The following is a 144,179-nucleotide window of genomic DNA, read 5'->3' as shown; positions in this document are numbered from 1 at the left end:
TCAGTGACATGGTTCTTTTAACAAATAAATCACCGAAGCATAAAAGAAACTCACCAGATTGATATACCGAGTTCAGAAAGTAAACCCAAGACAAGAAAAAAATATATATTCCATATTAAATGCCAAGTCTGTATATATATCTATATATATATATATATATATATATATATATATATAATATATATATATATCTATATATATATATATATATATATATATATATATATATATATATATATATATATATATATATATATATATATATATCTGTGCAGCGTCTGTCCTGTCCTGTGTTGTGTTGTGTTGTGTTGTGTTGTGTTGTGTTGTCCTGTGTTGTCCTGTGTTGTCACTGAACTACTTTCTCAAACTTTTGTGAAATCGTACCAAACTTCTGGAATGCACATATCTCTCCCGTCGGTATGTCCTAAGGGTATTTGTTTTGAAAAATTTTCCAATTTTTTTTTTTTGGGGGGGAATTTTTTTGGGAATTTTTTCTTTTCTTTTCAACTTCAATTGTTTATAAAATGTGATATCACGTATATTACAAATACATTTGTGCAAAATAATTGTTTGAATTATGATTGGTTTAAACCATGACAAAACGGCAACTCGGGTACAGTCATTTATCTATATAGTGGGGCAGATATGTGAAAAAGATGTTCATTTCCGGCAGAAAGTGTGAAATTTCGCATACAGGGGTATTTTGGGGCGCTGATTTCAAAAATTGGCAGATCCAAGAGATCTAACCAATGGACCGGCCGCCATCTTGAATTCCAATATGGCCGCCAAGACGAAATGTTGAAATTCCCTATCTTGGGTTCTAAATGACCTGTGGTGCTGAAATTTGGTACACAAGGGTATGTTGACATGCTGAGTTCAATAATGCAATAATTTGAAATGTCTGACAAACGGTATGGCCGCCATTTTAAATTCCAATATGGCCGCCAAGACAAACATCGATGTTTTCATTGCTTTAATAGCACAGTGTACGGTAATGTCATAATGTTAAATCATTTGAGCATTATTATGATAACTGGAAAATTGTTGCATCTCAAATCTACTGATGGGTTTGTAATTTTGTCGAAGGCAGTAGAAATTTGGGAAATTCAGCGCCCCAAAATACCCCTGTATGTGAAATTTAACACTTTCTGCCGGAACTGAACATTCACATGACATTCCAATAAATTTTTTTTTTAATGTTTTTTCTCTTTCAGATCCAATGTCGAAATCAAAGAAAACATCGTCAACAATTCCAATGCCAACAGACTGGAACATTTGCGCTCTTTGCCAGAAACGTTCTGAAAATGAACCACTAAGAGATGCACGTAAGGGCAGCAATCAGTCGTGTCTAGACGTCTACGAGAATCTTGCTCAAAATCTCAAGGCATTGAATGATTTAGGTGCCTTGCCTTGCGGGATAAACATTTCCCGACTAGATGATGGTTGCGGTATTGCAGAAACCCTAGCTGCGCATGCTGCCAAATGGCACAAAAACTGTTATGTGCAGTGCAGCAGCTCTCGTGTGGCCAGGGCTGAATCAAGGGAAAGAAAGCAAAGTTCAGACCTTAAACTTGGTGAAGAAACTTACTCGCCTGTTAAGAAAAGACTCAGAACAAGTTTCAAATCTCCATCCGTTGAACAGAGTACTGCTAGTGTTAGCCATTAGGGTTTAAACCCCATGACTCAATTGATCATAACATCTGAAATTATATATCGTGCTTCTGAAAACTGATTTGAACTCAGCTGCAGGCAGAGGCGGGTGGACAAAATGTGGTTTCGAGACTCGAGGTGCAGGGTGGATCCTTAGCCCAATAAACAAGTCCTTGAATGTATGTGCCAGACAGTAGATAATATGCTCACCGCCCACGTACAGGGAAAACATGTTGCCAAACGCCTTCTTCACAAAGGGAATAATTAATTATATATCTTTGTAGTTTCTAGTCTGTCTCCTAAATTAAGGACGTAACCAACCTTGGAAAGAAATATAGACATTACACATCCTTTGATTGTTGTGTATTCAGCATGTGTATTCAATCATTATCCTATGCTTACATCTTTTTTGTCTAAGTTTGGCCTTCTTCAGGAAGGAATGATGGAAGGTGGGCCTTTACGGCTCAGTTTTGCTTTGTCTTTAGCGCAGATTCTTGTCTGATATTTTGCTATATATGAAATGCCTTTTTGCTTATTTTGTAGCGAGTGCCTTGAGAAATTGCCCGCTGCATGTCAGGCGGTGCATTCTCGAGCCTGGCTCCACACTGTGTGTTTGTAATCGATTTCATTAAACATTGTTGCTCTGATCTTCTTCTTCTTCCTTCCCTTGAGGTCTTCGACCGACAGATCTGGTGTCAGAAGTGGGATCATCCAGGTGTGCAGACGAGGTGGACCCTCACGTTCCAGGTCGGAAAGGAGGCCTGCCGGCACCTAATTTGGGTAAGCATTTTTGCACATCGAAATTGAAAGCCTCCTGCCTTACTTTGGATGTGTGGACCTCTGTCGGCTGTACTACCTGGCTTGTATTCCGAACCATATTTAGTCTAACCAGAGCAGCAGTGGGTAACGAATCGATTATACAGGGCGCCCGAGATAAGGAGGGATACCCTTCAGGTAAGCTTCCTGCGTGGGAAGCAGGTAGACCCATATGTGGGAGATAGATAATAGGTGTTAAGTTACTCCGGCGTGAGAACTGCGTTTAAGGCTAGAGATCGGGGGGAGACCCGATCTTAGGACTACCAGGAGGGATTAACCCAAGAAGGTAGGAAGAATGGGTAATAAGGTAGGAAAGGAGGGAGAGCCGTTGAAGAACACTCCAGCGTTTTACATGAAAATAGATTATGGGTATGCTGCTTTGCAACCGGGCAAGGCATGGACTATATTGACCGAGGGTTTGAATACGCCTTGGCCAGAGGAAGGGTCATTTGCAATAGACAGGTTAGATGTGCTATATGGGGCTTTAGATGCCCTAGAGAAGAAGAAGAAGAGACTCCCACCTGATTCATGGAAGGTCTATAGTTGGTGGAAGGTGGAGGCCTTGAAGAGACAGGCAGCCTCCAGACAAGCGAGTTTGCGAGGAGAGTTGGGCAAATACCAGGATGAGCGCAAACAGGGTCCAAAGAAGCAGGGTAAACAGATGAAGGCGCTCGCAGCGCAGACAAGTCAGAGGCTAATGGTAGCCCGGATTAATTCCAATGAGAAGGAACAGGATGAGGAAGATGAAATCCCTGTTTCCTATTCCCCCCATGGTCCAGTCCCAGGATCTAAGGCACGTACCCGACACCAGGGCGCTATAGGGGAAACAAATGGGAGACCCCCTAAAGTTCAAAAGACCCCACAACCATCAGCCCCTCAAGTCGAGGACGATGGAGATAGCGGCACAGACACCCCGGGGTTTCCACCCCCGATAGGTCCAGGTCAGAAAGTATACCCTTCACTAGTGGAGTATCAAGCACCAGTGCAACGTGCGATAGAAACAAAGGGAGTGTTCCCCATGCGATGCGTGGGAATAGACGCAAACGGCGTGGTAGTAAGGGAACGTGTGCCTTGGAAAGAATCTGATTTAACGGCCATGCAAAAGAGGGTTCAGGAAATGTTGATCGACCAACCTTTGGATATAGTAATATTGCTCCGTCACTGGATTACAGAGGATGCCCCGGATTGGAGAGATATTTGTCATTTGGGAGCATCTATATTGCCACCAAAGGTATGGGTAAAGGCTAAAACCCTTTCATTATGGCCAATAGATGACCCCATGGCTCGGGTGCCACCCATGACCGGAAACGATTGGGTCATTTTGAAAAATCATCTCCTGACCAACATTGGCAATGCGCTCGCGCCACCTGGAGGGCCAGATTGGGGAAAAATTGGGAACATAAAACAGAAAGCAGGAGAGACTATCGGCGACTATCGAGAGAGAATAGAAAAAGCGATAGCTCGATGGGGCGGGTTAGGATTAATCCAAGTCGAGGACCTACCCGCTCCCCTGGTGAACAATTACCTAGTAGAAGGGCTTCGGCCCGCATTAATAAAACAAGTGCATGCCGTCCTTTTCGGTTGGAAAGGAATGGGGACCAATGAATTATGTACAAAACTCGAACAATGTCCGGGCTCCTCTTTGGAGGAAAAGAAGGAAATTAAAGAAGAAATGTTGCAGATGTTGGTAAGGGAAAAATTGGCCCAGCAACAAGCAACAAAAACAATGGGGAGCAAGAAGAAGAAACAAAAGGGGGCAGGAATAATGGGAAGTGACAGTGAGAGTGAGTCAAGTGATGACGAGACACTCGGTCCGGCACTGCAGGCAGCTGTGATGCAAGTACCCCGGGGACCACAAGGGCCTAGTGGGCCAGGGAATCAGACGTGGAGACAACCCCAACAACCCCAATGGGCTGCTCCACCATGTTCTGTGCTAGGTCCCCCACCGGCCTATTGGCCACCACAAACACCCATGCCAGGATGGGCACCGCAATGGGGACCCTCCAATATGGGCCCCACCCCATGGGTTACCCCCAATTCGGGCATGCCATACGGGCCTTGTGCCCCAGTCCAACAAATGCCGAGGGGAGGGCAAGGGCGCCCACCTCCCTACAAAGGGGGGCGAAGGCCAAACCAACAGGGGGGTCCAGGACAGGGACCCCCAGGGAGAGGGGCATGCTTTGAATGTGGACAGATGGGCCACTGGAGACGGGATTGTCCAAATTATCCAAGGGGACCACGAGGACCCCAGGGACAGCAAGGGCCGTCATACGGAAACGCCTATTGACGGGACGAATGCGGGCCGCCAAAGGAATGTCCATTGATAACAATGACCCCAGATGAGGAACCGACCTTGACGTTAGATGTAAATGGACAACCACTACAATTCTTAGTGGATACTGGTGCGACTCGCAGTTGTATCAATAAGGGACAACTACCTACTTTGAAACCCACACACAAAAGCGTCCAAATTCAGGGCGTTTCAGGAAAATTAGAAGCTCTCCCCGTATCAAAGGAGACCCGAGTAATGCTCGGACCGCTAGAAGCTAAGCATGCATTTCTCATGACCACTACTGCCCCAACTAATTTACTAGGACGGGATTTGCTGTGTCGATTAGGTTGTAACATTGCGTGCACCAAAGAAGGTGTATACGTCGACGTCGGAGAATCGAACCGTGATTTGTTAATGATGGCATTGCAGCGCGCCAGCCCCACCGTGTATTGGTGGCGGTTGGAGGAAGGGGCTCTAGCAACATGGACCCATGTGATTGACACGATTGGCGCGCAAACGCAAGAAATTCGTGATTGGCTAGAAGAACACCACATAGCCACAAAATTGAAATATAATCCGCCGCATTGCACCGCATGTTATGACGCGACTGGAAGCGATGATTATTATTTAGACATGGTTGCGGTAGCTTTAGGGGAAACCTCTGATCTTCAATTATCACACATATGGATTGGCCGAGAGGGCATTGGGATTACGGTAACCTTGTCGCCGCGCCAGAGATCAAAGGCTAAGTACCCCGAGGGGATGGTAGCGCATGTTACCCTTAGCACCGCCAGAGGATGGCCACCCGAGAGCATTGGATGGATGATGGACCGACTGCGGAAAACGCCAGTAAGGCGTCGATACAATGTTGAACACCGAACGGTCCATGTGTTGGACAACAATGAAGGGTTCATAATTAATTTGGCACCTCAGGACAGACGAGTTCGATTTGAGATGGTGGAACTGCCACCCAAAGCGGCACATATGGTCAGGGCGGTCCCCACGACTCCAGGGGACTCCGATGGATTGCTCGACACCGTCACCCCGTCACTATGGGCGCAACACGAGAATGAAGTAGGGCGCATTAGGAATGCACCCCCGTTGGTGATTCCAATTAAAGAAGGGTTACCTTTACCACACATTCGGCAGTACCCACTTCGGCACGAGGCTGACGCAGGCATTTTTCCGGTGATAGAATCGCTCGTGCAGCAGGGAATAATAATCGAAACCAACAGCCCATGTAACTCCCCCGTTTTCCCAGTGCCAAAACCAATGACAGGAAAGTGGCGATTTGTGCAGGATTTGCGAGAGATTAATAAAATAATTCAGGGTATTCATCCGGTTGTACCAAATGCAGAAGTTCTGATGACTTCCATTCCGCCAGATGCTACACATTTTACAGTCATAGACTTGTGTTCCGCCTTCTTTTCAGTACCAATAGCTCCAGAGTCCCAGTACCTCTTCGCTTTCACCTTTAGGGGGAGACAATTCACCTGGACAGTGCTTCCGCAGGGTTTCGCAGATAGCCCTACCTTGTTTTCACGAGCGCTGCACCGCGATCTCGCAGATGTCCAATTGGAAGGCGGCTCGGTGCTGTTGCAGTACATCGACGACTTATTAATCTGCTCTCCATCCCAGGCAGCCTGCGAGACGGATTCACTAGCACTGTTAAATGCGCTAGCCGAAAAAGGCCACAAAGTAGGCCGGGAAAAATTGCAATTTGTGCGGGAGATAGTTACATACTTGGGACACGCGATTTCGCATGGGAGACGCGAGCTCAACGCGAGCCGGGTCACGGCCATCATGGAAACCCCGTTGCCTCGTACACAAAGGGAGGTGTTGCGATTTTTGGGAATGGCAGGGTATTGTCGTACATGGATAATTGACTATGCGTTACTAGCAAAACCTCTATATGAGGCGACGAAAAACGACCAGCCACGGATGGTGAACTGGACGGAAAATCGAATACGCTGCTACGAAGGACTCAAACGAGCCCTGGTAACGGCCCCAACCTTGGGCCTTCCCGACTATAAAAAGGCCTTCACACTTTTCACCCATGCAGTAGGGGGATTCGCGCAATCCGTGTTAACTCAGACTCATGGAGATAGGGAACGTCCGGTAGCCTATTTCAGCAAAAAGCTTGATGCGGTAGAACAAGGCTTTCCGCTGTGCTTACAAGCCGTGGCGGCTGCCCGATACGCAGTTGAGCGGACGGCCGACATAGTTATGGGACATCCGGTCCTTTTACAGGTACCGCATTGCGTCCATACGCTACTACAACAGCGAAACACACAGCATCTCACAGCCACTCGACTGATGCAATACGAAACGGCATTAATTATGGCACCCAACGTGACGGTGATGCGGTGTACCGTTCTTAACCCAGCGACACTTTTGCCAACAAAGGAGGAGGGAATCCCGCACGTCTGTACGGACATGGTCCAGTTAATATCAACGGTAAGGCCTGACTTACAGGACACACCGCTACAGGAAGCCGATCATACCTATTACGTCGATGGTTCAGCCAAACGGGCTTGGGACGGATCCCTGTTATCTGGGTACGCAGTATGCTCGGATACGGAGACGGTCGAAAGCGGCCGCCTCCCGCCCACCTGGTCAGCACAACAAGCTGAACTGTACGCACTCACGAGAGCGTGCGAAGTAAACGAGGAAAAAGCAGTGACAATTTATACTGACTCGGCATACGCACACGGAGTGGTCCACGACAAAGGGGCCATATGGAAAATGAGAGGGTTCCTCACTTCAGCGGGAGCACTCATCAAAAATGGGGACTTAGTGCGTAATCTGCTTCATAGTATTATGCTTCCACGTGAAATAGCTGTAGTTAAATGCCGAGGTCACCAGCGTACAGACGACGCTGTGGCCCGTGGAAACGCCCGAGCCGACGAAGCAGCAGCACAAGCGGCAAACCAACAGATTGGGTATAATATGCCAGTAGTTACGCGCAAACAGGGCGCTAAAGCGACCGCCCAGACAGACGTTCCGACATCCGCACCTACAGAGTTCGATGTAATACAATTACAAGCCGCGGCCTCAAACGTAGAACATCAAGATTGGATTAAATTGGGAGCTCAGCGCCCCGCAGAAGGACAAATGTGGACGATTAATGACAAACCCGTGGCACCGCGAGCTTTATTGCCATGGTTGGCACGCATGGCGCATCAAAATGGCCATGTGTGCCATAGGGGGGTGATGAGGCAGGTCACTTCCACCTGGGCAGCACCAGGCCTTTCGGCTGTGGTTACCATGGTCTGTCGCTCGTGCGCTATATGTCAACGGCATAATAGGGGGGCTCCCCCCAGGCGCCGCCACAACGCGGGTCACCCGGCTCCCGTCGGGCCGTTCTGTCATATCCAGTTCGATTTTTTCAATTTACCGCCTTGTATGTCCTTTAAGCATGTATTGGTAGTGGTGGACATGTTCACCAAGTGGGTGGAGGCCTACCCATGCGTCAAGGCTGACGCTATAACGGTGGCCAAGTGCCTTTTGCGGCACTTTATATGTCGATTCGGCGTCCCGCAGAAAGTGTCATCCGATCAGGGCGGGCACTTCACAGGGGACGTCATTAAAGCCGTGTTAAAGGCCTTGGGAGTGATACAGTCGTTCCACTGTGTTTACTACCCGCAATCGGCGGGACTTGTAGAACGAACGAATGGCACACTGAAAGGTAAGTTGGCAAAGATTTGCGACGAGACAGGCCTCAAGTGGCCGGAGGCCCTTCCGCTAGCGTTAATGAGCGTGCGCTCTACTCCAGGGCGCACCACTGGTCTCTCTCCGCACGAGATATTAATGGGTCGGCCCATGAGTTTGCCGGTATCAGCGCCAGTGGATATGGCAGCCCTTGAATTACCTATCATGGATGACATGCTTCTAAAGTTTTGCATAGGTTTGTCCCATGTGGCGCGCAGCATACATGAACGTGTTCGGGAGGCCCTGCCGGAGCCAACAAGCAAGCCTATCCACACCTTCGAGGCAGGAGATTACGTGCTGGTGAAGCATTTCACCCGTAAGACTGCGCTCGAACCAAGGTGGACGGGGCCATACCAAGTTCTTCTGATCACACCAACAGCGGTGTTTTGTGAGGGCAAGTCGTCCTGGGTACATGCCACACATTGTAAGTTGGCCATACCCACAAACACAGACACCTCAAACGCACCACCACAGATCGAGGATGCTGCACCACCGCCTGTTAGGGGTGGCAATCACACTTAGTTTAATATACCGCTTTGCCAGCACTGCACCTGCCGCGTCACGCCTCAAGTGGGGGGACACGAGGGCATGGGCGAACACGGAGACATATGCATATGGCGACCAAACCGTTAAGGTCTACCGGCAGAGAGTTATCTGGGGTCAGAGGATAAATATACCCTGCTGCCATGTGAAGGAAGACGTATGGACACGGATAATGTGGAGGGCGTTGTACACAGACTCACATGGAAGGAAGACAGGTTTTGCTGCCCTCAGTCGTTTGAAGCAAGCGCCACAACAAGGCGACGCACCAATAGTAAACATGGCCAGGCCAGGTTACAAATGGGGAAAGGACTCGAACAATTTAACCACGCATGTATTACTGAACAGCGGCACTACTCTGATACTACAATGTGAATTCATGACGTCACAGAGCTCCCCCTACGACTATAGGCCACCATGCATCTCACACATATTAATTCCGCACCCACGGATCGAAAGCAAGAAAAAGCCAAAGGAAAATACGTATTGGACAGTGACCCGTGCAATGGCGAAGGTACAGAACCGATCACGATGTTGGATGTGTATGCATTTTCCGCACACCAGTACGACAGGGATAGAAATGGTAGTGCTGCCCCTGTCCCTACGAGATATGTGCTCAGGACCCTTGCGTACCCCATGTCTGACCACAACCTTGGAACTGATAGGCCCAAAATCCCCAGCAGTGTGTTCCCGGGAGTTTCGATATACCCCACCCATTAAGCAGGCTTTGTTAGACAAACCACCTGATCCAGTCTGGGTGACAGAGCAAAAGGGACGGGTGTGTCTTATAGGAAAGGGACACGTTCAGATGGGAACCTCGGAATGCACCCATACCCTGCCATCCGACACCAGATCAAGAGAAAAGGGAGGTCCCCTTGTAATAACCATAGATGACCAGGCCCAGCATAACGTAACCAAGCTAACCATATCTTGGGGAGCACCAAGCGCCACCCGCGTTGAGATCAGTAAATGCATGGCCTCGGCCCTTATCCCACCCCATGGAGTGATGTTTATTTGCGGAAATAAAGCATATCCATACTTACCCGACCAGTGGGGAGGGACTTGTTATCTGGGATCCATTTTTCCCAAGGTAAATTTGGTAGATCATTTTAATGAAACAGGGTACACCCCTACCCACGAGAGGAAGAAACGATTCTCTCTTTGGAACCCGGATGGAACAGTAAGACTGGACGGACGCTGGTGGCAGGTCCTACTAGGAGCATTTTTTCCCCAAGCTAGAGTGACTATGAATGATTGGCGGATAGATAGTCTCGCATTAGTAATGGAACGAATTGGAAACGAAACTCGAATCGCAGAACTACAATTGGAAGACGAATTAGTGCATATGCGAACAATGGTGATGCAGAATCGAGTGGCTTTGGATATGTTGTTGGCAGAAAAGGGAGGAGTATGTGGGGTAATTGATGGAAAATGCTGCACATATATCCCAGATCACTCGGAAGGCATAGAGGCCTCAATCATTCGGCTTAAGGCCGCGACCCAGGATCTCACGGATAGCCGAAAGGAAAGGGAAGAAGCCAATAATGTATGGTCCAGCATATCAGCCTGGTTTAGAGGATGGACAGGGGTCATTGTAAAATGGCTATTGACAGGCCTGGCCATAATCGTGGGAATCATACTCACCGTAGTTATAATGAAATCCCTAATCATGATTTGTGTGAGAAAATGTTTCACAGGATGGACCTCATCCACCACCACCAACGGGATGTTACTTTCACTATATGGGAAGGATCCAAAGGCCATTGGTGAACCAGCCAACTCTATCGTCTCGGACCCCCACGATTGGGTTGATGGCCTCGACGTTTCGTGGCAAGAGGATGTGGCTTTAGGGATCTATGATTCCTGGCTTGAAATCGATGAACCTATTGATGCTTGGGATTCTGATAATGATTATGATTTTAGTTGGGATGATTTAACCTGTGATTTAGAAAGTGAAGGTTCTTTTAAAAGTTATTGCTATTATGCCAGCAGTGAGGAGCGGATGGCAAACATGTATCCGGGATATCCGGGAGAACCACCCTCACCACCACTTACACCACCCGTAACAACCACTTTGGGATCGTCTCAGCTTAAAACACCCAACACTTTGAATACTGACGTTGACACAGACTATGTGGAGATGGAGATTTGTGATTATGAGGAGATGGATATTGGTGATGACGAATGTGCCTCCTTTTCTTCCACAGAGCAATCACATGTACAAGGCTTGATGGCATTGGACGTCGATTGTTTGCCCTGATTCGCGAGGACCACGCCTGCATAAGGAGGGCCCTAAATCTGGCTGGCAACTGGGTCGCACCTACGCCGTGCAGAGGGTGGATTCGGGATCTGGCCGGGCGGCAGCAATCTCTTAACCAGGCGTCGTCGTCGCGAATTATGGCTAACAATTTATGCGTTGAATGTTAGACGGCCAGTTAGGGCCGGTATCTTTCTTTGAGCATGCGTGACGCTGTGTCGCGCCTGGCATGTGACTAATTGGGATGCTGACCACTAGGGTATACGGTGTCTTTCCAAGGAGTTGTCATGTAAAGACAAAGGGAGGAACTGTTAGCCATTAGGGTTTAAACCCCATGACTCAATTGATCATAACATCTGAAATTATATATCGTGCTTCTGAAAACTGATTTGAACTCAGCTGCAGGCAGAGGCGGGTGGACAAAATGTGGTTTCGAGACTCGAGGTGCAGGGTGGATCCTTAGCCCAATAAACAAGTCCTTGAATGTATGTGCCAGACAGTAGATAATATGCTCACCGCCCACGTACAGGGAAAACATGTTGCCAAACGCCTTCTTCACAAAGGGAATAATTAATTATATATCTTTGTAGTTTCTAGTCTGTCTCCTAAATTAAGGACGTAACCAACCTTGGAAAGAAATATAGACATTACACATCCTTTGATTGTTGTGTATTCAGCATGTGTATTCAATCATTATCCTATGCTTACATCTTTTTTGTCTAAGTTTGGCCTTCTTCAGGAAGGAACGATGGAAGGTGGGCCTTTACGGCTCAGTTTTGCTTTGTCTTTAGCGCAGATTCTTGTCTGATATTTTGCTATATATGAAATGCCTTTTTGCTTATTTTGTAGCGAGTGCCTTGAGAAATTGCCCGCTGCATGTCAGGCGGTGCATTCTCGAGCCTGGCTCCACACTGTGTGTTTGTAATCGATTTCATTAAACATTGTTGCTCTGATCTTCTTCTTCTTCCTTCCCTTGAGGTCTTCGACCGACACTAGCACATGTTTCTTTTGTGATAGCATTATCAGTAATGAAGAAATAGTCCACAGAGCGGCAACAAAAAATGTAGCTTCCAATGTTCGATTGATGGCAACAGAATTGAGGGATACAAAACTCCTGGCTCGATTGTCTGTCGGTGATATGACGGCATCAGATGCTGTTTATCACAAGAAGTGCATGACTGTTCTCCACACTCGATACAGATCATTTGTAAGAAAGAATGAGGAAGCCAGTTCAAGTGAAAATATGCCACCAGAATCAGTAGCTTTGGCCGAATTGATAGCCTATTTGGAAGAAATGAAGTGTACAGATGACAGTTACACTTTCAAGTTAGCCGATCTCACAAAGCTTTATACAGAACGTCTGGCTCAACTGGGAGGTGATATCTCAAAGAGGATTAATTCATGGTGACAGTTGAAATCACCACATATGAGGAAGAGAGAGTTGGGATGGGTAGATAGAAGTTGGTCCATATTATCAGACAGCGAGATGTAGATGGAGTCATCACTGTTTGGTGGACGGTACAACACGCATATGAACAAAAGGTGGGAGCGAAGGGGAGCCGTAGCCAAAGGTATTCCTGGGGGTGAGGTGGAGAGAGGGCAGTGCAGGGCGAGTGAGGAAGAGAGTTTTTTATAAAGATAGCAACCCCACCTCCAGGACGAGGCTCAGGTCTATCATACCGGAGGAGGGAGTAACCTGGGAGAGATACCAAGGAATCAGAGACATCATGAAGGAGGAAGGTTTCTGTTAAGCAGATCACGTCTGGTTTATCAGAAGCAACCTGTATGGAGAGATCAGTTAAGTTTGAGTGAAGGCCCCGGATGTTTGAGGTCCATACTGTTAAGGAAGAGGAAGGGGGAGCATCGGATACAGAACAGTGGGGGGGGGGGGAGCGGTAGGGCAGGATGTGGAAGAGGAGGAAGAGGTAGGGAGAGCTGTTGCAGGTGTGTCAGATATTACAGAATAGCTTGGAGAAAGGGAAGAATGGGGCGGACAAAAGGTTTGATGGTGTTTGGGTGAGGCGCAGTGAGGTGTTATTTGAGGAGGGGGAAGAGTGAGGCAGAAGGTTGAGGAAGATGAAGGTGAAAGTTGGAAGGGGGAAGAAGCGGGGAGGACGCTTTGAGGAGGAGGGGTGAGAGTGGAGTCTAGGAGGGGAGGAGTGAGGGAGAGTCTCGGAGGGGAGGGGTGTGGGGAGAGTTTAGGAGGGAAGGGGCAGCGGGGGAGATTTGAAAGGGATGGGTGTTTGGGAAGATTTGGGGGGGAGGGGCAAGGGGGAAGATTTGACAGAGATGGGTGATGGGGAAGATTTGGAGGGGAGGGGTGTGATTGGATTTTGAAAAGTGTACGATTTATGGGAAACGAACATTTATTGCAAAATGAGTTTCTTGAGACATTCGAGTCAAAAATACGTTTGAGGACGCTGAAGGGTGGGTGGAGTTCTGGAGAGTTTAGGGAATGAATGAAAGATGCACTGTAAGAGAAAGATGCACTTTTTTTTTGAATGAATAGAATTGGTGAGCAAGTCGAAAGCATCCTTTTATAGAAGAAGTAGAAAAAAGTGTTATAGAATATGACATAATAATAAAGTTCTTCAGGGGACAGATGAAACATGTATTAACAACTTGATCACGTGATCTCGAACAACGTGGTCGAAGAACGAAATAACGAAGAACGAAAGAGCAGAAGAACGAAAGAACAAATAAGAACGCAAAAAGCGGATAAGAACAGGGAAGGAAAAAAAAATTTTGGTTTTTTTTGAGATTTTAAAACAAGGGAGTATGGGTGAAAAGACCGTGAAAAACAGAGACCGAAAGTAGATGCAGCGTGATCGAAGAACCGCTGAGACAAAAAACAAAAGCCTCAAGCCAAAGTCTGAGGACACGGTAGCCGACTAGTACTACACTAGGCCTCAGAATACACGATACGAAAAAACCGACGATTCTGTACACAGGTATGAAAAACCAACACCGAGAAACCTATTAAAGTCACCCCAATAGGTACATACACCGAAAGAAAGATAAAGATACGACAAAAACACAAATGTGAAAGATCACTTAGCTTTGAAAGCGTGAGCGCATGGAACAGCTTCGAAAAGACGTGACCTCGCCGTGATCTCGAGAGATCGTGACCTTTACTTTTGTGACCGTGACCGTGATTTTGTGACCGTGACCGTGATCTCGCGAGACTTTTAATGTGATGTAAATAAAAACTTTAAGTTCATATTATTTTTGGAGATTTACATTTTTTAATGTGATGTAAATAAAAACTTAAAGTTCATATTATTTTTTGTGATATTTTATAAAGTTCATATTATTTTTGGAGGTTTACATTTTTTTATGTGATGTAAATAAAAACTTTAAGTTCATATTATTTTTTGTGATATTTTATAAAGTTCATATTATTTTTGGAGATTTACATTTTTTTATGTGATGTAAATGAAAACTTTAAGTTCATATTATTTTTTGTGATATTTTATAAAGTTCATATTATTTTTGGAGATTTACATTTTTTTATGTGATGTAAATAAAAACTTTTAGTTCATATTATTTTTTGTGATATTTTATAAAGTTCATATTATTTTTGGAGATTTACATTTTTTTATATGATGTAAATAAAAACTTAAGTTCATATTATTTTTTGTGATATTTTATAAAGTTCATATTATTTTTGGAGATTTACATTTTTTTATGTGATGTAAATAAAAACTTTAAGTTCATATTATTTTTTGTGATATTTTATAAAGTTCATATTATTTTTGGAGATTTACATTTTTTTATGCGATGTAAATAAAAACTTTAAGTTCATATTATTTTTTGTGATATTTTATAAAGTTCATATTATTTTTGGAGATTTACATTTTTTAATGTGATGTAAATAAAAACTTAAGTTCATATTATTTTTTGTGATATTTTATAAAGTTCATATTATTTTTGGAGATTTACATTTTTTTATGCGATGTAAATAAAAACTTTAAGTTCATATTATTTTTTGTGATATTTTATAAAGTTCATATTATTTTTGGAGATTTACATTTTTTTATGTGATGTAAATAAAAACTTTAAGTTCATATTATTTTTTGTGATATTTTATAAAGTTCATATTATTTTTGGAGATTTACATTTTTTTATGTGATGTAAATGAAAACTTTAAGTTCATATTATTTTTTGTGATATTTTATAAAGTTCATATTATTTTTGGAGATTTACATTTTTTTATGTGATGTAAATAAAAACTTTAAGTTCATATTATTTTTTGTGATATTTTATAAAGTTCATATTATTTTTGGAGATTTACATTTTTTTATGTGATGTAAATAAAAACTTTAAGTTCATATTATTTTTTGTGATATTTTATAAAGTTCATATTATTTTTGGAGATTTACATTTTTTAATGTGATGTAAATAAAAACTTAAGTTCATATTATTTTTTGTGATATTTTATAAAGTTCATATTATTTTTGGAGATTTACATTTTTTTATGCGATGTAAATAAAAACTTTAAGTTCATATTATTTTTTGTGATATTTTATAAAGTTCATATTATTTTTGGAGATTTACATTTTTTTATGTGATGTAAATAAAAACTTTAAGTTCATATTATTTTTTGTGATATTTTATAAAGTTCATATTATTTTTGGAGATTTACATTTTTTTATGTGATGTAAATGAAAACTTTAAGTTCATATTATTTTTTGTGATATTTTATAAAGTTCATATTATTTTTGGAGATTTACATTTTTTTATGATGTAAATAAAAACTTTAAGTTCATATTATTTTTTGTGATATTTTATAAAGTTCATATTATTTTTGGAGATTTACATTTTTTTATATGATGTAAATAAAAACTTAAGTTCATATTATTTTTTGTGATATTTTATAAAGTTCATATTATTTTTGGAGATTTACATTTTTTTATGTGATGTAAATAAAAACTTTAAGTTCATATTATTTTTTGTGATATTTTATAAAGTTCATATTATTTTTGGAGATTTACATTTTTTTATGCGATGTAAATAAAAACTTTAAGTTCATATTATTTTTTGTGAAATTTTATAAAGTTCATATTATTTTTGGAGATTTACATTTTTTAATGTGATGTAAATAAAAACTTAAGTTCATATTATTTTTTGTGATATTTTATAAAGTTCATATTATTTTTGGAGATTTACATTTTTTTATGCGATGTAAATAAAAACTTTAAGTTCATATTATTTTTTGTGATATTTTATAAAGTTCATATTATTTTTGGAGATTTACATTTTTTTATGTGATGTAAATAAAAACTTTAAGTTCATATTATTTTTTGTGACAATAAATAAACTTATTGAGACTTAATCAAGAAATTCGCATGCTCTAAAGATTTTTTCCACACTTATGATGTATTACGTAAACAGGTATGAAAACGACGCACTTGTGTTTAGACCCTGGTGCCGCACTTGTGTTTAGACCCTGGTGTTGGGCTGGCGGCTAGGGTGCCGGCTTAGGATCCTAGGATCCTGGGTTCGTAATCCCGGTCAATCGCTGAATTAACGCCAGGGGGGTTGACTCAGCCTGTCATCCTTCCGAGGTCGGCAAATTGAGTACCAGTTCACTGGTAATTCCCTGCTTGTCGTTAAAGGCGGCAAAAAGGGTTGGCGTCAGGAAGGGCATCCGGCCATAAAACATTGCTTCAAAAAGGGGACCGAAAAACAACAACAACCACAGTTCCCGAAAAAGGCCAACCCCCGCTTGCGGGGAAGAATGGCCTCTAAAGGTGGTTTTTTAATTTTTTTTATTTATGATGTATTACGTCAAGGTTACGTGATAGCGAAATGTTAAGGTCAGATTCGGATTTGTGGGCACCAAATTAGTTAAAAACAGTTGAAAATAAGTCAGAACCAATTTGGCTGTTGACCAGTGGAATTCACCTACTGGAGACAAATTTAAACTCCTTGATGGAAGTCATTAAAAAAAAAAACTTGCACACGAGGTGAGTAGGTTCTAAACACATGATTTTGACCGTTTGTGGCTCATATAAATCACTGGATTCATAGATAAATTTTACAATTCCAAACCATCTCCAAAATAACTTTTATTCCTGTATGATTTATGGATCAGCTTGCAAAACATGTTCTTTCCTTTTGGCATCAATTATTTATTATTGTAAAGCCAGACGTTTGTCTGTTGGAAGTAATATTGAAAATTAAACATGTTAACTATACTTACTACATCTTTGCTAGATTTCAGACATTGGTATGTTATAAATGTGGTTAGTGTGGACATATGAAAAACGAATGACCCAGTAGTGTGCTTGAACAGCAATTGAGTAAATCTGGCAATGAAAACAACTTTGAAACTTTGAAAAATGAAAACTTTTGGCACCAGGTGAAAGTTGTGAAAATCAAATTGGTGATAAGTACGATGCTTGTATAGTACAAGAGGAAAACAATGGAATGGAGGTCAAGTACAGTCAAGCCTGTTTCATATGCTGAAGGAGTCGCTGTGAAAAGGATTTCACTCATTAGGAATAAAAGTAATCTGAACAGCTTTGATGTTAAATCCTGTCCTCCAAATGTAATGAGGGTATGGAGTATCAAAAGACTTTGGTAGTTGAAGCTCCAAGACCCTTATGCACATTTTCCCTCCCATCTCGTCTTCAGTTATCTTGCCCATTCTCGCGCTCATGATAAACTGAATCCTGTGGTGAGGCAGTTGCCGTCAAACAACTTGCATTCTCCTCCTGAAAGGCAAATCTGACAGAAGGCAACCTCAGATCATTCCACAGACCCCGCAACAAGTCTGTCCACTCTCAAAAGAGCCAAAAACAACATGTGTCCAATCTCAAGATTGAACTTTAAAACTTGTCTAAAACCTGGTGGTGCCTTGTCAAGTCTGTTTCTGGTGTATGCTCCACTTCAATTCCTTCCCTCTACTCAAATGGCAGCACAGCCGACTCCGCTGGTAAGAAGGCCGAATGCCTCAATTCTGTGTTTGCTTCCAAATCTTGTCCCCAACCCCTCCACACTCATCCTTCCTTATCGTACCCAACTGCTAATGGACTCTGTGTTTTGCACCTGAGAAGGTGGAGGAGGTTCTTTCAACCCTCGGCTCTGACTCTGCAACTGGGCCGGACGACATCAGCTCACGTGTCTTAAAAACCTGCTCTGCTGCTCTTTTACTTCTTCTCTCTGCCATTTTCACCCTGTCATTTGTCCAAAATCATTTTCTCTCTGCTTGGAAGTCAGACAACATCACTGAATTCCATAAAAAGGTGCAAAAACTGATCGCCTCAACCACAAACCAATTATCATACTTCCATTCGTCAGTAGTGGAATCCTGTAGTAGTGGTAGTGGTCAGTAGTGGTCAGTAGTCATGGAATCCATCATCACAGTTGACATAAAATCATTCATTTTCTCCAACGACCTCATCTCAGATCATCAATTTGGATTCATACCAGATCACTCAATGCTGCTGCTTCTACTTTCCCAACAATCAATGGAGGCCCTCAATGTCAGACATGAGATCAGGACCATCTCCCTGGGCATATCTCGTGCTTTTGATAGAGTCTAGCATCCCGCCCTGCTCTCTGCCTATGGAATTTAAGGCCAACTCCACTCTTGGATTACTGACTTCCTCCATTCCCGAAGCCAATTTATGGCTCTCAACTGAATATTTTCTTCTTCTCTACCTGTCAAGGCAGGAGTGCCCCCAAGGCAGTGTTCTGGGCGCCATCTTTTTCCTAATCTTCATCATTGATCTGCAAAACTGCATGCCAGACTGTGCGATGCAAGTGCGAACGGGCAGGCTTGCTATGCTCAGATACCTCTGGTTGTGGATTCCCATCATGTTGTAACAGGGAATCTAATGACAATGAGTAAATATTGTGGGCTTCTTAAGTTGGTGCTCATTAAATGTATTCCAGGATTTTTGTCTGTTTAGCAGATGCATGTATTATTACTCCGCCAGGGAGTAATGCATTCGCTCGTGTCCGTGTGTGTGTCCGTGTGTGTGTTCGTGTGTTTGTGAACAAGATATCTGGAAAAGTTCTGAACGGATTTGGATGAAAGTTGGTGGGATGATTGCACTTGGGATAAGGAAGAATTGATTAGTTTTTGGTGAAGCTCAGGAAATTATTCCGGATCCAGGAAGTTTTTTGGGGATTTTTTTTTCTTTTTTCCTTTAAAAACCATTTTCTCTGCAATAATTGGACCGATTGAGAGCAAATTTTTACCATAGGAGGGACTCTGTCGGCAGAATATTTTAATGGTAATTATGACGTCACAGGTCATGTGGTTCGGCCGCCATATTGTTTTGAGTGAAAAACACTAAAATCCAATTTTCTCCAAAACGCCTGAACAGATCGAGGCCAAACTTTGCAGGCAGAATCGCATACCCATGACGAACAAAAAAGTCAGCGAGAATGACGTCATGCATCACATGGTTTCAGAGTTATGACGTTTTTAAGCACAAACATTTAAAACCTAGCTCCTCCCTCATTTGTGATCCAATCGAGGGAAAACTTCAGAAATCTGTTCAGCATATCAGTCTACTAAAATGTCCTTTTGGAATTTGCGATAGGTCACGTGGTTTGGCAGATATCGTTAATTAAACGCAAATAATAAAAACATTTATATCTCTTGGACCACTTCATTGATCGACGTGCAACTTCATACTGTAGTAGAAGTCATGAAGAGTAACAAGTGTGCAGAATTTGAAGATGATTGGATGTACGGTCTGGAAGCTGGAAGTTGTTATTGCGTGAAGAAGAAGAGTCTTCGACTGTGGACGATTAATTATTTATCACATGTACAGACTTGCAGGCATCGTTTGACACAATCTCCCGGGTTAATTTGAACCTCAAATAAAATTATAATTCCAGATTTGTCAGTGCCTGAGGTATATTAACAAACGAATAAAACAGATTTGGCAAAATTCGAACTTTTAAAAAAAAGATCGCATATTCACCCAGGGTTGTGAGAGGCTGAAGAAGAAGAAACCTCGCATGGGCTTCCCAGACCAAAAAATAATTCTGGCTCTGCGATTTTCAGGTTTATTTATCTATATATCTACATATCTGGGCAGTGTCTGTTGTCACTGAACTACTCCCTGAAACTTTTGTTTCTGTGGTTGTGAAGTGTTTTTAATAACGTGGTGGTGGTTTTGAATCATGTGGTGGTGAGGTATTTTGAATTATGTGATGGTGAGATGTAAAATGACGTGGTGGTGAGGTGTTTTTAAATCACGTGGCTGTGAGGTGTTTTTAATCTTCTATATATTCTATATATTCTATATATATATATACAGACTTGGCATTTAATATGGAATTTTTTTTTTTGTGGGGGTGAACTTACTTTTCAAGATGACTGAGAACCACAAGTTCATTGGAATTATGTTGACATTATTCTAGGTTTTGTTAATGTGACCTTTAAAAGAAACAACAACCACATTTGACATTTCGAAGCAAATAAATTGATCCTTGAAAGTGATGTAAACTGATATCGAACTCAATTCACAGACAGTACTGTGTTAAACTTCTGTGCGTTTTCCAGAAGTATCTCTTTATTTTGCACATTAGCCAAAAATTTTTTTAACAAAAACAAAAGTTAAATTACGACTGGGATTACGGACAGTAAAATTACAGTTCAGTACTTCGTCTAACCCCCACGAGCATTCAGGAGAGCACGTACACGTTGAGGCATGCTGTTCACGAGATTTTCCAAGGTTTGGACAGGAATCGCTTGCCATGCAGTTACAATAGCCTGCTGCAATTTACGCACAGAGGCAGGCTGCTGGTCCAAGTTGTCGATTTGACGTGTTAATTCTGCCCACAAGTTCTCTATCGGATTCATATCCGCAGACATGGCAGGCCACTTCATATACTCTACACCACGGTCAGCAAGAAAGTGTTGGATCATGCAGGCACGATGAGGTCATGCATTGTCATCTTGGAAGACAACGTTTCCTCGAAAGGCTGCACGAATAAATGGAAGCAATGTTTCTTCCAGAATGGCCCTGTGCTTGAACTGGTTCAGGTTTTCATTCAGAACAACCAGGTCAGTTTTTCCCCCTGCATGAAAAGCAGCCCAAACGGTCACCCCACCACCTCCAGGAGTTGACGAACCATCTCCAGGGGAAGTGGCAATAACTTTTGTCGATGTGCAGCAGTTGTTTTCCACTAATACAGAACGCAACAACCCTTATATACCCGATTGTGAAGCCAATCATCACATTATCTGTCCGTACATTTTGTCATGCCACCTGTGATATAATCCTGTTGTTGACTTGCTGTGACAGCCAATCAGTGACATGGTTCTTTTAACAAATAAATCACCGAAGCATAAAAGAAACTCACCAGATTGATATACCGAGTTCAGAAAGTAAACCCAAGACAAGCAAAAAATATATATTCCATATTAAATGCCAAGTCTGTATATATATCTATATATATATATATATATATATATATATATATATATATATATATATATATATATATATATATATATATATATATCTATATATATATATATATATATATATATATATATATATATATATATATATATATATATATATATATATATATATATTGTTACAGACGCGGTTGTGGATGTTGGTTTACCGAGCGGTTTGGTATGACCGCGTCTGCACAGTTTACCCGATTATACTCGAACCTTGGCCGAGTCGTCCTACGCTAAATCAATTGAGGAAAGGACACAACGGCTGGGTTTAAAATGACACGACACCAGGGGTACGGTTCTCAAGACCTCCTGAGGAGGTTATAATATTGCGGAAGGTTAGATTACAGGGATGAGAGAGACAGCATAGAAAGGTGGGCACTTAAACACGGTCTTATCTTAGCCCCGACAGACGACAGATAAACGGTGTTACGTGGTCCCCTCGGTGAATACCTGGTCTCGGTGACCCCCGGACCGTGAGAGGAACTTCGCCAGAAAGCTGTATTATATATGCGCTTTCGCCACGCAATCCATATGAATTTCACCCAAGAGACAACTGATGTTCAAGGATATATTTCAATGGTAATGATACCATACAATTTCAATGAGACAACCACGGAGATTTTCCCCGAGCAATCAACAATACACAACCATCAACAATTCCCAACCCACAATCAATTCCCTATGATTAAGATGGCCATCTTATATACGTGTGTCCCGGTGAGTACTCACGACCCCCTTTTGGTCTCGGTCCCGCACAATGTCTCTGGGCCCCTCCTGACCAAGATGATGGTCGGCGTCGCCGCACTCGGGCGGTTGAACGAACCCCGGGTGGACGTGTTTCCACCAGGCAGGTATCGTACCCGGCACCCCGGCTACAGCCCCTCGCGGCCACGCGAAGCGGGGACGGGAAAGCAAGCCAAAAGCCCCACGCCGCTTGCCAGGCGTGTTAGGCCCCAACGGGCGACCCGTACGCGTCTTTTTAGACGGTGTCGCGAACGGCGCCAAACGCTGGGTTGGTGCACGACCACACGACAGTTTGACGTCCACCGGGCAGGTATCCGTCCCGGTAACTCCTCTCGCCAGACAGGCTCGGGAACGCCGCTTTTCCACACGGCTCAATCAATCCCACCTTTCGTCGGTGCGGGGCGAGGAAGAAGAATACTCGTCCTTTTTTCCTCGTGTCTTTTTCCTTCCGTTTCCGGTCACTTCCGTTTCCGGACCTTTTTCAGAAGGGCTCCTGACCCTCCAACCACAACAACCCTTACTCTATTACACATGGATAAGCAAAGACTTGAATGGTAATTCACATACCTTCACATAAATATGTAACAACGGGACAAGACTGACTCACATGGGGATTGATGGCAAGGAGGGGCAGGTATTCGATGGCTCAAGGTGCACCTTGGCTCAGGGGCAAAATCGACCCGGTCCGGTCCAAAGATGCGGGGAGGTCGCTCAGCGCTCGGAGGTCGCGACTTGTCTTTCCAAGCTGGGGGCGCATCTCACCTCACGTCCGGTAAGTGGCTGCGCATATCCGGCGGGGAGTGACACGCCCTCGGCTCGTTAGCTCCGCCCCAGATGGAATCGGCCCGCCGCTTCTCACTGGCTGCGGGGGGTTACCGGGCTCCGCCCCTGACGAGGAGCTGACAGCCAGCCCCTTCGTGGTAACCCCGTGGAGCGCATGGGCAATGGCGGCTAACCAAGCCGGAGTGAGGACGCACACTCCCCGCGCCGCGCCGCCCCCCTCTGTTGTTGTAGTTGTTGTTGTAGTTGTTTCATGGGGAAGATGGGAGGAGGTATGGGGAGGTCCTAAACTCACTACTGGTGCCATACAATCACATTCTGGTGCAACGAAGAGTCAGAATTAATGGAAACGAGTCCTTAACTGACATAGACAAAGAATAACTAGCAAGATGTCCGAAAGTTGTCTACGTGAGATGCGGTGGACCTGGGCACGACATTTAATGGGGGAAAAAGGGGAAGGTCGGTTCTACAGAGTGTTATTTACAGGCAATGGGACTAGGGAATGGGGGATTGGGGATAGTTGGGGAGTATTGGGGAAATAGGGGAATATTTACAAGCGGATATGGAGGCCAAATGCCATATCCGCAACATTGCACCCTTCTCTACCCTCGGGGCGTCCCGACCCGATAAATTTTCACCTATTTTAGTGTGGCACTCAGATGTAGTTCCCTCTACTATTAACTCTACCCTGAGTGCGACAGTTTTACAGATATTCACAAATGAGTAAATATGTCCCCCTGCGACGTTGCACCCTTCTCCTCACAGAAACACGCCCACAGGATAACCGAATCGCGGAAAGAATTCGCAAACTAAACATACAGCCGGTAGGGAGCATTATTTACAAGACTACGCTGCTATTTACACTACGATCCAGGACCTGTCTTTGGAGGAACACATGCAGATGTTATGCATAGAGAGAGCACGCATGCCAGCATCGATACACCAACCCACGAGTGCTCTGTGGCCTTACGGCCTTTAATAATGTGCAGAGCACCCCATCCAAGCACCAAAAGCACCACCCCAAGCACCAATCGGTGCAGTCACCATTGTTCATTAAAATAAAAACAACAACCCCTAACCCTGCAGGTGTCTCTTGCTCTTCGTGTGGTGCACTTGGCCTTCTTACTGCTTTCAAAAATAAAGAAAGGCGCCAACCGCGTCCATTTCTTTATTGTGGCCGTCATGGGGCCAACTATAAGTGGTTCACCTGTATGGCATAGGTGCCACGTTGACCCATAGGTCCATCCACGGGTGGTGCTTGGCCGCAAAAGAACTGCGGTCCATTGTGGGTGGCCACCAAAATTGCGGTCCATATGGTGTATCGATCCAGGCAGCAAGCAGCGAAAGTGCAGGCCCACAACTGCGGAGCCAGCACCTCTCTCTCCTCTCTCTCTGCCCCAAAGCCAGATCCTCGGAGGTGGGAGACAAAAGAAGAGACAAGTGAGTAAGGTGGTAAGGGCGCAAAAGTGCACGCAATGTAAGGTAATGCACACTGGGGGCACATGGGAACCAGGTGAGACAGGTACGTTCCTACCGTACGCCCCCCCCCCCACCAGGTAACCTACATGGCCCCTCCCTTACCCCTTACTGTATCCACAAAACACAACACTACCCATAAACATCTACTTTACAAATCAACAAACGTCCCTACTGTCTTCCCCGTTCCTCCCATAAACCAAATTCGTCTTCTCTCCCTCCTAACCACTCAAATTTGCCATTTTCAACTTTCATCAAAATTTGCCATTTCCAACTCAACATCATAATTTGTCATCACCAATTCATCATCAGTCCCTCCTAAGGAGGGAGAGATGGAATCACCCCAATGTCTCATCCACGTCGTGATGCGTCTCACAAATCCTCACAGCAATTCTCATTTCCTGCAACAGAACAAAGAAAACACAGGTGTGGAGTCATCATCATCACCTCAGGTAAGTGGCTGCGTATGGTGCGACAGGTTCATCAATCCTAACTATTTCCTAAATGACTTTAACAACTTTACACTACCCGGGGTCTTTCTCCTGCCAAACCATTGGCCCTCTTACACTATGGGTTCTAAAAACCAATTCCCATTGACCAAACTGTGGTGCTTTTCAATTTGGGGTCTCACTCCCCCGATTCATCTCCCGGTGCCCTCGCACAATTTCTGGGCCGCGACGTGTACCTCTCCCAGCGGGTCTACCCACCTGCACACCCCCACCACTGCAGTTGCCTCCGAGCTTACCTGCTCCTTACCCTAACCTAACTACCTGGGGAAGGCCCTCTGGCGCTCTCCCCACTCGGTGCCCTCTCTGGCACTGGGCTACCCGGGTCCGTCCTCCGGATCCTCGGGCCCCATCCACAACTCTACCGGCTCCCAGAGCCCACCTGCGGCCTCACCTGGCCGACATCCTCACAGTGGTGGAGTGCCCAACCAACTACACACACTAACAGGCTACACGCCCAGCCATTTCCACAACACTAATGCACCCATCCACAACACCATTCTGCAACCGCACCACAAATGCCAATATCCACCCACAATTTACCTATACCCTCTACCTAACACTTACACTACCCGCCCCGGGTACTCGTGAAAGGGGTCCACTCTTCCCCCATCCACACCTTCGCACCATGCACACCACTCCGTACCACTTACTCCAACTCTCTCCACACACCTGTACCTGCACACCTGTGCTCTCACACCTGGTGCCACCTGCACCCTTCTCTCCCCAAGCGCATTCGCGCTGATCCACAACACTCACTACTCATACACTGCTCCACACACCTGTCCAGTTGCACACCTGTGCAATTCTCACACACACGGCATCATCTCAGCTAACTACTCCCTTCTGAAACTTGCGCTTCCCAGTCGTCCCTTTAAACTATTGCGCTCCCTCGTCATTATCATCCATACTAAACTACCTGCGTCCCCACTACAGGTATCAGTCACTAACTAAACTTAACGTTACCTAATGTCATCTTCTAGGGCCCTATCAATATAACCTAACCCACCCGGGCTAGTTTTCACTGCCATACACCCCATAATCTATTGCGCATTTGCCCCACTATGGGAAGGGTGGCAGGGATGCCCCCCCTTACCCACCGGGCCCATCGCTCACTACCAATTTTGCTCATCAAATTTCAACAAATTAAAAATTTGCCAATCACTACCCATCATCTGCCAATCACTACTGCCAATCCCTTGCCAATCATCAAATTTTGTTTTTCTCTAATTTTGGGTCCAAAACACTAACCTCATCCCCCAGTCTACCCACTAATGCCTCTCGGTGCGCCAATTCCTGTCCAAAGCCCGGCTTCGTAAAGCCAAGCCATGAATGCGGGTTGTTCTGTGCCAGCGGCTGGGTGCGTCCCGCATTCGGGGCAGGGACGGGGGCTTACCCGGCCCGAGACCCCACGCACCATCTCGGCACGGAGCCATCCCATGGCCCGATCTCGACCTGCCGGTATGCCTCAACAAAAAGTGGTCGCCATGACGACCCTTTCTATCGGGCTGCCAGCTCCGCCTAGTGGAGCTCGGACGCGGCCGTTCAAAGCGAGGCCCAGCACGCACCGAGGGCCCGATTCGGCTAAAAGTCGCTCTAACCTCTAACCCGTGTAACGTCGATGCTTCACCTGCATGCTTACACCCCGCAGCCCGTTCCTTGCTCACACATCCAGCCGTTTCCATGCTCCTCGTACCTTTCCTTACACACCCAGGTACACCCATTCCACTCACAGCCTTGGTCACACACCTGACCACCGAACACTTTGGCACACATTCGTTGGTCGCACACCTCACCAACACACCTCTTCGCGCCCCCTCCTCGGTCACCTCCTCTGTGACAATCACAGGTGTGCTCTCATTCGCACACCCAACCACGTGCCTCACTACCAATTCCAGCGTGCATTCCCACTCACGCTCTACCATTCCAGGTGTGCTTCCTTTCTCACCTGTCACAACCAACTCACGCTCCGTGTCACTCTCACTACTCTCACCTCCACTCTTGACAACGCACTCACCCTTACTCCCGACAGCGCACTCTTTCCTCATGCACCTGTCCGTCACACACCTTTCTCGCACACACTCTTGCGCACACTCTCCCGTCACACCCTCTGTAACACTTACCACACCGCGCTTCCATGTGCTCCCTCGCACACGCGCTACGACCGACTCACTCTCGCCAGCACCCTCACTCCTTGGCACGCACTTTTTCCTCACACACCCCAGAGTCGGACTTTCTCGCACACCTCCTTTTTCGCACACCAGACCTGTCGCACACTTCACCAACGGCCTCTCACGAACACCCGGGTCCATCTCGACCCCCAAGCTTCTTAAATCCCCTGGCGCATCATACGCACGACCATATTGGTCACCACTTACACCGGGTCATCTTCCTCTTCGCTTCTCCTCCATCACCTGCGAATCCCTCATCCGGTTAATGAGCACATCATCACGATCCGAACACAGACTTTGGACCAATTCTTTTACCTCCTCTTTTATCTCTTTCTTATCCTCTCTCCGTCGCTTCTTAATTTCGCTCACCCCTTCTTCCACTTCTTCTAATTTCTGCTTCACCTCCTTTATTCCCCGGTACGTCTCGTCTAGCTCGTCCTCCAAGGCTACCTTGACCGTTTCCATGTGCGTCCTCACCTGCCGGTCCTTCGTCTCCATTACCTCTATCACCTCGTCCAACCTCGTTGTCAGTCCCTCACGTACCATCTGACATTCCCTCTTCGTCGCTATCAAGTCATCTTTTAGTTCTTTCTGTGTCGCTTTTAACCCTCCTAATACCGCAGTGTTCCTTTGAACCTGCTCCACTAACTCCGTCTGTCCCACCGTCAGCTGCTCCACCTCCTGCGTCAGGTCCTCTATGCCCCCTTGTAACTTTACAGTCCCCTTTCTCACCTCCTTCTCCATGTGCTCCTTACAGTGCCTCACCTCCTTGCGCACTCCTCCGACCTCCTCACTCACACCTCTTCTGATCTCCTCTCCCATCACTTGCATCTCCTGCCCAGATGCCACCCTCATCTGCTCCATTTCCTCCCTGTGAGCATCCAGTTTGGTTTCTACCCCGATTTTCACCTCCTCTATTTGCTCTCCCATTTGTTTGATTTCCCTGGCAGATTGTTCCCCTATTTCCCGCAATTTGTCCTCCATCCTATTTTCTAACCCCATTAACCCATTTTTCACCCCCTCTAACTGATTCTCCTGGGCAGCCATTCTGTTTTCCACCCCCGTTAACCCATTCTTTACTTCTTTTATCCCGTTGTCTAACCCCTCAAAATTATTGTCGAACTTCCCAAATTTCTTGTCTAACTCCTCACCGGTACCCCTCGCTTCGTCCCTCATTACCCCCATTTGGCCCTCCAATCGCTCACCCTGAGCATCCATCCGGTTCCCCAACCGCTCACCCAATCGCTCAATTTGGCTCCCCATACTCATCTGTACAGCTGCCTGTAGCTGCGCAATGAGGGCCTGCATGTCAATCGGCTGCATGTTAAAGCCCGTTGATACAGCGGGCTCGGCTACCGCGCGCTCTTGCGAGGCGCCATTTTGCGCGCCCGCAACGTCGGGCGCAACGACGCTATTTTGTGCGTCTGCTACCCTCACTGCTTCGCTCTCCTCATGTCCCTCAATTTGGTCCTGGATCGACCCTGCCTCACTCTCCTCTACCGGACCCCAGCCGACTTGGTCTGCCATAGCGCGACTTTCAAAATTCGGGTTTTTATATTTTGTAAAACACAATCAAATTTCGCCGTTATAATTTCGAGCGCGTAAAACGCGCTCCGGATCGAATCTCACTCCTCGACACCAATTGTTACCCTAATGGTACAATTGGTGTTCCAAAATTTGGGCTAAATGAATTTAGTCCCAGGTCCGAATCCGACACTCCTGACACCAATTGTTACGGACACGACTTTGATGTTATGCTGGGCCGAGCGGAATGGCCGCCGTGTTCGCACAAGTTACCCGATTATACTCGAACCTTGGCCGAGTCGCGCTACGCTAAATCAATTGAGGAAAGGACACAACGGCTGGGTTTAAAATGACACGACACCAGGGGTACGGTTCTCAAGACCTCCGGAGGAGGTTATAATATTGCGGAAGGTTAGATTACAGGGATGAGAGAGACAGCATAGAAAGGTGGGCACTTAAACACGGTCTTATCTTAGTCCCGACAGACGACAGATAAACGGGACAAGACTGACTCACACGGGGATTGATGGCAAGGAGGGGCAGGTATTCGATGGCTCAAGGTGCACCTTGGCTCAGGGGCAAAATCGACCCGGTCCGGTCCAAAGATGCGGGGAGGTCGCTCAGCGCTCGGAGGTCGCGACTTGTCTTTCCAAGCTGGGGGCGCATCTCACCTCACGTCCGGTAAGTGGCTGCGCATATCCGGCGGGGAGTGACACGCCCTCGGCTCGTTAGCTCCGCCCCAGATGGAATCGGCCCGCCGCTTCTCACTGGCTGCGGGGGGTTACCGGGCTCCGCCCCTGACGAGGAGCTGACAGCCAGCCCCTTCGTGGTAACCCCGTGGAGCGCATGGGCAATGGCGGCTAACCAAGCCGGAGTGAGGACGCACACTCCCCGCGCCACGCCGCCCCCCTCTGTTGTTGTAGTTGTTGTTGTAGTTGTTTCATGGGGAAGATGGGAGGAGGTATGGGGAGGTCCTAAACTCACTACTGGTGCCATACAATCACATTCTGGTGCAACGAAGAGTCAGAATTAATGGAAACGAGTCCTTAACTGACATAGACTAAGAATAACTAGCAAGATGTCCGAAAGTTGTCTACGTGAGATGCGGTGGACCTGGGCACGACATTTAATGGGGGAAAAAGGGGAAGGTCGGTTCTACAGAGTGTTATTTACAGGCAATGGGACTAGGGAATGGGGGATTGGGGATAGTTGGGGAGTATTGGGGAAATAGGGGAATATTTACAAGCGGATATGGAGGCCAAATGCCATATCCGCAACAATATATATCTGTGCAGCGTCTGTCCTGTCCTGTGTTGTGTTGTGTTGTGTTGTGTTGTGTTGTCCTGTGTTGTCCTGTGTTGTCACTGAACTACTTTCTCAAACTTTTGTGAAATCGTACCAAACTTCTGGAATGCACATATCTCTCCCGTCGGTATGTCCTAAGGGTATTTGTTTTGAAAAATTTTCCAATTTTTTTTTTTTGGGGGGGAATTTTTTTGGGAATTTTTTCTTTTCTTTTCAACTTCAATTGTTTATAAAATGTGATATCACGTATATTACAAATACATTTGTGCAAAATAATTGTTTGAATTATGATTGGTTTAAACCATGACAAAACGGCAACTCGGGTACAGTAATTTATCTATATATCTACACATCTTGGCAGTGTCTGTGTTCTCACTTAACGACTCCCTCAAACTTTTGTTTCCGTGGTTGTGAAGTGTTTTTAATAACGTTGTGGTGGTTTTGAATCACGTGGTGGTGAGGTATTTTGAATTATGTGGTGGTGAGGTGTTTTTAAATGACGTGGTGGTGAGGTGTTTTTAAATCACATGGTGGTGAGGTGTTTTTAAATCACATGGTGGTGAGGTGTTTTGAATTACTTGGTGGTGAGGTGTTTTTAAATGACGTGGTGGTGAGGTGTTTTTAATTTCGTGGCTGTGAGGTGTTTTTATTACGTGTTTTATGGCTGTGAGGTGTTTTTATTCCGTGTTTTATGGCTGTGAGGTGTTTTTACTTTTGTGGTGGTGAGGTGTTTTTATTACGTGTTTTATAGCTGTGAGGTGTTTTTAATTTCGTGGTGATGAGGTGTTTTTATTACGTGTTTTATGGCTGTGAGGTGTTTTTATTATGTGTTTTAAGGCTGCGAGGTGTTTTTAATTTTGTGGTGGTGAGGTGTTTTTATTACATGTTTTATGGCTGTGAGGTGTTTTTATTATGTGTTTTATAGCTGTGAGGTGTTTTTAATTTCGTGGTGGTGAGGTGTTTTTATTACGTGTTTTATGGCTGTGAGGTGTTTTTATTACGTGTTTTAAGGCTGTGAGATGTTTTTAATTTTGTGGTGGTGAGGTGTTTTTATTACATGTTTTATGGCTGTGAGGTGTTTTTATTACGTGTTTTATGGCTGTGAGGTGTTTTTATTACGTGTTTTATGGCTGTGAGGTGTTTTTATTACGTGTTTGATGGCTGTGAGGTGTTTTCAATTTCGTGGTGGTGAGGTGTTTTTAATTTCGTGGTGGTGAGGTGTTTTTATAACGTGTTTTATGGCTGTGAGGTGTTTTAAATTACTTGGTGGTGAGGTGTTTTGAATTACTTGGTGGTGAGGTGTTTTGAATTACTTGGTGGTGAGGTATTTTGAATTACGTGGTGGTGAGGTGTTTTGAATAACGTGGTGGTGAGGTGTAATCGTCCCAAACTTCCAGTCTGCACCTACCCCTCCCCTATGTATGTGCTGAGGGGTTCTTTCTTGAAAAAAAAACATTCAACCTAAATAGCCTATAAAAATGTAATATCACAAACACAACAAATACATTTGTGCAAAGTAATTGTTTGTATTATGATTGGTGAAAATCATGACAACACAGCAACTCAGTTACAGTCATTGGCCTCAGCTAAAATAAGCCTGTTCCTCAGTATCGTGCGCTCGCCTCACCAAGCTAGTATATATATATATATATATATACAGACTTGGCATTAAATATGGAATATATATTTTTTCTTGACTTGGGTTTACTTTCTTAACTCAGTATATCAATCTGGTGAGTTTGTTTTACACTTTGGTGATTTATTTGTTAAAAGAACCATGTCACTGATTGTCTGTCGCAGCAAGAAGTCAACAACAGGATTATATCACAGGTGGCGTGGCAAAATGTACGGACAGGTGCATTTGACGATTGGCTTCACAGTCGGGTATACAAGGGTTGTTGCGTTCTGTATTAGTGGAAAACAACTGCTGCACGTCTCCAAAAATTATTGCCGCTTCCTCTGGAGATGGTCCGTCAACTCGACAATGCTGTTTGTCATGGAGTGGTGGCTTTACGAAATTACAGCATGAAAGAGCGTGCTATTGCTCGGCAGTATGGCATCACTCAAGGTCAGGTGTCAAAGATCCTGAAACGAAATGCTCAGAGGGGTGTCCCCACTCCAATACCGAGGCCAGGAGGTCCCCGCAGAACCACAAGGAGGGATGATCGCCAGCTGCACCGGTTAGTCCGCAATGGCCGTACCAAGTCAGCTAATCGGCTTAGGGCTGAGTGGCAGCAACTGACAAATGTGCCTGTATCCAGAAGGCGAGTCAACCAACGACTGGTTCAAGCAGGCTATCGTGCCAGGCGTCCCCTGAGAAAGCCACGCCTGACCAGACAACACTGCCAGCGCCGATTGCAGTGGGCCAGAGAGCACCGTCAATGGCAGCAGCACACTGGAATCATGTGATCTTCAGTGACGAGTCTAGATTTCTGTCTATCGTCAAGATGGCCGCGTCCGAGTGCACAGACAAGTGCATGAAGCCTACAACAAAGATTGTATAGTGCCAAGAGTCCAAGCTGGAGGTGGTGGGGTGACCGTTTGGGCTGCTTTTCATGCAGGGGGCAAAACTGACCTGGTTGTTCTGAATGGAAACCTGAACCAGTTCAAGTACAGGGCCATTCTGGAAGAAACATTGCTTCCATTTGCTCGTGCAGCCTTTCGATGAAACTTTGTCTTCCAAGATGACAATGCACGGCCTCATCGTGCTCGCATGATCCAACACTTTCTTGCTGACCGTGGTGTAGAGCATATGGAGTGGCCTGCCATGTCCCCGGATATGAATCCGATAGAGAACTTGTGGGCAGAATTAACGCGTCAAATCGACCACTTGGACCAGCAGCCCACCTCTGTGCGTGAATTACAGCAGGCTATTGTCACTGCATGGCAAGCAATTCCTGTCCAAACCTTGGCAAATCTCGTGAACAGCATGCCTCGACGTGTACGTGCTCTCCAGAATGCTCGTGGGGGTTACACGAAGTACTGAACTGTAATTTTACTGTCGGTAATCCCAGTCGTAATTTAACTTTTGTTTTTGTTACAAAAAAATTTGGCTAATGTGCAAAATAAAGAGATACTTCTGGAAAACGTACAGAAGTTTAACACAGTACTGTCCATGAATTGAGTTCGATATCAGTTTACATCACTTTCAAGGATCAATTTATTTGTTTCGAAATGTCAAATGTGGTTTTTGTTTCTTTTGAAGGTCACATTAACAAAATCTAGAATAATTTCAACATAATTCCAATGAACTTTTGGTTCTAAGACATCTTGAAAGGTAAGTTCACCCCCACAAAAAAATATTCCATATTAAATGCCAAGTATATATATATATATATATATATATATATATATATATAGTTGCGGTTTTGAGAACCCCTCACTTTGTAAATACTTGTAAATAATATTCCATCATTTAAAAGATCAAAGGTCGCACCCATAGTTAGGCCACAGCAACACGTAGGACACCATAGGACTTTCAGTTATTTCCTTAATATGTGTTTCAGATAAGGCTGTGTTCCCAATAGTTGAATCTGCGTTGCATTAATCAAATAAGATGGGCCCCATTCCGTCCATTTTTCCAGCCTCTCTCTCCATATTGTATATTTTTTTTTTTTTTTTTTTTTTTTTTTTTTGTATACAAGATCGAGGCTCGTGAAAGAGCGAACATTAATCACACAGAAAGACAAACCGACACATAAAACATATAACATCGGGAGCGGTAGACAAGATGGGGAGAGAGGGGGAAGGACACAAACACAACATTTGAGAGCAGGGACCGAGAGACATGGAGACATCGAGAGATCTGAGAGAGGGCGAGGGCTTTGGGGGGGGGGGGGGGGCATGGGAAGGGGGCAGTGGGAGAGGTATAAAACGTATGGACACTGCCAGGACTTCCAGGAAAGAAGTTGGAATTTCAAACAAGGTGGATCTGGGGTGAATTAGCGGGGGTAGAAAAGATCAAGGTTTTGGATGGGGGAAGATAAGAGATGGTGGTGAACAGCTGTTTTAAAGACCTGGAGGGAGGAGTGGGATTGAAGGGAGTGAGGGAGTTTGTTCCAGAGGCGGGAGAAAAGAGGAATGAAAGAGTGAAGGTGAGCAGAGAGCCGAGATTTCGGCAGTTTAACATTCAGAGGGTTGCTGGCAGATCTTGTGCGACCTGTAGGAATATTTGGGGGACAGACCACACAGAGAGCTGGGGGTGCAAGGCCGGAGAGGAGTCGGTAGAAGACAGAAAGACCACCTACCTGCCTGCGGTGAGTGAGTGAAAGGCCCTCAGAGATAGCTTCATCGCGGGAGATTCCAATAATTCTGAAAGCTTTGGTTTCAACAGCGTGAAGCCGAGCTAGGTGTGAGGCAGGAGCACCGGCCCATAGGGGAGAACAGTATTCCATTGAGCTGCGGATGAAAGCCTTGTATGTGGTGAGGAGCTCAGGTGTGCCGAGGAAGGACTTCGCACGACGGAGGATGCCCAGTCGGCGACTGGCTTTGGAGGCCAGCTTGGAAATGTGGTTTTCCCAAGAAAGATCATGGCAGATAGTGAGACCCAAAATCTTGAGCGACAGAACTTCTTGGAGAGGATTGTTGAGAAAGTAGATGGGAGGGTTGTCCAGTCGATCTTTTCGGAGAGACATAGTAAGAGTGTGAGATTTGTCAGGATTGAAAGACATGTTCCACTTGTTTGACCAGTCTGTGATTTTGTCCAGGTCTTCAGAGAGTGAGGAGGCAGCAGACTGCCGATCTGAGGGAAGAGGAATGGAGCGGCAGAGAGTGGAGTCATCAGCAAAGAGATAGAGAGGATTTTCGAGAGAGTCAGAGAGATCATTGATGAAGACCAGAAAAAGCATGGGGCCCAGAACACTGCCTTGGGGAACTCCAGCCTGAACAGGAAGAGGAGATGAGAGAAACCCATTCAGGGCCACACGTTGACGACGACTAGAGAGGAAGTCCGCCAGCCATGCGTGGAGATTTCCATGGATACCAAAGGAGGAGAGTTTGGTGAGCAGAGCGGGGTGCCAGACCGTGTCGAAGGCACGTGATATGTCGAGGGAGACAGCTCTAATTTCCTGTTTGGCATTGAGGACCTCCATCCATTGTTGAGACAGCAGAAGCAGCATGTCCAGAGTAGAGTGACCTGGTCTGAAACCAAATTGATGATCAGAGATCAAGCCATTGGAGAAGAGGAAAGATTTCATATCCGAAGCAATGATGGATTCCATGACTTTGCTGATAATTGGGAGAAGGCTGATTGGTCTGTAGTTGCTAGGATCTGTTTTTGCACCTTTTTTGTGCAAAGCGGTGATGTTGGCTGATTTCCAAGCAGATGGCAGTTGACCTTGAGCAAAAGAGAGGGTGAAGAGAACAGAGAGAGGGTGAGATAGAGCAGCAGAGCAGGATTTTAGGGCCCGTGGGCTGATGCCGTCGGGTCCAGTTGCAGAATCAGAGTCGAGGGTTGACAGAAACTTTTCCACCTTGTCAGGAGGAAAGGACACGGAGTCCAGGAGCAGCAGGGTATGACTGGGTATGGTGGGTACAGAGAGGGATGGGTTTGGGACACAAGATTTAGAGGCAAACACAGAGTTGAGGCATTCAGCTTTTTCACGTGCGGAGTCAGCTGTGTAGCCGTTTGAGGTAAGGGAGGGGATGGAGGGGGAACAAACACCAGAAACGGATTTGACCAGACGCCACCAGGATTTGGAAGAGGGAGACAGATAAGAGAGTTCGGTCTTGAGAACGGAGAGATATTGTTTCCTGGCTCTCCTGAGGGTGGACACACACTTGTTTCGGGCTTTGTGAAAGGAAATGAGATTTCCTTCCGTTGGATTTGCTTTCCAGGAGACGAAGGCAAGTTGTTTCTGGGCAACAGCCTCACCACAAGATTCCGTGTACCATGGACGGGAGGAAGGGTATGACAACTGAAGACGAGATGGGATAAATCTGTGCATGAGAGAGAGCAATTTACTTTGGAAGAATTCCCAGGATGAGTTGATGTCAGAGGTGGTAGAGATGGGAGACCAGTCCAGATGATTGATGGCTGCTTGAAGACCGTGCCAGTTGGCCTGAGTGAAATGCCAGACTCGTCGACGCTGAGCAGGCTCCCTGAGGATGGTCAGAGAGATGTCCACTTTAACAAGGACATGATCAGATGATCCGATCGGAGCAGAAGAAGAGCAGCAGACATTTTCAGGGAAGTTAGTCATAACCAAGTCCAGAAGAGAAGATGTTCCGTTGACTGAGATCCGGGTCGGGAAATTGACAGATTGTGTCAGTCCCAGTGAGTCGCAGAAGTCCTTTGCTGAAGAGCCATGGCTGGTGAGAGAGGTACCCACACCCAGCCAACTGGCATGGTGACAATTGAAATCACCACATATGAGGAAGAGAGAGTTGGGATGAGTAGATAGAAGTTGGTCCATATCATCAGACAGCGAGATGTAGATGGAGTCATCACTGTTTGGTGGACGGTACAACACACATATGAACAAGAGGTGGGAGCGAAGGGGAAGCCGTAGCCAGAGGTATTCCTGGGGGTGAGGTGGAGAGAGTGCAGTGCAGGGCGAGTGAGGAAGAGAGTTTTTGATAAAGATAGCAACCCCGCCTCCAGGACGAGGCTCAGGTCTATCATACCGGAGGAGGGAGTAGCCCGGGAGAGATACTATGGAATCAGAGACATCATAAAGGAGGAAAGTTTCTGTTAAGCAGATCACGTCTGGTTTGACAGAAGCAACCTGTATGGAGAGATCAGTTAAGTTTGAACGAAGGCCCCGGATGTTTGAGGTCCATACCGTTAATGAAGAGGAAGGGGGAGCATCAGATACAGAACAGGGGGGAGGAGGGGTAGGGTAAGATGTGGAAGAGGTGGAAGAGATAGGGAGAGCTGTTGAAGGTGTGTCAGAGATTTCAGAATAGCTCGGAGAAAGGGAAGGATGGGGCGGACAAAAGGTATTACGTGCCTCTGCCAGCCGCAGCCGCCTCAGCATTCGCTCCAAACGCCATTATGCACGCGGTCAAGCTTGGAGAAGAAGGGGGCAGAGCGCCAAGAACAAGGAGTGGCCCTGTCAACGAGCCATCAAGGTCGGAGCCGGTGAGCCCTCGCTAACCAACCAGGGCTGAGGTGAGCTCACTGGCAGGCGTGGCTCTATGAAGCGTGGATTGATCTATAAGCGCACTATATAAGCGCACGCGCTAAGCCCTATAAAAGAACTGCGCGGAGGTCGGGCGAGCGAGCACAATGTTTCGGAACGGACTGTGCGAGGGAGCTCCATTGTTAACGGACTGATCCAGGAGCGCTCATTTTGATACGAACTGCCTGTTTGATATGGACATTGATTGATCGGGAGAGAGAGAGAGCGTTTGGCACGCTATACAAATGCAGCATTCCAGCCCCTCGCATATGTAAGGTCCAGTCGCGCGCCAACGACACGCGAAGCTGCCTGCCGTTCTTCGCCCGCAGACCCGGAACCTGGACGGAGTCGACCTGCCTGGACCCATCTGCCTGGACCTTCCTCCCCTACCACTACAATCCCGTGTGAGTCTGTCTGTTTGTCCGGGGTTGTAAGTAAGACTGTATAGATAAGATTGCCCTGTGTCCTTTTGCTCTTCTTCTTCTTGTATATTCCTTTCGTTTCCTCTTTGGGTTTTTGTACATAATAAATAAACCCTTATTTGTTCTTCCTACAATCTGGTTTCCTCTTATCCGATCGCTTTAGTCTTTTCTCAATTGAGTACCCGTGGCACGATTTCGGCACCGCTATAATCGGGTGTAGTATTTGTTAACGGCCTGAGTCGCGGCTCGCTTCGCTCAGCGTATCCATTAACGCTGCGGCTCGGGAGGGAGTTATCTCCTCGCTTTATGGCCGGTGGTAGTACTTAGGTACTAAGACTAATTAGGCTTACAACCCTACCTACCACTGACCGCAAGTGACGTCATAGCTTCCAGGACTTGGGTGACGGCCAGCTTAAAAGACAAGGGGATTAACCCCCCCCTTGATAAGGGAAGCGCCGACCCCCGAATCCGCAACAATATATATATATATATATATATATATATATATATATATATATATATATATATATATAGATATATATATATATATATATATATATATATATATATATACAGACTTGGCATTTAATAATGAATTTTTTTTTTTTGATTTTGGTTTACTTTCTTAACTCAGTATATCAATCTGGTGAGTTTCTTTTACACTTTGGTGATTTATTTGTTAAAAGAACCATGTCACTGATTGTCTGTCGCAGCAAGAAGTCAACAACAGGATTATATCACAGGTGGTGTGGCAAAATGTACGGACAGGTGCATTTGATGATTGGCTTCACAGTCAGGTATACAAGGGTTGTTGCGTTCTGTATTAGTGGAAAACAACTGCTGCACGTCTCCAAAAGTTATTGCCGCTTCCTCTGGAGATGGTCCGTCAACTCAACAATGCTGTTTGTCATGGAGTGGTGGCTTTACGAAATTACGGCATGAAACAGCGTGCTGTTGCTCGGCAGTATGGCATCACTCAAGGTCAGGTGTCAAAGATCCTGAAACGAAATGCTCAGAGGGGTGTCCCTACTCCAATACCGAGGCCAGGACGTCCCCGCAGAACCACAAGGAGGGATGATCGCCAGCTGCACCGGTTAGTCCGCAATGGCCGTACCAAGTCAGCTAATCGGCTTAGGGCTGAGTGGCAGCAACTGACAAATGTGCCTGTATCCAGAAGGCTAGTCAACCAACGACTGGTTCAAGCAGGCTATCGTGCCAGGTGTCCCCTGAGAAAGCCACGCCTGACCAGACAACACCACCAGCGCCGATTGCAGTGGGCCAAAGAGCACCGTCAATGGCAGCCAGGACACTGGAATCACGTGATCTTCAGTGACGAGTCTAGATTTCTGGTCTATCGTCAAGATGGCCGCGTCCGAGTGCGCAGACAAGTGCATGAAGCCTACAACAAAGATTGTATAGTGCCAAGAGTCCAAGCTGGAGGTGGTGGGGTGACCGTTTGGGCTGCTTTTCATGCAGGGGGCAAAACTGACCTGGTTGTTCTGAATGGAAACCTGAACCAGTTTAAGTACAGGGCCATTCTGGAAGAAACATTGCTTCCATTTGCTCGTGCAGCCTTTTGAGGAAACTTTGTCTTCCAAGATGACAATGCACGGCCTCATCATGCTCGCATGATCCAACACTTTCTTGCTGACCGTGGTGTAGAGCATATGGAGTGGCCTGCCATGTCCCTGGATATGAATCCGATAGAGAACTTGTGGGCAGAATTAACGCGTCAAATCGACCACTTGGACCAGCAGCCGACCTCTGTGCGTGAATTGCAGCAGACTATTGTCACTGCATGGCAAGCGATTCCTGTCCAAACCTTGGCAAATCTCGTGAACAGCATACCTCAACGTGTACGTGCTCTCCTGAATGCTCGTGGGGGTTACACGAAGTACTGAACTGTAATTTTACTGTCCGTAATCCCAGTCGTAATTTAACTTTTGTTTTTGTTAAAAAAATTTTTGGCTAATGTGCAAAATAAAGAGATACTTCTGGAAAACGCACAGAAGTTTTACACAGTACTGTCCATGAATTGAGTTCGATATCAGTTTACATCACTTTCAAGGATCAATTTATTTGTTTTGAAATGTCAAATGTGGTTTTTGTTTCTTTTAAAGGTCACATTAACAAAATCTAGAATAATTTCAACATAATTCCAATGAACTTTTGGTTCTAAGACATCTTGAAAAGTAAGTTCACCCCCACAAAAAAATATTCCATATTAAATGCCAAGTCTGTGTATATATATATATATATATTGTTACGGACACGACTTAGATGTTATGATGGGCCGAGCGGAATGGCCGCCGTGTTCGCACAAGTTACCCGATTATACTCGAACGTTGGCCGAGTCGCGCTACGCTAGATCAATGAAGGAAAGGACACAACGGCTAGGTTAAATGACACGACACCAGGGGTACAGTTCTCAAGGCCTCCGTAGAGGTTATAATATTGCGGAAGGTTAGATTACAGGGATGAGAGAGACAGCATAGGAAGATAGGCACTTAGACACACTTATCTTATTCCCGACAGACCACAGATAAACGGGACAAAACTGACTCACACGGGGATTGATGGCAAGGAGGGGCAGGTCGTCGATGGTCAGCACAAGGTGCACTCTTGGCTCAGGGACAGGATAGCGCGGCCCAAAAGATGCAGGGAGGTCTCTCAGCGCTCGGAGGTCGCGACTGGTTCTTCTTCGTGGCTGAGGCGCATCTCACCTCACGTCCGGTAAGGGGCTGCGCATATCCGGCGGGGAGTGACACGCCCTCGGCTCGTTAGCTCCGCCCCAGATGGAATCGGCCCGCCGCTTCTCACTGGCTGCGGGGGGTTACCGGGCTCTGCCCCTGACGAGGAGCTGACAGCCAGCCCCTTCGTGGTAACCCCGTGGAGCGCATGGGCAATGGCGGCTAACCAAGCCAGAGTGAGGACGCACACTCCCCGCGCCGCGCCGCCCCCCTCTGTTGTTGTAGTTGTTGTTGTTGTTGTTGTTTCATGGGGAAGATGGGAGGAGGTATGGGGAGGTCCTAAACTCACTACTGGTGCCATACAATCACATTCTGGTGCAACGAAGAGTCAGAATTAATGGAAACGAGTCCTTAACTGACATAGACTAAGAATAACTAGCAAGAGGTCCGAAAGTTGTCTACGTGAGATGCGGTGGACCTGGGCACGACATTTAATGGGGGAAGAAGGGGAAGGTCGGTTCTACAGAGTGTTATTTACAGACAATGGGACTAGGGAATGGGGGATTGGGGATAGTTGGGGAGTATTGGGGAAATAGGGGAATATTTACAAGCGGATATGGAGGTCAAGTCCCACATCCGCAACAATATAATGGTATCTGTAATCTGGTTCTCCAACCTAATGAGCGGAAAACATGACGTCATCGCCATGCACGTCCGCCTTGCCTGCAAAGTTCCAGAGGAACCATCTAGCAGTGCGTCATTACGGATTATAAATACAGATACTGTCACAAGTGCATGCAAAACTCACAGTTACCGACCTGGTTTCGCCCTTGTTGCACTGTTGCATGCATGCACTTGCATGCATGCAATGTTGCACATGTTGCACATGCATGCACACATGTTGCATGCAGTTGCATGCACTTGTGACAATATCTGTATTTATAATCCGTAATGACGCACTGCTAGATGGTTCCTCTGGAACTTTGCAGGCAAGGCGGACGTGCATGGCGATGACGTCATGTTGTCCGCTCATTAGGTTGGAGAACCAGATTACAGATACCATTATTAGTAACTCCCAACCACAACCAGGTCGACTCCATATGATGAGTGGATACCAGAGATAACGTCACCGCGTGGCAGGCGGTGCGTATCGCTCCTCGCAAGGTGCAGCAGCAGCTGTATGGGACACCTTGCTGGCGGTTCTCCACTGATGATATGAAGGTCGCATAGTGACTGATATAAAAACCGAAAGGGTCACAGAGTTACAAGTGTATGGAAAGCCTCACTGCGTTGCCCTGATGAAGCCCCAACAAGGGCGAAACCAGGTCGGTAACTGTGAGTTTTGCATGCACTTGTGACAGTATCTGTATTTATAATCCGTTCCCGCGGGGTAACGGGTCGAAGCTGCCTGGTGGAGTCAATGCTGCTTGTGGAGCCAAAGCTGCTGGTTCTCCGGCTCACCTCAGGACGCGTCTCCCTTCTTTCTCCGAGGGCTCGTCTCGACTCGTCTGCCGTCTCTGGCGCAACTCTTAGAGCTCTGAACTCATCTGCCGTCTCTGGCGCAACTCTTTCTTGGAACCTCTCTGGCGCAACTCTTTCTCGGAACCTCTGGCGCAACTCTTTCTTGGAACCTTTGGCGCAACTCTTTCTTGGAACCTTTGGCGCAACTCTTGTAATTGACCTCTGGCGCACCTCTTTCTTGGAACCTTTGGCGCAACTCTTGTAATTCACTTTTGGCGCAACTCTTTCTTGGAACCTTTGGCGCAACTCTTGTAATTCACTTTTGGCGCAACTCTTTCTTGGAACCTTTGGCGCAACTCTTATAATTGACCTCTCTCGGCGCAACTCTTATAATTGACCTCTCTCAAAGGCTTCCGCGCACGCTTATAGAACGCCTCGGGCGATCAAGCCGCCGGCCTCCAGGACACGCCCATCGGTGAGCTCGCCTCGGCCCTGATTGGTGGGCACAGGCCCTCTGGCTCCACCCTTGATGACGATGGGCGGGCACGCCCTTCTTCCCCGAGCTGACCACGCCGTAATGGCGGCAAATGCAGTTGGCAGTAGAGGTTTTGGGAATGGGAATGAAAGGGGATCTATCTATTTGAATTCGGTGCAATGGAGTATTAATTAATGGAAGACAAAGCCTTAACCTAATACACAGAATAAGGAAATAAACTACTGAACAGGGATATATGGTGTCCTTCCTGTATGCTTTATGGAATTAACTACGGGAACGCCCTTTGACCTTTATACAACACTGGAGTAAGGAGGGCGATATTTTTACAACAATTTACACAACAACAAAAAAAAAAAACCATTCTCATATCCACAACAATATATATATATATATATATATATATATATATATATATATATATATATATATATATATATATATATATATATATATATATATATATATATCTGTGCAGTGTCTGTCTTGTGTTGTCTTGTCTTGTCTTGTCACTGAACTACTCCCTCAAACTTTTGTGAAATCGTACTATTCCAACGACCCACGGCGGGAGTATGCGCTCTACTGAGTGGCGTTCTAGTTTACCATGTAAAGAGTGTATTTGAACTTCGTATTGGAGTACATGTAAGGTTTTGTAAAGAAATGCGTATGTACTTATGTATGTCTTGTTACCCTGCGTTCGTGAAGCGAAAGTCAGGGTTAAGCATTCGTGTGCGTACGTGCGTGTGCACTCGTCTGCATTTTTTTAATTCATTTTTTCGGCAAACGTTGGTCCGATTGGCACGAAATTTTCCCACAGTGCCTCCGCCTGCAGAATATTTGAATTCATAATTATTACGTCATAGGTCACGTGGTATGGACGCCATCTTGGAAAAACTTTTCGCCTCTATATCTCCCAAACCGCTCGATGGAAAAAAATGAAACATGGCTCATTGTCAAGTACTCCCCATGGGGAATAAGATATGTTGAAGATGATGTCATCGGTCCCTTCATTATGACGTCATAATTCGTCAAGTACAACGCTTGATCTGATTAGTATGAAAAAAAAAATTCCTCTGCACTTGTTAGTCCGATGGACACGAAATTTTCAGAATATTAGAGGCTACTCCTGTATGTTTTTTTATGATAATCATGACGTCAAAGGTCATGTGGTACAGACACCATCTTTGAAAAACCAAAAAAACGTTGCACCTCTCTATCTCCAAAACCGCTCTATGGAAAAATTGAAACGTGGCTCATTGTAAAGAACTCCATGTGGGGAATAGGTGTTGTTAACAATGACGTCATTGGTGCCATAATTATGACGTCATAATTAGACAGGGACAACGCTTAGTCTGATCAGTTTGAAATGTATTGAGCGTGATCTACGCAACAATTATATTAGAGAATATAAATTTATGATGTCATCGCTCACGTGGTCTGGCAACTATACTGGATCAAAGAAAAAAACCCTTCAAAAACAGAAGAGTTGGCTCGCACCAAGTTGACTGCACAGTGTAAGTATTTTATGAATACCATCTAGTTTGATATATATTGTCACATTGTCACATATATGTCACTGATATCATCTTGTTTGATATCGATTCTTTCTTGTCACACACACAACCTGTCCAAAAAGTTTCATCCAAATCCGTCCACAACTTTTTCAGATATCCTGTTATGTATCGTTTTTGGCCCGATCTTCCAATGGTGAGGAATCACTTTTAAAATTCTAGTAGCCGGATCCGAATCCAGATCTTCACCAAAATCTAATCATTTCGTCCTTGTCACATACACGACATCTCTGCCAAATTTCGTCCGAATCCGTCCACAACCTTTTGAGATATTTTGTTCACAAACGGACAAATGTACAGACAGGTGTGAAAACATAGCCTCCATCCACCTTTGGTGGCGGAGGTAACCAAAAGCACTCGCTCCATTCGGAAGTGGCCAGGGAGAGGGGGGGGGGGGGGTTTGGGGGGTTATGATGTTATCTTTATTCAAATGTGTAATTCAAAATACCTCGCTGCACTGTAAAACTGAGGGACAAGGAATCTAGTGCTGAAAAGGGTGGTTACTTCTTGTAATACCCTCTGCCAATGCCACCTGTGAACTTAAAATAGGGGGGCTGAACATAAAAAGCACTATTTTTCTACAATGGCAAAACATGGATGCATAGAAATACCAAGAAATAAAAGCTGACCTTCTGTACTCTTGCCTCATATTCATCTTTTGATCTAAAATCCAAATTTCTTGAGTACTGAATATAGCAACTGGAACGCCACTCAGTAGAGCGCAGACTCCCGCCGTGGGTCAAGTTGGAATCGTACGATTTCACAAAAGTTTGAGGGAGTAGTTCAGTGACAATACAAGACAAGACAACACAAGACAGACACTGCACAGATATATATAATGTTTTTTAAAAAAAAAAGGCAATTTCACTTACATTTTCGGATTCAGCGTTCAATTCTATATAAGTGAGTGTATTTTGAGGCATGTGTGACTTCAAATAAAATTGTAAGCCAGGAAAACGTTCGTTTCATTCCTTAGGGATACAACATGTAAAACTGGCCCAAACGTCAAAACAAAACTCGTTCATTTTAAGTCGTACAAGCTAATGCGACCACTCATTCTTCTGGGAAGAATCACGTGCACATGCTGGTCACACTTATAAGTCACCTAAGTCTTCATAAGTTCATCAAATTCTGACACCGCGATTGACATTCGCTGAGGTAAATGTTGATATCTCTTCTGAGGTAAAAAAAAAAAAACAAAAAAAAAACCGAAAAACAGTTTTAAAGCATTATACGTATCAAACGATACATTTTATGAAACGGGGAAACCTAGTACACACTTTGGTGGTTTTAAAATGACAGAATATGTCTTTATTAGAAGAAAAAAAAAGAACCTTGAAGACGACGCTGCGAACAAAATACACCGCTCTAATGCATAATCACGAGTTTAAACTACATTTACAGCAAATATGAAAACTATTTTCATATCACAATTTTAGATATGGAATATATAGAAGATAGTGTTAAAAAAAATGAGCCCTATCTTCCAATGGTAAACAATCCTTCAAAAAATTTCTGGATCAGGAATAATATCCTGAGCTTCACCAAAAACGAATCAATTCTTCCTTATCCCAAGGGCAATAATCCCACCAACTTTCATCCAAATCCATTCAGAACTTTTCCAGATATCTTGTTCACAAACACACGAACACACACACACGGATACGATCGAATGCATTACTCCCTGGCGGGAGTAAAAATAACAAATTCGACTTCACTGTTGCAATACTTATGGAGGGCACTCTGCATGATACTGCACGAAAATGAGCAAATACTGTTTGTGATAATGAAATAAAAAACTAGAACGGGCACTCGGTAGAGCGCATACCTTCGCCGCAGCTACTGTTCTGTACTTGGTAAAAATACGATTTTGACCTTTTCGTGACCTTGACCTTGACCTTTGACCCGATTGCTCCCAAAATCTAATCAAATGTGTCCCGTATAATAACCAATCATCCCACCAAATTTCATGCAATTCGGTTGAATACTTTTTGAGTTATGCGAATAACATACACACACACACACAGACATACAAATAAATACACAGCGATCAAAACATAACCTTCCGCTTTTGCGAAGGTAATAACATTCATCCTTACAAAATGTATGCTTACACGATGGGGTTGACTCGTTTTGTTTTTGAAAATTCGCAGACCTGTTATACCCGGTAGTATTGTGAAAACCCGTATTGGATTGGTATGATCAATTTCAATAACGCAATGTTATGCTTCCATTGCACTCACAAGTATTGACACAGACTGATAGACCCGCAGGTCCGCAGCAAGGCATCACTCCAGTCAATTGGCTGTGTGACTTCCGAAGCTTTTCGTCAGGTTCACGATGTTTTTTCGTTCAAAATTTTGGTAGATTAGCAAAACTATACATTTTTGGAATATTCAGAGCATGAGGAATCCAAAAATTAATGTTTACATTTGCGGAGACACCTTTGCGAAAATGACACTCAGGACAGTGATGAAGATGTGTAAAAGCATATTCCTGAACGGTGTAGACCTCGTAGATCCTGTGTATAGGACTTATAGTTCAATCTGATACTACCTATAACTTCCTATAACAACCTATAACTTCAAAGGACTTGCAATATCATGTATTATGTAATACAGTTATATCACAAATATAAAGACAATGGTTTTCAATTACCTTTGTTTGTTGCTTTTCTATAATCCTGAGCACTATTTTGAGGCCTTTATTGGATTCCTCGACCCAGAAAACATAGGATTAGCATATTTAATTAAGTCTCTAGGTTGACTAGAAGCCGAGATCGCGCAAAATATGTATTTTATGGCGGCCATTTTCAAAATCCAAAATGGCGGCCATGCAGGTGTCTGTGCAAATGCCAACATTGATTTTCAGATTCTCCATGCTCTGGAGATTCCAAAAATGTACAGGTTTGCTAATCTCCCAAAATTTTGAAAGAAATGATATTTGTTAACATAGTGAACCTGACTATCTTCATCACTGAAGGCCACATCGCCCCACCTGGAGGATTCCGTGTGCAGTATCACCATTCTATCACATCTAATAAATAAATAAATAAATAAATAACCAAAAACTTGCTTTTCATTCCGACCATCCCCTTTTTCGTCAGCTCCAACTTGCCACTGTTATGAGGCGGAGGTTATAGAGCATACGGACACCCGGGCCCCACCCAACAGCCACCATATTAGGGAGGTCCGGAGCGATACGGGACCAGCACGACGCATTTCGAGCGAGTAGCCCAAGGGAGCACAACGCATCTGAAGCAGTCCAAGCGACCTATCATAATAACCAGTAAGTATAATTGGCATGTTATTAAAACGATGTTCACATGCTATAAATGTCACATATGTTCCTATTAAGTACAATTTACATTTAATTTAAATGACATTTACATGGTATAAATGTCATATATATATATACATATATTCCTCGAAAGTAAACGATATTTACATGGTACAAATGTCATATATATATGCATATATTTCTAGAAAGTAAACGATATTTACATGGTATAAATGTCATATATATGCATATATTCCTGGAAAGTAAACGATATTTACATGGTATAAATGTCATATATATGCATATATTCCTGGAAAGTAAACGATATTTACATGGTATAAATGTCATATATATGCATATATTCCTGGAAAGTAAACGATATTTACATGGTATAAATGTCATATATATATGCATATATTTCTAGAAAGTAAACGATATTTACATGGTATAAATGTCATATATATATGCATATATTTCTAGAAAGTAAACGATATTTACATGGTATAAATGTCATATATATATGCATATATTTCTAGAAAGTAAACGATATTTACATGGTATAAATGTCATATATATATGCATATATTTCTAGAAAGTAAACGATATTTACATGGTATAAATGTCATATATATGCATATATTCCTGGAAAGTAAACGATATTTACATGGTATAAATGTCATATATATGCATATATTCTTGGAAAGTAAACGATATTTACATCTATCTATAATTCCAGTAATCTCTGTGTGTGTGTGTGTGTGTGTGTGTCTGTGTGTCTGTGTGTGTGTTTGTTTGTTTGTCTGTGACCGCTGTTTCTCGACAACAACGGGTCCGATATACTTGCAACTTGCCAGGTATATTGCTGGGGACCCGAGGATGTGCCTTTTCAAGGTTTGAAATTAATCGGACAAGTAGTTACCGAGCTATGTCCAAAAAACGATTCAACCAATCAGAGAGCAGCGAGCTATCACGTGTGCCGAACGTGGCGAACAGACTCTGCCTCGGACGGCACATTTGAGAGCTTATTCATTTATTTCACAACTATGTTGGCGCTATGTTGGCGTTAAACTATGTTTTAAAACTAATAAAAACTAATTTGCGATTCTTTCGCTTTCCTGCGCGTTTGGGCACGCTATGGCGATTTCTTTACCAAACTCCGCAAGCCGTTCGCTTTGGACCAAACCATTTCATGTAAATAGAGGGGGGGGATTGTCACCGTACTCGCAAGCCGTTCGCTTTGGACCAAACCATTTCATGTAAATAGAGGGGGGGGGGGGGGGATTGTCACCGTACTCGCAAGCCGTTCGCTTTGGACCAAACCATTTCATGTAAATAGAGGGGGGGGATATAATTTTAGATATAGATATAGTACGGGCATGCCCTAGTGGTAAAAATGTCATATATATGCATATATTCCTGGAAAGTTAACGATATTTACATGGTATAAATGTCATATATATGCATATATTCCTGGAAAGTAAACGATATTTACATGGTATAAATGTGATCTATATATATATATATTCCGAGAAAGTAAACGATATTTACAATTCACATGGTATAAATGTCATATATATAATATATATGTATAACAAAGCTTGCCATGGTGGTTAGCATACCTCAATCAACTACCTGTTTATTCCATCCATTGCTCTACCTGTCCACCAACGGAGATCGATGCTAGTCTTCACAAATAGATCAATGATTTCGATGATATATGCTTTAGATCGATGCTAGCAAAAATAATTATTCATTCTAATGCTCAAAGGACTCGTTTTCTTGAGCAATATGAATTTCGTTTTAAAATCAAACTTGTCATGTGACGTCATTACTTCCACCATCGAAGGTGTATTGAGGTTATGTTTTCACCCTGGTTGTGTCTCTTTGTCTGTCTATTTGTGAGGAAGATATCTCAAAAATATGTGGACGGATTCAAACGAAACTTAGTGGATAGGTTGGGTGTGTGACAAGGCCAAATTGGTTCGATTTTGGTGAAGATTCGAATGGGGATTTTATTTAATTTTCAACTGATTCTTCACAATTGAGAGATCGACCCCCCCCCCCTCCCCCCACATTATCGACATGCTCTATTTATAATTATTGGAAGAAAAAATTGTGCAGATTTAGTATTTTAAAAAATATTCTTGGCAAATCAAATTCAATGTTTGTGTTGAATACGTGATTCAGGCAACATCGGCAGGGATCCAAAGTTTGCCTAACCATTCCTCATGTCTCCCTATATAAAGGCACCTGGAAAGGAGGGAATAAAGCATTACATCGTCACTGTCGAAGAGCACACCATGGCCGGTAAAGATGGCATCAAATTGCTCGTCGATGTCCCTGTGAGTAAAACTGCACTCTCACGTGGACACTGTGATTTGTATTTATTTATTTAATTTCAATGAATAGATCACCAGCATGAGAGATTTTGTCATATTCTTCTACGATATAAAACACAAGGTGTGTTTGTATATGTGTGTGTCTGTTCCCCTTCATAAGCGTCGGTTTTAAAGTCTTTGAGTAGTGCTTTAGGGGGGATCTGAGTGGGGGGGTTTAATGGGCAATCTTTGACACGACTGTGTCCACCGGTTAAAAGACCTAAAAGACCCCGAAGACCAAATGGACCCCAAACATCCAAAATACCCCGAAGACCCAAAATACCATGAAGACTGTTAAAGACGCAAAATACCATGAAAACCGAGAAGACCACAAGGACTCTGAAGACCCAAAATATCCAGAAGACCCAAAAGACTGAAGAGACCCTGAAGGCCCAAAATACCCTGAAGACCGTTAAAGACGCAAAATACCATGAAAACCCAGAAGACCACCACAAGGACTCTGAAGACACAAAATATCCAGAAGACCCAAAAGACTGAAGAGACCCTGAAGGCCCAAAATATCCTGGACTGTTAAAGATCCAAAAGACCACGAAGACCCAAAATACCCATAAAGATCCCGAAGACCGAAAAGACCCCGAAGACCCAAAATACCCCAATGACTGAAAGGATCAAAAAGACCCAGAAGACCAAAAAGACCCAAAATATCCCAAAGAACCGCAAAGGCGGTTCCGCAAATGTGCGGAGGGTAAAGACCCAACAAACACTGCATACCAAAAAGATTGAAAAGACCCAGAACACCGTAAAGGCCCCAAAAACCCAAAATACCATGAAGACCCTTAAAGACCCAAACAATCCAAAATACCCCAAAGACCCTGAGAAGCCAGTGGACCCCAAAGACCCAAATTACCCCTAAGAACCAAAATACCCCAAAGACCCTTAAATACCCCAAAGATCCAGAGGATCCAAAAGACCCCGGTGACTGAAGGGATTGAAAAGACCCAGGAGAACGAAAAGACCCAAAAAGACCCAAAAGACCACAAGACCCAAAATATCCCAAAGAACCTTAAAGACCACGAAGACCCAAAACAAGACTAATTATGCCTCTTACATTGGAATTGTAGACGGTGGCTTGCAAACTGAGCCGCATGGTCTGTGTACAGAAGCGGTTTTTAAAAAATCACAATAAATACAAGGCACACGGAGGTGAAACTTGCTGCACGTGATGTGCAATGTGCGGAGGGTATACCGAGTAATCGTTTACATCTGTAGGATGTCTAATAAATAAAGAAGATATTAGCACATCTGTCAATAGGCCCAGACTTCAGACTTTGGCATGCTCACGTGGCTGTACCATCAAATAAACTGTTCCAACCCGTACTTTTTGACGGGCTTTATACAAGTGAATATCATAATCATGATGGTGTACAAACAAACCACAACAAAAACCTCTACCTTATTGCAGGTCAACTGACAAATTCAAAGAAGTCCCATTTATAGTTAATTTTTAGAGCAAAATAAAATCTTTTGTTGAAATATATTTCAGTAAATATAAGTCGAATATAAAGAAGTGGTCTGGATTTCAGACTATTTTTGGGAACTTTATTCTCCCAAAAGTTTGCATAGTTAATTCCGTTTCTTTTTTAAATACATAATATATGGACGGCTCCTCAGGGGTAGGCAGTGGGACAACAATAAGAATGCACTTCAGGAGAAGTATCAGAACAGGGCCTCGCAGGTGTAGTAGAGGTCATTCATGGAAATGAGAGAGACCATGAACTGGTGCTGGATAGCAGACTTCAAATCCTGAAGGAAAGAGTTCGAGACAATGGACTTCGGAAGACTTCCACAGTGAAGCAAAGAGAGGTAGGAAAGAATGGAGGTGAACATCGAGTTTCTACTTGTAGCTTGGATTTAAGAAACGATTTTGATGGAATGTGTTTAACCTGGAGAAGCAGGAGCTGAGGGGATGGGTGGGGGGGGCGGGGGGGGGGAGACAGTGAGAGGGTGGGAGTAATAAGATCAGAGTATGTATAGCTGATAAAGGACTGCAAAGTCACCAACCAGTCTACTTCCTGAAGCAGAAGTTAAATTACACTGAAGGCCTTAGGCCCAGTTGCATAAAACTCCCATATTCTTAAGGAAAGATTTCCCTTAAGGTACGCTGTAATTACTTAGCTAAGGATTTCCTTAAGTGCTGTTGCATAAACAACCCTTAAAGATAAGGATGAGGATTTAAGTTGAGGAATTCCTTTGGAGCCGTTGCTATGCCAGGCAACCAATCTGATTGGAGGTAGGAAGAGGCGTCCGAAAGCAAGAACACATAATGAACATGTAATTTCAAATGATGCTTGGGAAATTAATGTTGCATGGGAAACACATGCTTGCAGATGAAAGAGGAATAAAATAACTTGTGTAAAATTCATTCGATTCTCATTGAGAATTTCCATACTTCCGCCACCCCACCGAAGGTGGACGGAACTTTTGTGTCCAGTTGCATAAGTCATCCTTAAGGGAAAAAGTTAAGGACTTCCTTAACTTTCCCCTTAAGGATATCCTTAAGTTGATGTATGTGACCCTGAAGACCCTGAAAAGACCCCGAAGACCCAAAATACCCTAAAGACTGTTAAAGATCCAAAAGACCACGAAGACCCAAATACCTCAATATACAAATAATCCTTAACTTTATCCTTAAAATCCCTCCTTAAAGTTAAGGGAGCATACCCACACCCTTAACCACAAACCTTTGAGTTTCCAAATGGCAATCTTCATGGAAATTGGTCACGAAGAGGGCGATTTATCACAGGTGTGATGTCAGAGACTGATATAACAATACTTCCACAATTTTCACTCTCATGACATCCAGAATATTCTGCTTGTCGTTTCACACTCGTACTTCACTTTTATATTTTCACACTTTCACCATTCTCGGGAAGTTTCCAAACATTTACTGCACATATTACACATTCAAAATATAATGGTGAATGAGAAATCAAATGAATTTTACACAACAATAATTTGCTTCCTCCTTCATCCGCAAGCACGTGTTCCCCATGCAGCATATATAACAAGAGTGTATGTATCAATATAACAAGTGTCATTTAAAATAATGTGTTCATTACGTGTTCTTGCTTTAGGACAAGCGTCCTATCTCTAATCTCATTGGTTGCCCAGCATAGCAATGGCTCCTAAGGATTTCCCTAACCTTAAGGAAATCCTTTGCTGAGGATTTCCTTAATCGTAAGGAAATCCCTTGCTGAGGATTTCCTTAATCGTAAACAAATCCTTTGCTGAGGATTTCCTTAATCGTAAACAAATCCTTTGCTGAGGATTTCCTTCATCGTAAACAAATCCTTTGCTGAGGATTTCCTTAATCGTAAACAAATCCTTTGCTGAGGATTTCCTTAATCGTAAACAAATCCTTTGCTGAGGATTTCCTTAATCGTAAACAAATCCTTTGCTGAGGATTTCCTTAATCGTAAACAAATCCTTTGCTGAGGATTTCCTTAATCGTAAACAAATCCTTTGCTGAGGATTTCCTTAAACAAAAGGAAATCCTTAGCTGAGGATTTCCTAGGGGATGTTTATGCAACAGCACTGATGGGAAAACCCTTAGCTAAGGGAAACATTAAGGGAAATCTTTCCTTAACCCATAAAGCACGTGGAGCCGATTCGTGCTGATACATGTATGCAAATGAGTTTAAACTGACATCACCCCAAACAACGAATCATGACCTTTCTTACAATGTATAATAACCAGTAATTTACGAAAGTTTGCTTCTAATTTGTGTCGAAAAGGCAATGACAGGGGGGAAGGCCCCCCTTTAAGGGAGGATTTAAGGGAAACCTTAAGGATATTCGAATATGCAACCATACTCAACTTAAATTTTCCCTTAAGGAAATCCTTAACTTTTCCCTTAAGGATGCTTTATGCAACCGGGCTTTAGTTTTGAGGGCGATGAGGGAGGCAAGATGGGAAGGAGCAGCACTAGTCCACAGTGGAGTATGTGAGCTATCGCTGGCACCCTCGCCAAAGTTTAAATTCCTGTTCTCAAAAATGGGGGCACTGCATCAGCAGCACAGCTGCACCCGCTGCACCCTCAAAAAATTATGCCATGCAGTACATACAAAAGAAGAAGTCCACAATGGTAAATAATATTCACAACACATCCGATTTTGTATACTGATGAGAATGGCAAAGGAATGTAAATGCTAATTTATAAAAGCGGTGGCTTTGTTCTTCTTTTCCCATTCTAGCCCACACCATTGATTCGATCACTCATTGGTTACCTGCAAGAAGGAACCGTCATCGAAATCCATGGAATGATGCGTGAGAAATATACTCCTCCACCTGGAGCAAATCCTAACAGGTGAGATGAAATCGGTTTAACATAGTAATGGTCTGACAACTCGGGTATGCTCGTGATTTAGTTAGAGTATATCTTCGGGGACTCACCTAAATATGAGCTTTATCATGAGCACCTTTATCTTTTGTATCATTCCTCTTGCCTTTTCAAAGTGAAAGTTTAATTCAAATGCACAAATTGATGCTAATCATGCTTCCTGCATTTAAAATTAGTCCAGGTGAAAATAGCACTGCACCTGCAAAATGAAATCCGATGCACACTTTAACAAAGACATTTGCGAGACGGTATGTAGATTTCTGCTTAACGTGTTAACACGTGACGTTACAAAGACAGCATCATCTTCAAGACGGAGCATTAACATCTACTAGCAATGGTACCCGCCCTATGGGCGGGGCTTCGATTGGGAGGCCCAAATGAAAAGGCTAAATATCAGAAATTGAAGGCTTTTTTTTATTTTAAACGATTTAAATAAACATCCGTTAAATCATATCACACGCAAATCATCAAAATCTAAACTATTTGTAGAATTTCAATAAAAGCCACATCACTGTTCATATCGGTAAATATTATTCCATTAAAGCGCGGCGTTACGCGCGCTGCTTGTGAGCAAGGAGGAAACGGACAAGCGGTAACATATAAACGTCTTTATTGTAAGACTACACTGTAACACTGAAATGCTCCGGGCTGGTCGCCCGGTGTATATCATGAGGCCACGCCTACCCCTCGGGCGTGGCCACCGCCCACTTGGTGCGTGGAATGATGTCACCACGCCAGTGGGCTTTTGTGTCCGCCACACGCGCCCCCCCCCAGAATTCCCGCGCACCTGGAGGGCCAGTTTGCGGGGCAGACGAATGACCCGGCCGAAGCGCCCCCTGGCGATCGGCGGCGTCCGGGGTGCAGGGATGCCAGGTGGGATGCCCCTGGCTGCCCCTGGGATGGGTGCAGGACCGGGGGGCGGCGTGGCGGCGGGGCTGGGCGGTGCCGGGGGTCCGCCCGCAGGAGGGCGGCCCCGACGTGGGGGTCAGGCCACTGGCGGTGGATGGTCCACATCGAGGTGGGCCGGCTTGAGGCGGTCTACCGAAACGCGGTCAGGAATACCGCCGATGTCCAGGGTGAAGTGCTTCGCCCCGGTCTCCAGCACGCGGAAAGGCCCGTCGTACGGGGGCCGCAGTGGTGTCCGATGGGCATCGTGGCGGACGAAGACGTACTCCGCCGTGCGAAGCTCCGGGGCGACGTGCGTCGGTGGGTGCCCGTGGCATGCCGTTGGCACCGGGGCGAACCTCTGGGCAGTCTCTTGCAGAGCGGAGCGCTGCTGTGCCGCGGACCATGGTGCTGTGGAGTCAGGGAGGAACTCGCCCGGCACCCGCAGCGGTTGCCCGAAGACCAACTCCGCCGCGGATGCACGCAGGTCCTCCTTGGGCGCCGTCCGGAGGCCCAGCAGGACCCAGGGGAGCCTGTCGACCCAGCCACCGTCGCGGAGGGTGGCCCGGAGCGCGGCCTTCAATGAGCGGTGAAATCGCTCACACAGGCCGTTAGCCTGGGGGTGGTAGGCCGTGGTTCGGTGCAGCCGGACCCCGAGCCCCTGCGCAACCGCCCCCCAGAGCTCCGAGGTGAACTGGGGGCCGCGGTCGGATGAGATGTCTGAGGGGGCGCCGAACCGGGCGACCCAGGTGGCGATGAAAGCCTGCGCGACATCGGCCGCCATTGTCGACGCCAAGGGCACGGCCTCCGGCCACCGGGTGGTGCGGTCCACCATGGTGAGGACGTAGGTGAAACCCCGCGAGGGGGGCAGAGGTCCCACCAGGTCCACGTGGACGTGGTCAAACCGGCGTTCCGGCACCGTGAACGGGGCCAACGGGGCCTGGGTGTGCCGGTGCACCTTGGCGCGCTGGCACGCGAGGCACGTCCTGGCCCAGCCGCGGACGGCCTTCCGGAGGCCATGCCAGACGAACTTGTCGGCGATCAGCCTTTGGGAGGCCCTCGCGCCCGGGTGGGACAGGCCGTGGATGGCGTCAAACACCTGGCGCTGCCAGCCCGCGGGCACGATGGGGCGAGGACGCCCGAGGGAGACGTCGCACAAGAGGGCCACGCCCGCGCCGTCGAACGGCACCTCGGTGACGCGGATGCCCGTGACGGCGGTCCGCAAGGCCTGGACGTCGGGGTCAGCGGCCTGGTCCGCTGCCATCCGGGCATAGTCGATGCCGAGGTGGACTGCGTGGGCGACGGCCCGGGAAAGGCAATCCGCCACCGGGTTGTCCTTCCCCGCGACATGCTGGATGTCCGTCGTGTACTCGGACACGGCCGAGAGGTGACGCTGCTGCCGGGCCGACCACGGCTCGGTGACCTTGCCCATCGCGAAGATCAGTGGCTTGTGGTCGACGAAGGCAGTGAACGCCCGGCCCTCGAGCAGATGGCGGAAGTGCCTGACCGCCAAGTGAAGTCCGAGCAACTCGCGGTCGAAGGTACTGTAACAGCGTTCGGGCGGGCGAAGCTGCCGGCTAAAGAACGCCAGCGGTTGCCAAGCTCCACGCACCCATTGCTCGTGCACCGCGCCCACCGTGTAGTCCGAGGCATCGGTGGTGAGGGCGATCGGTGCATCGGGCGCCGGGTGCGCGAGCATGGTGGCGTTAGCCAAGGCGAGCTTCGCGCCCGTGAACGCCGTGTCCATCTGCTCGGTCCAGGTAACGTCGCCTTTGCCCGGCTTACCTCGGAGAGCTTCGTGCAGGGGGCGCAGGAGCTGGGCGATACGGGGCAGGAACCGATGGTAAAAGTTCACCATGCCCAGGAACTCCTGCAGCCCTCTGATCGTGCGGGGGCGCGGAAACCCCTTCACCGCCTCCACCTTGGCCGGCAGGGGGACGGCTCCGTGCCTGGTGACACGGTGCCCCAGAAAATCGATTGTGGCGGCGCCGAACCGGCACTTTGCGGGGTTCACAATCAGGCCATGCTGGCCCAGGCGTTCGAAGAGCGTGCGGAGGTGGCGTAGGTGCTCTTCGCGGGATGCGCTGGCGACGAGGATATCGTCCAGGTAGACGTAGACAAAATCCAAGTCGCGCAGGACGCTGTCCATCAGTCGCTGGAACGCCTGAGCCGCATTCTTCAGACCGAAGGGCATGCGCAGGAACTCGAAGAGTCCGAATGGCGTGATGACCGCCGTCTTCGGGACGTCCTCCGGCCTGACGGGGACCTGATGGTAGCCGCGTATGAGGTCCACCTTCGAGAAGAAGGACCTGCCCGCCAAACGGGCGGAAAAGTCCTGAATGTGGGGGACGGGGTAGCGGTCGGGAGTCGTGGCGTCATTGAGACGGCGATAGTCCCCGCACGGTCGCCATCCCCCGCCGGGCTTCGGCACGATGTGCAGCGGCGACGCCCAAGCGCTCTCTGAGCGCCGAACGATGCCGAGTCGCTCCAGGGTAGCGAACTCCGCTTTTGCCACCGCCAGCTTCGTCGGCTCGAGGCGGCGTGCCCGGGCGTAGACCGGTGGCCCGACGGTGGGGATGTGATGGGCCACCCCATGCTTGACGGCCCCCGCCGAGAAGGTGGGCCGCGTGAGGGCCGGGAAGCCGGCGAGGAGGCGGGTGAATGCGTCCGCTGCCGGAAGCGTACAGACCAACGTGGCCGGAACCGAATCGTTCGGCAAGCCGCTTGGCAAGCCGCGCGTTGAGCTGGGCAATGCACAAGCGAGCGAGCTGAACGTCTCGGCCTGGACAAGCCGTCTGAGCTTGACGTCGACCAGGAGCCCATTAGCGCACAGGAAGTCCGCGCCAAGCAGTGCCATGGGCACGTCGGCGGTGACGAACGTCCATCGGAAAACCTGCCCTCCAAACCGCAGAGAGAGGCAGCGTTTTCCGTACGTACGGATGGGCGTCCCGTTCGCGGCAAGCAGCGCGGGGTCCCCACCCGCGGCGTGCTTGTCTGACGTGCCGGCGGGAATGACACTCACCTGTGCTCCCGTGTCGCACAGGTAACGGCGCCCGGAGAAGGTGTCCGTTATGAACAGCAGGCTGCTCGAACGGCCGGCGCTCATCGCCACTATTGAGCGCCGGCCCGGGCGTTTCCCGACCCGTTGAAGGAGCACGGCGGATGACACCGCCGAGCTTCGTGGCCGAACTTGGCGTGGAACCAGCACCAGGTGGTGGAGCTGGAGGAGCGCGGCTGGCTCCGCCAGGCCGGTGGAGTTGGCGGGTTTCCCCGCGGTGGCGGTTTTCGCCGCGGCGGTGGGCGGGGCGTGGCGGCGTTCACGAGGTGCGTATCAGCATGCTGCTGAACATCAGCGCGCTGTAGAAGCTGATGCTGTGGAACATGCTGCTGAACATCAGCGTCGAGGGCCGTGACGGCCACGCCGACGCTCGCCCGCGTGTCCGAAGCGGCGAAGTACCTGTCCGCCTTGGCGGCCAATGCTCGGGGTTCCGTTAGCTCGGTCCCGGCCAACGCGAGGCGAACCTGCGCTGGAAGTTGGCGACGGAAAAGCGCCCGGAATAGCGAACCGGGGGCTTCGTCGCCCAACAGTGACAGCATATGGTCCATTCGGACCGACGGGCGCGTCTCACCGAGCTCGGGGAGATCCAGGAGGCGATCGGCCCGTGCGTCGTCCGTGAGGCCGAACGTGGCTAGGAGTAGCCGCTTGAGTGCCTCGTACTTGTGGCCGTCCGGTGGGTGGCGAAGGACGGACACAACTCGAGCGGCCGTGCCGGGCCCGAGGGAGGCGACGACATGGCAGTAGCGCAGGTCATCGTTGGTGAGGCGCCGAAGCTGAAATTGGGCTTCGGCTTGAACGAACCAGACTTCGGCCTGGGCCTCCCAAAATTCGGGAAGTTTAATCGCCATTGCCTTGTCGTTGGCCATTGCAATGGCGTCGTGTTCGGAAGGATCGCTACGGAAGATCCAACGTCGAGGGTCACCAGTAAAGCGCGGCGTTACGCGCGCTGCTTGTGAGCAAGGAGGAAACGGACAAGCGGTAACATATAAACGTCTTTATTGTAAGACTACACTGTAACACTGAAATGCTCCGGGCTGGTCGCCCAGTGTATATCATGAGGCCACGCCTACCCCTCGGGCGTGGCCACCGCCCACTTGGTGCGTGGAATGATGTCACCATGCCAGTGGGCTTTTGTGTCCGCCACACCATCGTGTTTCAAATCGTGATACCAACTGTACGCTTTTGTTTAGGCTCAAGTGGAATGATTTTGTACCTCTTCTTCAGCTTAGAACTTCAGGATAGACGACATTGCTGATAAAAGTTCCTTTTTTCTCTAAAAGTTCCTTTTCTCTCTTTGAAGTTCTTGGCAAACATTTTTATATTGTCGCTGCTGCCAATGCGCACATGGCATTATTCAATACATTCATTCATCATTCATTCATTCATTATTTAATGATCATTAAACATTATTATTGCGTTCATTGAATGTTCATTAAACATTAAACGTTCTTACCGCTTTGCTTTGAAGAACGGGAATGAAGGGGGAGGAGCGTGTTAATATGTCTGGTTGAAGGCTTTAGTTTAGGTGGTGAGGGGGCTTGAAGCCAGATTTTAATCTTACAGCCGCCATGTTGGTGCTCGCCATCACTGCGATGCGAAGTGAAACACGCCTCAGAGCTGTGACATTCACAATCGCTATGTCGTATGTACTCCCGATACGTGTTTCCTTCATTGTAAAAACTACCAAGTCAACAGTTAAAAAGATTTTGAGCTGATAGGTGTTACGGCCTTGGCAAGATCGATGGAGACAGCGATCTGTTAGCTTATACACCGCCCAAATAGCTATGTGGAATTCTCTCATGCAGAGATTAAACCCACGTCGTTTGAAATTTGGCGGAGGTTATTATTTACTTTTAATGATCTATATTATAATAGCCGTAGATGATTCTGTCTGTCTGTCTGTTGGGTGTCTGTCCGGGGTGTGGCTTACTCGGTTTGCAGAGTAGCTCCACCCATAGCTCCACCCATTCTGGGAGTGGCTTCATATAATTATAAACAAATATCCACCATTTTATTAACTCGCATAGCTTTGAGGCCTGTTTTGTAGGCCCGTGGTGTCTTGCTCTCTCTCCCAGTTTTATTTCAAATCAAATTCGATATATCATTTCATTTTTCACAGTCGCTAACATAGTTTTAGACTCGGTTGAAAAAAAACGGGAAGAAAATCCAATGAAAGTTGCCCTTTATAGAACGAAATGAATTCTCAAACGCCTGTAACTTCAAGGCCATTGAGTCTCTCTCACGCCTTTATCTCCAATCTAACTCATCATATGATTTCATTTTTATCGATGGTTTCAGACTCGGTGTCAGCAATAATTGAGAACATTCCACACACGCGGGAAAATGCAGAGATATATTTTAAAAAATCGCGTCATGGTGTATCATACACCGCCCAACATGACACCGACGGCAATGTGTCAATATATATTAAAAATTCGCTTTTGCTTTTCCGTTAAGATATATTACTTTTTCGTTTGATGACAGTCGTCACAAAAACGTCAACAATGATGCCGATAAAGCGCGGCGTTACGCGCGCTGCTTGTGAGCAAGGAGGAAGCGGACAAGCGGTAACATATAAACGTCTTTATTGTAAGACTACACTGTAACACTGAACCCCTCCGGGCTGGTCGCCCGGTGTATATCATGAGGCCACGCCTACCCCTCGGGCGTGGCCACCGCCCACTTGGTGCGTGGAATGATGTCACCACGCCAGTGGGCTTTTGTGTCCGCCACACGCGCCCCCCCAGAATTCCCGCGCACCTGGAGGGCCAGTTTGTGGGGCAGACGAATGACCCGGCCGAAGCGCCCCCTGGCGATCGGCGGCGTCCGGGGTGCAGGGATACCAGGTGGGATGCCCCTGGCTGCCCCTGGGATGGGTGCAGGACCGGGGGGCGCCGTGGCGGCGGGGCTGGGCGGTGCCGGGGGTCCGCCCGCAGGAGGGCGGCCCCGACATGGGGGTCGGGCCACTGGCGGTGGATGGTCCACATCGAGGTGGGCCGGCTTGAGGCGGTCTACCGAAACGCGGTCAGGAGTACCGCCGATGTCCAGGGTGAAGTGCTTCGCCCCGGTCTCCAGCACGCGGAAAGGCCCGTCGTACGGGGGCCGCAGTGGTGTCCGATGGGCATCGTGGCGGACGAAGACGTACTCCGCCGTGCGAAGCTCCGGGGCGACGTGCGTCGGTGGGTGCCCGTGGCATGCCGTTGGCACTGGGGCGAACCTCTGGGCGGTCTCTTGCAGAGCGGAGCGCTGCTGTGCCGCGGACCATGGTGCCGTGGAGTCGGGGAGGAACTCGCCCGGCACCCGCAGCGGTTGCCCGAAGACCAACTCCGCCGCGGATGCGCGCAGGTCCTCCTTGGGCGCCGTCCGGAGGCCCCGCAGGACCCAGGGGAGCCTGTCGACCCAGCCGCCGTCGCGGAGGGTGGCCCGGAGCGCGGCCTTCAATGAGCGGTGAAATCGCTCACACAGGCCGTTAGCCTGGGGGTGGTAGGCCGTGGTTCGGTGCAGCCGGACCCCGAGCCCCTGCGCAACCGCCCCCCAGAGCTCCGAGGTGAACTGGGGGCCGCGGTCGGATGAGATGTCTGAGGGGGCGCCGAACCGGGCGACCCAGGTGGCGATGAAAGCCTGCGCGACATCGGCCGCCGTTGTCGACGCCAAGGGCACGGCCTCCGGCCACCGGGTGGTGCGGTCCACCATGGTGAGGACGTGGGTGAAACCCCGCGAGGGGGGCAGAGGTCCCACCAGGTCCACGTGGACGTGGTCAAACCGGCGTTCCGGCACCGTGAACGGGGCCAACGGGGCCTGGGTGTGCCGGTGCACCTTGGCGCGCTGGCACGCGAGGCATGTCCTGGCCCAGCCGCGGACGGCCTTCCGGAGGCCATGCCAGACGAACTTGTCGGCGATCAGCCTTTGGGAGGCCCTCGCGCCCGGGTGGGACAGGCCGTGGATGGCGTCAAACACCTGGCGCTGCCAGCCCGCGGGCACAATGGGGCGAGGACGCCCGAGGGAGACGTCGCACAAGAGGGCCGCGCCCGCGCCGTCGAACGGCACCTCGGTGACGCGGAGGCCCGTGACGGCGGTCCGCAAGGCCTGGACGTCGGGGTCAGCGGCCTGGTCCGCTGCCATCCGGGCATAGTCGATGCCGAGGTGGACTGCGTGGGCGACGGCCCGGGAAAGGCAATCCGCCACCGGGTTGTCCTTCCCCGCGACGTGCTGGATGTCCGTCGTGTACTCGGACACGGCCGAGAGGTGACGCTGCTGCCGGGCCGACCACGGCTCGGTGACCTTGCCCATCGCGAAGATCAGCGGCTTGTGGTCGACGAAGGCAGTGAACGCCCGGCCCTCGAGCAGATGGCGGAAGTGCCTGACCGCCAAGTGAAGTCCGAGCAACTCGCGGTCGAAGGTACTGTAACGGCGTTCGGGCGGGCGAAGCTGCCGGCTAAAGAACGCCAGCGGTTGCCAAGCTCCACGCACCCATTGCTCGTGCACCGCGCCCACCGCGTAGTCCGAGGCATCGGTGGTGAGGGCGATCGGTGCATCGGGCGCCGGGTGCGCGAGCATGGTGGCGTTAGCCAAGGCGAGCTTCGCGCCCGTGAACGCCGTGTCCATCTGCTCGGTCCAGGTAACGTCGCCTTTGCCCGGCTTACCTCGGAGAGCTTCGTGCAGGGGGCGCAGGAGCTGGGCAATACGGGGCAGGAACCGATGGTAAAAGTTCACCATGCCCAGGAACTCCTGCAGCCCTCTGATCGTGCGGGGGCGCGGAAACCCCTTCACCGCCTCCACCTTGGCCGGCAGGGGGACGGCTCCGTGCCTGGTGACACGGTGCCCCAGAAAATCGATTGTGGCGGCGCCGAACCGGCACTTTGCGGGGTTCACAATCAGGCCATGCTGGCCCAGGCGTTCGAAGAGCGGGCGGAGGTGGCGTAGGTGCTCTTCGCGGGACGCGCTGGCGACGAGGATATCGTCCAGGTAGACGTAGACAAAATCCAAGTCGCGCAGGACGCTGTCCATCAGTCGCTGGAACGCCTGAGCCGCATTCTTCAGACCGAAGGGCATGCGCAGGAACTCGAAGAGTCCGAATGGCGTGATGACCGCCGTCTTCGGGACGTCCTCCGGCCTGACGGGGACCTGATGGTAGCCGCGTATGAGGTCCACCTTCGAGAAGAAGGACCTGCCCGCCAAACGGGCGGAAAAGTCCTGAATGTGGGGGACGGGGTAGCGGTCGGGAGTCGTGGCGTCATTGAGACGGCGATAGTCCCCGCACGGTCGCCATCCCCCGCCGGGCTTCGGCACGATGTGCAGCGGCGACGCCCAAGCGCTCTCTGAGCGCCGAACGATGCCGAGTCGCTCCAGGGTAGCGAACTCCGCTTTTGCCACCGCCAGCTTCGTCGGCTCGAGGCGGCGTGCCCGGGCGTAGACCGGTGGCCCGACGGTGGGGATGTGATGGGCCACCCCGTGCTTGACGGCCCCCGCCGAGAAGGTGGGCCGCGTGAGGGCCGGGAAGCCGGCGAGGAGGCGGGTGAATGCGTCCGCTGCCGGAAGCGTACAGACCAACGTGGTCGGAACCGAATCGTTCGGCAAGCCGCTTGGCAAGCCGCTCGTTGAGCTGGGCAACGCACATGCGAGCGAGCTGAACGTCTCGGCCTGGACAAGCCGTCTGCGCTTGACGTCGACCAGGAGCCCATTAGCGCACAGGAAGTCCGCGCCAAGCAGTGCCATGGGCACGTCGGCGGTGACGAACGTCCATCGGAAAACCTGCCCTCCAAACCGCAGAGAGAGGCAGCGTTTTCCGTACGTACGGATGGGCGTCCCGTTCGCGGCAAGCAGCGCGGGGCCCCCACCCGCGGCGTGCTTGTCTGACGTGCCGGCGGGAATGACACTCACCTGTGCTCCCGTGTCGCACAGGTAACGGCGCCCGGAGAAGGTGTCCGTTATGAACAGCAGGCTGCTCGAACGGCCGGCGCTCATCGCCACAATTGAGCGCCGGCCCGGGCGTTTCCCGACCCGTTGAAGGAGCACGGCGGATGACACCGCCGAGCTTCGTGGCCGAACTTGGCGTGGAACCAGCACCAGGTGGTGGAGCTGGAGGAGCGCGGCTGGCTCCGCCAGGCCGGTGGAGTCGACGGGTTTCCCCGCGGTGGCGGTTTTCGCCGCGGCGGTGGGCGGGGCGTGGCGGCGTTCACGAGGTGCGTATCAGCATGCTGCTGAACCTCAGCGTGCTGTAGATGATGATGCTGTGGAACATCAGCGTCGAAGGCCGTGACGGCCACGCCAACGCTCGCCCGCGTGTCCGAAGCGGCGAAGTACTTGTCCGCCTCGGCCGCCAATGCTCGGGGTTCCGTTAGCCCGGTCCCGGCCAACGCGAGGCGAACCTGCGCTGGAAGTTGGCGACGGAAAAGCGCCCGGAATAGCAAACCGGGGGCTTCGTCGCCCAACAGTGACAGCATATGGTCCATTCGGACCGACGGGCACGTCTCACCGAGCTCGGGGAGATCCAGGAGGCGGTCGGCCCGTGCGTCGTCCGTGAGGCTGAACGTGGCTAGGAGTAGCCGCTTGAGTGCCTCGTACTTGTGGCCGTCCGGTGGGTGGCGAAGGACGGACACAACTCGAGCGGCCGTGCCGGGCCCGAGGGAGGCGACGACGTGGCAATAGCGCGTGTCATCGCCGGTGAGGTGCCGAAGCTGAAATTGGGCTTCGGCCTGGACGAACCAGACTTCGGCCTGAGCCTCCCAAAATTCCGGAAGTTTGACGAAGTCGGCCATGGCGATGGCGTCGCGTGTGGAAGGATCGCTCCGGCAGATCCAACGTCGAGGGTCACCAGTAAAGCGCGGCGTTACGCGCGCTGCTTGTGAGCAAGGAGGAAGCGGACAAGCGGTAACATATAAACGTCTTTATTGTAAGACTACACTGTAACACTGAACACCTCCGGGCTGGTCGCCCGGTGTATATCATGAGGCCACGCCTACCCCTCGGGCGTGGCCACCGCCCACTTGGTGCGTGGAATGATGTCACCACGCCAGTGGGCTTTTGTGTCCGCCACACCGACATATATTTCTTCGTTTTTATTTCGGTCAACATTATTAGCCGGAAGTAAAATATGTTTCAGGAAATTACCGAGATATTTCTTCGTTTTTTTTATTAGTTATGTGCGCATACACTTTAAATAGGTTTATTTGAAATCTTTAATTTTCCACAAACATTCCACACACGCGGGAAAATGCAGAGATATATTTTTAAAAATCGCGTCATGATATATCATACACCGCCCAACATGACACCGACGGCAACGTGTCAATATATATTAAAAATTCGCTTTTGCTTTTCCGTTAAGATATATTACTTTTTCGTTTGATGACAGTCGTCACAAAAACGTCAACAATGATGCCGACATATATTTCTTCGTTTTTATTTCATTCAACATTATTAGCCGGAAGTAAAATATGTTTCAGGAAATTACCGAGAGATATTTCTTCGTTTTTTTTTTATTAGTTATGTGCGCATACACTTTAAATAGGTTTATTTGAAATCTTTAATTTTCCACAATATAATTTACTTGCCATTTATCATTTGATGATTACGAGACACTTCCTCTTGAGGATCGCGACAATTCATGCGCTACGTGGAAAGGAAACTTCTATTTCCAAAATGAATGAGACGATCGATGAAGAACGCAGACGAACAGGATGTAGCAAGAAAGCGAATCGAATGAGACGGGCGAACGAGTCCATCGACGAACGTCAATGCAAACTTGCGGGGTCACCCGTGGGAATCCCACGGGCATGGATGTGTGTGACATTTCGACATATTGAGTTAGATGCTGCACATTCATTTTTACAAAATGGTTATTGGCAAGTCATCAGATCCAGAAATGGTGGAATGAACACAATTTATTTACGCGCAAGCACGAAAGCAAGACGGCCCGATTTCCGATTCCGACGGGCGAGACGGGCCGATTTGGAGCAAGAAAAAGAACGAGACGGGAGAAAAACGAGAGAAACGAGACGGGGAAAGCCGATTGGAGAGGCGAGTGAGGAGCGATTGGAGAGGAGAGTGAGGAGCGATTGGAGAGGCGAGTGAGGAGCGATTGGAGAGGCGAGTGAGGAGCGATTGGAGAGGCGAGTGAGGAGCGATTGGAGAGGCGAGTGAGGAGCGATTGGAGAGGCGAGTGAGGAGCGATTGGAGAGGCGAGTGAGGAGCGATTGGAGAGGCGAGTGAGGAGCGATTGGAGGGGCGAATGAGGAGCGATTGGAGAGGCGAGTGAGGAGCGATTGGAGAGGCGAGTGAGGAGCGATTGGAGAGGCGAGTGACGAGCGATTGGAGAGGCGAGTGAGGAGCGATTGGAGAGGCGAGTGAGGAGCGATTGGAGAGGCGAGTGAGGAGCGATTGGAGAGGCGAGTGAGGAGCGATTGGAGAGGCGAGTGAGGAGCGATTGGAGAGGAGATTGAGGGATTGGAGAGGAGAGGAGTGTGAGGGATTGGAGAGGTGAGGGATTGGAGAGGAGAGGAATGTGAGGGATTGGAGAGGAGAGGATTGCTAGGTGGAGAGAGGAGAGTGTCAGGTGGAGAGAGGAGAGTGTCAGGTGGAGTGAGGAGAGTGTCAGGTGGAGAGGAGTGAGGGGTCACATATTATGTGAAATAAATAAATTGTGTTCATTACACCATTTCTGGATCTGATGAATTGCCAGTAACCATTTTGAATGTGCAGCATCTAACTCAATATGTCGAAATGTCCCACGGGTGACCCCACTATATTTCTTCGTTTTTATTTCATTCAACATTATTATCCGGAAGTAAAGGTTCACATGTTCATTTCACGTGTGCAAAAACAAACTCCATTTCACGTGTGCATGGACATGAAACACAGACGGGAAATTGCTAAGAGATATTTCGTTCGAAGCAATTATACACCGCCCAAATAAAATATTTCACCGATACACCGAGCGAATTTCAGCGAATTTCAGCGAATTTCACCGAGTTTCAGGAAATTACCCAGAGATATTTCTTCGTTTTTATTTCATTAGTTACTAGCAGAAGTACTCAGCGTTGCCGGGCGGGGGAGGGGGGAAGGGCACGTACACTTTAAACATGTATATACATGTGGGATATATACATGTGGGACGTGTGTGTGTGTGTGTGTGTGTGTGCGTGTGTGCGTGTGCGTGCGCGTGCATATATATATGTGTATATATATGTCTGTGTGTGTGTGTGCGTCTGTGTGTGTGTGTGTGTATATGTGTGTGTGTGTGTGTGTGTGTGTGTGTGTGTGTGTGTGTGTGTGTGTGTGTGTGTGTGTGTGTGTGTGTGTGTGTGTGTGTATGTATGTATGTGTGTGTGTGGGTGTACATGTGTGTATGTGTATATATATGTGTGTGTGTATGTGCATATGTGTATGTGTGTGCATGTGTGTCGGTGTACATGTGTGTGTACACATGTGTATGTGTGTGTATATATATGTGTGTGTCTGTATGTGTGTCTGTATGTGTATATATATGTGTGTGCATGTGTGTGGGTGTACATGTGTGTGTACGTGTGTGTATGTATGTATATGTGTGTATGTGTTTGCATGTGTGTGTGTGTATGTGTATATGTGTCTGTGTGTGTATATGTGTATGTGTGTGCATGTGTGTGTATCCATATGTGTATATGTGTATGTGTATATGCATGTGTCGGTGTACATGTGTGTGTACGTGTGCGTGCATGTGTGTGTGTATGTGTATGTGTGTTTGCGTGTGTGTGTATATATGTGTGTGTGTATGTGTATATGTGTGTCGGTGTACGTGTGTGTGTGTGTGTATGTGTGTGTGTGTGTGTGTGTGTGTGTGTGTGTGTGTGTGTGTGTGTTTGTGTGGATGTGTGAATAAGAGAGAGACCGAATTGTGAGATACAGAAATGAAAAAACGAGGTGTGTGTGTGTGTGTGTGTGTGTGTGTGTGTGTGTGTGTGTGTGTGTGTGTGTGTGTGTTATTGTGAAACAGGTGCAGCATCTAACTCAATATGTCGAAATGTCACACACGTCCTGCCCGTGGGATTTCCACGGGTGACCCCACTAGTGTTTATATATGAATCAAAAAGAAGATAATTGGTTTTCAGTCGTCCTTTCCGCATTGTGAGTTGGAGAGACGACCATGACGGCGGGGGGGGGGGGGGGGGTGGTTGGGTTGGCATTCCATCAAGCAGGGATTCAACCCATGTCCTTATAAAAGGTCTTGGTCATTATTTTTAACTGTGTGGTTTTTTTGTATACAAGATCGAGGTGTAAGAGCTAACATCAATCACACAAAACATACAAAAAAGGGAGCGGGAGACAAGATGGGGAGAGAGAGAGGGAAGCACACAAGTACAACAGCAGAGAACAGGGACAACGGAAGATCTGTGGGAGAGAGGGAGGGCTTGGGGGGAGGAGGAAGGGGAAAGCGGGGGAGGAGGAAGGGGAAAGCGGGGGGGGGGGTGTGGGGAAGTATAAAACACATGGACACTGCTGGAACTTTCAGGAAAGAAAAAAGTCGGTATTTCAAGAAAAAAAAATTAAAAAGTGGATTTGGGGTGAATTAACGGGGGTAGAAGAGATAAAGGTTTTTGGATGGGGGAAGATAAGAGATGGTGGTGAACAGCTGTTTTAAAGACCTGGGGGGGGAGGAGTGGGATTGAAGAGAGTGAGTTTGTTCCAGAGGCAGGAGCAAAGAGGAATGAAGGAGTGAAGGTGAGCAGATTCTTGATTTTGGCAATTTCACCAGAGGAGGATTACTGGCAGATCTTGTGCGACCAGTAGGAATATTTGGGGGACAGATCACAGATAGAGCTGGGGGGAGCTAGTCCGGATAGGAGTCGGTAGAAGATAGAAAGACCACCTACCTGCCTGCGGTGAGTGAGTGAAAGGCCCTTTGTTTTTTTGTTTTTTGTTTTTTTTTTGTTGTTGTATACAAGATCGAGGCTCGTGAAAGAGCTAACATTAATCACACAAAAAGACAAACCGACACACAAAACACAAAAAACAAGGGGAGCGGCAGACAACATTGGGAGAGAGGGGGAAGGACACAAAAGAGAGGGGGAAGAGGCGGAAGGACACAAACACAACATTTGAGAGCAGGGACATCGGGAGGACTTGGGGGGAGGTGGGAGAGGATTAAAACATATGAACACTGCAAAGACTCTGGGGTGAATTACCGGGGGTAGAAAAGATCAAGGTTTTCGATGGGGGACGATAAGAGATGGTGGTGAACAGCTGTTTTAAAGACCTGGAGGGAGGAGTGGGATTGAAGGGAGTGGGGGAGTTTGTTCCAGGGGCGGGAGAAAAGGGGAATGAAAGAGTGAAGGTGAGCAGTGAGCCTAGACTTTGGCAGTTTAACCATAAGAGGGTTGCAGGCAGATCTTGTGCGACCTGAAGGAATATTGGGGGGACAGAGCACAGAGAGAGCTGGGGGAGCAAGGCCGGAGAGGAGTCGGTAGAAGACAGAAAGACCACCAACCTGCCTGCGGTGAGTGAGTGAAAGGCCCTCGGCGTTGACTACATCGCAGGAGATTCCAATGATTCTGAAAGCTTTGGCCTCAACAGCGTGAAGCCGAGCAAGGTGTGAGGCAGGAGCACCAGCCCAGAGGGGGGAACAGTATTCCATTGAGCTGCGGATGAAAGCCTTGTATGTGGTGAGGAGCTCAGGTGGGCCAAGGAAGGACTTCGCACGACGGAGGATGCCCAGTCGGCGACTCGCTTTGGAGGCCAGCTTGGAAATGTGGTTTTCCCAAGAAAGATCATGGCAGATAGTGAGACCCAAAAGCTTGAGCGACAGAACTTCTTGGAGAGGATTGTTGAGAAAGTAGATGGGAGGGTTGTCCAGTCGGTCCTTTCGGAGAGACATTGTAAGAGTGTGAGATTTGTCAGGATTGAAAGACATGTTCCACTTGTTTGACCAGTCTGTGATTTTGTCCAGGTCTGCAGAGAGTGAGGAGGCTGCAGACTGCCGATCTGAGGGATGAGGAATGGAGCGACAGAGAGTAGAGTCGTCAGCAAAGAGATAGAGAGGATTTTCAAGAGAGTCAGAGAGATCATTGATGAAGACCAGAAAAAGCACAGGGCCCAGAACACTACCTTGGGGAACTCCAGCCTGAACAGGAAGAGGAGATGAGAGAAACCCATTCAGGGCCACACGTTGACTACGACCAGAGAGGAAGTCCGCCAGCCATGCGTGGAGATTTCCATGGATACCAAAGGAGGAGAGTTTGGAGAGCAGAGCAGGGTGCCAGACCGTATCGAAGGCACGTGAAATGTCAAGGGAGACAGCTCTAATTTCCTGTTTGGCGTTGAGGACCTCCATCCATTGTTGAGAAAGCAGAAGCAGCATGTCCAGAGTAGAGTGACCAGGTCTGAAACCAAATTGATGATCAGAGATCAAGCCATTGGAGAAGAGGAAAGATTTAATATCTGAAGCAATGATGGATTCCATGACTTTGCTGATAATTGGGAGAAGGCTGATTGGTCTGTAGTTGCTGGGATCTGTTTTTGCACCTTTTTTGTGCAAAGCGGTGATGTTGGCTGATTTCCAAGCAGATGGCAGATGACCTTGAGCAAAAGAGAGGGTGAAGAGAACAGAAAGAGGGAGTGAAAGAGCAGAAGAACATGATTTTAGGACCCGTGGGCTGATGCCGTCAGGACCAGTTGCAGAATCAGAGTCGAGGGTTGACAGAAACTTTTCCACCTTGTCAGGAGGAAAGGACACAGAGTCCAGGAGCAGCTGGGTACGACTGGGTACGGTGGGTACAGAGAGGGATGGGTTTGGGACACAAGATTTAGAGGCAAACACAGAGTTGAGGCATTCAGCTTTTTCACGTGCGGAATCAGCCGTTAAGCCGTTTGAGGTGAGGGAGGGGATGGAGGGGGAACAAACACCAGAAACAGATTTGACCAGACGCCACCAGGATTTGGAAGAGGGAGACAGATAAGAGAGTTCGGTCTTGAGAATGGTGAGATATTGTTTCCTGGCTCTCCTGAGGGTGGACACACACTTGTTTCGGGCTTTGTGAAAGGAAATGAGATTTCCTTCCGTTGGATTTGCTTTCCAGGAGACGAAAGCAAGTTGTTTCAGGGCAACAGCCTCACCACAAGATTCCGTATACCATGGACGGGAGGAAGGGTATGACAACTGAAGACGAGGTGGTATAAATCTGTGCATGAGAGAGAGCAATTTACTTTGAAAGAATTCCCAGGATGAGTTGATGTCAGAGGCGGTAGAGATGGGAGACCAGTCCAGATGATTGATGGCTGCTTGAAGACCGTGCCAGTTGGCCTGAGTGAAATGCCAGACTCGTCGACGCTGAGGAGGCTCTCTGAGAATGGTCAGAGAGATGTCCACTTTGACAAGCACATGATCAGATGAGCCGATTGGAGCAGAAGAAGAGTAGCAGACATTTTCAGGGAAGTTTGTCATAACCAAATCCAGAAGAGAAGATGCTCCGTTGACTGAGATCCGGGTCGGGAAATTGACAGATTGTGTCAGTCCCAGTGAGTCGCAGAAGTCCTTTGCTGAAGAGCCATGGCTGGTGAGAGAGGTACCCACACCCAGCCAACTGGCATGGTGACAATTGAAATCACCACATATGAGGAAGACAGAGTTGGGATGGGTAGATAGAAGTTGGTCCATATTATCAGACAGTGAGATGTAGATGGAGTCATCGCTGATTGGTGGACGGTACAACACACATATGAACAAAAGGTGGGAGCGAAGGGGAAGCCGTAGCCAAAGGTATTCCTGGGGGTGAGGTGGAGAGAGGGCAGTGGAGGGCGAGTGAGGAAGAGAGTTTTTTATAAAGATAGCAACCCCACCTCCAGGACGAGGCTCAGGTCTATCATACCGGAGGAGGGAGTAACCTGGGAGAGATACCAAGGCATCAGAGACATCATGAAGGAGGAAAGTTTCTGTTAAGCAGATCACATCTGGTTTGTCAGAAGCAACCTGTATGGAGAGGTCAGTCAAGTTTGAGCGAAGGCCCCGGATGTTTGAGGTCCATACCGTTAATGAAGAGGAAGGGGGAGCATCGGGTCCAGAACAGGGGGGGGGAGGGTTAGGGTAAGATGTGGAAGAGGAGGAAGAGGTAGGGAGAGCTGTTGAAGGTGTGTCAGAGATTTCAGAATAGCTTGGAGAAAGGGAAGAATGGGGCGGACAAAAGGTTTGATGGAGATTGGGTGAGGCACAGTGAGGTGTTATTTGAGGAGGGGGAAGAGCAAGGCAGAAGGTTTGGGGAGATGAAGGTGAAAGTTGGAAGGAGGAAGAAGCAGGGAGGATGCTTTGAGGAGGAGGGGTGAGAGGGGAGTCTAGGAGGGGAGGAGCGAGGGAGAGTCTCGGAGGGGAGGGGTGTGGGAGGAGTTTAGGAGGGAGGGGAGGGAAGGGGCAAGGGGGGAGATTTGAAAGGGATGGGTGATGGGTAGGATTTGGAGGGGAGGGGTGAGATTGGATTTTGAAAAGTGTACGATTCATGGGAAACGAACATTTTTTGCAAAATGAGTTTGAGACCTTCGAGTCAAAAATACGTTTGAGGACACTGGAGGAGGGATGGAGTTCTGGATAGTTTAGGGAATGTAGAAAGGAGGAACTGTAAGAGATGGTATTATATATCTTTTTTGGAATGAATAGATTTGGTGAGCAAGACGAAAGCATCCTTTTGTAGGAAAAGAAGAAAAGGGTGTTATAATATATGAGAGAAAATAGTTGTTCAGGGGAGAGATTATACATTTCTAACCGCGTGATCGCGAACGAAGAACGAACGAACAAAAAGAACAACAAATAAACGAATAAGACCTGGGAAGGAAATAGTTTTTTTGGGGTTTTTTTTTTTTTTTTTTTTTTTTTTGTGAGTACAGATATTAAACAAGGAGGTACGGGGTGAACGACTGGTACGAAACAGAGAACGAAAATAATTTCAGCGCATTCGACGAATCGCTGAGAGAAAAACAAACCACAAGGTCGGAGACGGTACGGTAGTCTAAGCCTACGAGTACTAGGCCGCAGAATACTCGATACCATTAACCGACGATTGTGTATACATGTACGAAAAATTAGCACCGAAATTTTTCCAAAAGATACGCTATAGGTACATACACCGAAAGATAGATACAGTCTCGACAAAAACACAATTGAGAAATATCACTTAGCTTCGAAAGCGTGAGCGCATGGAGCAGCTTCGAAAAGACGTGACCCTCGGAGTTAGCTTCATCGCGGGAGATTCCAATGATTCTGAAAGCTTTGGTTTCAACAGCGTGAAGACGAGCTTGATGTGAGGCAGGAGCACCAGCCCAGATTTCATTTCCCATTTTTTCATTTCATTTCACCAACCCATTTCACCCAGAGCACCATTTCAGCCAGCCCAAATTTCCCAGATTTCATTTGTCAGGTTGCGATCGGTGCAGCCATTTGTGTGGTACCCGGGAAAATAACGTTATGCGGGAGTCCAAAGCTGAAATTGGAAAAACAATGTAGCCTATTTTACTCCAGGGGGTCCCAGGATTACCCACCCAAAATATCGTTGCAATCGGTTCAGCCGTTTTTGCGGTACCTGGGAATGGACGGACAGATGGACATTTGGTGAATTATAGTAAGATGAGGTATTTGTCAGAATGACCCCTTTTACACAGTGAGCCACAGAGTGCGACCCCATTGTGGATGAAAGTAAAACATTTCGATAATTTAGAGAATGTATTTTAATCACAAGAACTGTTGCTTTCACATTGCAGACAGGTCAGTGGTCTCTCTGTTTTATACCATTTATTCTCTAACTTTGCTCCCTCTGCTTTCTTAGTCATGTGACCCTCCTCAGCAACACCACGATGCACGTGTTCTTGCAATATCGTCCATCTTGTTAAAACTACAAAATCCAAGCTGACTACACACCTCAACTCTTTTATTCCTCGATTCCAGAGTTGTCAACAAGCCATTTTTCTGAACTCGAGTCAAGGCACAAGTCATTTTCCTTCGACTCAAGTCACATCACAAGTCACTTTCCCTCGACTCGAGTCAAGTCACAAGTAACTTTCCCTCGACTCGAGTCAAGTCACAAGTCACTTTCCCTTGACTCCAGTCAAGTCACAAGTCATTTTCCCTCGACGTGAGTCGTCACAAGTCATTTTCCCTCGACGCGAGTCAAGTCACAAGTCACTTTCCCTTGACTCCAGTCAAGTCACAAGTCATTTTCCCTCGACTCAAGTCGTCACAAATTATTTTCCCTTGCCTGAGTCAACTCACAAGTCATTTTTCCTCGACTCGAGTCACAAGTCATTACCCCTCGACTCAAGTCGAGTCACAAATTATTTTCCCTCGCCCGAGTCGAGTCACAAATTATTTTCCCTCGACTCAAGTCAAGTCACAAGTCACTTTCCCTTGAATCGAGTCAAGTCACAAGTCATTTTCCTCAACTCGAGTCACAAGTCATTTTCCTCAACTCGAGTCACAAGTCATTTTCCTCAACTCGAGTCACAAGTCATTTTCTCCCGACTCAAGTCGAGTCACAAATTATTTTCCCTTGCCCGAGTCAACTCACAAGTCATTTTCCTTCGAATCGAATCACAAGTCATATTCCCTCGACTCAAGTCGAGTCACAAGTCATTTTCCCTCGACTCAAGTCGTCACAAGTCATTTTCCCTCGACTCGAGTCACAAGTCACTTTCCCTCGACTCAAATCGAGTCACAAGTCATTTTCCCTCGACTCGAGTCACAAGTCATTTTCCCTCGACTTGAGTCAAGTCACAAGTCATTTTCCCTCGAGTCAAGTCACAAGTCATTTTCTATTGACTCGACTCCCACTGTTACTTATACCTTGCTCTTCCATGAGCCTCCCTCCTGCAGAATAAAATGAAATGAAATATAGAATGAAATGAACGATATAGATTAGAGTAGATCTCGGTGCAGACAAAGATATTGTTATGAATTTTGGGGTAGGGATATATAGATTTAGGTAGATCTGTATAGGTATCATGCTTTGTCTGTTGTGGGCTAGAGCCACCTCGATGTAAATAAGTAGAGGACCTTTCGCCCGGTTCGTTTTGGTTATATTACGAGTTTACCTATTCAAAATTGTTTATTGTAGGTGTTGAGAAAAATAATCAATATTGTTGTTTTCGGATGATGTCATTTGTGATTATTACCTTCGCCACCAAAGGTGGATGGAGGTTATGTTTTTACCCCTGTCTGTTTGTCTGTGAACAAGATATCTCAAAACGTTTTGGATGGATTCGGACGAAATTTGGCAGAGAGGTAGCGAATGTGACATGGACGAAATGATTAGATTTTGGTGAAGATCCGGATTCGGATCCAGCTAGGAGAATTTTTAAAGTAATTCTTCACCATTGGGAGATAGGGCCAAAAACGATATATAGCAGAATATCTCAAAAGTTATGGATGGATTTGGACAAAACTTGGTGGACTGGTTGTGTGTGTGATAAGCACTAACCAATTCGATTTTGGTGAAGATCTGAATATGGATTCGGATACGAGAATTATTTAATTTTTAAGAGATTCTTCACCATTGAAGGATGGGGCTAAAACCGATACATAGCACGATATCTCAAAAAGTTATGGATGACTTATGACTAAACTTGGGGGATGAGTTGGTTAGGTAACAATAACAAGGCGATTAGATTTTGGTTCATGTCCGAATCCAGATCCGGCCTATCAGTGGGATAGAAAACATAAAATGTTCAGCCTCACGGAGGTATGCGCTCTACCGAGTGCTGTTCTAGTTCAGGTATTTGTTATCGTTTTTTCGCCACTTAAGTGTGTGCAATGGCTTTAGCAATCCTTAAAACATCACATTTCATGCATTTTTCATTAAAAAATCATTACTTTTCTGCCTGTCAATGCATAATTGATAAAATGTCAATTTTGACATCATTTGACCCTTTTGACCTTGAAAATGACCTTCAACATCAAATTTAGAGATGGCATATCAAAAGCCCATATGTTCAACATCCCATGTCCTATTGAAGTAGCATGGTTATTTGCTAATTACAGAGAAGTGATGTCGTTTTGGCAGGTTTACTATTTGCACCGTATTATAAAAATGATCGTGCATACCTATTGGAGACTAACTTCAATGCAAAACAAGTTGTATTAGGATAAAACAAGTCTCGTCTGATTTTGTAATATTGCTATTTGTAATTTCAATAATTGGTCTTTTTATTTGTTTTCTGCAGTTTGTATATTCATTTGAGAAAATCTACAGTTGATTGGAACGAAGAAAGTATAGTTCCTTTACACATTGGAGTGTGGGATACCACCAAAAAGGGTGATTTTATGTTTCACTTGAATACCTACGAGAATGGTTGGCAGGAGCAGGTGAGTCACAAAGCAAACTTTGCCAGCAGTGAGAAATTCCTCATTGTGATTAAAGTTACCAACTCTGGCTACGAGGTGAGGCAATTGAACGTTTAAAGAAATTTTGCCCCTTTTGAACCCCCAAACATAATATGTCCAGTTGTTACTGCTGTGGTGTTAGTTTGTGGTTAAAAAAAAAGACATTTAAAATGAGTATTATGGGTGCCATGGTTTCTTTCAGCACTTGCGGTTAGTTGAGCCATATTTTTCAGGCACGAAGAGTTTCTGTTTTTTGGCATCAAATCAACAACAATTTGCATCAAAGTCCGATCCAAAATTCCCTTGTACCTGTGTGAGAGTTTCCTATAATTCCTTCATATCTGTGAGATGTGTACAGGTTACACTTGATTCACCATCCAGGTGTATCCCACAGATGCCAAATTTGATTAATTTCTCACCTTTGGGAAACCCATGGAAGAAATTGAATGTTTTCTTTCCTTGTCCATACCAAAGACATGAGGTGCGTTTGTAATGCCAAATCTCAAGTTATTTTCCCATTGGAAATGTGATGTCTTCAAAATGTCAATGATATGTAGCAAAATTGAGAGATGCATCAACAAAATCCAGGTCCGTCTCCCCGCCCCTCCATCAAACGTCACTTCCCCACTAGGCCAAATCAAAAAATGCAGGTTGACAGGTTGAGAAGGATTAATGGGCATATAAAATATCAGGAGAAGGAATTATGGATAACATGACGGATTAAATTCAATAAAATTAATAAAATAAGGCTTACGGAAGATTTGTCACACTCAAATCACACACACAAACACCAGATAATGCAGGACTTTATTTCCTACAAACAGAGTTGTTTATCTTGGGGGAAGTAACTTCCTGGAGCACTGGGTACCAGTAGTGGCTTCTAGTGGCGGTGCTTCTCTCCACAGTTAAAGGGGCATTTTCAGGAGATATGCACCACTAAAGGAGCACTACTTCTGCACCATCCCATTAAACACCAGAATGTATTGATGTTCATAAATGTGGTAAAAATGGATTTGTCTTCATGATACTTTCAATAAAACAAACAGTGATGACGATAACTCATTTGGATGTAATTAGCATTGTGCCTATTTGTGTTCAAGTACTCCTATTAATCAAAACAATTTCTTGCAGGTAACAATCAATGACTGCAGTTACCCAAAATTCCCTCATCGACTTGAAATGCGAAGAGCTCGTGCAATTGAGATTGGAGGGTTAATAAACCTCAGCAAGGTGTCTATCAAGAAACTTCAAGTAAGTGAGCTGTCTGCACTATTCATTAAAAAAAATATTGAGTCTCTATGAGAACTTTGGATCGCTTGGTGATTCCTTTGAAGATGTTTATAATTTACTTTTGTCTCTGCAGAAACCAGATGATTTTGAGGCATATGTAATGGCATTTGCTGGAGGAGTGAAAAACCAGGTGCAGCTTTGTCAGAATGTAAGTGAACCTCTCTATTTTTAATAATGGTAATCAACCATCATTAATCATCATTATCATAACAAAAATGGACAATTGCTATTCACCACAGTGATGTATATTGATTGGTGATAACACAATCACTCTCTCAACAATTTCTACATTCTGATCACAGACAAAGAAATTAGTACAAACCAAGATGAATTTGGAATACATCCAGAGTATTGTCGCGTGAGTCCCCTTGGTGAACACCTTAAGGCAGCAAGGATGACCAAACGAGCTGTTACTCCAAGGCGTTCAGTTCAAATGGCAGAGAATACGCTTGGGGAAACAAGAGGGAGGGGAAGAAACCGGAGCGCTTACCTTCACGGATCCCACCGGCAGTCCTCAAACCTGCAATAAATCAGCTCAAACCGAACCGAGTTTAAAATGTACAAGAAAATGCAGGCTTTATTAAGAAATGCCGGTAACAAAAGAAAACACGATCAAATAACAATGAATTCCTAAATTGGTGCGCTCCCAAACAGACCCGAACACAGACAAAGGATAAAATAACTGCAGATAAATGTGTCTGGTTATTTAATTGCATTTAGCTTGACTCGACCGGTGTGTCTCGTAAGGACTCTTCCAGGCCCCGGGCGCACAGTCTGGATGCGGCTCTGTTCTTGGTGGGAAAGTGCACTCGTTCGTTGGCGTGAGTATGCCTCAGTCCGCCCTTGTTTCACTAGGCCACGCCTGTTGGTGCGAAGTGGGCTACCCGTGCGAAGCAAACAGCAGGCGTGCAGCCCGCTCTTCCACACCGTGCTTGTCCACCCGTCCTCCGCACGGAAAACCGCAGTTCCCGGGCTGCGGTTGTGCCTCTTGGTACGACCACCAGGAAGATCTCAGGAAACGGCTGGTCAGATCGCTTTCTTGAGCCCGAGAGCACAATTCCACCGTTCGTACGAGGTTCAGGGCGAGAATGCGCAAGAGGGAATCACGACCGTTCGCTATTGTCTTTGGTAGGACAAGGCACCCGAGGGCGATAAATGTTGGTCAGAGCGAGAAGCCATGGAGAAGGGAAGGGCGAGGGACAAAGAACGAAGAGAAAGAAAATGTCCTCCAGTGCGTTTCTTTATCACCCGGCTCTGACGTCACCTGTCCTGCTTTACCATTCAGCAAGTTGCTCCCAACCAGTCCTTCCCGTCAATAAAAACCCCGCCCAATCACGGCTCCTCCGGGCATGGCTTTGGCCTGCCCAACCTGTGCGCTTCCCAAGTCGGGGTTGTCAGCGGTAGGGCTTGATGCATGACTTCCGGTTAGTTTTTTAATTAGCGAATTTAAATGCGGGCGATTGCGTGGCTTGTCTGTGTCTATGGTGTGGTGCCAAAAGGGACATTGGAAATATATTACAGAGGTAACGATGTACAAGGGATCATGACCCATAATCCCTGAGCTAATTAACATACCCCACTCCTCGTAATGGGGACGAAGATACACTTAATCTGAACACACGGTCTACCGGATCCCTACTTATCCCTACGTACATAGAGGTGGTTCTTCTTCTTTGCGACAGTCGGAGAACACTAAGCATAGGCGTAGTTTGACTTCTCTATTTGAGGGGGGCAAGGGGTTAATATTAATAATGGATAGCTAGGTCCGACTTCCAAAATTACCGTTTGTAAGTGTGGTTACAGTGTATGCGAAATCACAAATACAGTTTACGTTCATTATTGTTACTCATGTTTAAATACACGGTGTTTTTATCTTAATTGTAAACTACTGAAAAAAATTCAGGTGGGGAATGGCCCCCCCCTGCCCCTCCCCCAACTCTGCCGATGACACTAAGCTACAGTGCATTCAGAAAGTATTCAGACCCCTTCACTTTTTTCACATTTTGTTATGTTGCAACCTTATGCTGAAATCGTTTAAATTCATTTTTTCCCTCATCAATCTCCACTCAATACCCCATAATGACAAAGAGAACCAGGATTTTAGAAAGTTTTGCAAATTTATTAAAAAGAAAAAACTGAAATATCACATTGACATAAGTATTCATACCCTTTGCTATGACACTTGAAATTTAGCGAAGGTGCCTCCCATTTATCTTGATTATCTTTGAGATGTTTCTACACCTTGATTGGAGTCCACCTGTGGTAAATTCAATTGATTGGACATGATTTGGAAAGGCACACACCTGTCTTTTTAAGGTCTCAAAGCTGACAATGCATATCAGAGCAAAAACTAAGCCATGAGGTCGAAGGAACTGCCTGCCGAGCTCAGAGACAGGATTGTGTTGAGGCACAAATCTGGGGAAGCCTAGAAAAAAAATTCTGCTGCATTGAAGGTTCCCAAGAGCACAGTGGCCTCCATAATTCTTAAATGGAAGAAGTTTGGAACAACCAGAACTCTTCCTGGAGCTGGCTGCCCGGCCAAACTGAGCAATCGGGGGAGAAGGGCCTTGGTAAGAGAGGTGACCAAGAACCCGATGGGCACTCTGGCTGAGCTCCAGAGATCCTGTGTGGAGATGGGAGAAACTTCCAGAAGGACAACCATCATTGCAACACTCCACCGATCTGGGCTTTATGGCCGAGTGGCCAGACGGAAGCCAAACAGTTCAATCTTGTTTCATCAGACCACAGAATCTTGTTTCAGGACATATGAAAGCTCACAGAATCTTGTTTCTCACAGTCTGAGAGTCCTTTAGGTGCTTTTTTGCAAACTCCAAGCGGGCTTTCATGTGTCTTTCACTGAGGAGAGGCTTCCGTCTGGCCACTCTGCCATAAATCCCAGATCGGTGGAGTGTTACAGTGATGGTTGTCCTTCTGGAAGTTTCTCCCATCTCCACACAGAATCTCTGGAGCTCAGCCAGATTGACCATCGGGTTATTGGTCACCTCTCATACCAAGGCCCTTCTCCCCCGATTGCTTAGTTTGGCCGGGCGGCCAGCTCTAGGAAGAGTCCTGGTTGTTCCAAACCTCTTCCATTTAAGAATTATGGAGGCCACTGTGCTCTTGGGAACCTTCAATGCAGCAGAGATTTTTTTGTAGGCTTCCCCAATCTGTGCCTCGACACAATCCTGTCTCTGAGCTCTGCAGGCAGTTCCTTCGACCTCATGGCTTGGTTTTTGCTCTGATATGCATTGTCAGCTGTGAGACCTTATATAGACAGGTGTGTGCCTTTCCAAATCATGTCCAATCAATTGAATTTACCACAGGTGGACTCCAATCAAGGTGTAGAAACATCTCAAAGATGATCAAGAGAAATGGGAGGTACCTGAGCTAAATTTCAAGTGTCATAGAAAAGGGTATGAATACTTATGTAAATGTGATATTTCAGTTTTTTTTAAAAATAAATTTGCAAAACTTTCTAAAATCCTGTTTTCTCTTTGTCATTATGGGGTATTGAGTGTAGATTGATGAGGGAAAAAATGAATTTAAACGATTTCAGCATAAGGATGCAACATAACAAAATGTGAAAAAAGTGAAGGGGTCTGAATACTTTCTGAATGCACTGTACACACTCTACCTGGCCTAAAGTATCCCTACCCCCACAAACGTAACAGTATCAACACAATAACCTTGTCTTGTCTTGTCTGTTTAATGATCATTGATCATTATGGTGTTGTGTTGGTATTTAGGCATCATAATGTTTTTTCTGGCAATTTCCCTTCTCCTTACGATGTTGTCATGCAAGTCAGGCATTTTGCCAGGATATCAGCATACAATGGCCTTATTGTTTTGAAATATGACGCAGTATGTTTTACATCCACAAGAGAAAACTAGAACGGCATTCGGTGGAGCGCATATCCCTGCCAGACTGAACAGTTTATGTTTTGTATCCCACTGATGGGTCGGATCTGGATCTGGATCTGGACCTGAACCAAAATCTAATCGCCTTGTGCTTGTCGCCTGAGCAACTCATCCACCAAATTTATTAATAACTTGTCCATAACCTTTTATGCCTCCGTCGATTATGTTTTCAGGCTGTCCGCCCGTGATAGGTTTTCCTTACCGTGATAACATGAGATCGGCTAAAGGGATCTTAGTCAAACTTGGCGCAGGTATGTATAATGAGGTAAAGATGAACTGATTAGATTTTTGGGGTCAACAGGTCAAAGGTCAAACTCTGTAATACGTCTATAACTTGAGAACGGCTGAAGTGATCGAATTGAAACTTGGTACAGGTATGTATAATGATGTAAAGATTAACTGATTGGATTTTGGGGTCAACAGGTCAAAGGTCAAAGCTGTAATTGGTCTATAACTTGAGAACGACTGAAGGGATATAATTGAAACTTGGTACAGGTATGTACGATGATGTAAAGATTAACTGATTAGATTTTGGGGTCAACAGGTCAAAGGTCAAAGCTGTAATTGGTCTATAACTTGAGAACGACTGAAGGGATATAATTGAAACTTGGTACAGGTACGTATAATGATGTAAAGATTAACTGATTGGATTTTGGGGTCAACAGGTCAAAGGTCAAAGCTGTAATTGGTCTATAACTTGAGAACGACTGAAGGGATATAATTGAAACTTGGTACAGGTATGTATAATGATGTAAACATGAATTGATTAAATTTGGGTGTCAAGAGGTCAAAGGTCAGAGGTCATGTCAGGTAACAATGTGATAATTTGAGAACAGCTGAATGGATTTAAATCAAACTTGGTACAATTATTATGATGATGTAATAATGTGGGCGGTGGCATATCGGTCGACGTCGTGACGTCGAAGAGTGTCGTTCTCGTGTAAACATCATGCTGTATATTGCTCTTTTCGAATGGTGAAGAATCACTTAAAATTTAAATAACCCTCGCATCCGAATCCATATCAAGATCTTCACTAAAATCGAATCGATTCAGTCTTGTCACATGCACTCAACCTGTCCACCAAGTTTCGTCCAAATCCGTCCATAACTTTTTGAGATACATGCTATATATCTGTTTTAGCCCTTTCACTCAGTGGTGAAACATCACTTTAAAAATTCTCTGATCCGAATCTGGATTCGAATCTTCACCAAAATGGAATCATTTCGTCCTTGTCACATACGCTACCTCTCCACCAAATTTCGTCCGAATCCGACCACAAACCTTTGAGATATCTGGTTCACATCACAGTCAGACAAACAAACAAACAGACAGGGGTGAAAACATAACCTCCATCCACCTCAGCTGACAGAGGTAACGAGCAGACAGGGCAGCCATCTTAGCTTCCCTTCTAAATGGACAGCGTACTCTCTGATGTAATTCCTGCGAATAACTCTTTGGTACAAAATGCCATTGTCAGAAATAAAACCCAGACCTGACAAATTAAAAGGTACGCGAGCTACCTCTGACCTACCCCGTCAGTCCCATGATGGTTTCCTGACACCACACACAGAAATGTGTTCGCAATGCCTACAGTATATGGTGCACATTCTTTACGAAAGCTGGCACGTAATTTGAAGAAAGTAGCTTTCCTTTGTAGAATCTTGTAAAAGCAAAGCCAGAAAAAAGTGGACGCAGCAACAAAGCAGCAACAGAACCACCACACCACATTGACAATTGTAACACGCTGCCACCATCCTGTGACTTAATGAGCTTTCACATGTCAAGTAATGCTCAAACGTATTGTTACAGACACGACTTTGATGTTATGGTGGGCCGAGCGGAATGGCCGCCGTATCCGCACAAGTTACCCGATTATACCCGGACGTTGACTAATCGCGCTACGCTAGATCAATTGACGAAAGGACACACGGCTGGGATTAAAATGACACGACACCAGGGATACGGTTCTCAAGACCTCCGGAGGAGGTTCTATTATGGCGGAAGGTCAGATTACAACGACATGAGGGACAGCATAGGAAGATAGGCACTTAGACACACTCTTATATTAGCCCCGACAGACGACAGACAAACGGGACAAAACTGACTCACACGGGGATTGATGGCAAGGAGGGGTAGGTCTTTGATGGCTCAAGGTGCACCTTGGCTCAGGGGCAAAATCGACCCGGTCCAGTCCAAAGATGCGGGAGGTCTCACTCAGCGCTCGGAGGTGGTGACTTGTCGTCTCAAGCTGGGGGCGCATCTCTTTTTCACATCCGGTTAGTCGTCGCGTATATCCGGCGGGGAGTCACGCCCTCGGCTCGTTAGCTCCGCCCCAGATGGCATCGGCCCGTTGCTTCTCATTGGGTGCGGGGGGGGGGTTACCGGGCTCCGCCCCTGATGAGGAACTGACAGCCAGCCCCTTCGTGGTAACCCCGTGACCTGGAGCACATGGGCCATGGCGGCTAACCGAGCCGGAGGGAGGACGCCCACTCCCCGCACCGCGGCCGCGCCGCCCCCGCTGTGGTTGTAGTTGTTGTTGTTCCATGAGATGATGGGAGGATGCGGAGATGAGGTGGTGGGGAGGTATTGGAAGGTCCTAAACTCACTACTGGTGCCATACAATCACATTCTGGTGCAACGAAGAGTCAGAATTAATGGAAACGAGTCCTTAACTGACATAGACTAAGAATAACTAGCAAGAGGTCCGAAAGTTGTCTACGTGAGATGCGGTGGACCTGGGCACGACATTTAATGGGGGAAGAAGGGGAAGGTCGGCTCTACTGAGTGTCGTTTACAGACAATGGGACGAGGGAATGGGGGATTGGGGATAGTTGGGGAGTATTGGGGAAATAGGGGAATATTTACAAGCGGATATGGAGGCCAAATTCCATATCCGCAACATTGCACCCTTCTCTACCCTCGGGGCGTCCCGACCCGATAAATTCTTACCTATTTTAGTGTGGCACTCAGATGTAGTTCCCTCTACTATTAACTCTACCCTGAGTGCGACAGTTTTACAGATATTCACAAATGAGTAAATATGTCCCCCTGCGACGTTGCACCCTTCTCCTCACAGAAACACACCCACAGGATAACCGAATTGCGGAAAGAATTCGCAAACTAAACATACAGCCGGTAGGGAGCATTATTTACAAGACTACGCTGATATTTACACTACGATCCAGGACCTGTCTTTGGAGGAACACATGCAGATGTTATGCATAGGGAGAGCACGCATGCCAGCATCGATACACCAACCCACGAGTGCTCTGTGGCCTTACGGCCTTTAATAATGTGCAGAGCACCCCTTCCAAGCACCAAAAGCACCACCCCATCATGTACAGTCAGCACCATCCGGTGCACCACCATTGTTCGTTAAAATAAAAACGACAACCCCTAACCCTGCAGGTGTCTCTTGCTCTTCGTGTGGTGCACTTGGCCTTCTTACTGCTTTCAAAAATAAAGAAAGGCGCCAACCGCGTCCATTTCTGAATTGTGGCCTTCAGTGGTGTCAACTAAAAGTGGTTCACCTGTATGGCATAGGTGCCACGTTGACCCATAGGTCCATCCACGGGTGGTGCTTGGCCGCAAAAGAACTGCGGTCTATTGTGGGTGGCCACCAACATTGCGGTCCATATGGTGTATCGATCCAGGCAGCACGCAGCGAAAGTGCAGGCCCACAACTGCGTAGCCAGCACCTCTCTCTCCTCTCTCTCTGCCCCAAAGCCAGATCCTCGGAGGTGGGAGACAAAAGAAAAGACAAGCGAGTAAGGTGGTAAGGGCGCAAAAGTGCACGCAATACAAGGTGATGCACACTGGGGGCACATGGGAACCAGGTGAGACAGGTACGTTCCTACCGTACGCCCCCCCCCCCACCAGGTAACCTACATGGCCCCTCCCTTACCCCTTACTGTATCCACAAAACACAACACTACCCATAAACATCTACTTTACAAATCAACAAACATCCCTACTGTCTTCCCCGTTCCTCCCATAAACCAAATTCGTCTTCTCTCCCTCCTAACCAATCAAATTTGCCATTTTCAACTTTCATCAAAATTTGCCATCTCCAACTTGACATCATAATTTGCCATTACCAATTCATCATCAGTCCCTCCTAGGGAGGGAGAGATGGAATCACCCCAATGTCTCATCCACGTCGTGATGCGTCTCACAAATCCAACAGCAATCCTTACTTCCTGCACAAAACAAAGAAAACACAGGTGTGGAGTCATCATCATCACCACAGGTAAGTGGCTGCGTATGGTGCGACAGGTTCATCAATCCTAACTATTTCCTAAATGACTTTAACAACTTTACACTACCCGGGGTCTTTCTCCGGCCAAACCATTGGCCCTCTTACACTATGGGTTCTAAAAACCAATTCCCATTGACCAACTGTGGTGCTTTTCAATTTGGGGTCTCACTCCCCCGATTCATCTCCCGGTGCCCTCGCACAATTTCTGGGCTGTGGCGTGTACCTCTCCCAGCGGGTCTACCCACCTGCACACCTCCACCACTGCAGTTGCCTCCGAGCTTACCTGCTCCTTACCCTAACCTAACTACCTGGGGAAGGCCCTCTGGCGCTCTCCCCACTCGGTGCCCTCTCTGGCGCTGGGCTACCCGGGTCCGTCCTCCGGATCCTCGGGCCCCATCCACAACTCTACTGGCTCCGAGAGCCCACCTGCGGCCTCACCTGGCCGACATCCTCACAGTGGTGGAGTGCCCAACCAACTACACACACTAACAGGCTACACGCCCAGCCATTTCCACAACACTAATGCACCCATCCACAATACCATTCTGCATCTGCACCACAAATGCCAATATCCAACCACAATTTACCTGTACCCTCTACCTAACACTTACACTACCCGCCCCGGGTATTCGCGAAAGGGGTCCACTCTTCCCCCATCCACACCTTCGCACCATGCACACCACTCCGTACCACTTACTCCAACTCTCTCCACACACCTGTACTTGCACACCTGTGCTCTCATACCTGGTGCCACCTGCACCCTTCTCTCCCCAAGCGCATTCGCGCTGATCCACTACACTCACTACTCATACACTGCTCCACACCGCTCCACACTGCTCCACACACCTGTCCAGCTCTCACACAGCATCATCTCAGCTAACTACTCCCCTCTGAAACTTGCGCTTCCCAGTCGTCCCTTTAAACTATTGCGCTCCCTTGTCATTATAATCCACACTAATCTACCTGCGTCCCCACTACAGGTATCAGTCACTAACTAAACTTAACGTCACCTAATGTCATCTTCGCTAGATCCCTACACACCATATCCTAACCCACCCGGGCTAGTTTTCACTGCCATACACCCCATAAGCTATAGCGCATTTGCCTCCCACCTGTGAGGGATGGTGGATTTGCCATCCCACCACATCGGGGGTCTCTCACTATAAATTTTGTTCGTCCAAATCCAACAAATCAAAAATTTTCCATTTACTGCCAATTCTACTCACTTTTCTAAATTTCGTATCAAATCACTATCACTATCACCATCACCCTTCGTCTACTTATTACATCCTCTCGGTGCGCCAATTCCCTTCTAAAGCTCGGCTTCGTACAGCCGAGCAATGAACGCGGGTTCTTTTGTGCCAGCGGCTGGATACGTCCCGCATTCGGGGCAGGGACGGAGGCTTACCCGGGCCGAGATCCCACGCACCACCTCGGCACGGAGCCATCCCATGGCCCGATCTCGACCTGCCGGAATGCCTCAACAAAAGGTGGTCGCCATGACGACCCTTCCTATCCAGCTGCCCGCTCCGCCTAGTGGAGCACGGACGCGGCCGTTCAAAGCGAGGCCCGGCACGCACCGAGGGCCCGCTTCGGCTAGAAGTCGACCTAACCGCTGCTCCGTTTAACGTCGATGCTTCACCTGCATGCTTACACCCCGCAGCCCGTTCCTTGCTCACACATCCAGCCGTTTCCATGCTCCTCGTACCTTTCCTTACACACCCAGGTACTCTCATTCCACTCACAGACTTGGTCACACACCTGACCACCGAACACCTTGGCACACATTCGTCGCTCGCACACCTCACCAACACACCTCTTCGCGCCCCCTCCTCGGTCACCTCCTCTGTGACAATCACAGGTGTGCTCTCACTCGCACACCCAACCACGTGCCTCACTACCAATTCCAGCGTGCATTCCCACTCATGCTCTACCATTCCAGGTGTGCATCCTTCCATTCCAGGTGTACACCCTCGCTCACCTGTCACAACCAACTCACGCTCCTGGTCACTCTCACTACTTCCACCTCCATTCTTGACCGCGCACTCACCCTTACTCTCGACAGCGCACTCTTTCCCCATGCACCTGTCCGTTACACACCTCTCTCGCGCACACTCTTGCGCACACTCTCCCGTCACACCCTCTGTAACACTCACCACACCGCGCTTCCATGTGCTCCCTCGCACACGCGCTACGACCGACTCACTCTCGCCAGCACCCTCACTCCTTGGCACGCACTTTTTCCTCACACACCCCAGAGTCGGACTTTCTCGCACACCTCCTTTTTCGCACACCAGACCTGTCGCACACTTCACCAACGGCCTCTCACGAACACCCGGGTCCATCTCGACCCCCAAGCTTATCAAATCACCTGGCGCATCATACGCACGACCATATTGGTCACCACTTACACCGGGTCCTCTTTCTCTTCGCTTCTCCTCCATCACCTGCGAATCCCTCATCCGGTTAATGAGCACATCATCACGATCCAAACACAGACTTTGGACCAATTCTTTTATTTCCTCTTTTATCTCTTTCTTATCCTCTCTCCGTCGCTTCTTAATTTCGCTCACCCCTTCTTCCACTTCTTCTAATTTCTGCTTCACCTCTTTTATTCCCCGGTACGTCTCCTCAAGCTCGTCCTCTAAGGCTACCTTGACCGTTTCCATGTGCGTCCTCACCTGCCGGTCCTTCGTCTCCATTACCTCTATCACCTCGTCCAACCTCGTTGTCAGTCCCTCACGTACCATCTGACATTCCCTCTTCGTCGCTACCAAGTCATTTTTTAGGTCATTTTGTGTCGCTTTTAACCCTCCTATTACTGCAGTGTTCCTTTGAACCTGCTCCGTTAGTCCTTTTTGTCCCTCCGTCAGCTGTTCCACCTCCTGCGTCAGCTCCTCTATACCACCTTGCAATTTTACAGTCCCCTTTCTCACCTCCTTCTCCATGCGCTCCTTACAGTGCCTCACCTCCTCGCGCACTCCTCCGACCTCCTCACTCACTCCTCTTCTGATCTCCTCTCCCATCACTTGTATCTCCTGCCCAGATGCCACCCTCATCTGCTCCATTTCCTCCCTGTGAGCATCCAGTTTGGTTTCTACCCCCATTCTGACCCCCTCTATCTGCTGCCCCATTTGTTTAACTTCCCTTTCCGCTTGATCCCTCATGTCCCTCAATTTGCCTTCCATTCTGTTTTCTAACCCCTCTAACCCCTTTTGCATTCCCTCTATCTGATTCTCCTGGGCAGCCATTCTATTTTCCACCCCCATTAACCCATTCTTTACCTCTTTTATCCCGTTGTCTAACCCCTCAAAATTATTGTCTAACTTCTCAAATTTCTTGTCTAACCCCTCACCGGTACCCCTCGCTTCGTCCCTCATTACCCCCATTTCGTTTCCCATTTGTCCCATACTGCTTTTCAAACCTCTAATTTGGTCTCCCAATTGCTCACCCATTTGTTCCATAAGGGCCCTCATTTGCAGGAGGAAAAGGTTCGAATCCACCAGGGGCGCTGCCCCGGTCGCGGGCGCCGCGACCAGCGAGGCGCCATTTTGCGCCCCCGCAATGTCGGGCGCAACGACGCTATTTTGTGCGTCTGCTACCCTCGCTGCTTCGCTCTCCTCGCGTCCCTCAATTTGGTCCTGGACCGACCCTGCCTCACTCTCCTCTACCGGACCCCAGCCGACTTGGTCTGCCATAGCGCGACTTTCAAAATTCGGGTTTTTATATTTTGTAAAACACAATCAAATTTCGCGCTCCGGATCGAATTCTACTTCCCAAAATTTGGGCCTAACAAATTTAGTCCCAGGTCCGAATCCGACACTCCTGACACCAATTGTTACAGACACGACTTTGATGTTATGGTGGGCCGAGCGGAATGGCCGCCGTATCCGCACAAGTTACCCGATTATACCCGGACGTTGACTAATCGCGCTACGCTAGATCAATTGACGAAAGGACACACGGCTGGGATTAAAATGACACGACACCAGGGATACGGTTCTCAAGACCTCCGGAGGAGGTTCTATTATGGCGGAAGGTCAGATTACAACGACATGAGGGACAGCATAGGAAGATAGGCACTTAGACACACTCTTATATTAGCCCCGACAGACGACAGACAAACGGGACAAAACTGACTCACACGGGGATTGATGGCAAGGAGGGGTAGGTCTTTGATGGCTCAAGGTGCACCTTGGCTCAGGGGCAAAATCGACCCGGTCCAGTCCAAAGATGCGGGAGGTCTCACTCAGCGCTCGGAGGTGGTGACTTGTCGTCTCAAGCTGGGGGCGCATCTCTTTTTCACATCCGGTTAGTCGTCGCGTATATCCGGCGGGGAGTCACGCCCTCGGCTCGTTAGCTCCGCCCCAGATGGCATCGGCCCGTTGCTTCTCATTGGGTGCGGGGGGGGGGGTTACCGGGCTCCGCCCCTGACGAGGAACTGACAGCCAGCCCCTTCGTGGTAACCCCGTGACCTGGAGCACATGGGCCATGGCGGCTAACCGAGCCGGAGGGAGGACGCCCACTCCCCGCACCGCGGCCGCGCCGCCCCCGCTGTGGTTGTAGTTGTTGTTGTTCCATGAGATGATGGGAGGATGCGGAGATGAGATGGTGGGGAGGTATTGGAAGGTCCTAAACTCACTACTGGTGCCATACAATCACATTCTGGTGCAACGAAGAGTCAGAATTAATGGAAACGAGTCCTTAACTGACATAGACTAAGAATAACTAGCAAGAGGTCCGAAAGTTGTCTACGTGAGATGCGGTGGACCTGGGCACGACATTTAATGGGGGAAGAAGGGGAAGGTCGGCTCTACTGAGTGTCGTTTACAGACAATGGGACGAGGGAATGGGGGATTGGGGATAGTTGGGGAGTATTGGGGAAATAGGGGAATATTTACAAGCGGATATGGAGGCCAAATTCCATATCCGCAACAGTATTCTGTACAATATATAAAACTTGATAAGATATAAATCTTGACAATATATCTGCATAATGGATGGCAAACCAGCAGAGCGCGCAGCAGTCGTAATTTAATGTTGTGAATAAGAATCTCTTAAAAGTTCGTGATTGGTTTAAAGCTAAAAGGTTGTCTGTGAAATCAAGTAAATGTAACTGTATTGTCTTTCATAAAAAATTAAAATACCGATTCGACGTTCTGCAAATGTCTGTGTCAATTCTGATTCAATTTTCAGAGTTGAAGATACCAAGTTTTTTGGGGTATCTATTGCTGCGGTTATGGGAAGGACCCCAGGGAGCTACATCCAACACTAAAGGAAACCTGGAGTTTAGATATTTCCATAGTGATGGTTTAGTAAATTTACCCATCCTCGTATCAGGGGAAAGCGATATGTGTTGTGATTGTAGGTAGAACCTTCCCTTCCCAAACCAACCTTCCGTACTTAAACGAAATAATCGCCATACCAATGCAGCAGTGGCCACCATTCCGGAATCCAGGTCCTCGCGGCTTCACCGAGGCAAATAGTCCCTGTTTTTAGGGCGCGCTTGTGACGTATCCATGTGGCATCGAGGAGACAAATAGGCCCTGCCCCCGGCGTGCTCGAGGGGTGTAACTAGCGGCTGATTCGAAGCAGGGAACACCTCAAATCCAACTAAAGGCAATCTCTGTTCCTTAAACAAAGCTGGAACAAGTGTGTCTACTCTCAGGAGAACCAGGAAACACGATCTCTCCACTCTTAAGACTGAACTCTCAAACCTGTCTCCCTCCTCCAAATCCTGATGGAATCTGGTCAAATCTGTTTCTGGTGTTTGTTCCGCCTCCATCCCCTCCATTTTACCTCAAACGGCTACACAGCTGACATGCACGTGACAAAGCCGAATGCCTCAACTCTGTGTTTGCTTCATAATCTTGTGTCACGAACCCATCTCTCTCTGTATCCACCTTTCCCAGTCGAACCCAGCTGCTCCTAGACTCTGTGTCCTTCTCTCCCGACAAGGTGAAGTTTCTGTCAAACCTCAACTCTGATTCTACAACTGGACCAGACGGCATCAGCCCACGGGCCCTAAAATCCTGCTCTGCCGCTCCATCTCACCCTCTCTCTGTTCCCTTCAGCCTCTCTTTTGCTCAAGGTCATCTGCCATCTGCTTGGAAATCAGCCAACATTACCGCTTTACACAAGAAAGGTGCAAAAACAGATCCTTGCAACTACAACCCAATCAGGCTGTTACTAATTAATCAGCAAGGTCATGGAATCCTTCCTCTTCTCCAATGGCTTGATCCCAGATCATCAATTTGGGTTCAGACAAGGCCACTTTACTCTGGACAGTGGACATGCTGCTTCTGTTGTCTCAACATTGGATGGAGGTCATTAATGCCAGACAATAAATCAGAGCCCGCTCCCTTGACATATTTCATGCCTTCGACACGGTCTGGCACTCCACTCTGCTCACCAAACACTCCCCTTATGGTATCCATGTAAATCTCCACTCATGGCTCACGGACCTCCTGTCCTGTCGTAGTCAACATGTGGCTCTAAATGGAATCCTCTTATCTCCTCTTCATGTCTATGCTGGAGTTCCTCAAGGCAGTGTTCTGAAACCTGTGCTGTTTCTAATCTTCATCAATGATCTCTCCGACTCTGGAAAATCCTCTCTATCTTTTTGCTGATGACTCCACTCTCTGCCGCTCCATCTCTCATCCCTCAGATCGGCAGGCTGCAGCCTCTTCACTCTCTGCAGACCTGGACAAAATCACAAACTGGTCAAACAAGTGGAACAGGTCTTTCAATCTTGACAAATCTCACACTCTCACTTTGTCTCTCCGAAAATACCGTCTGGAAACCCTCCTATCTACTTTCCCAGCAACCTTCTCCAATAAGTTCTGTCACTCAAGGTTTTGGGTGTTATTATCTGCCATTATCTTTCCTGGGAAAACCACATTTCCACGCTGGCCTCCAAATCCAGTCGCCGACTGGGCATCCTCCGTCGTGCGAAATCATTTCTGGCTACTTCTGAGCTCCTCACCACATGCAAAGCTTTCATCTGCAGCTCAATGGAATACTGCTCTCCGCTCTGGGCTGGTGCTCCTGCCTCACACCTGGCTCGGCTTCACGCTGTTGAAACCAAAGCTTTCAGAATCATTGGAATCTCCCGCGATGATGCTGATTGTGAGGGCCTTTCACTCTCTCACTGCAGGCAGGTTGGAGGTCTTTCTGTCTTCTACCGACTCCTCTCCGACTTAGCTGCCCCTGATCTGTCTGTGTTCTGTCCTCCAAGTATTCCTTCAGGATGCACAAGATCTGCCAGTAACCCTCTTCTGGTGAAATTGCCAAAATCAAGACTCACTGTCACCTTCACTCTTTCATTCCTCTTTTCTTCCACCTCGAGAACAAACTCCCACACATTCTTCAATCCTCTCCTCCCTCCAGGTCTTCAAAACAGCTGTCCACCACTATATCTTGTCTTCCCCCATCCAAAACCTTGATCTTTTCTACCTCCGTCAATACACCCTAAATCCACCTTTTTCAAATTCTGTTTTTCTTTCCTGAAAGTCCTTGTAGTGTCCATCTTGTTTATCCCGTGTACTCACACCCCAACCCTCTCTATTCCGCAGATGTCCCTGTTCTCTACTGTTGTTGTACTTCCCTCTCTCTCCCCTTCTTGTCTCCCGCTCCTTTTATTCTAAGTTATATGTGTTAGCTCTCATACAAGCCTAGACTAAGTATACAAAAAAAAGACAAAGGTTCACTGCTTCATTTCTCATCAGTGAGAGATGACGTGCGTAGCTTAAAAAATTTGGGGGCAACATTCATTTCATTTTATTGTCCACTTTTATTGTCCACAATCATCACGTTTTCTGATTTTCTCTTGCATTTTCATTGTCACTTTTCCCACATAATGAACTGCAAAATAGTTGAAGAACTCATGAATATTGACACAAAACCCTAATGTTCTCCATTCGATCGATCTGAACCAGGCAGGTGGATAGTAAATCTCCTAATTTGAGTTTATTCAAAAGCAAAAGCAGTAACTCAAACACCATCAAAGCATGGTGCACACCAAAACAACTCTTGACGGGCTGTTCTTCTTCTCCTCCCATTCAACTCTGCTTCCCATTATATCTTCAGAGAGAGAACATTCATTAAAATCCCTCCACCTACAAATTGTTCTTCCTGCCAAGACAATTATATCTCCAGAAGTAACCAGAAATCTCGACAACTCCGTCGATCTTTCTGCACAATTTAAAGTCTAACGACAACATTATAACCTGTTACCTTTTTAAATAACTCAACTGGAAGAATCTCACCTCATGAAATATTAGTTATATCGAACAAGTAATTTGTTCCATATCGAATGATAAACGTACAATCGTTAACATCGCACTGTACCTATACACCGCTCAACGGAGATTTTGGTGAATATTTTGTGACAGCTCTGTCCAATGTCCAGAGGCGCGTGCGATTTGCACTTGTGGAAGAGGAAGAGACTTCCGAAAGACTCTTCCGGTCGCTCGATTTGGACTCTTCTCTTCTCGGGAAGCTCTTCTGCCTCTTCCTGTCATCCAGCAGGGGAGGCGCGGGCTCTTCGAAAACAAAACGGCCTAGCCTAATTTCAGTCACGGAGAAACGCTGCTGGTCATACTTACGCAGCAAAACTTGCAAGTGAAAACACAATCTGGATATTTGCATCAACTTGTGATGCAGTGTTGAAGGAGCTGTGCTCCAACGCGAGTCGAACGGATTGACACGACAAAAGACGGGAATTCGTCCGAGTTGCTTTATTGCACAAATCAAACTCGGGTACTCTGAAAAGCCCGTTTATCGGGCAGCAATATATATACACACTCAAACACGTCATGCCGGAGCGTTTGCCCGGGAAAGGCGAGACTGGGCGTGCCCGGGCGTCCTGGGCGAGCCCTGGAAGGGCGAGTCTGGACGTGCCCGGGCGTCCTGGAAAGGCGAGGCTGGGCATGCCCGGGCGTCCTGGGCGAGCCCTGGAAAGGCGAGCCTGGACATGCCCGGGAAAGACGAGACCGGGCGTGCCCGGGCGAGCCCGGGAAAGGTGAGTCCGGGCATGCCCGGGAGAGGCGCGTCTGGGCCTGTCCGGGCGGCCTGGGCGAGCCCGGCATGGTGATCGCTCCCTGGCCGCGTCCTCGGCAGGTGCAAGGCGATTGTGTATACCCAGCGGTAACTGCTACACGCGCCCCCCCAGAATCGACTTGCACCGGCAGGGTCAATTTAAGGGGGGTCCTGATGACCCGGCCGAAGCGACCCCTGGAGCGTCGTGGGGGGGGGGGGGGTCCGGTGTGGTGGTGGGTGGTCGAGCGGGGGAAACCGTGGACGGGGGGCGGCCTCGCCACGGAGGAAGGGCCAACCGTGGTGGTTGGTCGACGTCCACGTGCGCCGGCTTGAGGCGGTCCACTGAAATCCGGTCCGACCTGCCGCCGATGTCGATGACGAATGACTTGTCGTCCCGTCGCAGGACCCGGAAGGGCCCGTCGTACGGCGGCCAGAGTGGCCCCCGGTGTGCGTCATGACGCACAAAAACGTACTCCGCTGTGCCAAGCGCTGGGGGGACGTAGGACTGGGGGCCACCGTGGCGGGACGTTGACATGGGGGCAAACCGTCGGGCGGCCTCCTGGAGGTCCGAGCGCTGGCGAGCTGCGGACCAGGGACTGGTAGCGTCGGTAAACGAACTCGCCCGGTACGCGGAGAAGCTGGCCGTAGACGAGCTCGGCGGTGGACGCCTGGAGGTCCTCCTTGGGGGCCGTGCAGAGGCCCAAAAGGACCCACGGCAGCCGGTCGGCCCAACCGCCGTCCTGAAGGCCGGTCATGAGCGCGGCCTTCATGGAGTGGTGAAAACGCTCGCACAACCCATTGGCTTGGGGTGGTAGGCCGTGGTACGGTGGAGCTTGACCCCCAGGTTGCGGGCGACCGCGCCCCACAGCTCGGAGGTGAACTGCGGACCGCGGTCCGAAGAGATGTCCGCCGGTGCGCCGAAACTGGCAACCCAGGTGGCGATGAAAGCCTGTGCCACGTCGGCGGTGGTGGTGGAAACGAGGGGAACGGCCTCCGGCCACCTGGTGGTCCTGTCCACCATGGTGAGCAAGTGTGTGACACCCCGTGATGGGGGAAGGGGGCCCACCAGGTCCACGTTGACGTGGTCGAAACGCCGTTCAGGCACGGTGAAAGGTGCCAGCGGGGCCTGGGTGTGGCGGTGGACCTTGGCCCGCTGGCAGGCCGTGCAGGCGTTGGCCCAATCGCGGACGTCCCGTCGCAGTCCGTGCCAGACGAAACGCGCCGACACCAGCTTCTGGGAAGCTTTCCGACCCGGGTGGGAAAGGCCGTGGAGGGAGGCTAAAATGCGGCGCTGCCAGGTAACGGGCACGACGGGGCGAGGCTGGCCTTGGGAGACGTCGCAGAGCAGGACAGTGTCCGCGAAGGGGACGTCGGCCAGGCGGAGGCCTGTGTCCGCCGCACGGAGGGCTTGCACCGTGGTGTCGGTGGTCTGGTCGGCCGCCATCAGCGCGAAGTCGCGAATCATCAGCGCGGTCATCAGCGCGAATGACCCGTGACAGCGTTCGCGCTGGCCCGAGAAAGACAGTCGGCCACGGCGTTGTCTTTTCCGGTGACGTGCCGGATGTCCGTGGTAAATTCTGACACGGCGGAGAGGTGGCGCTGCTGGCAGGCCGACCACGGCTCCGTGACTTTGGCCATTGCGTAAACCAACGGCTTGTGGTCGACGAAAGCCGTGAACGGGCGGCCCTCTAGGAGGTAGCGGAAATGGCGAACGGCCAGGTATAGACCGAGGAGCTCGCGGTCAAATGTGCTGTATTTTAACTCGTTCGGCCGGAGTTGCCGGCTAAAAAAAGCGAGTGGCTGCCAAACCCCATTCACCCATTGTTCATGTACGACGCCCACCGCGTAGTCGGAGGCGTCCGTAGTGAGGGCGATGGGAGCGTCGAGCTCCGGGTGAGCCAGCAGCGTTGCGTCGGCGAGGGCCCGCTTCGCGCTCGTGAATGCCGCGTCCATGACCGCGGACCAGACGGTGTCATGCTTGGCCGGCTTGCCCCGGAGGGCTTCGTAAAGGGGCCGCATGAGCTGAGCAGCACGGGGCACGAAACGGTGATAAACATTCACCATGCCGAAGAACTCCTGCAGGGCCTTGATGGAGCGGGGACGCGGGAACTTGGTGATGGCCTCGACCTTGGTTGGCAGTGGCACGGCCCCGTTCTTGGTGATGTGGTGGCCCAAAAAGTCAACGGCCATCGTGCCGAAGTGGCATTTGGCCGGGTTGACGATTAAGCCGTGCTCACTGAGGAGCCCGAACAGTGTTCGGAGGTGGAGGAGGTGTTCGGCCCGGGACGTGCTGGCGACGAGGATGTCGTCCAGGTAGACGAAGAGGAATGGCAGGTCGCGCAGCACGCCGTCCATCAGGCGTTGGAACGCCTGGGCCGCGTTCTTGAGGCCAAACGGCATCCTCAAAAATTCGAACAGGCCGAACGGCGTGATGACGGCCGTTTTTGGGACGTCGGCCGGCCTGACAGGTACCTGGTGGTATCCCCGTATCAGGTCAATTTTTGAAAAAATGACCCGTCCCGCCAAACGGGCGGAAAAGTCTTGGATGTGCGGGATCGGATACCTGTCGGGGGTGGTAACGTCGTTGAGGCGGCGGTAGTCGCCACATGGGCGCCATCCGCCCCCCGGCTTTGGCACGATGTGCAGTGGTGAGGCCCACGCGCTATCGGAGCGCCGCACGATGCCGAGGTGCTCCAACACGTCCAACTCGGCTTTGGCCACGGCGAGCTTGGCCGGGTCGAGGCGGCGGGCTCTGGCGTAAACCGGCGGGCCCGTTGTGGGTATGTGGTGCTCGATACCATGTCGCATTGCGACGGCCGAAAACATCGGTCGCGTGAGGGCCGGGAATTCCGCGAGCAGGCGAGCGAACTCGTTCGCCGCCGGGAGGGCGCACGCTAGTTCGGTCAGCGCGGAGCTACTCATCGTGCATGCCAGGGAGCTGAAGGTCTCGGCGTTGACAAGGCGACGCCGTTTGACGTCGACCAGCAGCCCGTGCGCGCAGAGGAAGTCGGCGCCCAGCAAAGCCATGGGCACACTTGCGGTCACAAAGGTCCAATTAAAGCGCTGGCTGCCGAAGCAGAGGGTGACGTTGCGCGGGCCGAAGGTGCGTATGGCCGATCCGTTGACCAAGGAGGGGCCGCAAACGGCGGTCTGCTTGTCCTGCTCGGAGGCGGGTATGACGCTCAGTTGGGCGCCGGTGTCACAAAGGAAACGCCGCCCGGACGCTTTGTCCTTAATAAAAAGCAAGTTGCCCGAGTGGCCGGCGCTCATGGCTGGTAATGAACGCCGGCCCGATCGTTTCCCGACTTGCCGAAAGTGCACGGGGGTCGGCATGTCCGAGCCTTCTGTCCGAACCTGGTGTGGTAATAACACCACGCCTGGTCAGGTTGAGGCCCCGGCCATCGTGTTGGAAGCGGTCGGCGCGGCGTAGCGGCCGCCAGTTGCACCGGCAGTTCGGCCGCCAGTTGCACCGGCAGTTCGGCCTCCAACCGCACAGGGCGCTCGGGCGCCATGGGCGTCGCCTCAGACGGCGACGGGCTCCAGGTAGCCGCCCCGATGTGCTGGCCTGCCGAGGAGATCTTGTCGGCTTCCCTGGCGAGGGCGCGGGGATCCGCGATCTGTGTGCCTGCCAGGGCGAAGCGTACCTGGCTAGGCAGCTGGCGGAGGAACAGCTCCCGGAAAAGAAAATCCGGAGAGTGCTCACCGAGCAGCGAGAGCATGTAGTCCATTCGCTCGGACGGGCGCGTGTCGCCGAGCTCGGGCAGGTCGAGCAGGCGTCGTGCGCGTTCCGCCAGTGAGAGGGCGAATGCGTCGAGGAGGAGCGTCTTGATCGCGCCATACTTGTCAGCTGCTGGCGGGTGCTGGAGGAGGCTCAGGGCGCGGGCCGCGGTGGCGGAGCCGAGTGCTGCTACCACATGGTGGAAGCGGGTGGCGGAGCCGAGTGCCGCTACCACATGGTGGAAGCGGGTGTCGTCGGCGGTGATGCCTCGCAGGGCAAACTGGGAGTCCGCCTGGGCGAACCAAACCGCCGCGTGAGCCTCCCAGAAGGTAGGCAGTTTAAGGGCAACTGCCGTGTCCATGTCGGGGTCACCAATGAAGGAGCTGTGCTCCAACGCGAGTCGAACGGATTGACGCGACAAAAGACGGGAATTCGTCCGAGTTGCTTTATTGCACAAATCAAACTCGGGTACTCTGAAAAGCCCGTTTATCGGGCAGCAATATATATACACACTCAAACACGTCATGCCGGAGCGTTTGCCCGGGAAAGGCGAGACTGGGCGTGCCCGGGCGTCCTGGGCGAGCCCTGAAAAGGCGAGTCTGGACGTGCCCGGGCGTCCTGGGCGAGTCCTGGAAAGGCGAGGCTGGGCATGCCCGGGCGTCCTGGGCGAGCCCTGGAAAGGCGAGACTGGGCGTGCCCGGGCGAGCCCTGGAAAGGCGAGTCTGGACATGCCCGGGAAAGACGAGACCGGGCGTGCCCGGGCGGCTCGGGCGAGCCCGGGAAAGGCGAGTCCGGGCATGCCCGGGAGAGGCGCGTCTGGGCCTGTCCGGGCGGCCTGGGCGAGCCCGGCATGGTGATCACTCCCTGGCCGCGTCCTCGGCAGGTGCAAGGCGATTGTGTATACCCAGTGGTAACCGCTACAGTGTCATCTTTGTCTAATTCTTCCATCATGAGCGCGAGTAATACATGTTTGGCCGCTATCTTGCTTCTCTTCTGCCTGTTCGGCGCAAAGCAATCTTCCGGAAGAGGCTTCTGTCTTCGGAAGAGACCAAATCGCACGCGCCTCTGATATTTTGGTTTTTCATGACGAAATTTTTTTTTCTAAAATTTTTACTTTTATTCTCATAATAAGTTTGAAACTGCACTCATGAAAGATTTCAAAGGTTTAAATAATTTGATTCTTTATAACTTCTCTGTTTCCTTCTTTTGCAGAATGAACCAGTGCTCCTTGCACTCAATCAAGTGAGTAAGGCTCAAAACAAACAATGTCCACTTACTATTTTACTGTAATATCATGGTGGTCCGAATAGCTTAGAGGTGGTGGACTTGTCTTTGAGTTGTCTCGCTTCTCTTGACCAAGATATTCCCATAAACTGTCACCTTGGTGTTTCACATGTTTCACATTTCACAAAGTGTGGTGTTCCTCAGAGGGATGTTGACATGGGTGGTCCGTTTTTGTTTTGTTCCATTGGTGGTTGTTGATGTCACAATGTCTTTCGTGAAGAGTTTGCGAGTTATCGCTGACACCCTGAGTAAATTACAAATTCCACCTGAATTCTGATTTACTTGTACGTCAGGCTTGGCCAGTTGGTTCTTGAAACGCTTGGGCTAAAAACTTTCGCACAAGGTGGGAGTAATTGGGGCCATTGTTGTAGTAGTAGGTAGTAGTAGAAGTAGTAGTACTCGTAGTAGTAGACAGTCATTGGAAAAACTTTAATGACATATATAAAGTAAATTGAAGGTATGTACTTTTAGATCTATAACTGGTAGATGATACCAAATATGCTCAAGGTACAATCGGCCCACACAGGCGCCATAACAATCAGAGTAAATTACTTGTAATGAAGTGTTTCCAGCTTCTAAAAGATCTTCCACTTTTATAACCCCAATGATGAACTCAATATCATGCTGACATGGTTGTTTTTTTGCAGGAATCACCTTTGAATTGCACCATTATTGGAGGGATTATCTGCAGAAAGGTTGTCATCAAAGGCATGCATTTCCAAGGCCACTCAAGGTTAGTTACATGAACCAGTATTTATTACAAGTAGCTGTTATACAAAATAAGTACTGCACATGCAGCTTTTTCTGGAGGGAGGTATGAAAACTGAAAACAAGATGGCAAGGATCTGCGCAAAAGAGAGGGAGCAGATTCCTGTAGCATTCCCAGGTTGCATTAACATCAGGAGGACGATAGAGACCGGTCCTGAAGTGAGATGGCGGCTTGTAATCCCTGCCAGTCTGTCTGATTGAACTGTCAGACATGCCCGACGCTGATGCGGCTCTCTAATATGTGGATGTTTAAAGTGGAAGTCAACTACCGCTGCAAAGACACCAAGTGGCAATGGCTAGTTGTGGCATGAGGAGTCAGGAACCTACAGTCACGTGAAAAAGTAAGTACACCCCATGTAAAGTTTTGACTTTTTCAACATATTTCAACATACAGCTATTTGATCTTCATTTCATAAATATTGATAGATAAAGGTGATATAATATAACAAATATCATGAAACATTTACATTTTATAGTCTATTGTATAATTTAAATAAACATAAATGCAAATTTCGCATGTGGAAAAAGTAAGTCCACCCCTACATTTATCACTACTTCAAATACATAAAATTAGAATCAGGTGCACCAGCTCAGGTGCAAATGATTAGAACATCGTTAGAGAGGATCTTGGAGGAACCTGTCTTATTTAAACCTCAGACATTTAGTTTGGTTTGCTCTTTGTTGTTCAAGTGTGCGGCGTCGCCATGCCTAGATCAAAAGAGCTCTCCGGGGCCTTCAGTAAGAAGGTTATAGATGCCGACGAGTCTTGGAAGGGATTTCAAAAGATCTCCAAACAATTTGAAATCAATCATTCGACTGTCCGGAAGATCATCTACAAGTGCAGAAGATTCCAAACATCTGCCAACTTGTTCAGGCCAGGCCGCCCCAGCAAGTTCAGCCCGAGAGCAGACCGCAAGATGCTGAAAGAAGTCTCTAAGAACCCCAGAATGTCATCACGGGACCTACAGGTAGCTCTTGCCACTGTTGATGTCAAAGTGCACGAGTCTACCATTAGATAGAGGCTGCACAAATTTGATCTACATGGGAGGTGTGCCAAGAGGAAACTTTTGCTGTCCAGAAAGAACATCAGGGCAAGACTAAAATTTGCCAATCAACACCGAGGCAAAGACCAGCACTTCTGGAACAATGTGCTCTGGACAGATGAGTCAAAAGTATAGCTATTTGGCCACAGTACCAGAAGACATGTTTGGTGAAAACCAAAGACAGCATTTGACCACAAGAACCTGATACCAACTGTAAAGCATGGTGGTGGAAATATTATGGTTTGGGGCAGCTTTGCTGCATCACGGCCTGGGCAGCTCACCATCATAGAATCCACTATGAATTCTTCATTGTACCAGAGGGTGCTTGAGGATAATGTGAGGCCATCTGTCGGAAAGTTGAAGCTCAACCGAAGGTGGACCTTGCAACATGACAATGACCCTAAACATACCAGTAAATCCACCAAGGAATGGCTGAAAAGAAAGAAATGGAGGGTTCTGGAATAGCCAAGTCAAAGCCCGGATCTAAATCCCATCGAGATGTTGTGTGGGGATTTGAAATGAGCTGTGCATGCAAGAAACCCCTCAAACATCGCACAGCTGAAAGAATTCTGCATGGAGGAGTGGGCAAAAATTTCTCCCAGTCGATGTGAGAGACTGGTAGACAGTTATAAGAAATGTCTACTTGAGGTTGTTTCTGCCAAAGGGGGCAACACCACCTATTAGAGCCAAGGGTGTACTTACTTTTTCCACATGCGAAATTTGCATTTATGTTAATTTAAATTATACAATGGACTACAAAATGTAAATGTTTCAAGATATTTGTTATATTATATCACCTTTATATATCAATATTGTTGAAATGAAGATCAAATAGCTGTATGTTGAAATATGTTGAAAAAGTCAAAACTTTACATGGGGTGTACTTACTTTTTCACGTGACTGTATACTGTATATATATATATACAAAGGTGGGCGGTCCGCTTCGAAAGTCCGCTTATCCGCTTATCCGCTGCAGCGGACTAACGTTTTCGAAGCGGATAAGCGAATCGGAACAACCCCCGGAAACCGAAGCGGATAAGCGCAAGCGGACTACCGAAAAATTAAAGCGCATCGCGATTCGCCAAATCAGCTGTTAGCCTGAGCCGTTACTCTAGAATTGTGAATATTTATTTAAGTGAATAATAAGTGAAAACTGAATATTTTATTGGACGCTAGAGCGGCAATAACGTCAAGATGGAGAAAGCTGGTCGAGGAAGCCGCTGAGGGGGAACCCGGGGCTCTCGCCCAATCTCTTCCCGCTCGAGTTCCGTGATGCTTGGGTAACTCTATTTCTCAGGCATAACACGCCGCTCCCGAGCTCTGCCTCGGTCGAGCGCGTGTTCAGCTACGGGTCGGACATCCTCAGGCCTAAGAGGTTGGCCCTGGCTGCACCGAACTTCGAGGCCCTCGTCTTCATGAAGGGCAACCTCCAAATCCTCAAGAAGGCCCACGAGGTGGAGGAGGAAGACGAGGACTAGTCAACAGACTGCTAGTCTGTTGACTAGTAGACTCTCTTGTCAAAGAAAGGACGGGCAAATTGATTTTTCTTTAATGTAACTTGCATATATTAAAATTATATTTAAATTAACTGTAGAGTAGAGTAGAGTCGAGTGGAAAACTTTATTTCAATAAATTTTGAATAAATTTTATTTAAATAAAAATGTATATTTTTGATCTTAAAAGCTTTGTTTGTCTTTGTAGTAGTTAGAAATGGCTATTTAGGCTTAAAAAGCATTAAATTCCCTTTAGAAACGTCAAAAATCGCTTTAAAAACGTCGAAGCGCTTTTAAAAAATCGAATCGAAGCGGATAAGCGGTAAGCGGACTAAGATTTTCGGCCGCTGAAGCGGATAAGCGAATCGGACTACACGGGCTGGCGGAGCGGATAAGCGGTAAGCGGACTTAAAATTTTCCGAATCGCGCCCACCTTTATATATATATATATATATATCACTGTGTATAAGAGTACATTTGTGGATGACATCAATTTGATCAACATCAACAGTGGAGTTGAAGGACAAAGTAGAGTGAGTCTTGAACAAACAATGGGTGTGGGGAGGAATGAGGTGTAGGGCAGGGTGCATGAGGTGGACAAGACGGATGCAGAAGGAAACCCTCAGGAAGGAAAAACTGCAAATTTGGAAGGTGTTGGGATTAACAAGAGTAGAAGAAATCATAGTTTTGGATACGGAATGATACGAGATGGCGGTGAACAGCGGGAGTAATGAGACTCAAGGGAATGTGGAAATTGATTCCACAGGTGAGAAAAAGATGAACGAATGATTGTAGGTGAGCAGTGATCCTGGATTTTTGGAGTTTCACCAGAAGTGGGTTGATGGAGGACCGCGTGTGCCCTGCACAAACCTGGGGGGAGGGTTGGGGTGGGAGGGGTGTGTGTGCTTACAGGATGAAAAGATCAGAGGCTGCAAAGCAAGGAAGGAGGTGGTGGAAGACAGAGACCACCGACCTGTTTGCAATGGGATTACGGTCAGATTGATTTCGATCCTGACCGATCAGAAACAGAATTGAAAACTCGTTTGTGCAAATTTTTGTTGAATGAAGATTTCACAAGGTGCAGTTTCCAATTATCATTACATTCTGAAAGTTAGTTAGATCATGTAAGAAAAGAAAGTACTTCTTTAGTCGATTTCACTCCCAGCCCTAAATAGTGATCGCTCCCCTGTCACTGCAAGCACAAGCACTCTCTCTCCCCCTCTCTCACCCTCTCTTTCTTTCACTCTCTCTCTCTCTCTCACCCTCTCTCACACCCTCTCTCTCTCTCACCCTCTCTCACACCCTCTCTCTCTCTCTCTCTCTCTCTCTCTCTCACTCTCCCCCTCTCACCCTCCCTCTCTCTCACCCTCTCTCTCACCCTCTCTCTCTCACTCTCCCCCTCTCTCCCCCTCTCTCTCCCTCTCTCATCCTCTCTCATCCTCTCTCTCTCCCCCTCTCTCTCCCCTCTCTCTCTCTCCCATTCAGATTGGGAGTGGCATTGAAAGAAGAAAACTCGAATGATATAGCTTTTTTCCTTGAAGTGAACTTTGATCAGCACAAGTGTGCCGTTAAGACGTTCGAAGATGGAAGATGGCAAAAGGAGTTGGATAATTACCACTGTCCATTTAAATACAACGAGGAGTTTGAGGTGAGTTCTCCAATTGGACCTGTATGTTAATCTCATTACCCAGGTTACACGACTTCACTTGTGATTTTACAAATACTCTTCATTAATTTAATTTGCTTGTACAAGTCATCACAGCTAACTTGACAACCATTAAACCAGTATTTTGGCAAGAATATCTGAAGCTCATTTTTGTCACTTTTAAAGCAGTCACCTGAAAATTTCATTTTTTACATGGTGTTTGAAGAGCCATGCCGTTTACCATGAAACAATGTGATAATAGTAAAGGTCTTTCAGGTTGACGTGTATTTGCAGTGCCAAAAGTGTTGGGAAACAAAAATGAATGAATGAATGAATGAATGATCGTTTTAAGGCCATTTTTCCCCACTAGAGCGGAGGTTAGCCTTGTTGGCCCCATGACAATCATGGGTCCCTGTTTGAGGCAATGTTTTTATGGCCGGATGCCCTTCCTGACGCCAACCCTTAGTCGCCTCTTACGATGCGCAAGGATACGGGGTACCTATTCTAGATCGGGGTACACACCGGGATCATTCATCCCAGCAAGCTGGTACTCAATTTGCCGACCTCGGAAGGATGACAGGCTGAGTGAACCCCCCTGGCGTTAATTCAGCGATCGACTGGGATTCGAACCCAGGATCCTAGGATCCCAAGCCGGCACCCTAACCGCTAAGCCAACACCAGGCAACAAAAATACACCTGAATAATGCTCGTGCGGAAGAGTTTTGCCGATACAGCATAACAAATCCAAAGCTTTTCTACGAGAAGAGGCAGAGCTTTTGGTGGCAAAGCTCTGTGCATGACATTGGTGTTCCGTGAAGAGTTGAAATGAGCGAGGCCCAATATGCTTAAAATTTGGGCCATGATGCTTTTCAAATCAAATATGCTTGTGATGATAAGATAAGTCAAGTTGTGAGATGTCATATTTTAGAGAACATGACAGAATTACATTGTTAGGTCACACCTTACATTTCACACTGAATTGTTTTTCGGTCACCTAACAATCCGGAACCTCTTATTTTTTTGTGTACAGAGACAAGGCTCGGAGAAGACACAGAACGGATCAGGACACAACGTAACAAAAGGAAGAGCAGAAAGAGGGGGGAAATGCCAACATTAGGGCAGAGGGATAAAATAGACAGACAACAAGGGATGCAGATAATGAGCGGTAGATGATAATGCAAAAGGTGGGCAATATGGATACAGAAACAAAATAAATTCAGGGGTGGGAGGTGGTTTAACAGGAGTAGGAATATCATTGTTTTGGTTGAGACATATCCTGCCTTCAGTCGGATATGCCCCACCCGTAACAATTATTTATTTTTACACCCGTTAAACCGTCTAAGATGGTGTGAACAGCTGTCTTGAAGACCTGGAGGGAAGAATGAGATTGGAGAGCATGTGGAAGATGATTCCACAGGTGGGGAAAAAGAGGAACAAATGAGTGGAGATGAACAGTGGTACTGGATTTAGGTGGTTTCATGAGAAGGGTGTAGGGAGTAGGGCCCTACTCCCTACACCCTTCTCAGGAAACCACCTAAATCCCTATAGGGGTGATGGTGGACCGGAAAGAACGGAAAGAGCAGAAGGTGCTAGACCAGAAAAGAGGCGGTAGAAGACAGAGACCACCAGACCTGTCTGCGATGGCAAAGTGATAGGCTCATAGACTCCGCTTCATCACAAGAGATTCCAATGATCTTGAAAGCCTTGGTTTCTACATCATCAAGCTGAGCAAGATGTGAGGTAGCACAGTCAGCCCAGAGGGGATAGCTGTACTTCATCAAACTGCAGATGGAAGCCTTGTTTGTGGATAGGAGTTTGGTGTGCAAACAACGGACTTTGCACAATGGAGGATGCCCAGTCGGTGGTGGGCTATGAAGGCCAAGTTAGAAACGTGGTGTGCCCAAGAAAGATCATGGCTGAGAGTGAAACCCACTAGTTTGGGGTACCTACTCAAGAGGATTGGAAAGAAAGTAGATGGGGGGGGGGGGGGGGTGTTGGCTACGAGAGCAGGGGAACGCAGTGAGCCATGTGTGGAGTTGGCCTTGGATGCCATAGGCAGAGAGTTTGGAGAGCAAGGCAGAATGCCAGACTGTATCAAAAGCATTATATATGTCCAAAGAGACAGCACTGATCTCACATCTGACCTTGAGGGCCTTCATCCATTGTTGGAAGAGTAGAACCAGCATGTCCAGGATAGAGTGACCTGGTGTAAATCCATATTAATGACCTGAGATGAGGCCATTGGAAAAAGGAATTATTTTATGTCAAGGCAGAATGCCAGATAGGTTTTTAGGACATGTGAGCTGATGCCATCCGGTCCAATAGCAGAATCAGAGACGAGGGTTGTCAGAAACTCCTCCACCTTCTCAGGTGCAAAAGACAGTCCAAGGACAATTGAGTGCAATGTAAATGGAATGTACAAAGAGAGTGGGGTTGGAAACAATATTTTGAGGCATTCGGCCTTCTCATGAGTGGAGTCTGCTGTGCCGCCATTTGAAGCGAGGGAAGGAAGGGGAGCATACACCAGAAACAAACTTGACAAGGTGCCACCAGGTTTTAGACGAGGAGGACAAGTTTGAAAGTTCAATCTTAATGTTGGACAGATGTTGTTTTCTGGCTCTGCTGAGTGGACACAATTGTGGGCTTTGTGGAATCATCTGAGGTTGCCTTTGGTCAGCTTTGCCTTCCAGGAGGAGAATGCAAGTTGTTTTAAGGCAATTACCTCACCACAGGATTCAGAGTATCAAGAACGGGAGGATGTGTAAGACAACTGAATACAAGATGGGATGAATCTGTGCACAAGAGAGAGCATGTCTGTGGAAGAATTTCCAGGCTGAATTAATATCAGGAGTGGTAGATATCGGAGACCATTCCTGAAGCGTGATGGCTGCTTGCAGTTCCTGCCAGTATGACTGAGTGAACTGCCAGACTCACCGGCACTCAGGCTGTTCTCTGAGAATGGCCAAAGAAATATTGACCTTCACAAGCACATGATCATATGAACCAATTGGGGTCGAGGAAGAGCAAAATTCATTGGCGGAGAAGTTGGTCTTCACCAACTCCGGAAGAGAGGATTTGCCATTGACAGAAATCCGGGTCGGAAAGTTCACAGATTGAGCCAGTCCCATGGAGTCACAGAGGTCCTTTGCTGAAGTTCCATGGCTGGTGAGAGAGGTACTACTAACACAGCCAATTAGCATGGTGACAATAATTGAAATTGCCACATATGAAGAAGAGAGAGTTGGGATGAGTGGTTAAACGTTTGTCCATGTCGTCAGTGAGAGAGCGTTAGAAGGAGTCGTCACTGTTTGGAGGATGGTACACCACACAGATAACTAGAAAAGCATTCAGGATAGTGCATACCTCTGCCAGGCTAAACATTTTAAATTTTATATCCCACTGATAGGATGGATTGGGATCCAGACCTGAACTAAAATGTTATCTGTTTGTTATTGACAACTAACCTACTGATCCACCAAGTTTTGTCATAACTCGTCCACAACTTTTTGAGATATCGTACAACAATATATTTTTGGCCCCATCTCACAATGCTGAAGAATTGCTTCAAAAATTCTCAGATCTGGATTATCTGGATTGGGATTCATCACCAAATTAGAATCAATTCGTCCTGCTCACACACCCAAATGGTGCACGGAATCTCGTCCAAATCCGTCCACAACGTTTTGAGATATCCTGTTCACAGAAAAACAAGCAAATTGGGGTAAAAACATGAGGGGGGAGTGAAGCGAAGTCACAGCCAGAGGTACTCCTGGGCCTGGTTATTAGAGGCCTGGATAAGCCTAACCTATGGATAAATCACATATCCGGTGAATTAAATTTATCCACTGGTTAGCTTCAAGCAACCGGGCCCTGGGGTTTGAGCGGTTATGAGCTGCAGTACATGGAGGTGAGAAATATTGTCCAGATTGGCATTTGAATATGATGCATGTATACTCTGTCGTTTGGCAAAAATGCAGAAACACCCAATCACTGATTTTCATAACTAACATCAGTGATTGGATCACAAATGACCAATCACGCATGCTAAAACGATGCACAATCTTACTATAATTCACCAAATGTCCGTCTGTCCGTCCGTTCGAAGGTACCGCAAAAACGGCTGAACCGATCGCAACTATATTTTGGGTGGGTAATCCTAGGACCCCCTGGAGTAAAATAGGCTCTATTGTTTTTCCAAGTTTTCCAATTTTTCCAAACACGATGGAATAATATTTACCGATATGAACAGTGATGTGGCTTTTGTTGAAATTCTACGTACTAGGAGAGAGTAGATAGACTCCTGACGAACTCTTCCTATATAAACGTGTGGCTCCGAAGTAACACGGCAGCGTGTGCAAAGCGACTGAGAAAGCCGTGTAGCGGCCGCTTCCGTTTTGCAGAATCCAATCATTTTTCAAAATGGGCGCCATGTACTGTTTAGATTTTGATGATTTGCGTGTGATATGATTCAACGGATGTTTATATGAATCGTTTAAAATATAAAAGCCTTCAATTTCTGATATTTTGCCTTTTCATTTGGGCTTCCCAATTGTAGCCCCGTCCATAGGGCGGGTACCGTTGCTATAAGTTAATTTGCTGTAGATATGAAAACATGCTTCATCATCAGCATGCAAGAGTGATTGTGACTGCTCAGGGAAATAACCTCAATGGAAATTGCTCATTAAGGTGTTTGTTTAGTATTTGAGAGTTAAGGCCACAGTGATGACCCGTTGTGTTCACGATAACAGTTGCGAGTTGAACGTTAGTGAGAGGATTGGGTAGCGTAGGACCCCAAGTGCACGATTTGAGAATGGTTCAACCATCAGCAGGAAATTTATCTTTTAAATGTAACATTCAAGATTGGCCATCATCGATTCCACTCATTTTGATTTCAAGTTGCACAATTTAGGTTTTGGTGAGGGGTGCATTTCGGGGAAATTGGGGTGACGGTAACTTGCAGTACAAATAGTCAAAGAACGGCCTTACTGCTCTGTTTTCAAAGCCTGTCTCGTATACAAAAGAGTTTAGGTTTTGAAGAGGATTGATAATTGAATGCCAGAAACCGAGCACTTCCATTAGGAGGAAATGCTAGTCATCCCAACTTCAGGTGTGAGGAACATCATAACGAAGTGTGTGACTACAGGCAACACTAACCCTGTTTATTGATAGGTGTAGATGCCTCAGCATAATCACGAGCAAAGATCTCAATACGGTGTCTTGACCTTTATTCTTCTCACAATACAGCGCTTGCACACCGTAAGGAGGTTTCAAACTCCTATTGACACCGGAGAAACTAGTACGGTGCAAACAAAATACGAATAGTTAGAACAATGTCACATTATCTGATATATACCTCAATAGTTCAACTTTCCAATTGACAGAGACAAATAGCATGATACATGAACTCAAAAGCACTTGGGCCCAGAAACATGAGGCTGAGGAGAGAACCGAAATTAAATAATACTAAAGCTTGACTTTAAAACCCTTGAAACCACATAATGCTTTGTTCCATAGATGCCCGACATATTTATGCACTGAATTATAACCAAAGAATACCTTGTTGCCTCTTCATGCTGGGCTCTAAAGACGAGTTGCCGTGCTTGGATTAATAGGCTGTTCTCCCATTCAAAGACGTGTGGCGAATGAATAAAAGGCGTTCGGACTACTTTCAAACATTTAACATGGTCTAAATAATCACACACGTACATTACAAGATATTCCAATACATAACTCTGGGCTTGACAAACACATATTGTGGTAACAAAGTGTTCAAACTAAAGTATATCGTTACAAATCGTGGGTAATATGCAGCACTATTTCCCGATTACGTATTGTTATGAATTTGGTAGAGCAACATCTAGAGCTAGGTAGATCTGAATAGGTAGGTATTCGGCTGTCGTGACAGGGACTCTACATGTAATAAGTTATTGATGTTTAGGCGTTTGTCGGGGTAAGATGTATGATTGTGGATCTACCTGGAGATTCGAGTGTTAAATAGTGAGGGGTTAAAGGTAACGCCCCTGTGAGTCTCACCTAGTAGTCAAACCTTTGTCCATTATGGCACTGCAAACCACATAAACATTAGTTAGGTCCTTAGCGCAACATTAAATAATTCCTTTCCCTGACAATGACTTCGTAATAAATGGACACAACCAGGCCAAAACCACCGCCACGGTGGGCCGCCACCGTTTACACCTCCAGGGCCTACGGGCCTCGCCTGGGACGTGTTATAACGCAAGGACCGCGGGGGTCGGTGAGCGAGAGTGGAGCATGCCGCAGAGGGCGTGGCCGGGGCGAGCCGGCGAGTTGGGAGGCTATGATTGGCTGAGGAGTGCGCCAATGTGACGTCATCGGCGAGAGATATATGCGACGGTCGAACGCCATTTTCGCGACACACACACGACCCACGGCAGCACACGGAGTTCGGCGCAGTTCGTTGAACAGTTGGCACCGAACAGTTAGCACTTGGCTGCCAGCACTCCCAAAAAGAGAGTCAAGTGGAGTTCGCTTGCTTTGTGCAGCTTACGTTGGACCTTTGGTGCACGGACCTTGTGGAGATCGACCTCGTGTGGAGCTGCTGGCCACGCGTCGGACGCGTGGTGCTTGGAGCGAGGCCTTGTGGAACTTGGAGCGAAAGGACCTCGTGGTGTGCGATCGGGGACGACAAGGACGAGATAAGGCCGTACCCGCGAATACACTGCATAAAGCAAAAAGACGTGTTATTTTCGTATTCACCTCCCTCGTACGTGTTTGATATCTGTTGTGTGTGGGATCCCAATTTAGGCTTATTAGAGTTATTAGTATTACCGGCGCGGGCTTTTTCACTGGCTTTACTTTTCCATAATAAATCCTTGTATTATTTTCTGTATATATCTGAACGCAGTTTTCCTGGATGTTTCATTTTAATAGATAGGGCTGCGGAGCTTGCTGCGTCTGCCCTTCCGCGCGTTTGTGCTGAGCTTTAATCCGCCATTGAGTTTTCGCCTCGGGAGTTAAAGTCTCGCAAATCGGCCATCCGTAACTGTGGTGTTAATCCCAGTTGCGTAACAAGTGGTGTCAGGAGTGTAGGATTTGAACCCGTCGGACAAATTTTTTTGTCCGCGGCGAGACATCGACACGGTCGGGCGTACATTGCGCCCGACGTTCGAACGAAAAATTTGTATAGGCGAGGCGGAGAAATTTAATAATCAATTGGGCAAACGGAGCGCGATATCGCGTCTTCGTCAAATTTAAATTGTGTTTTTGGTATTGAAATAAATACGCGCGCGGGGAACGACCTTCCGAAAAGCGGATGTCGGAGGTCGATGAGATGGAAGTACGCAGCGAGGCCTCCGTCAGCGTTGGGAGTGAGCCGGAAATAGGGGAATTTGATGTAGAGGTGAGCCTTGGAACCTCCCTCGTCCCGAGCACCAACTTATCCCCCTCCCCCACCGGGGAGTCGGGAGTAGTAGGAACGGCCCCGACAACCGACCAGATGTTGGGTCAATTGCTTCGAAAAATGGAAGGGATGGAAAAGAACAGTGAGCGAGCCAGTCGGGAATTGAATGACAAAATTGAAGGAATGGAAAGAAAAATGGAGTCCCAAGGGAAGGAATGTAGGGAAGGAATGAAGGGAATGAGTGATCGATTGGAGGAACAAATTGAAAGGATGGGAAATAAAATGGAGTCGCAGGGGAAGGAATGGAGGGAAGGACTGAAGGATATGAGTGACCAAATTAATGGATTAAAAAGGGAAATGGCAATTGTGGTAAGTGTACAGGTGAGCGGAGAATGTCCACAGTTCGATGGGGAATGTGTACAGGTAGATGGGGAATGCCTGCAGGTAAACGTGGAGTGTCCACAGGTGAGCGGGGAAGGAAATTTGGAATGTGAGAGTTGTAATGGGGAATGTTTCCCACATTCTGGCCTGGTTGTTTATCGGGACCGTGTGGATGTCACAACACCCCAACCGGGGGATGAATTTGGAATTGTGCAGCACCAGGGCGGTGGTGCGGAGCAAGAGGGGGTAGAGTTTTTGGGGGTCCGTGCAATGGAGCCGGACCAGGTATTTATTGGGGATATTGATCAAAGCCTGGCGGGGCCAGGAATGATTTGTGGAAATGAAGAGGATGAGGATGATTCGATCCAGCGGCTGGAGACCTGTGACAGTCCCATGGAGGTAGAGCTTGTCCAGGCCCAAAGGAGTCTGGGGGAAGAGGTGAGTTGGTCCAAGGAGGTGGTTGGAATGACCGAGGGGACGCTCACCGTACACTGCTATTTGGAAACAGAGGCTCCAAAATTGGACAACCATTTGGGGGAGTGTGTTGGCTCCGGGCTGGATTTGGATCTTGGAGGATCGGGAGATAGAGCTTCTGGAGATTTGGTCCATGTAGGGAATTTGGATCAACTGCAGGGAGGGGCAGAACAACCGGTGGTAGAGGTTGTTCCCTGCAGCTGCGGTTTGGCAGTGGGAATGAAAATTTGTAAAATAAAATTTAAAATAAAATTACAATGGGAACTTGATTTGGAGCAGCCATGGTTGGGATTGGTCCCCGGGCTGCGGGATCTGGACATGGGGAGGTCATGGGTGATGGCCTCGGGCAAAAGTTGCCCCTTTCAAAATTTGGGTATGCCAGCCAGCTGGGGGGCTGTGATGGCGAGATTTGGACATGGGGTCCAGCCTTGGGTGTCGAGGTACGACCTGGGTCCCACGGGGGGGTCTGGTGGAGTGTGGCGTCCCTTGTCCGTCGGGGCGCCGTCCGAGCTGGTGGCTCGGGCCGGCAGGGTCACCGGACCCTGGTGGGGGTTAAGACCTCCAGAGGGGTCCGAGGTGGTTTCTCAAGCCTGGGTTGGCATTTATTGAGGACCACTAGGGGGAGGTGTTGTGGGTCGCGCTTTGGTGGTGGCACCGCAGATGACCAGCTTGGGCCTGATGTAGTGATCACCCGGGCATACGACCTGACACCCTCTCCCTGAGACTTTGGGACAACGGGCATGTGATGACCTGCCATGCCGTGTTGGTCGATGGACGCGGGTCAAACCGAATGGACAGGGATGAAGATAGCCTGCCGGACAACCATTGGGGCATCTGTGGAACGTGATGGTGTGAGTGACCTTCCACAGATGCTCCGTTCTGATTTATGGACTCTCGGGTTGGGAAGAGAGCCATGGGGATGTGAATCGGGAGATGTGTAACGAGCCGAGCATATGGGCCATGCTCGGCTGGCATGTGTATGGCAAAGCATCCTTCTTTGGTGAGGTTAGTGAAATGTGACAAATGGTTGGCATGGGTAATCTGTGGGTTAGATGGAAATTTAAGGGTGGATTTTGAAATGCCATGGTGGACACTGTACAGTGACGCCATTATTGATCCAGGTGTGTAGACCAAAGTGTTGGAGGCTGTGATGAAATTAATAGGGTAGCAAGGCACAGCTTTCAACTGGTTGCGGGGGCAACTGTGCTGATATTTGGGACGTGGGATGATGGGGATGTAGTTGTGTAGCCTGAGGGTCAACGTGGTGCTGTGCGTGTCCGAGGTGTGTGGACCATGTCTTCTGGGTGGGTCTCCTGGTGGAGCATGGCTGTTGACTGGACCTTGGTGTGGTCAAGTGTGGGTGAGCACTGGGGGGCTGCAGTTCTGTAGTCGGACTGGGGGATGATGGGGAGGTGCAGGGGACGTGGCTGTAGGGATGCCACGCACTGCGACCGTGCCCCCCAGGGCCGAGGTTGTGTGTGCGGTAGTGTGTGTTGTGGCAGCAAGTGCTCACCACGTTGGCCAGCTGGGGCTGCTGCAGCTGTGTTCCTCGCAGGGGGGCCGAAGGATGGATGGTGGGTCGCACCCTTATGGACACTCATGGGCCATGTTGGCGTTTTGACTGCTCACCTTGTCCCGGTGACCCTTGCACGGTAGAGGTGCAGAGCTGTCGTGGCCATAGGTAGTTGTGTAGCGATGATCACCGTTGGATGCGGATCCACATACCTGCCAGTGTAGTGGGGACAAAAGAGAAATTTGGAAGTATTTGGTAGGCCCAATGTAAAATTTTGGGAATTGTATGGGTGGATGACACTCTTGAACCTGACCAACCTGCAACTACCTGCACTTGAGGTGAGTGTTTTAAGGAGTACTGTCCCAGGCTGCAGGACTTGCTTTGGGAAATTGGGGACATGTAATTTGGAGTTGGGAGGCGAGTGAGAATGATGACATGGCCGGTGAGGGGATGGAATGGGAGCCACAGTGTCTTGTGGGTGGCGTATGTTTTTGTATTGTGGTTATGTGTTTTGATGTGGTCGTGAGAGTGGAACCTGGAGAGTGAGTGATGATTATTGGAGATAATGAGGGGCGATACTTGTGCTTTTGGAAATGTGTGATGGTTTAAATGTGAACTGGGGGATTTCACATGTGGCAGGCCATGGCAAGCCTTGTAACACCTTTTACACCAATAATTGTACTGAATTGTGCTGAGTTGTGTGGAGAATTGAATGGCAGCGGGGGAGGAAGTGTGTTTTGGGGTCTTGTGGGTGGGGAAGGTGTGTGTGTCCGCAGGTACAGAGCAAGCTCTGAGGAGCGATGCCTGCGGGCCCCCCTCTGCGGCAATTACCCCTGGCAGCCGGTGGTAACTGGAAATTGGAGCTCGTCGGTGGAGGGTCTGGTTGGGCGCCGCGGGGTGAGGAAGTCCCCCGGTGACCCGTGTTGCTGCGCGAAAGCAGGAGGCAAAGGAGCCTGGTGTGTGTGGAGACCCTCACCGGCGAGGTAACGGCGGAAAGGGGCTGTTGGGCTGTCACGGGGCCAAGAGGTAAAGGGGGGGGGGGGCAATGAACTTGTAAGTCGGTTGACTTGTTTTTGGGACTGCGGGCACCACAGCCTGATGTGCCCCCCACCATCTTTCTGTGCGGTACCTCCCCGCTGCCTAGTTGAGGAATGCACACACACGTGAATGACATCAATGCCATGGTCCTGCAGGGGGTGTATTGAAATAAGTGCTTTGTTGATTTTTGAAATGCCTTGATGACCTATGGAATGAGAATGGGTGGTTAAGGGGTCTGTGTTGCATGAATGTGGGCGAAATCCACCGAGCCGTGTCACTCACCTGTAACATCTGGACAGGGCCCGTGGAAATTTAGTGGGATGCATTGGGGATGGCCCCGCAGGTAAGGTTGTGTCTTGTGGCATCCACCGGGGGACGCGGTCTGTAGACCGGAGTATGTACAAAGGTTAGAGTTTTGAGTTTTGGAAAGATGGTTAAGTTTTGTGGTTAAGTTAGTGTTGTGTGTTGTTGTTTCCTCCCTCCACAGGAACAACGAAGACAATGTACATACTTGCATGATGGTTAAGGGGTTCAGCATGTTAAGGAAGTGTAGGTAGGTAGTCCGACTCACTTCCCACAGCCCTTCCTGATTTATTTCATAGGTTAATTAAGTGTGTGACAGTAAGTGTTAAGGCTGGAATGGTAGAGCCTGCGGTGAACCTTGCAGGAGCTACGGTTCCAGGGGGGGGGCTGTGTTATGAATTTGGTAGAGCAACATCTAGAGCTAGGTAGATCTGAATAGGTAGGTATTCGGCTGTCGTGACAGGGACTCTACATGTAATAAGTTATTGATGTTTAGGCGTTTGTCGGGGTAAGATGTATGATTGTGGATCTACCTGGAGATTCGAGTGTTAAATAGTGAGGGGTTAAAGGTAACGCCCCTGTGAGTCTCACCTAGTAGTCAAACCTTTGTCCATTATGGCACTGCAAACCACATAAACATTAGTTAGGTCCTTAGCGCAACATTAAATAATTCCTTTCCCTGACAATGACTTCGTAATAAATGGACACAACCAGGCCAAAACCACCGCCACGGTGGGCCGCCACCGTTTACACCTCCAGGGCCTACGGGCCTCACCTGGGACGTGTTATAACGCAAGGACCGCGGGGGTCGGTGAGCGAGAGTGGAGCATGCCGCAGAGGGCGTGGCCGGGGCGAGCCGGCGAGTTGGGAGGCTATGATTGGCTGAGGAGTGCGCCAATGTGACGTCATCGGCGAGAGATATATGCGACGGTCGAACGCCATTTTCGCGACACACACACGACCCACGGCAGCACACGGAGTTCGGCGCAGTTCGTTGAACAGTTGGCACCGAACAGTTAGCACTTGGCTGCCAGCACTCCCAAAAAGAGAGTCAAGTGGAGTTCGCTTGCTTTGTGCAGCTTACGTTGGACCTTTGGTGCACGGACCTTGTGGAGATCGACCTCGTGTGGAGCTGCTGGCCACGCGTCGGACGCGTGGTGCTTGGAGCGAGGCCTTGTGGAACTTGGAGCGAAAGGACCTCGTGGTGTGCGATCGGGGACGACAAGGACGAGATAAGGCCGTACCCGCGAATACACTGCATAAAGCAAAAAGACGTGTTATTTTCGTATTCACCTCCCTCGTATCGTGTTTGATATCTGTTGTGTGTGGGATCCCAATTTAGGCTTATTAGAGTTATTAGTATTACCGGCGCGGGCTTTTTCACTGGCTTTACTTTTCCATAATAAATCCTTGTATTATTTTCTGTATATATCTGAACGCAGTTTTCCTGGATGTTTCATTTTAATAGATAGGGCTGCGGAGCTTGCTGCGTCTGCCCTTCCGCGCGTTTGTGCTGAGCTTTAATCCGCCATTGAGTTTTCGCCTCGGGAGTTAAAGTCTCGCAAATCGGCCATCCATAACTGTGGTGTTAATCCCAGTTGCGTAACAGTATGTACACAAAGTTGTGATGTGGTCCTCGCCAAGAACGCCATACTGTATGACCGGAAATGCGTCAGAAATAAATCAAGATATCGGTTGATTAAATTGAACATTACCAGTTGCAGTACAAAGAAAATGAAAATATGTCATATAATGAGGCTATATTTAACAACCACTAACGGCAAATATAATTATGCGATGTTGTCATTTACAATAGATGTCAATTATAAATATCCGGCCATGAAAACTACTTTACGATGGAAACGGAGCGTGCCACTGATTGTTCGACAGAACAGATGTGATTTTGTGAGAAAAGCACCTTCATCTTTATTTAATTTTTATGGCGTAGCCCATAGGGCAAAGCCATCTAGAACAGTGTTTGTCTGTCCGTATGTATGCATGTATTTATGTCCCCTCAAACGTACACCAATCAGAGTTGAGGATCTGGTCACATGACAGGGGTGATGTGATGTCATTACAGCGGTACGACGGCTGACTCCACACACCGCCATTTTGAATCCTATGCCGTTCAGGCCAGACAGATTGTTGAACCTGTCATGTATCACTAGCTGCATGCTCCACCTTTACGTTTTTCATTCAGTGTGAAACACAAACAAACCAATTGTTAAAATGACCATCATATATCGAAAGCATAGGCGTTACAGGTGTTCCAACGACACAGTAAGTTTAGGCCTTAGGCTTCATGCGTCACCTTCAGGCTGCTTTGGAGAAATTCGCCCAGGTTTCTTAATGCAGTAGTATTGTTTTCGTAATAATAATAATAACGTTAATAATAATAATAATAATAATATAGTAAATATAATCGTAAAAGTGCAATCTCTTTGTCGAGACTGCAAGGTTACTGGATTGAAGCGGTGTATCGTTGGTTCATTGTTGACTCAATGACACACGGGTGTACTAATTATCGCGAGAGTAAAGAATTAGCCTCGGTTTATTAATACAGTAACATCGTTTTTGTAATAATAACAACGTTATTAATAATAATATAGTAAATATAATCGTAAAAATGCAATCTCTTTGTCGAGACTGCAAAGTTACTGGATTGAAGCGGTGTATGGTTGGTTCATTGTTGACTCGAAACATAGACTAAACCGGCGTCTCAATGCAATCTCTTCACTTCCATGGTGACAGACAGCTTTGAGACTTAGAGTACTTCAAAATAATTTAATACTTACATTATTTGCTAACTGGTATCTCCACCCAGGTCATACTGTCCTCTTCAACTAAAGTCTCAAACAAGCCCGGCTATGCTGCTGTTCGACTTTAGGTCTTGTTTTTTTTGTTTTTTTAAAACTGAGAGCAGATGTTGGAGAAAAGCTAAAAATCCATGCACGTTTTGATGGTATCCGAGTTCCTCATCTGCCATGCAGGCGAATAGCATCAGACCGACAGAACGTGTATCAGAGTATCCTTTAATGGACACACGGGCTCTTTGTATAAATGTCCACACCGTGATTAAGACACAAGAGTCCATACAAAATAATTTCATAGCCTTACACCGATTCTTATTATGTGGATTGTGTCCCATGACTTTTCATAGGGTATTTGTATGTCACCCAAGTGTGGGCTGATGATAAAAATGGAAGATTCTCTGCTTCAGTGAAGCTCTCTCCACACTCCATCGTTTATCACCCAAAACAACATACGTGTTGTGATATCGAGAATCTCGGACCACAAAGTGTGTCTTTGTTGATATACGGAGAGATCTTGCATTCACGCTTTTGTTGTTTCTGTTTGTCTCACAGCTCAAGTTGGTTTGTGATAACACCGAAATTGTGATCTTTAATAAGGATCAACAATTGGGGAGCTTCTGTCACTGCCTTCCACCGTACAAGATAAACCGTTTGGAAATACGGACCATGAAAATCCACGCCGTAACACTGCTACCGGGCTCCTGCGAATGAGCATGAGTGGTTCATCTCCTTGCTTTATGGCCAACATTTGAATTTTCTTTTTCCTGTCTTCTTTTTACTTGGCTAGTTTTATGAAAACTTGTTTCATTTGCAAAAATATATAAAATTGTAGGTGGTGGGTGTGGGATCTCCCAAGTAACAGATTCCACAATATATAATCATTTAATAAAAGTTGGGGGGAAGAGGTACCTGTGCCTCTTTTACACATAAAAAAAACTAGAACAACGCGACTGTGTCGTCAATATGCCTCCGCATAGTCCCACAACGGGTAGATGCCATCACTCTGCATATATATGGGTAGGAGATCACTTATGTGAAGTTTCGTGTTGATCGGATAAGGTTCGTCTTTCTATCCAAGATGGCTGCCAAACCACGTGACATATGACATCATCATTTTCAAACTATATGCAACAGTGCTGTTAGATGATATTTGTAAAATTTTCGCATCGATACTGTGAGCATTGTTTTGTTTTTTTTGGATACTAGCTCGAGGCTCGTGTAAGAGCTAACATTAATCACACAAAAAACAAATGGACACATAAAAAAACATATAATAAAGGGAGTGGGAGACAAGATGGGGAGAGAGAGGGAAGCACACAAGTACAACAGTAGAGAACGGACATATTGGGAGATCTGTGGGAGGGAGAGGGCTTGGGGGGAGGAGGCATGGGAAGGGGGGGGGGGGTGGGAGAGGTATAAAACACGTGGACACTGCTAGGACTTCAAAGAAAGAAGTCGGTTTTAATTATTTGCTTTTAATCCAAATGGCTGCCACACCACATGACCTATGACGTTACAATTATCATTAAAACATTCTGCATGGGTGTCACTCCTACCCTGAAAGTTTCGTCTCAATCAGACATATAGTTGCTGAGAAAAACGAGGTTTAGCCCGTACGGACGGATGGAAGAAAGGACGGACGTACGGACGGACAACCTGAAAACATAATGCCTCCAGCGACTTTGTCGACGGAGGGCGGAGGCATAAAAATCATTCAATTCACACAGGAATATTTTTTTATCTTTTATGGGTTGAGTTTGTAAGCTACCAGCTTGCTGGATATTTTGTTACTTTGTGCTTCATTTGACTAAGTACTGGTGTCGTAAAATGTTGATTGTGTTAATTTCACAGCCAACATGCATCATGACGAAGGAGATTTGTACCTTGTTAGGGAGTGGCTCCTCATCACAGGGATAGGAGTTGCTAGAAGGGTCTTGTGGGGTTGTGCTTCAACCAGTCTCGGTAGTTTTACTCACCGTCGATTGCAGTGACTGCTGGGGTTAAGGTGGAAATCGTATATCAGTAGTGCAGCAACATGTTCTTGTGTATTCCTCTTACAAAGTATGGTGTCCCTGGATAAATAAACTCGCAGAAAACGTAATAATACATGAGTGACTGAATGCTGTCGTTGTCGGACGTTCTCCTTTAGTTGGGTTCCTTATTTTTGAAAAAGTGGTCAGGTGATTGCTAATTATTAAAAGCGATCTGAAAACCATTTCTAAACCATCTTAAGGCATGGAATCGGAATAGTCATGTTGCCAATGCTGAGTCTCTTGGGTAACCTAGTTTAGGTGCTCATCTATTCAAAATGGCTACCTCACATAAAGGTACAAACGTTGGGCTGTCAAGTGGGCAACAGCTCATAAAAATGGTCAAGGGACACAAACTAGTATCTTGTTATGTCAAGTTTGGATTTAGTACCCATTTTCCAAACGGAGTCCAAATCAGATGAAATTCTAATGATTTTTTTCAGCGGATTAAATAATATAACTATATTCTACCATGATGGGAGACAATGTGTGGACGTGTTTATTAAATAACTAAAATTAATTTCATAAACTTCACTTATAACATGGATTAGGTGACCATTCAGGGCCATATTCTTGAATGACTCCCAGACACATGTACGTGACATTTCATGCCGTGAGCTGATTGTCAGACTACGTGATTGTTTCAAATAGGAACACTTTGGCATCAATATATGAAGGACTATAACTATACCAACAAATTCTTAGGATAATTCTGAATGAGGATGTGGAAGGAAATAAGTTGTGCACAGACTTTGTGGAAAAAAACAAAAAAAAACAACCATGCTGTAGGAGAAATTAGCAGGAATAACTTGCCATATTTTGCCAAACCTAATCCCAAAGCCAAAAATACAGCGGCAAATCAGTCGAAGCTACCTGAAGCAGGAAATAGATTTACGTGCTGATATGTGATTGTTTTGTGGTGCTCTCACGAAATAGATGAAGAGGAGTGAATATGCTAAACAGCTTCAAAATCTGTCACAGGACACATTCCAGAAGATGCCAAGCAGCCAGTGTACAAGTGACAGAGAAGCAGATGATGACTGGAGCATGGATTATTTTTCCACATCACTTGACTCTTTAGAAACCGGGACAGGTGAAGATTGCAGGGAAGATTTTGTTTTAGTATACATAGTCGAGGCTCGTGGAAGAGCTAACACATTGAATGAATCAGGAGGTAACAGACAAAAACAGGACGCAAAGCACGCATGCATCGGGTGGACAAGTTGGACACAGAGGACACATAGGGTGGGCAAGTTGGATACAGAAGCGAGCCCCAGGAATTAGGACGAAGCTGATACAATGCTGATTACACATACGCTATCCGCTTTGCGGATCACATATCGTCTCAAGATCACAATTCACATTTGTAGCCAAGATACCGATGTACTAATCCTGCCGTTCACCATCCCATCTCTTCTTGTACATATTTTTACGGCATGGCCCATCAGGCAAAGCCATCTAGAACAGTGTTTGTCCCTCTGTATGTATGTATGTATGTATGTATGTCCCCTCAAACATATACCAATCAGAGCTTAGGATCTGGTCACATGACAGGGTGATGTGATTACGTCTGATGTCATTACGGCAGTACAGCGGCTGACTCTCCACACTCCGCCATTTTGATTTATATGCCGTTCATGCCAAACATATTGTCGAACCTGTCATATATCACAATCGCCATGCTCTACCTTGACGTTTTTCATTCAGTGTGAAACACAAACAAATGATTGTTAAAATGACCATGAAATATCTAAAGCATCGGTGTTACGTCTCTTCCAACAAAACGGTATAGGCCTGAGGCTTCATGCCTCATCTTCGGACCACTTCGGACAAATTAAGCCCAGGTTTGTTAATACCTTAGTGTATCGTTTTAGTCATACCATTTTCGTAATAATAATAATAATAATAATAATAATAATATAGTAAAAAATAACCATAACACTTTAATCCCAATGTGATGAATACGAAGTTAATGGATTGAAGCGGTGTATGGTTCATGAATCAACGATAAGCGGCACGAATATTAACAATCACAGAAGTAAGGAATTCGCCTCGGTTTTTTTTATGGTAATATCATTTTCGAAATATAACGTCCCTGAGTAAAGGATTTGTATTTATTCCACCGTTTTGAATTTGTATGGCATTACTGGATTGGCATACACTTGCATACTGTGTGTCGGTGAGTGGGGGTGTAAATTTGCTTCAGCATTCGGATGATAACTCACATTTGACTGCTTAAATGGGGCGATCCGCACACAGGAAACGCATTGACCTCCTGAGTGTGTCAATTAGGACCTCCGGAGCAATAGGCTGTACCCCGAGTCCTTTACCCAAGGGCCAGGTCATAACAAGGTGAATGAACTAAAATATATATATATATCAGAAATTATAGAGCAGTGTTCTGATAGTCATTATCAGAAGGTTTTAGACTCTCAAATATCAGAGGGTTCACCAACTGATACTACAGTAAATAGATCATCCCCATCTACATCATCTGGAATATCTTGTGAGAGACTGAAATTTCCTGAGACTCCCCACGCTTGCTTACAGAAGGCGGAGGGCTGAAGTACTTCAGATATTTAATATCATCAAAGGAATTGATCATATTGAGGCCCAGATATTTTCCAGAGGGATGAAGGCTCACGGACTAGAGGACATGCTCAGAAAATGAGGAAACAGCAGTGCAGAACCAATACAAAACAAAATGCTTTTTCAATGAGAACCATTAACAGCTGGAACAGACTGTTCAGAGAAGCTGTTCAGGCCAGTGCAGTCAACTAGTTGAAATCAGCCGTGGAAAGACAATGGAAGGACCACCCCCTGAAGTATACGCCATACCAACAAAGGACTGATGTAACGAGGGACAAATAAGCAACACTTCAAGTCTCTACATCCAAGTAAATCCAAGTAAGTAAGAAACTGTGTGCGTGAATTAATTATGGTTTTCAACAGAGGTTGAGTACCAGAGATGTGTTTTCACTCCAATGCGCATGTGCAGTATCCTTTCGCACCTGTTTGAACGAGAGCAGCCATTGTTTAAATCCGTGTGTACGCAATTTTAATTGCATATATCTTTATAAACTGAGCTGTGATGATGAGCTGATTGAGCTGTTAAACCCCACGTCATGCATACGTCATTCGCCAAGCACACCTCGTATTAAGAAGCAGCAATAGAGTGTAACCTTAGCGGTGCAGTTTGACGCGGTGAAGGAACAACACAAATTGGACGTGTACATGGAGTCTCTGCATCTGCTGTGCATTCAATTGTTAAAAGTTCTCCGAAAATGAGTGAGTTGGACAAGTGACCATGATGGGCCATGACCTACTCATGGTCACATATCTTTTCTGCATATCTCGTGGGATTGTTAGTTGCACAGGTGACAATGACAGGTGAAAATGGGGTTTGAAGGCTTGACATGAGGATGGGTTTGGCATTCTCTCAAACAGGGCTGAAACCCATGTCATTATAAAAGGTCTTTGCCCATGGTAATTATTTACTTTTATATGCATCAAGAAGAAGATACAGCAATTGGTTTCAGGTTGTTTATTGTCACATTTCTTTTCCACATATCTTGCGGGATTGTGAGTTGGACAGTTGACCGTGACGAGTGGGGAGGGGGCCCCGAGTCGTGCTCACGCCAGCACTCAAAAAACGTTGCACAAAAGCACATGAGTGAGGAATAGCAGGAAAAAGGGCATTGTAGAAAAGGGGTTTCCGGAGGAACCTTTCACTGTTGTATGTCCCCATTTGCCGAGTTGCTGAAATGAACCGCCAGACGTGCAAGACATCTTGGTAAAAGTCAGGGAGCAGCGAAGCATCGACATGTTGCAGCTCCATGAAAAAGAGTTCACAATTGTAGCCGAGCATGCCGGATTGTTTTAACATACAGTTTGCAGTAGATTTCCAGGGCAAGGCCTCCAGAAATATAAAACGACGAGCTGTGGAGACTCGGAAGGCCATCACCCGACAAAGAATGTCCACAAGTCCATGACCCCCTTCTGCCAGTGGAGGGCAAATAGTCTCTGGCTGTAGCCAGTGTTTGCCATCCCAAAATAAGTCAAGTAAGCATTTTTGGATTGACGACACCAACGTTGCAGGTGGCTGCAATGCAATCATTTTATGCCATAAGAGAGGGGCCACCAGGACCAGGGCACGACCTCGAAAAGACAAGGTCGACAAAATTCCTCTCCATCTGTTTAATTTATTGCTAATTTTGTGGAGCAAACCATCCCAATTCCTTTTGACAACACCAGGGGGTTTTTTTTTTTGTATACAAGATCGAGGCTCGTGAAAGAGCTAACATTAATCACACAAAAAGTCAAACCGACACACAAAACACAAAAAAACAAGGGGAGCGGCAGACAAGATGGTGAGAGAGGGGGAAGGACACAAACACAACATTTGAGAGCAGGGACATCGGGAGAAATGTGGGAGGTGGAGGGCTTGGGGGGAGGTGGGAGAGGTATAAAACATACGAACACTGCAAGGGCTCTGGGGTGAATTAGCGGGGGTAGAAAATATCAAGGTTTTGGATGGGGGAAGATAAGAGATGGTGGTGAACAGCTGTTTTAAAGACTTGGAGGGAGGAGTGGGATTGAAGGGAGTGGGGGAGTTTGTTCCAGAGGTGGGAGAAAAGGGGAATTAAAGAGTGAAGGTGAGCAGAGAGCCTAGATTTTGGCAGTTTAACCGTAAGAGGGTTGCAGGCAGATCTTGTGCGACCTGAAGGAATATTGTGGGGACAGAGCACATAGCTGGGGGAGCAAGGCCGGAGAGGAGTCGGTAGAAGACAGAAAGACCACCAACCTGCCTGCGGTGAGTGAGTGAAAGGCCCTCGGAGTTAACTTCATCGCAAGAGGTTCCAATGATTCTGAAAGCTTTGGCCTCAACAGCGTGAAGCCGAGCTAGGTGTGAGGCAGGAGCACCAGCCCAGAGGGGGGAACAGTATTCCATTGAGCTGCGGATGAAAGCCTTGTATGTGGTGAGGAGCTCAGGTGTGCCAAGGAAGGACTTCGCACGACGGAGGATGCCCAGTCGGCGACTGGCTTTGGAGGCCAGCTTGGAAATGTGGTTTTCCCAAGAAAGGTCATGGCAGATAGTGAGACCCAAAAGCTTGAGCGACAGAACTTCTCGAAGAGGATTGTTGAGAAAGTAGATGGGAGGGTTTTCCAGTCGGTCCTTTCGGAGAGACATTGTAAGAGTGTGAGATTTGTCAGGATTGAAAGACATGTTCCACTTGTTTTGACCAGTCTTTGATTTTGGCCAGGTCTGTAGAGAGTGAGGAGGCTGCAGACTGCCGATCTGAGGGATGAGGAATGGAGCGGCAGATGGTGGAGTCATCAGCAAAGAGATAGAGAGGATTTTCCAGAGAGTCGGAGAGATCATTGATGAAGACCAGAAATAGCACAGGGCCCAGACAATACCTTGGGGAACTCCAGCCAGAACAGGAAGGGGAGAGGAGAGAAATCCATTCAGGGCCACACGTTGCCTACGACCAGAGAGGAAGTCCACAAGCCATGAGTGGAGATTTCCATGGATACCATAGGAGGAGAGTTTGGTGAGCAGAGCTGGGTGCCAGACCGTATCGAAGGCACGTGATATGTCAAGTGAGACAGCTCTGATTTCCTGTTTGGCATTGAGGACCTCCATGCATTGTTGAGACAGCAGAAGCAACATGTCCAGAGTGGAATGACCTGGTTTGAATCCAAATTGATGATCAGAGATCAAGCCATTGGAGAAGAGGAAGGATTTGATATCCGAAGCAATGATGGATTCCATGACTTTGCTGATAATTGGAAGCAGGCTGATTGGTCTGTAGTTGCAAGGATCTGTTGTTGCCCCTTTTTGTGTAAAGCGGTAATGTTTGCTGATTTCCAAGATGCTGGCAGATGACCTTGAGCAAAAGAGAGGGTGAAAAGAACAGAGAGAGGGTGAGATAGAGCGGGAGAGCAGGATTTTAGGACCCGTGGGCTGATGCCCACGTTCCAAGATAAATACCGAGGTATTTCACACCTTCTTTTCCCCATGTCAAATTCATAGGGAGAATTGGAAGGGCAGAAGGTGGCGTACTGCAGACCCAAACTGCTTTGCATTTCGACCAATTAATTTGCGTTGCACATGCTTGAGAGTAGACCCGTAGGCACTCAAATAGCAGAGCAATGTCATTACTGCTGCGAACAGCAACACATACACCATCAGCATAAGCCGAAGTGATAACGGGCTTTTCTGATGGAGTCACTGAAAATCCCATAAGTGAAGATCGTAAACGAATCAAAAGGGGCTCAATGCAAAGAGAGTACAAGATTCCAGATAAGGGACAACCTTGCCGAATTCCCCTCCCAATCCGCAAAGGTGAACAGAGGCCATCATTGATTTTGATCAAGCTAAAAATGTGATTATACAATAAGGATACATAAGAAATAAAAGATGCCCCAAAACCAAATTGCTTTAAAATGTGAAACAAATACTCATGCCATGATTAACAGAGTCAAAAGCCTTTTCTTGGTCAATAAAAAAGAGACCGGTATGTTGTTGTTGAAATGCACACACATCCCACAGGTCTCGTACCAAAAAAATGTTATCGTGCATAGATCTGTGCATAACACAGTACGATTGATCCAGATGTACAACTGTGCTTAAAACAGTCTTTACACGGTTAGCAAGCGCTTTGGCAAAAAATCTTGTAATCTGTGCAGAGAAGAGAAATTGGGCACCAGTTCTGTATCAATTGCAGGTCGTTTTTCTTAGGGATAAGGCAAACAACTGCACGTCGACACCTTAGGGGTAACAATCCCTCACGCAGACTGTATAAAAACACTGAGTGCAAAGCAGGACCAAGCATGTCCCAAAAGGTTTTATAAAATTCAGCTGGTAGCCCATCAAAACCAGGAGCCTTATGATCAGCAAGGTCATCTAGCGCAGTTTTAAGTTCACCGAGAGTAATGTTCTCATCCAAGACATGCCGTTGATGCTCATCTATCTGCGGTAAATTGGTCGTAATATTCTACATTGCAGGCACATCATTAGGCTTAAAGGAAAACACACTCTCAAAGTAAGACCGAACAAAATGAACAATCTCCGTATTATCACTAAGAATATGCCCATCACTAGCCCGTAGACTAAGCATTTGCTGGCTCGCCTTGGTCGTCTTCTCAAACTTAAATAAATCTTTACAACATGTGTCTGAAGACAGTAAACCATTCACTCCCAGCCTGACTAAGGCACCAATACCATTTTCTTGAATTAATTCCTTAAGCAGAGTTTGTTTTTCAAAGAGGAGTTGACACCGTCTTTCATCACTGAGAACCTCAGCACCTTCCTGCAATCGTAGAATTTCTTGTTTCAAGGCATCAATACATAATTGTTTACTTTGAAAGCAATTGGTTTTGTATTGCTGACAGATAAACACGGATCTGCACTTTAGCATAGTCCCACCACTGACAGAGATTTAGGAAACGATGTTGGAAATACACAACCTTGTCCCAAAAAACCACAAAGGATGATTTAAAGAAAGGATCGCTCAGAAGTGAGGTGTTAAAGGACCAATACAGGGTGCGGCGTTTGAAACGAGGAAAAGAAAAGCACAGTTTTACCAAAGAATGATCAGAGAAGCCTGAAGGGACAATAGCCGTATATGTCACGAGATTGACAGCAGAGTTAGGAATATAAAATTTATCAAGACGAGCAAGTGAAAGATGATTTAGTAAAACCCGACACCAGCTAAATTGCTGCAGGTTTGGGTGTTGTCGCCGCCATACATCGTTGAGGTCATGCCGCGAAATTATACTGGAAAGAGGCCTACTTGAAGCTGGATGTGGCTCTGCACTGTTCCTATCTAAAGTTGGGTTTAAAGTACAGTTAAAGTCACCCCCTAAGCACAACAACGTATCAGAAGAGAGGTGTCTCAGGAAATTAAAGGACTGCTTAAAAAAGTTCCTCTATCTGTACTATCGCTTGGAGCATAGACGTTAACAAACATAAATCGTTGCTGATTGTATTCAAACTCTACAGAGGCTAGATAGCCTGGTATGATTTCCTTAAAGATAGGGGGGGGAGACAGCCAAACGTGAACTGACAAAAAAAGCAATATCCGCACTCACAGAATCTGTATTACTAAAAAACCAAGTGCCAATCAGCTGCTGCTGCCAATCAGCCATGCAGTCTGCAGTGACACGAGTTTCTTGCAATAAAAGTACAGCAATCTTTTCCCTCCTGGCTAATTGCACAGTTTGGGACATACGCAGCTGACTGCGCCCACCATTAATGTTCAAACTTGCTATGTTCATAAAAACATAGGCAGCAACACAGCCATTACAGGTTTAATTCTTTCCTTGCTGTGACAAGGTACCTCTTCAGTCTTTTCAGTGATTGATCAGAAATATGAAGGGCCGCAGATTGTTGTACAACTTCCTGAGCCCCACTAATGAAGGTGTGAGTGTCAACGAAGAAATCGCAAATTTTCACGCACCCTTTACAGTAAGTTTTTTGTAGGAAATCCATGATTTCAGCAGGAGGGACAGAGCCTCCAGAGACATGCTCCGATGAGAAGTCGGCCTCACCATCACTCAGTGAGGCAACGGAAGAACCCCCATCAGTCACAATCATTGCATTGAGAGTCCATTGCTGAAGCAACGGGCTCATCAACGCGACAATCTGAGACTTCAACACTATCACCCTGCTGACCATGAGCTTGACAAGGCTCAGCTGCCTCAATGGAGGATTCGATCACAGACACATCACCAGTTCCGACACACTCACCCCTCCCCACAGAGGGAGGGGTGGCACAATCAACACAAGCTTCAGCAAGGGACACACATGGAGTCTCAACCTCACATGGAGGTTTACCCTCAGAACACCGGAGCGACTCAGGTGCTATCTGGCCAACACATACATTTTCAGCATTTATCAAATGACCCTCAAAGGATTCTGAAGGCAGAGGAGGCCGAGGAATTTCCTCAACTGGAGGCAACTGCTGAGGAGGAGGTTGTGCTCCATCGTCACCTTCACTAACCACTTGAGCGAAGGTTGGAGGACCGGCCAAGACCTTATTTTCAGGCTCGTTGAGGTCGCTAGAAGGTGGGAGGGTTCTTTTCCTGGTTCTCTGTTTGTCTACAATGGGGTTTGCATCAGCACCATCCATACTGTTTACATCATCGACAACGATCTCAGTAGAGCCCTGCTGTTCATCACCATTCAGGCTAGTGACTCTATCCGTGGACTTTTTCGGGCACGAGTCTTTTAAATGACCATATTGACCACACTCAAAACAAACTAGAGACTCTGTGGAGACAAAGACCCGATAAGTGTGACCTTCGACCTTGAAGGGCAATCCCGCATTTAAAGAGGTTACACCACGCGGTAAAATCATATAAACAAAACGACGAAAGGACATGACGTGTTTTTAACGGTTATTTTTCCCTCGTACATGAACTATAGTAACTGAAGAGACGACAGAACCAAGTTTGTTTAGTTCAGTAACGAGGTCTTTGTTCTTAAGGAACGGAGGAGCGTTAGAGAGAGAAACCCGAACTGCCGGCGTGTCGAGTGGACATACCTGAACAAACACGTCGGGAGCAAAGAAGAGCCCGTGCTCGACTATTTGAGCAACTATGGGCACTGTGGAAACAAAGATTACCATGCGTTTATTCATGCGAGAAGCCGCTTTTACATTATCCAAACGGATTCTCTCTCCGACGGCAACGATAATGGCCTCCACATCGATTCCCGACGGAGGTGAGCAAACTAACCCGTGCTTCCGGGTTAGCGCTTCAAGAGACGTGTAACGAGAGCTATCCGCCATCGTTTACACGTTTAAACAAAGGATAAATGTATAAAGGGTTAATGAAGCCAAAAAGCTCCAGTAAACTAACGAAAAATAAAAATATTTATGAAAAAAGAAACGGAAAGAGTATAATGATTTGTAACACGAAGCGAAAAAAACCGAAGAGGGAACCGCCCTAAGGGGGGAACCTTTTCCGGTCTCACCACGTGTGCTCTCTCACTTTCTCACTCTCAAGAGGGGGGAAGGGATGATAACATGGAAGGGTGATACAAGAGAGAGAGAGAGAGAGAGATAGGTAGGATGGAGGGATGAAGGGATGGATGGGTAGGATGGGTTTTTTAATTTGTTTAAATCTGGAGAATCTCCTTCTCCAGCTCCACTTTCATTCTGCGTTCTACCTGTGTGTTTAGAAAACGAAACTGCTGACAGAAACTTCTAATTTGGACCTTTGTGTTGTCCCACCACAATCGCTGGTCCTTAAAACTGCATTTGGAGACTCTCAGATTGGACCACACCCTCTCAAAGGCATTCCTAAAGGAGGGGTTATCTAATATGGAAATGTTTAGTTTCCAAAAAGAGTGGCGTATTGGAGATAACCCTACACGGTAACTCATGGTGATGAGGTGATGGTCGGAGAAACCAGACGGGGAAATTTCAGTGGTGGGGGAGAGGTTGGCAAATGGTAAATTTATATAAAATCTATCAAGTCTGGCAAGGGCAACCTGATTATTGGCAACCTTACACCAGGTAAATTGATGGGCGCCTAGATTTTGTATCCGCCAGATATCTTGAAAACCAAAATCTCTTATTATTTTAGATAATAGTCTGGCTGGTCCAGGATGAGGTTCTGCGCCAATCCGATCGCACTCAGGTTGCAGGGTGCAATTAAAATCACCGCCTATTATAATGCACTTCTGCAGGTCTAACTGCATCATGTGGAGTCGTAACCTGTCGTAGAAGGTTTGTCGGTCTGTGCCCTTTGAAGGGGCATATAAATTTATTAAAGTAAAATTTATGTCTCCATCAACAAAATCCAGTGAAGCTAAGTGATCTGGGATTATTTCCTGAAATGAGAGTTGGAGCGGGCAAAAATGGGGATTCATTAGAAAAGCAACTCCTGCTGTACGAGAGGTTGAATCGCTAAAGTAGCCGGCCTTTTTCATCATTCGATTCCATATAGCGTGAGACGATGGAGTAGAGTGGGTTTCTTGTAAGAAAGCCTCATCTAGTTTCCGTTGCCTTTCAAGGTTGACCATTTCGAGCATCCTAGACTGGCTCGCACCACCATTTATATTGAGGCTACCAAAAATAGTCATAGAGATGTAAAAGAGGTAAGGAAAGGGAAATATGCGTATCAACCTTTTAGTTCATTTTTTGCCTTAACAATGTGTTTCTTAAGCCTACTGCATTGGAGTTCCATGAAATTGTGGTCACTGGGTCGGGGAATAATACACCTTGACGTTTCAATAAACCCATGTAGATCAGAAAAATGATCTTCATTTTCAATATATCTTTTTCTAAAAGTCTGGTTCAGAAACTTGAGTATTTGCGATGGTAAGACGTTGGAATCACTGTATGTGGGGAATTCCTCAACGTCATAGGATTCCTCCTCAGACATGTCAGAAGCACTATCTGGGACCCCTGGCTCTTGAGACACCAGAATACTCTGTGGTGTGCAGGTGTCATCCTGCCCTGTTTCTGTAGGACCAGGTTGAGGGAGAGGTTCCATCAGAACCCCGGGTAATGTGGGGGGCGGGGGGTGGGGTCGGGCGATTCTGCAATCTGTTGCACAATTTGACCTTCTTCCTCAGGACAATCATTGTGCTCAGGTACATTTTCTAAATTGGCCGGTAAAAGGACTATTTGATTTGAAAGATCGTCGTCAGGTGCGTTGGAACACTGAGGGGTCGAAATTTGCTCTTTTTGCCCCCCAGTCGAATCTCGACCCGACTTGTCATAATCCACACAAGGATTTAACGTAGTTTGCACTCCAACCTCATCTGGAGGTAGCGCATGCAACTCCTCCACATTAGGTTGAGGGTCCATATCGGCAGCAGGCAGAGGATCTGCATTCACATTTAGCAATACTTCATATCGATTTTATCCATCGATGTTTTATCAGGTGGTACCGAGTCCAATGCATCGGAGTCTAACACCACCTTCTTTTCCTTATGGGGTGGAGGGACATTCCGAGGTGTTTTCCTCTTTCTCAAAAAGGAGATGAGTGTAAAACCATCCCAGACGTTTTCATTCTCGGAGGTTTTCGATGTCGATGGTACGTTTTCTGTCACAGTATCAGGGGGTGTTGTCTGCTCGGCTACTGTGGGGGCAATTTGTAAACAAAACCGTTTTAGATGCCCAAAGTTCCCACAGACGAAACATTTTAACGTTTCCGTGGCCGCATATACCTGGTACTCGTGATTATCCACACGAAACGTAAATACCGTGTCGAGCACCTTGTCCACATTGGATGCAGGAAACACGACGTACACCGACCGCCAGAACGACATGATGTGTTTAGCCTGCTCGTTGCGACACCCCAGAGATAACATCGTGATCTCCGACACCCCAGAGATAACATCGTGATCTCCGACACCCCCGAGATAACATCGTGATCCCCGACACCCCAGAGATAACATCGTGATCTCCGACACCACTGTACTCTGTACCACACCGAGAAAGCTCTTTTAAAATTAAATCGTTTTTCAGAAATGGGGGACAATTTGATATCAAGACTTTCACGGCTGGGGTGTCCAGTGGGGAGACCAGGACAAAGTGTCCATTCTCAGTAGACAAACCGGTCGTCACAATTTCATGTACGAGCTGCTCTTCAGCCACGAATATTACCACACGTTTGTTCATCCGTGAAACTGCACGGATTTTCTCGAGCCCGATTATGTTACCGCAATGACGATGTCTTCCACGGTGACCTCGTTCGGGGGAACGTAAACCACGCCATGTTGCCACGTCAAGCCCTCAAAGGCCGTGTAGCGGGAACGTGCCGACATTACGACGATCGGAAAACCCTCGGCCTAAGCCAAGACCAAGATGGATTTGGGGGAGGGTGGACAGTTTTCTTTACACATAGGGGGGAAAAAAGGGAAAAGGCATACACCAGCATGAGCGAAACTATCATGTGGCAACACACCTCTCAATGCGGAAAAGAGCGAGAAAACACGACAACCCGTCAGAGTGCCGATGGACTCACACCTCGCTCTCACCGGAAGGCGTGGGCTCTCTCTCTCTGTCTGTCTCTGTCTCTGTCTCTCTCTCTCTCTGAAACGAAAGTGGAAAAAATAAAAATAGAGATAGCAACACAAGCGAGGCATACAATGGAGGCGGGGAGGGGGGTGAGGAGAACGGGTCTCACTAAAATCCGAAATGGCGCGAAATGGACCTCAAAATAACCAATAACTTCCCCATAGCCCACACTTTTCATTTCATTTCATACACAACATATTAAACCAACCTCAATAACATCCGAAATGGATGGTGATTCAGTAGTAAAATTAAATGTTAAAATACTGATCTAAAACAGGTGAGGAATGAATAAAATGTAATGTTAATTAAGTACCCTTAACCCTAACCCTAACAACCCTAACCCTAACAACCCTAACCCTAACAACCCTAACCCTAACAACCCTAACCCTAACAACCCTAACCCTAACCCTAACCCTAACCCTAACAACCCTAACCCTAACCCTAACAACCCTAACCCTAACCCTAACCCTAACCCTAACAACCCTAACAACCCTAACCCTAACCCTAACAACCCTAACCCTAACCCTAACAACCCTAACAACCCTAACCCTAACCCTAACAACCCTAACAACCCTAACCCTAACAACCCTAACCCTAACCCTAACAACCCTAACCCTAACCCTAACCCTAATCCATTTCGGATGATTTTGAAGGTCCATTTCGCTCCATTTCGGATTTTGAGTCCATTTCGGATGATTTTGAAGGTCCATTTCGCTCCATTTCGGATTTGGAGTCCATTTCGGATTTTAGTGAGACCGGAGGAGAACGAGTGGTGGGAGGGGAGGCGATCGGAGGAAGGGAAGACCGAGCGGGGAGGAACGGGCGTGGAACTGGGAGGTGGGGAGGAGGAAATGGGAATAAGGGAGGACGAGGGTTGTGGTACCAGATTTGATGAAAATGGAGTGGTTGGGGGGGGTGGGGGGGGGGGGGGGAGACAGAGAATACACAATGTGATAATAAACAAAAATGGAAAGGAAAGGTAAGAACAACGACCAAGAGAGAGAGAGAGACTTTGACCTTTGAAGCTCTTTTATTATAAAGGTAAGAAAACCACACAAGTCATGCAAATAATAAAGTCATTCCAATTCCAAACATGTGCAGCCAAACAACAACAATAAAAAAACCAAACACTAAAATAAAAAATTTAACAAACCATTGCCAAGAGAGAGAGAGAAAAAGAGAAAGTTTTAAGATGGGCAAACACAAAGCCTTTAAAGGCTAACAAAACACTGCATTCCAGTGAACTTATCCCAGAAACCCTTCTCTTCCGTGTAATATATAAGCCTATCGCGAGTTTCGCCTCAGCAAGTAAGAAATTAACAATTTGAGATCCGACATTCTCATTAGATACAGGCATGCAGTACACAAAATGATAGAAGGAAAAACAAAAACCGAAATTCCGGAAAGTATTGTTACGGATCCGGGGGACGGCACTCCCGTTAGCAAGGGGGGATTAATCCCCTTGTCCTGTTAAGCTGGCCGTCCACCGTTCCTGGGGGTATGACGTCACTTCCGGTCGGTGGTGAGTAGGGTTGAAAGCCCAATCCGTCTTACTACCTAATTACCACCACCGGCCGTAAGCGAGGAGACACTCCCACCCGGGCCGCAGCGTGATTGGATGCGCCGAGCGAAGCGAGCTGCGACTTGGGCCGTTAACAAAGGACTAAACCCGACTCCGAGCGTTGGCCGAATCGTGCCACAGGTACTCAATTGGGAAGGGACTAAAGCGATCGGGGGAAGAAGAAACCAAAGTAAAGGAAGAACAGATATTTATTAATTATGTACACGAAATGAAGAGGAAACGAAAGAAGGGCATTTACAAGGAGAGGAAGAAGCAGGTACACAGGGCAGCCTTAAAACAGTCTTATATTATCATACGCCCCAAACAGAACAAACAGACTCACACGAATAGGGACTGGCAGGAAGGAATGGCTGGAAGGGGGAGAAGGACCAAGCCGATGGCAGGGCAGGAAGGTCCGGGCAGATGCGCAGCGTCGAGGTCCGCTCCAGTCCACGCTCCGGTCCACGCTCCAGGCTTGAGGCGAAACCCGGCGGCAGCTGCACATATAGTTTCACGCGGTCGGACAATGTGAATATATGGCGGTATTGTCATCGTCAACGGACCCACTCTCCTGCCTTACGATTCAGCATGTTCTCCTCTGGTACCTTGCACTTCGGACCTTCGCACTCATCTGCCGACGCACTCATCTCTCCTCTCGTGAAGCAGTCCCTCGCAGCCGCTTTTATAGGGCGTTCTTGTATCCAGCCGCCGGCTCCTATGACACGCTTACCGGTCGGCTCACCTCGGCCCTGGTTGGCCGGCGAGGGCTCGCTGGCTCCACCTCTGATGGTGAGTTGACGTGCCACACCTTGTTCTTGTGTCCCGCCCCCTTTTTCCTCGGCCTGAGACCGCATGTTCAATGGCGGCTTGGGGCCATCAAACAAACCAAGACAAGGGGCAGCGAACGCTGCCCTACCGCTACTGCACTTTGAAGAGCGGGAGATGATTGGGGAAATTGAAGGGACCTATCTTATTTGATTAATGCAACGCAGATTCAACTATTGGGAACAGATCCTTAACTAAAACACATAATAATGAGATAACTACAGAGAGGTCCTATGGTGTTCTACGTGTTGTACATGGACTAACTAGGGTGCGATCTTTAATATTAGCCAATTAATGGGGATATTTACAGGGGATCATTTATAAGGGAACATTTACTAAAATTTACAAAGTGAAGGTTCTAAAAACCGTAACAGTATATTTCAGGAGTTGAAAAGTGGAGGCAGCCTTTGGCATCCGACATATGCATGGAAAGTGTCCTCGGAGTGATGGCAAAAAGGGCATTCATCAGATATCACGAGGTTCAGTCTTTTGAGGAACACGTTGGAAGGCAAGGAATAGTGTGCAAGCCTCCACTGTATGTCCCCGGCACGTTTAGACACAGCTGACGTGTACATCGACGACCAGGTAGGCGAAGATAGAGCCCCTGCAGGCAGAAGCTCTTTCCAATGGGTGGTCAGTGGGCTATTGGGGTTGGCAGAAATAACAACATTAAGACATTGCACGTACAGAGTAGCCTTTGTACAGGCTTGTAGAGGCTTTGTGGAAGGAGCGTCAGAAAAACAAAAATCAGGGAAGTCAGGGTGCATCGTTTTTGTGTTTTGAACATCGTGCAGTAAAGGCCATGATAAATTAAAAGAGTTAAACACTTTAACAATTGAACGAAGAAGTTGTCCAATTAGTCGAGCTGAGGTAACATTGCAAACTTCCAAAATCTGGTTAGGGGTCCACCATCCAGAATAAATATGATTAACAGAGTCCTTGACAAGGAAAAACCAGATTCAATAGAGGATTGAATTAGGGACCTACTTTGGCACTCATGACAAAATAGGCTGTAGAGAGAGACAGAGATAGAGACAGAGACATAGACATAGACAGAGACATAGACAGAGAGAAAGAGATAGAGACAGAGACAGAGACAGAGATAGAGACAGAGACAGAGACAGAGATAGAGACAGAGACAGAGACAGAGATAGAGACAGAGACAGAGACATAGACAGAGACATAGACAGAGAGAAAGAGAAAGCTGTACCAGCAATTATCCTGAACAGTCATCGAAAAGAGCAATGTAAAATTATGATGTGTGATTATGAAAGCTTGAACAGCAAACAAACTAATAAACACGCACTCACACACGTCACGTGATGATTACAACCCTATGCTCAGAGCCACTCCCCGTGAACCCACCTGCCCAGAGAGCAAAGTACAGGTACAGAGACGGTGAGCCGGGACGACACAGCGAGGAAAGCAAGGAGTTCAAGAAAGAAAGAGGAAAATCTTATAAAAACTTTCAGAAAGGAAAGATGAAAAAAGAAAAGGCTGCGAGAGGTAGATTCATAGATAAGTATGCACAGGTAACGACCAGACAGTACTTGGTTTTCATCTTGACTCTTTTCCTCATGTCAACAGGTAATGCACTGGTTTGAAACTTTTAATTAAAAAAAATTTTTTTTTCTAAAGATGTATGAACGACTTCATTAAGTGACATGTTTTGTTTACTTCTAATGATGTAGATTGTAAACAAAGGTATGGATGGCCTGGTCATATGCTCTGTAACTGATCATTGACACTTCTCTTTCACCTTGACTTTGCATTTTGTGCTTTACAGTGCACGATTTTCTCCACTTGTGTTCCTCTTCCTTTAACTGATGACAATGTGCTGATGATTGCAAAATGGCAGTGAATTTAATGTGTGATATTCGATTCAATATTGGGGAGGGATGGGATAGAGGAGTCAAGTGTTATAATTTCCTCGTAAAATTAGTATTTATTGTACAATGTAATAATCATCTATATATATAAAACACAGTGTGTGTGTGTGTGTGTGTGTGTGTGTGTGTGTGTGTGTGTGTGTGTGTGTGTGTGTAATGTTACCGATAGATTCCTAAACGGAGAGGCTTACGTGCTTGATATTTGACATAGACATGGCCATTGAGCCTGGGACGAACATGGCCGAACTCAAAATATTTGACGATCCATATTTTTTATTCATATTTACCTCAGCGCATTTCAGGGAAGTACCTGCTAATCTCAGCCGGTTCCAGAGCAGCTCGCTGATTCGCTCAGAGCGATCACGTGATGTTCCATTCCCGCCGCCAGACTGATTCGCTCAGAGCGATCACGTGATGTTCCATCCCATCCCACGTCACACGTTTTTTCACCTTTTATGCGATCGTGTTTTGTATCGATTTTGTGCGATATGAATTAAATGTCTTTGAAACAGCTGTGAAACGTCTTTCCACAACCCTTCCGTAACCGATTGGAGCAGTTTATTGCCGCACAAAACGAGATCCGCGAAGCGAGTTGGTCGAGTCGTGCTGACCAAGATGGCGACACGGCGGCTTCACTTTTCACGGAGTATGAGCGTTCTATATATTTTCAATTCAGTGCGCCCGTGATTTGTGGCATAGACATGACCATTGGGCCTTCAGGGTGTAATTTGTGCGAGGCTTTTGTCCGAGTGAGCTTGAGTCGAGAGGGCGAATGTACGGGTTGGGAATGTACGGGTCTCCCTTCCCCCGCCCGGCAACGCCGGTACTGGAGGACGTCACAGGATCGGTGAGTCTCCAAAATCCGCTTCGTGCTGTTGCGAATATGCAGGACTATGTCCGATTGTTGTGCTGCTCTCCGACCATGAGAACTGCAACGTCATTGTTGACTGGCCATCCCCTTCCCTCCCCCTGCCCCTTCAACCCTACCCCTCCCCCTCCCTTTTCCCCCTCCCCCTCCCTCCGTTCCCCCTCCCCCTCCATTTTCCCCCTCCCCCTCCCTTTTCCCCCTCCCCCGCCCTTTTCCCCCTCCCCCCTCCCCCTCCCTTTTCCCCCTCCCCCCTCCCCCTCCCTTTCCCCCTCCACCCTCCCCCTCCCTTTCCCCCTCCACCCTCCCCCTCCCTTTCCCCCTCCCCTCCCCCCTCCCTTCCCCCTCCACCCTACCCCTCCCCTCCCCCTCCCTTTTCCCCCTCCCCTCCCCCACCGTTCTCCCCTCCCCCTCCCTTTTCCCCCTCCCCTCCCCCACCGTTTCCCTCCCCTCCCCTCCCCCGCCCAGCAATGCCGGGTACTTCTGCCGGGTCCCCCCCTCCCCTCCCCTCCCCTCCCCCTCCGGCCCCCCCTCCCCTCCCCCCTCCCCCCCGTCCCCCCTCCCCTCCCCCCTCCCTCCTCCCCTCCCTCCTCCCCTCCTCCCCTTCCCCCTCCCACCCCCTCCCATCCCTCACCCTCCCCATCCCCCCCTCTTCTCCCCTCTCCTCCTCCCCCTCCCACTCTTCCCCTCCCCCTCCCACTCTTCTCCCCTCCCCCCCGTTCCCCTCCCCTCCGCTCCCCCCCGTTCCCCTCCCCTCCCCTCCCCCGCCCGGCAATGCCGGGTACTTCTGCTAGTACTACATATAATTTGAGAAGTTTCTGTTTACTTGTTACTTGTGAAATCGAAAATTCGGTATATTGGTTGGTCTGGTCTGTTATTCTGTCTGTCTGTCTGTCTGTTTGTTTGTCAATCGCATACAATTTTACTCTGATCTTCAGGAAACAACCACATGGTAGCGGTTGTCACAAGATAGGTCCTTATTACTCCCGCCAGGGAATAATGCATTCGATCGTGTCTGTGTGTGTGTGTGTGTGTGTGTGTGTGTGTGTGTGTGTGTGTGTGTGTGTGTGTGTGTGTGTGTGTGTGTGTGTGTGTGTGTGTGTGTGTGTGTGTGTGTGTGTGTGTGTGTGAACAAGATATCTGGAGAAAAGTTCTGAACGGATTTGGATGAAAGTTGGTGGGATGATCGCCCTTGGGATAAGGAAGAATTGATTAGTTTTTGGTGAAGCTCAGGATATTATTCCGGATCCAGGAATTTTTTGGGGGAATTTTTTGGGGAATTTATTTTTCTGTTTTGCTGCATTAAAGCTTTTATTCTTATTCTTAAACGATGTTTTTCTCCTCGAATTCCGAGATATATCAAAATAAACTCTGTGACAGTTAGGGCCTACTTTCTTTTTCATTTATTGTTTTGGGGAGAGGGGATGTCAAACAAAACGTATTATTCCAACTTGACCCACGGCGGGAGTATGCGCTCTACTGAGTGGCGTTCTAGTTATTTGTGAGACCACTCGGTCAAAAAGTCAGGGTCACAAATCAGCAATTTTCTTCCGATCGACGTTTTATATATATATATATATATATATATATATATTATATATATATATATATATATATATATATATATATATATATGTATGTATGTATGTATGTATATATATATATATATATATATATATATATATATATATATATATATTGTTACAGACACGACTTTGATGTTAGGGTGGGCCGAGCGGAATGGCCGCCGTGTCCGCACAAGTTACCCGATTATACTCGAACCTTGGCCGAGTCGCGCTACGCTAGATCAATGAAGGAAAAGGACACAACGGCTGGGATTAAAATGACACGACACCAGGGATACGGTTCTCAAGACCTCCGGAGGAGGTTATAATATGGCGGAAGGTTAGATTACAGGAATGAGAGGGACAGCATAGGAAGATAGGCACTTAAACACGGTCTTATACTAGCCCCGACAGACGACAGATAAACGGGACAAGGCTGACTCACACGGGGATTGATGGCAAGGAAAGGCGGGTAGTCGATGGCTCAAGGTGCACTCTTGGCTCAGGGACAGAATCGACCCGGTCCAGTCCAGAGATGCGGGAGGTCTCTCTCTCAGCGCTGGAAGGTGATATTCTTTCTCCAAGCTGGGGGCGCATCTCTCGTCACATCCGGTCAGTCGCTGCGTATATCCGGCGGGGAGTGACACACCCTCGGCTAGTTAGCTCCGCCCCAGATGGAATCGGTCCGCCCTTCTTATTGGGTGCGGGGGGGTTACCGGCTCCGCCCTTGACGAGGAGCTGACAGCCAGCCCCTTCGTGGTAACCCCATGGGCGCACATGGCAATGGCGGCTAACCAAGCCGGAGTGAGGACGCACACTCCCCGCGCCGCATCGCCCCCCTCTGCTGTTGTAGTTGTTGTTGTAGTTGTTGTTGTAGTTGTTGTTGTAGTTGTTGTTGTTGTAGTTGTTGTTGTTGTTGTGGGGAAGATGGGAGGAGGTAAGGGGAGGTCCTAAACTCACTACTGGTGCCATACAATCACATTCTGGTGCAACGAAGAGTCAGAATTAATGGAAACGAGTCCTTAACTGACATAGACTAAGAATAACTAGCAAGATGTCCGAAAGTTGTCTACGTGAGATGCGGTGGACCTGGGCACGACATTTAATGGGGGAAAAAGGGGAAGGTCGGTTCTACAGAGTGTTATTTACAGGCAATGGGACTAGGGAATGGGGGATTGGGGATAGTTGGGGAGTATTGGGGAAATAGGGGAATATTTACAAGCGGATATGGAGGCCAAATGCCATATCCGCAACAATATATATATATATATATATATATATATATATATATATATATATATATAAAAATATATATATATATATATAAATATATATATATATAAATATATATATATATATATATAAATATATATATATATATATATATATATATATATATATATATATATATATATATATTGTTACAGTCTGCGGTTAAGGATGGTATGTTTGCCGAGCGGAGGCTCCGCGACCGAACAGTTGTTCCCCGACTAAACCCGATTCACCCAAACGTTGGCCGTATCGCGCCACAGATACTCAATGTGGAAAAGACTAAGACGACGAATGCAAAGAGGAAGAAGAAGAAGAAGACGTACAGAAGAGTAACGGGGTTTATTATTATTTACACACATAAGCAAAAAGAGCAGTCACGGGTATTTACAGCGGACATGAAAACGCAGGTGACACAGTGAAAATTACTAGCTTATACAGACTTAGTTACTACCCAGGACAGCACGAACAAAACAAACTCAGGTACGCAAATGGGGAACTTGCAGGCAGGAATGGCTGGAAAGGATGAGCAGGTGGGATCACAGGGCACAGCGAGCAGGTCCACTCTGGGCGGGAAGCGGGGAGCCGGCAGCTCCCTGTATTACCGCTTTACAGCGCACGCCGGCAGCTCCTGGTATTCGGCTTTACAGCGCACGCCGGCAGGGTCACTCGCTGCCCTGTCAGGGCTTCACGCGGCTGGTTGAAACGGGCCTGGACTCATCTGCCGTATCTCTTTGCAACTCGTTCGTAAAAGTTCCTCTGCTTTCTCTTGGACCCTTTCTTTGTCGTGTACCTCTCCACGCAGCTCAGCTCGTATTTCCTTCCTCTCACTTCTCTCCAGCGCGGGACTGACACGCCCTCTCCCCCGTGCTCTGTTTCGTGACCTTGTATCGTAATCCCACGGGCTTGTCTCCTTCTTTTGGGCATGGCGCCGACGGCACGCCCCTCGTGGCGAGCCACGGGCTTGTTTCCTTATTTGGGCATGGGGCTGAATAGCCCCGCCCTTCGTGGCGCGCCCTGGGCTTGCCTCTCCCTGGCGACCCCGCCCCTCCTGTTCAAACAGAGCACGGAGCACATATTCACCATCACAGCGAAATGAGAGGGCGTGCATCCCACGCTTGTGAACTGCTTTACCCACAGATGGAGAGTTTGGCTGGGAAATGGAATTATTGAAGGGGAGCTATTCTTAATTGATTCAGTGCAATGGAGTGTCGTTCTAATGGAAGACAAGGCCTTACTCTAAAACACATAATAAGATATAAGCTACTGAACAAGGGTTTTATCGTGTCCTTCAATGTGGTGTTTCATGGAATAAATACCGAGACGCCCTTTTTACCTTTACACAACTCTGGAGGCAGGAGGGGCCATATCCAACCAAGGTTACACAACAATTTACCACAACAATACACACAATCAAAAAAATGCAATCCTCATATCTGCAACAATATATATATATATACAGACTTGGCATTTAATATGGAATATATTTTTTTTCTTGACTTGGGTTTACTTTCTTAACTCAGTATATCAATCTGTGAGTTTCTTTTACACTTTGGTGATTTATTTGTTAAAAGAACCATGTCACTGATTGTCTGTCGCAGCAAGAATTCAACAACAGGATTATATCACAGGTGGCGTGGCAAAATGTACGGACAGGTGCATTTGATGATTGGCTTCACAGTCGGGTATACAAGGGTTGTTGCGTTCTGTGTTAGTGGAAAACAACTGCTGCAGCTGCACGTCTCCAAAAGTTCTTGCCGCTTCCTCTGGAGATGGTCCGTCAACTCGACAATGCTGTTTGTCATGGAGTGGTGGCTTTACGAAATTACGGCATGAAACAGCGTGCTATTGCTCGGCAGTATGGCATCACTCAAGGTCAGGTGTCAAAGATCCTGAAACGAAATGCTCAGAGGGGTGTCCCTACTCCAATACCGAGGCCAGGACGTCCCCACAGAACCACAAGGAGGGATGATCGCCAGCTGCACCGGTTAGTCCGCAATGGCCGTACCAAGTCAGCGAATCGGCTTAGGGCTGAGTGGCAGCAATTGACAAATGTGCCTGTATCCAGAAGGCGAGTCAACCAACGACTGGTTCAAGGAGGCTATCGTGCCAGGCGTCCCCTGAGAAAGCCACGCCTGACCAGACAACACTGCCAGCGCTGATTGCAGTGGGCCAGAGAGCACCGTCAATGGCAGCCAGGACACTGGAATCACGTGATCTTCAGTGACGAGTCTAGATTTCTCGTCTATCGTCAAGATGGCCCCGTCCGAGTGCGCAGACACGTGCTTGAAGCCTACAACAAAGATTGTATAGTGCCAAGAGTCCAAGCTGGAGGTGGTGGGGTGACCGTTTAGGCTGCTTTTCATGCAGGGGGCAAAACTGACGTGGTTGTTCTGAATGGAAACCTGAACCAGTTCAAGTACAGGGCCATTCTGGAAGAAACATTGCTTCCATTTGCTCGTGCAGCCTTTCGAGGAAACTTTGTCTTCCAAGATGACAATGCACGGCCTCATCGTGCTCGCATGATCCAACACTTTC

General features: G+C 47.3%; 1 protein-coding gene across 1 annotated transcript; it reads left to right on the top strand.

Annotated features, from left to right (window-relative positions):
* The first annotated feature begins 47,036 nt into the window (after nucleotides 1-47,036).
* On the top strand, nucleotides 47,037-120,700 carry LOC137438643 (32 kDa beta-galactoside-binding lectin lec-3-like). Its single transcript, XM_078767145.1, has 10 exons — nucleotides 47,037-47,239; nucleotides 49,477-49,572; nucleotides 53,824-53,936; nucleotides 76,081-76,297; nucleotides 77,372-77,491; nucleotides 77,604-77,678; nucleotides 99,677-99,706; nucleotides 100,396-100,481; nucleotides 104,538-104,700; nucleotides 119,150-120,700. The coding sequence occupies exons 2-10, from the start codon at nucleotides 49,531-49,533 to the stop codon at nucleotides 119,306-119,308; spliced, it is 1,005 nt and encodes a 334-aa protein (XP_078623271.1). The 5' UTR covers nucleotides 47,037-47,239; nucleotides 49,477-49,530; the 3' UTR covers nucleotides 119,309-120,700.
* The last annotated feature ends 23,479 nt before the right edge of the window (nucleotides 120,701-144,179 follow it).

The sequence above is a fragment of the Myxine glutinosa genome, chromosome 13 (assembly GCF_964187855.1).
Source record: "Myxine glutinosa chromosome 13, kmMyxGlut1.1, whole genome shotgun sequence".
Lineage (NCBI taxonomy): Eukaryota > Metazoa > Chordata > Myxini > Myxiniformes > Myxinidae > Myxine > Myxine glutinosa.
Note: the sequence above shows the minus strand (reverse complement) of the source record. Positions and strands in the feature narration are given on the sequence as shown.

What these genes read in the sequence shown, in the direction of transcription:
- LOC137438643 (XM_078767145.1), top strand. Translation starts at nt 49,531, where the DNA reads ATGGCCGGTAAAGATGGCATCAAATTGCTCGTCGATGTCCCT. An exon ending in CCTGGAGCAAATCCTAACAG is followed by an intron (nt 53,937 to 76,080) that starts GTGAGATGAAAT and finishes TGTTTTCTGCAG; the next exon opens with TTTGTATATTCATTTGAGAA. An exon ending in TGCTCCTTGCACTCAATCAA is followed by an intron (nt 99,707 to 100,395) that starts GTGAGTAAGGCT and finishes GTTTTTTTGCAG; the next exon opens with GAATCACCTTTGAATTGCAC.